A 144179-nucleotide genomic window follows, 5' to 3' on the forward strand; every position below is an offset into this window, starting at 1 on the left:
TTTGCCCACAGCATTTGCTGGGACCTCATTCACACTCTGTCCCATGACATCACATGCTATTATTGTCTTCCACATATGTTAGTTAATTAATTAATTCAGCAAGCACGTATTGAACAGCTGCTGCGTGTCAGGCACTGGGTTAAGGGCTAGGGACGGAGATGATTAGGTCAGGCTCTCTGCTCCCAAGTATCCTGGAGCCTGGGGGGTGGAGGCAGCCGTGTGACAAATCACAGATAAGCATGCAGGCTTTCTTTGAGATCTGAGATAAGGAGTCTGTAGCCAAAGCAGGGGTAGGGTAGGGAGGTTAGGGAAGACGTCTGGGTGAAGAAAGGTTGGAACTGCTTTGCTTCTTCAAGGGGGTGCAGCAGGCACAAGCAAAGGCATCGCAAGCAGTTGGCTCTCGATGTAGCATTTAATGGCCGGCTGAGTAGGAGGGAAGGCTAGAAAACAGGAGGGAACAAAACACAGCACAGACACAGTACAATGCAACATCCAGGATGCCTGTCTGAAGAGCCGAGCCGTTCTGGATTGGAATTGGGGAAAAACTCAGGGTGGGACACCGCAGGCCAGAGGTGGTATTTATTCATTCGTTCATTCATTCATTCTCCTAAGTCCCACCCCGGGGGACTGCTGTGAGCAAAACCACAGGGTCTCTGTCCTCAAGGAGCCTGTGGAAGCCCTTGGGGAAGAGCCTTGACCCAGCGTCAGGGCTCAGGAAGGCTTCCTGGAGGTGGTGTCCTCGGGTCAGCTCCTCTGGCAGTGGGCTTCATGGGGGTGGAGGGGTGCGGAGTGAGAGAGCCACTGGGCAGAGAGGGGTCGTGGTGGCCCACCATTCCCCGGAGCCCCCAGCCCTCTAGACCCAAGAAACAATGCCATAGACCCGGGCTGGAGCAAGGGGCTGGAAAGTAGGCCAGAGAGAGGCCTGCGCAGAAATCTTGGCTGCTCTGTGGCCTCCCCGGCTGTCTCCTGGAACATGGGCCTGTTTTGCAAACACAGCAAGTCAGCCCAAAAATGTGGGGTTTGGCTCTGGCTCGGCCAACCCCGCTCACTGAGCAAATAGTAAGGGATTCTTTCCCCCTTTTCCTTCTAAACTAAATCTTCTCTGGGTACATAATTTATAGAATTCTAGCGAACTGCAGTTTGGCTTTCTTCCCAAGAAAGAAAAACATCTCCTCAGATTTTCCACACGCCCTCCCCATCCTGCTGGCCCAATGCCGAGACTTCCCAGCAAGGGAAGGGGACGGGGCTGGGGCTGCTCTGGGAAAAGGCGGCCGTGGGGGCATGGACCTCTGCCCCCGGGGACAGCAGGGACAGGGATGTCGGGGTAGCTGCAGGAGCACTGTGGGTGCTCCATACAGGAATGGGGGGGTGAAATAGGGGTGTGTTTGGGGAGGGCAGGAACCTGTGCAGACAGCAACGCCCCTAGGAGCTGAGCCAGGGCCGGCAGACCCTAGAATAGCTCTCTCTCTTTTTTTTTTTGGTTTCATCTCCTGGTTTTATTAACTAGCCACATGCCACTGAGGTGACAGAGGTAGTTTCATTCATACTTTAGCTTGAAATATATGATTACCATAACCTGTTTAAGTACCAGCCACGTACATTTAATTCCTTTTCATAGAATTCTGTGTTTTAGGGTTACTGAAGTGTAACATGCCCAGAATCTATGATTCCATATAGATTTACAGATCAGAAAATACTTTGTCCTTCCAAGCTACTTCCAATCACTGTCAATAGATACAGTAAAACCAGGTTGTTTTTGCAAAAAATTTCCCCTTAACATCCAAATAGCCATACCAATGTCAATTCTCTCATTTAGTATTAGTTATTTAAGATGTTTGCATTTGGGAGAAGTGGGGTGAAGGGTACACAAGATGTCTTGATGTTACTTATTTTATTTTTTTGAAATAAGGTCTCCCTATGTTGCCCAGGCTGGTCTTAAACTCCTGGGCTAGAGCGATCCTCTTGCCTCAGCCTCTAGAATAGCTGGGACTACAGGTGCGCACCACTACACCTGGCTAATTGTTTAATATTTTTAGAGATGGGATCTCATTATGTTGCCACCGTGCTTGGGAAAAATATTACTTATAAAAATAAAAGACAGAATAGATCATAGGATAAAAACATTTCAGTTCCAATTTTAAAAAGAGAATCTGAATGGCCATGGGAGTCACCTGACCAATGTCCTGGGGACTGTGAGGCCCAGTGACAAAAGGATTGTGTGAAAGGCTCCTTACCAGCTCTGGCAGCGATACACAGTACGAGGTCAAGTTGCTCTGCTCTCCCCAGCTGCTAAACCAAGAAGGCTCCGAATTAACTTCACCTGACAAGGAAAGGGAGCGAAGACTCCCCAAACTTGTAAAACCCTAGTGAGAGAACACTCTGCACACAACTCATCCCAGTGGCTCTGCATGTGGGGCTCAGTGACACCGACCGCACAGTCCCGGGCAAACCGTCCGCCGGGGCTAGGAGCCCTGAACTCATCTCGGGCTCTCCAACTGCACCTGCGAGTCGAGTCGCCTGGCTCAGGGCGAGCCGGTCCTTCTCCTCCTTTTGCAAGACCTGCTCCCCAACAGAGCTCGGTCCCCCGATTAGCAGTGAGGATACAGGCTTGTACTTCTCGTCGAAGAGCCGCTCCTTAGTCTCAGAGCGCAGTTGGTGGGGCCTGATGATGTGTAGGGTGCCAGCAGGTCTGCAATAGCTCGTTGATGTTTACAAAGCACCTTCTCCTCTCATTGGACTCTCCCAACAACCGTGTGATAAGGGTAGGCACATATGATCACTATTCCCACTTAACTGATGAGTTGCTAAGAGAATGGAACAGGAAACTTGGAATTAGCCTGACCCAAGTTAATTTCCCACCTCTGCACTGAGTGACCTTGAACAAGCTGCAAGATCTCCTGCAGCCTCCTGTCTATTAGGGATAGTAGAAGAACTTTCCCCAAGGTTGTGCTGAGGGTTAAATGAGATAGGGTGTATGAGGAGCCTGCAGCATGCCTGGGCCCTAGCAGGTGTTCACTCGGTGCTATTACAATGGCTGGAGGTGTCACCTGGCTCTTCTGGGCACTGCTGGAACCACAGCCAAGTGTTTTGATGCTCAGCACAGCCCCTTATGTTGCCTCAGCCACCCCCATGTCCCCCAGGCCAGCCCACCCCAGAAGATGCTACAGGCTTCGTGAGGTTGCTTGTGTGCTCCGGCTCTGGTATCTGGGCTGACAGCTGAGTGGTCTGTGAGTGCAGCAGGGCAGCCCCTAAGGCCAAATTCCTGCCCCCACACTGTGGGAACAGTCGGCTCTAGAAACTGCGTAGCGGGTGAAACTTAAGCTTCGGAGCATGAGCCCCAGTTCACAGTCCGCCTGTTTCCTCTTATAGTCAAGGGCGAGCATCCAGATCCTGCTTCATTTATCATTGTCATCGCTGCCCCGAAAGGTCAGTGCTCATTCCTCGCGTTGCCTCCAGACACTTGGCTCTGAGCGGCGCTCAGACTGGGAGGCGCTGAGCGCTGCGTGCTGTGGACATTCATGAGTGTTTGTAGAGGAGGAGTCGGGTCGTGCCCCCTCCCAGGGCCTGGGGGGCCCCGCGTTCTCACTGCGACCCAACCTCATTATCCAAACAACATTTCCTCCTGTGGGCCAGCCCAGTGGCTCCTGCGTTACAGACCCAGAGTGTTTCACCGATGAAAACTCTACAACTTCTATAACTCGTCCCTCCGCCTTCTTCCCCCAAGGGGCCCAGAGCTGACTCCTTTTCCTTCTTCAATTCTCAGGCTAATTGTCACTTCCTTGGGGACCTTGTCTGACCATCCCATTGAAAGTGGCTCCTCCCACCCCACCAAGGCACTATCTTGTCATCATTCTTTTGGGTTTTTCCATAGTACTCCTCACTGTCTGAAGTTAATTCTTTGTTTATTGTCTTTGTGACTCCGGCGAAAACTCCATGAGAGCAGGACCTGGTCTGTCCTGGTCACTGTGGTGCCCCAGTGCCCAGCATGCATGCAGCAGGAGTGCAATAGTTATTTGTTTATGGATAAATGAAGCAACATTAAGATCACGGGGTCCAATGTCTTTGTCTTGCAGATGAGGAGACTGAGATGCAGAAGCATGAAGATGCCCAGTGTCAATTGGCTGGGGCACGGCCCGCTGCCACGAGCTCTTTGTCCACCATCATCTTCCTCAATTCTGAAGGGTCTCTGGAACCAACATACGGTGATGGTCTGCTTTTCCACTCATGAAGGAGGGAGACTTTGTGTCTCTGAAGAGTCACAGCACCAAAGATATCTGACGTGCACTCTAATAAGCTAAAGGGCAGTTTGCCCATTTGGGCTGAAAATGGAAAATACACAGATACACATAAAAACGCCCTAAAAAGAAATGAAAACCGGCCAACACATGGGTAAGGAATGGTCGTGTACAATGATGTCAATCTGTTGGATGTCAGGGAAACACCATAACTGGGTCATGACTATTGATGTCGGGGGGGGGGGGGGATGTTTCCTCTTTAAATTCGGGAGGAAGAATAAGGGGCTCACAGCCAGTCTTGGGAACAGTGGGCTCGGTGGCTTCCTCTGGGAGCAGTGTGGGGACTAACTACGCAGAGGTGGGTAAGGAGGCCGGCACAGTCCCCGCCTGGATGGATTATTCTGGCCGAGCACTCGTTTGCTTCCGTGTTCCGCTGACTCCCACTGGCTTGCTCATATTTATCCCACGGGGGAAAACAGGAGATGACTCACACTAAGTAGCAAAATGAACCAGTATGCTAGCTCTGGTTAGAGGTTATTGTCGGGCAGTACTGGAGCTAATAATAATAATTATTATAACAGCCACTACTTCACTTATTTTACACTTTCTATATCCCAGCCAACATGCTAAGGGCTTAGATGTAGTACTTCATTCAGTTGGATGAGGTTGGGACTATTTTTGTCCTGCTTAACAGATAAGAAACCACCATTCCATCCTATGAGGAAGGAACTATTTTAATTTCTATTTTACAAATGAGAAAAATGAATTTAGAGAGGTCAAATGACTTGTCCAAGGTTACTCAACTGGTAAGGGGCACAGGTAGAATTCCACCTGTGGCATGTGGGCTGAATCCAGGGCCCAGGTGCAAAAATACTTCCTGTACCACCTCCCAGGGGGCTGGACTAAATTTGCTAACTATCAGCCTCTCACTTCATCTCTAGCCCCTAAGTTTTGATAATCAACTATAGATAACACATATCTATTAAAAATTCACAGGGTATATTGTTATAAATTAAAGGGAGTGGGTTTTATGAGAAAACACCTGGGGCAGCACAAATGATTGTCATAATCATGATCATCCAACGAAATGAATTTGCAAGCTACAAAACATTCTGTGCTCTCAACACACCACCTTGCACTGGAGAGGCAGAGGTTGCATTTTATTTGTCTCTGACTAAATGAAAGAGTATACGGAAGCACTGGCTTAGTGCCTGGCATAAAGGTAGGCACTTAATTGCAAGATATTCCCTTCCGTACCTTTGTTTCCCTAATGCCTACCACAGTGCTGGCACATAAAAGGTGCTTAACACATAGTAGTTATTTTTTGACTTGTAGGCATTTATTACTTAATAAAGATGAATGTTTATTGAGGCTCCATGCTAAGCATTTCTGACCAAGATCACTTCTGCTCCTTATACTCATTCAATGAAGTAAGTGTGGTTAATATCCTCATTTAGCAATGGTATTTCCTTTAACAGAGGAAAACAGGCCTCCAGAAGTGAAATACTTTGCCCAAGGACATTGACCTATCAAGCTGGTAAGTGGCAGAGCCAAGGGTTTGAATGAATGTGTTCTCTCAATATCCTCCCATGGTTCTCATAGTGACCACAGAGGATGAATGCATGTCACTCTCTGAGTGATCTGCGGGCCATAGCTTGAGCTTGACATTTCTTAGAATCTTATTTCTTTCAAAAAATTCACACCATCTTTGCTTTCTAATGTGTCTATGGTTAATTCAATCTAAATTAATGTTTGAAGCCATACTTCACTCACCCTCTCCCCCAATCTTCACGTTATCTTTTTTTTTTTTTTTTTTTTTGAGACAGAGTCTCGCTTTGTTGTCCAGGCTAGAGTGAGTGCCGTGGCGTCAGCCTCGCTCACAGCAACCTCAAACTCCTGGGCTCGAGCGATCCTTCTGCCTCAGCCTCCCGGGTAGCTGGGACTACAGGCATGCGCCACCATGCCCGGCTAATTTTTTATATATATATCAGTTGGCCAATTAATTTCTTTCTATTTATAGTAGAGACGGGGTCTTGCTCTTGCTCAGGCTGGTTTTGAACTCCTGACCTTGAGCAATCCGCCCGCCTCGGCCTCCCAAGAGCTAGGATTACAGGCGTGAGCCACAGCGCCCGGCCTCTTCACGTTATCTTGATGCTTCCGAAAGATATACCACGTTTGTTCTGTGGCTTCCCATTCTCCTGGCAGACCACCAGGGATATGCATGCTCCAGGTTAAGCAGGGGCTGGAGGGATCTGGGGAGCTTCCTGGGAAAGTGAGTGTGAACTAGAATTTAACTGGCAAAACTGGGACCTGGATTTTACATCTCTTCTTCCATTCATTTCCTGCTTCTTACCCTAAACCCTTTCTCCTCTATCCCCTGGTAATGGTAGAACAAACAGAGTGGAGGCTCAACATACAGCTCAGAGCACAGAGGTTCTCAGTGGCAAATAAACGAATAACTGAGTGGATGGATGAGGTCTGGTCAGTGATGGGCGTTGGCATCCCTTGGAAAGGCCAGTGGCCAGAGAGAGACTAAGGGGGCTTTGTATAGGGGAGGGGCTCTCTGGAGGAGGAGGAGGCTATAGCCACCAAGGACACTGCAGCCTTACCACCTCCATGAATTCCCTCTAGATCTTAGACTAATATTGATGCTCCTGTGACCCCTAAATGTCAATTAAGGAGCATCTTGTGTCACTAGCACTAGGCACTCAAAATCAATTAGGAAGGTAACTTGGAGGGCCTAGAGATTTTCTAGTTCATTCTTCTGATTTTATAGATAAGGAAATTGAGGAATAGAGAGAGAAAATGAATGACCTACGGTCACATGGGCTGGTGAAACTGTTCACTGCCTATTCAACACCTATTTCCTGCTTCTTATTTCTTCCTAGCAGAATCCCCCATTTTTTTTTTTTTTTTTTTGAGACAGAGTCTCATTCTGTCTCCCAGGCTAGAGTGCAGTGGCATCATTATAGCTCACTGCATCTTCAAACTCCTGGGCTCAAGTGATGCTTCTGGCCCAGCCTCCCAAGCAGCTGGGACTATAGGTGCTCACCAATACACCTGGCTAATTTTCCTATTTTTTGTAGAGACAGGCTCTTGCTCTTGCTTAGGCTGGTCTCAAACTCCTGGCCTCAAGTGGTCCTCCTAGCTCAACCTCCCAGAGTGCTAGGATTATAGGCGTCAGCCATCACGCCTGGGCCAGAACCCCAATTTTGTTTGGTTTTGGGCATCCATGGTTTCAGGGAAGACCTTACCCCTCTCTGTTCCCAGAGAATGAATCTTGATTACTTTGAGCCAATCATTATAATTCTATTCTCTTTGTCAGTGACAGGTTTGGTGCTGAGCATGTGATTTAATTCTCACCAATGAAACATGAAGCGAAGATCTTGGTGGGGGCTTTGGGGAAAGTTTTCCTCCATCTTAAAGAGCAACGATTATAAGGGCTACATGATCTTAGTTTCTATGGCTTTGGAGTTTGCTGGGTGAGGACAAGATGCTTGGAGAACTTGCAACCAAGAAGACTCACACGAAGGACCAATACCAGCACACTGTGATTGGCACAGTGGCGTGGTGTAAAGAACCCGAGCCCATGACGGTGGCACTGAGCCACTGAATTAACCCGCCCTGGAACTGCTCTACCTCTGGACTTCCTGTCGAGTGATATAACAAAGTGTCCTTTTTGTTTAAGATAGTTGATTTGGGTTTTCGATTCTTTATCAGCCAATGTATCCTTCTTGGTACACACTATCAGGTAGGATCAGATGCCCAGTCCAGTGTTTAGATGGCCCTTTGGAGTAGTTGGAGTGATTCTTGTGACTACCAGGGAGCAAGGGGGGAGTAAAGAAGTGTTTCGGATTGTTGATTGGGTTGCAACTGGATTGTGCTCCTGCAGAAAACTAGGGGCCCCCAGGAAGATCCCACAGACTGGCCTTGAATTTGGACTTGAGCTTCATAATCAGACTCCCTTCTTTTCTTTCTCCTTCATCCCCAAATGTCAATATAAGTGCTCAAAGTAGATGTTAGGACCTATTACATTTCAGCTAGAGTCTTCTGCCATATAAGTGCTTAATAAATGTTTGTTTCTGATGACGAAGGGAACATTTGACCCCTTTTCCCCCAGGTTCTGGGGTAGGGAATTGCACCCCCCAAAGTCTTACAGAGCCAGGCAAGAAGTGATGTATGAACATAGTAGTTTGGTGGAAGAAAAATGAGAAGTGATAGCAACTGTCATAAATGGGAAGACACAACCGCCGTGGAAAGAGGCGTTGTTATCCAACTGCTGCAAATTGTTGTCAAGTTGGAATACAAGCTCCATGTTACCAACTCTTCCATTATTCAATACAAGCTGAAAATTGGTATTTTAATGTTAAATATGATTTTTAAATGTAAGGTCGACACTGTGTGTGCTTGTTGGATTGGGAGCAAAATGTTCATGTCAAATGCTGTATTCGATTAGTTCAGCAGAATCTGGAATATAACAGGTGCTCAATGTTTATTGAATGATTACATTAAAGTTTTTCCAGTTGTTTTCTTATTCCCGGAAGTCTGAATGAAATATCTGGAACAACTGATAAAAGACAAAGGCACATAATTATGTCTTTGGCATGTATTTTTTAGTTGTTCCAGTGTTGTTTTATTTCTCTCTCTCAAACTAGAGTCTAAGCAGCTTGAAGGCAGGGATGGTGTTATCCATCACCTCAGCCTCTTTCCTTTTAAGGAGAGTTTTCCAAAGTTGCATAGGATGTTTTCTCCCATATCACATTGGATAGAACATAGTTACATCACTGGGAACCTAGAAAATTTGGTCTTTTACTGAGTGGCAATTGCTCAGCTGAGAGCTGGAGTTCTTTTACTAATGAAGAAGGAAGAAAGGAATTGGGAAGCCACTAGTAGTCTCTTCCACATGACCCGGAAGGGAAAACTATAGGTCACTGCTGCTGGCAGTCACTGAAGTCCCTGCTATAGTAAATAACACGAATGATAGGATGTCAATGCTTGAAGTGGTCACTCATTTTATAAGAACAACATATGAGGACCAGAGTAGTGAAGGAATCATGTCACCCAAAGTGACATGACAGAAGAAGCTGTCCTTCCAAGTCTGTCTTGTACCTGATGTCTCTACCAACTCTTATTAATGTCTGAATCCCAGCATTCAGCCCCATTGACTCCTCCCTGTCCTTGTGATATGCCCAGGCTCTCTTACCTTCCCTCCTCCCTCTGAACTTGGCACCATCTCACCCTCCTTCCTAATCAAGTTTTCACTAATGTCTTTCTCAGTCCCTCCAGCCTGAGAATGAAGCATATTTTTCATTGCAGGGAACAACTAGTATTGATTGGTAAAGGCTTCCAGGGATGGTCTCCCGTGGATGATTTTGAGGGAAAGAGAGTACTGGGACAGATTAAAGAGGTCTGCTGTGGTTGCTGATTAAGAAATGGTGTCTATTGGGTCCAGAGTTCAGCTGATCCCTGGCTTCCTTTCCTTTAGGGGGTAAGGAACCCCCCCCCCTCCTTTGTGGGTTTAGCCTACAAAGTGCCTGACACTCACACAGGACAGCACTGTTCCTATAAGATAGGTGAGCCTCCAGCCACACTGCAGCTGTCGGGGGTGGGGGGGTGGGGGTGGGGGGTGGGGAGGAGTAGGTGGTGGTGTGACTTCTCCCATATCAGAAGCTCAAGGCCATCTGCCACCTGAGCAGGTCCATCTGATCCTGTCTTGCATCAGACAGATAACTCTTATCACCACTCTATAAACTGAACTGGTAAAAATAGATAGGATTAGGTTGTAACCAGTGACCCAGAGTTACCGAGGCAGCCACACAGTGAGGTTCTAGTGACAGATCTTTCACAGGCCAGATGCTAAATATAACTTCCCCATGGTGACAAAGACAGTGCCAGGGAGCACACCGACCACATGATCACCAATCACAAGGGGGGCAACCCTGAGCTCTCTGCTCTCAGAGTCTATTCCTGAAGCAGGCTCAAGCCTAGACTGAGAATAGATTCCCTGTGTCCTGGCCAACTGTCCTACTTGTGGTCTCTAGATGGGATACCATGTGTCACACCCTGTCAAGCATGTAGGCAGCTGTGGAGGAGATGGCAGGACTCTGGGACACATCTCGAGAGAATTCCTTGGATTAGGGATCGCAAACCTTCTACCTACCTCGTGCACTGTGGGGAGAGGAGGAAGCCTTGGGCTGGTGTGTTAAAGGGGACCGGGGGCTGGGAGCACCCCTTCCACTCCTGCAAATCCACAGAAGGCGCCCCTCTGATCCACTCTGAAGTGCACGCATGGCTGATGACTTGTTTTTGGTCAGATGTGCCCGTTCTTTCCCTAACACTTCATTTCTTGAATAGCATACAGCTGTTAACCAGCTCAGCTAAAATTTTAATTATATAAGCATTTCATTGATGTTTTAATTATAAAAACCTGCAAACAATATAGAAGTAGAGAAAAAACAAAAATTCCCACTTTCCCTTATCCTCTCCAGTTCTGCCTTCTTTTCCAGAAGAAATAGTAGTCAATAGTTTGATATGAGTTTTCTATATTTTTCCTATGCACACACATACACACATGAAAGTACAGTATAGAATAGAACACTATAGTATGACAGGTTACAAGTAGTCACTGTAAGATTGCCTAGGTTCAGGCAGCTATATAACCTTGGTCAAATTACTTTGCTTTGTGCCTTGCATTCCTCCTCTGTAAAATAAGGATAATATTAGTCTCTACCTTACAGCATTATTATGAGGATTAGATGTTGATACTTTAAAAACAGTGATGAACCACAGAGTAAAGATTTGAGTCTTATTATTACATATGCAAATAAGGAGATCATATTCGTTATTATTGTTGCAAACAAATTACACCAAAACTTAATGGCTTATAAGAGCAAACATTTATGATCTCATACCTTCTGTGGGTTAAGGATTTAGAATCAGCTTAGCTGGGTGGCTCTAACTCAGGATCTCTCTAGGGTTGGATGTTAGTAGGGCTGCAGTCATCTGAAGGCTTGACTGGGGATGTGTGGAATCTTCTTCCAAAATGGCTCACTGACTTATATCTGTCAGCAGAAGGCTTCAGTTTCTTATTACATGGATATCTCTGTTGGCCACTTATGTGTCCTTATACCATGGCAACCAACTTCCCCCAGAGTGTGCACTCTAAGAGAAAGTGAATGAGGAGGAAGTCTCACTACCTTTTATGACTTTGTCTCTGAAGCTGCATACTATGTCTTCCTTCTATCCATTAGAAGTGGATCACTAGTTTCTAAGGAGACAGGGATTGAAAGGAGTTGTATGATAGAATTTATGGACATATTTTACAACCACAACAAAAGTTATTTTAGACATGCATGGTAGCATGTTTTATGTATTGTCTTGCAATTTGTTTTTTGTGCATATAGAGCTGCATCATTCTCTCTGAGTGCCATATGGTATTTCATTATAAAGATATACCATAGTTTCTTCAACCGTGTTTTGTTTGGTGGGCATTTAGGTTTATTTTTTCTTTCTTTGCAGAGAGCAAGGGCCCAGGTAAAGGAAGAGGGGCTTCTTAGAGGTGCATAGACCAAAGAACAGCTTCTAAGTCTCTAATTCCAAGAAATAAGCAATGGTACCAGTAGCAAAGAGACTTTAGATTCCAAGTGGTCAGACAGGTGAGAAGACCAGGACACATAGAGACAGTTGTTCATATAAAAACACTAACATGAAACAATATCATCACTGATTCCATGGCAGCTGTTGCTGCCTCACCCTGGTTTTATGCTCCCCCTTGATTGAGGCATGCCTGGGATCCCAAGGAAATTCTTCAGCCTGATGTGCAGCTGGGATGGCCAAGTGTTTACAACATTAGACATGAAGCTTCAGTAAGGTCTCCACATGCTCTTGAATCTCACTCAATGCGACAGAAAGTTTTAGTCAGCTACCTTTCATCCCTCCTCTCTCCCTAAACCCCAAACTCTTCTGATTATCCTGATTTTGTTTAGGATGGCAATGACCTGGCCTCTGTGGTTGAATTGTGATTGGTCAAAGTCAATGACTGTAATTGCATTTACCAGATATTTACATTTCAGCCTCTCTTATAACTAGGGGTGGTTCATGTCAATGTTCTGGCCAATGTGGTCTAAGCACAAGTCTGCCAAGGGACTTCCTGGAACGCCTTTGCATTTGAAATAAAATAATCATATATGACTGGTACCCCTCTATCTTCTCTTTTTGCCTTAAATACAGATATAATGTCTAGAGCTGCGGTCACCATCTTGAGACATGTGATAAGTAGAATTGAAAATCCACCATGCTGAAGATTTAGGGGTAGAAGGAAGGAAACACATAGGAACTATGACTGAGCTATTGTAGCAGCTATGGACTGTTTACCCACCAACTTTTGCTTATGATGAAAAATAACAGTGCTTCTCAGCCTTTTGGCTAAGATCAAGTGTTATGGTGAAAAGTAACTCTACTTTTTAAGAAGTCACTGGTTGCTGGGCTTTCTGTTACTTGCAGCTTAGCAATCCTGGTACCTTTCCTGCTTCTCTCTAATCTCGGTGAGTTCAGGGACTCTGTCTAACACGCTTTCCACTGAATTCCCAGAGCCAAGAACTATGCCTGAAACACAGAAGACAGCTGATGAATGAGGGATATGAATTAATGAGTATCTTCTCAGGTACTAGGAACTTCTCCATAAGAGAAGCCTTTTGGGGATTCCTCTCTCCTGATCCCCAGAGAATACCCACATTTTTGATTCAGCAGATGTGGGGTTCCCTGGACATGCACGTGAGTTTATAATACCTACGCCATTGCAGCTTTCTGCTATATAATGTCCTTTAGCTTACTTAGTCACAGTTTTATCACTGGGAAACATAAGACATCAAATCATTCTATAAAAGCTGAAAAACACAATTTCTCTTCATCCTTTTCTAACTCATCTAAGCCCTCTTGTATAGGGTTAGAGTGGTTAGAGTGGACCAGTCACATCAAATTCTACTCAACAGAAAATAGTATTCTAGCAGGGGAAGACCAGGGAGAACCTCCCACTTGGCAACAGCCAATTCAGGGAATATTGGCTGGTACATTATCCAGGCGGAAGAATAATATCTCTTGGAAAGTGAAGTGGTTCTTTAGTGAAGTGGAGCGAAAATATTTTAAGAGTCTCTTTAACTATTGACGTAAGTAGAGACTAAATTAAAAAAAAATATAAAAAGCATCCTGAGTTTGTTGAATGTGTAGGCAATTTTAGAATCAATTTCAGGCCATGTATGGATGCAAAACAAGAGCTGAATGAGCCCATAATCAGGCTTTTGATAAACATAACTAGGACTGGCAGCACCTTGATTTTCTAGTAGGTTATAGTAGAAAGAAGGTTTTTTGGATTTCCTAGACCTAGTTGGAATCCAGTTTTCAGTCCTTACTAATTATGTGACTTTGAGCTTAGTTACTCTGAGCTTTGGTTTCCTACCTATCTCCCAGGTTTGTTATGAAGACTTAAATAAAATCATACCAGTAAAATACCAGGTGCATAATATTGCTACTGCTACTACCTCTGCAAACAGTAACACCATCACTACTACCACCACCATAACTACCCCTTCTACTACCACCGCTATTCCATCACTACTACTACTGCTGCCACTAACACTGCTACTACTGCCACCACTACTACTATTTACAACGCAAAAGATAAAGCAGGCTTCCCATCGCTGTTAGTTCTGGTTTGTTCCAGATGGAAGTATTTTGAATAAGGAAGACAAACCTTCCTTTCAATGAACTAAGCAGGAAGAATCATAGAATCAAATTCCTCTTCTCTCTTGAAAACACATCACCTACCATTGGGTTTTGGAAGGAACATCTGGCAGGTAAATTGGTCTCACTGCTTTAGGCCAAAGGAGGCAGGAGAGATGCTGTCTGCAACCCTTCTGCCTGGCTCTGTAATTGTGTTTTGGATTTGAAGCCCTGGCAGGAGGGATGCCCCATACCTACGCCACTGTTCTGTTTGCAGGGCTATGAATTTCAGTTTCTGTCCTCCAGGAAAAATTTATGATTTCCTCACTAGTTCCTCCTCTCATCTGAGTCCCTGAGTGAAGAGAGTGGGTCCCCCACGTTGCCCCCTGCAGGTGGTACGGGGTATCATTTACAGGCTGCTATAGTAATGGCTTTGGGGACAGCAGTGTGGCTGGCCTTGAATCCTGTCCTTTGGGTCCCCTTTTCCCCAACCCAAGGAGGCTTTCTCCATGGATGATAAAAACAGTGCTTCTAATTTTTAAGGAAGACTGCTATACCTTTCTTTCTAAAAAAGACTTTTTCCCTTTTGAAAATTATAATGCACATTTTTTACTATGGAACATATAGATAAATAGAATGAGGAAAATAAAACCACCCATAATCAAGAGCGTACCAGCCTTAACAAGGCGAATGCTTTCGGTCTTTTTCCTACGCATATTTATGCACTTTGTTTTCAGAGTGGAATGTAATCACACTCCATTGCGTAGTCTTCGGCATATGTTCACAATCAGTGAGAAGTCACTCGCCACTTCCCAGTCTTTCAATACTTGCCTTCAGCATCGTTTTTAATGGCGCGTGGAATTCTACGCCATGGGGTATCATCATTTACTAAGTTATTTTTTCAGTTCCTTGTTTTGGGGCATTTAGGTTGTTTACAAGTTTTCACAATGGCTAATAACGCTGTGGTGATTAATAGCTTTCGTACTCATCCATGATTTTTTCCCCAGGGGCCTATGCCTAGCATATGATTTGCTGGAAAGGGTGTACATATTTTAAAGGCTTAGAAGATTTACATTACCAAATAGCCCTTTTAGAAAGGCTCTGTCAATTCGCAGTGTGTGTGGCAGCCCCCATATCTTTTAAGGCGCTATCTCAGTGGCTTCCCAGCACAGCCCTGTACGGAAAGCAAGGCAGATATGATTATTCACATTTTGGAAGCTGAAAAAACTCAAATGCAAAGAGGTTACAAAATATAACTCAGGTTACCAATGGCCCAGAATAATAAAAATAAAAAAAAAAAATTAAAAAGAGACCTCCAGGTAACTGAATGAAGTGAGTTGGCCCTAGAGAGACATTGGATGTGATAAAATAATTAAATGCTAGGAGAGAGTTAACAAAGCAAAATAATTATGGGAGCTGCTCTGAAGCTCTTCTTTTTGATAGTAATTAGATCTCAGGGACAATTGTTTGTTGTGTGTTTGGCAATACAAATGTCACTAGCATACAGAAGAGAGCTACCTTTTTGTGTTCTGTCCTGAGAGCAGGCACTTGGCGAGTCAGAGTCCAGCTCATCTAAGATTCCAGAGTGTGAAGTGACTTAGCCAAGGCCACTCAGAGAGTTAGTGGCCAATTTAGAACCAAAAAATCCAGTTCTTCCGATTCCTAGAGCAGTGTTCTCTGTCTTTCCAGACCCTTGTCCTCTAGCCGTTGACCAGGTTACTCAAACTGTAGTTGTCTAGGCTAGAGCAATGGCCTGGGATCTTATAAAATGCAGATTCGGATCTGGGGGTGTCTTGGGTAGGGCCTGAGGTTCTGCCTTTCTAGCAAGTTCCCAGGTGATTCCTACGATCCAGACCACTCTTTGAGGAGCAAGAAGCAAGAGAATGGCTCAGATAAAGACAAAGCCAATGACCTAGATAAAGACAGGGCTTACTGGCCCAATAGTACAGCATTTTAAATGCTAATGACCGAAAAGAGTGCTCCTGGTTGTTATGAGAGTCTTAAAATAAAGGTCTTTTCCCTCTTCTGCCAGAAACACCCTGACGTGAGACCAACTCAACAGGCCAAAGGAAGGCCTGGGGCCATGGTGGCCAAGAGACGTTCAGCTACACCCTCCGACAGCACAATCGGCCCCTTCATTACGTGGAAGAAGCTGCACAAGGCACCCAGAATAAAAGCCACTTTGTTTAGCATTCCAAAGGCGTTCCCAGTGTCCCCCAGAGTCCTCGTTAGTTACCTGGAGAATTACCAAGGGGTTCTCGGATGGGACGAGAGCCTCCTTCCACTGCAACTTGCCAACCTTTATCACACTTGGATGACGAAAGGCAGCACTTGATGAGGAGAGAAGCGAACACGGAGCCAGGGCACAGACGCAGAAGCGCGTTGGCCTGTGAGATTTGTAACTCACAGGCATGGCTCGCTCTCTGTCAAGTAGAGGCAGAAAGTGACAGAGTTGTTGACAGTTCTGGGCCCGAAGCTGTGGTGATTCCAAGGCGTGGGGGGTAGGCCAGGCAGGGGCATGTGGCGCCCTGGAGAAGTAAAGGGACCAGGGCCGGGCAGGGAACATTGTGCGTAATCACTGTTTTTTCAGATTTGGAACCAGGAAATGCTGGCATCAAAGCTAGAACAGCAGAATCACAGGACAGGATATTAGAGGTTACATAATCCTGACATTTTAAAACCATGTTCCCTGGAGCTCTACAGATTTTATGTGAAGGTGTTTCAGGGACTGCTGTTCAGCGTGAGGCATAAGAGGATGTGGGGCTGGCCCTTCACCCCCATTTTGGCATCCCTTTGTGTCTGCTTTATACATTGGGACTCTGAGTCTGATTTCTTTCTGTAAAGGGCTTTGTACTTAAAAATTGCTGTTCTTCTCCAACCTTTTCATTTTACAGCTCAGAAAAGGAAGGTGACTTTTTGGAGACTTACAGCTAGTTCATGATATAACACCGTGGTGTCCATGGCACTATAGGTCACCCGGAACCCTAAGGTCCGTGCCGGACTCGTTTTCATGACAGTGATCTATTTGGTTTGCTCTGTTTATCCAGTTCTAACCCCACCAAAACCCAAGCTGGAGCCCAGATTTCCAATATTCCATTTACACTATGGTCTGGAAAGAGAACTGGCCTCAGATCTGGTGGACAAAGTTGCCTGTGTGGTGTGGTGTGATATGAGTGGGCCTTGGCCAGCCCCCAGTAGCTTCCCATCTGACTGGAATCCCTCCTGTGGGTTAGGACAGCAGTTTTCAATTGAGTTCAGGTGCTGGTGCGCCTGAGGAAGGAATTCTTGATGTAATTCCTTCATACAAATGAGAAGCGACTTTATCAGCACAAAACCTATCAGTGTTATAGGCATGATATTATAACATTGTAAATCACATGTGCTATGTTAGTTGTTAAGACTAGTCTCACATATTCTGGTTCGCTAATTCCTTTGATGAGTATGGCCCTATGACAGGTTTTGGCCAAAGAAATGTGAGTGAAAGCTTTAAAAGTCAGTGTATGATTAGCCTCATTCTTTTCCCCTGGGTGCAGTATTTGTGGAACTCCACATCAAGACAGAGCTTCTGTTCCCTAGAGTCCCAGGGTTGCTATGAGGAGTAGAGCCCTTTTGCCAATCCACGTCAAACATGTACTGTGAACCAGAATTACATCTGTTTGTTTAATCCAGTAATATTTTGGAGTTTTGTTACCACAGCAAAACCTAGCCTAGCTTAACGGATACAGACATTTATCAAAAGTAAACCAATAAGCTATTAAGTGGGACATGGCTAATTTTGTCATAAACTTCCTGTTAATTTAGTAACATCGCCAACTTTAGAGGTCTAGTACCAAATAGCCATGTGATTGGAGAATTCATATTTGGAGGATTTAGAGCTATATGGAAAAATTATATTAAATAGACAATGTAGAAGAACCAATGAAAGCCTATAATCACCTTATATTCATTAAAATAGACCACAAGGATAGCATATCAAATAATGATGAAATCAATGCTATTTGACACATATTGAATTAGTATCAGTGGGGACTGAACCATTAAATACCATCCTCTTTTATTCAAGAGGACCTCTTCAGGATTATTCTCCTTAATAGGCTGAGAGACTTTTTTTCTGAGTCTGTTCCTCTATTCCAGGGACCATGCCTTTCTGGTTTAATGACAAGAAGTGGTTCACATCCTTCTCCTTAGTCCTGTCACAGAACCAGAGAATTAAAATAATTTGGATTTTTGAGATTGAAATTATTTTGTGCAACTGACATTTCATTTTCCTCTCAAGCTCTCTCTAGGTATAGAATCCTAACTCTGCTCATGCTAATAGGTAACTCATTGCCAATTCTAGTTCCAATTTCATGCAATTCTATGGCTCCAAAGAAATGACTAAGCCTTTAAGTCTTAATTCTAAATTCCTGAGAGAGAGAATCTGACAGGCCCAGCTTGGGTCAGGTGTTTACTGTTCCTCCAATCAATTCTAGTTGGAGGAGGATCACATGGTGCATAGGGCTGCCTTTTCCAAGCTGTGAGGAGGCGAGAATCCCAAAGAAGAGGATGAAGAACACCAAGCACAGAGAAACTTGTATACTTAGCAGAAAATGCTTGTGGTTGCCACAAACATTTACAGAAGCAAATTATATATTTTTATATTCCATGTGAGGGATTTGAAGATCTTATTGTTTCATTGGTTACTTGTTTTGTTGACTGCTAGCATTCACTGGTGGGTGAATGCAGCAGTGGATGCCAAAGATAGAAGAGAAATGTACCAGAGAACTTAAAATTAAGTAAAATCTTATCAGCCAATTAATTTTTTTTGCATAAATTAGGAAAAGCTTTTTTTTTAAAGAAAATTATTTTAGTGTCCTGATACCTTACTTAGGTCAGCTTGTAGACCATCAGGAAGCACTGAGTTAGATAATGAAAGCAAGAACATCATCTTCACAAGCCCCAGGTGATCACAAGTGTGGGGATAAAGCCAAGGTTCTAATCCTTTCTTGTTCATTACAATCACCAGGGGAACTTAAAACAAAGCAGTACCCCCTCACACACACACCAGAATGGCTAAACAATAAAAATGATGATACCAAATGTTGGCGTGGATGTGGAGTAACTGGAACTCTCACATAATTCTAGTTGGGGGGGGGGGAGGGCAGAATAAATTGGTACAATCACTTTAGACCAGCAGTCCCCAGTATTTTTGGCACCAGGGACGGGTTTCATGAAAGACAACTTTTCCATGGACAGGGTGGAGTGGATGGGGGCGGGAGGTGGAGATCAGGCAATGGGGAGAGGTTGTAAATACAGACAGAGCTTCACTCACTTGCTCCCCACTCACATCCTGCTATGCAGCACCCCCTGTCCCCCACCCCTGTTTCCCAAGTTTCATGGAATATTTTTCCATGGATTGGGTTGAAGGGGCATAGGGTGGCACAGCTCTGTGGCCTGGTCCCAGTCCATAGTCTGGGGGTTGAGGACTGCAGCTCTAGACAATTGTTTCACAGTTTCTACTACAGCAAACTAAGGCACCCCCAATGACTAGAAACTCCAATCCTAAGTATATATTCAAAAGCAATGCATGCACATGTTCACCAAAAGGTATGTGCAGGCATATACATTATTTATAACAGCCCCAAACTGGAAACTACTCAAATGTCCATCAACAGTAGAATAGATAAACAAATTGTGGTGTATTCACACAATGGAGTAGTATATTGCAATAGAATGAAAAAACTATGACCATACCAAATGGTGTGGATGAATCTCACAAATGCAATTTTCAGCAAAAGAGATTAGATGTAAAATAGGACATTTTGTACATTCCATTTATATCATATAAGTTATAAAAATAGACAAAAGTAATGTATGTGTTGAAAATCAGGATACTAATTATCTTTGGTGGGAGTTTTAAGTGCTGGAGATCTTTTGTTTCTTGATCCGAGTTCATAGATGTTTATGAAAACTCATTAGTGTGTACATTTATAATTTATTCACTTTTCTGTATATAGATTATGCTTTGTCTTAGTCTTCTTGGGATGCTATTACAAAATACCTTAGACTGGATAATTTTTAAATAATAGAAATTAATTTCTTTTAGTGCTGGAGACTGGGAAGTCCAAGATCAAGGCACCAGCAGGTTCAGTGTTGGTGAGGGCCTGTTCCTCATAGTAGCCCCTTCTGTGTCCTTACTGGGAGGAAGGGGCAAACAGTTCCCTCACACCCCTTTTATAAGGTCACAAATCTCATTCATAGGGCTCTGTCCTCACGACTTAACCACTTCTTAAAGGCCTTACCTCTTAACATTATCACATCTGTGATTAAGTTTCAATATATGAATTTTGTAAGGACATATTCTCACCATAGCATACTTTGAAGAAAATCTTTTAAAAAATTAATGGTGCCTGGACCCTGCTCTAGACAAATTAAATCTGAATCTCTGGGGGCTGCAACCCAAGAACAGTATTTTATGATGCCTTCTGGCAATCTTCCTGTACAGCCAAGAGTGAGAATCACATCTAGTGAAATGAGCCCTGGCCTGGGAATAGGGAAACTTGAATTTAGATTCTGGCTCTGTCTCCAAGTTGTGGCGTGGCCAGGAGCAAATCACTCTCCCACTCTGGGCCTTGGTTACCAGGTGACTTAGTGGGTGACTGATAAGGTTCCTACCAGCCCTATGACCCTAGGGCATCAGCATGACTCTGTTAATCAAACAGATTAGTTGACATAATAGGTTCTCAGGGGATATGATGATTAATTTTATGCATCAACTTGACTGGGCTAAGGGATGTCCAGATAGCTAGCAAAACATTATTTCTCGGTGTGTCTGTGGGGGTGATTCTGGAAGAGAATAGCATTTGAATTGGTGAATTGAGCTGAGCAGATCGCTCTCCCCAATGTGGGTGGGCAATCACCCAATCCACTGAGGGCCTGATTAGAACAATAGGGTGGAAGAAAGGGCAACTTTGCTTTCCTTTTTTTTTTTTTTTTTTTTTGAGACAGAGTCTCACTTGTTGCCCAGGCTAGAGTGAGTGCCATGGCGTCAGCCTAGCTCACAGCAACCTCAAACTCCTGGGCTCAAGCGATCCTTCTGCCTCAGCCTCCCGAGTAGCTGGGACTACAGGCATGCGCCACCATGCCCGGCTAATTTTTTCTATATACATTAGTTGGCCAATTAATTTCTTTCTATTTATAGTAGAGACGAGGTCTTGCTCTTGCTCAGGCTGGTTTCGAACTCCTGACCTTGAGCAATCCGCCCATCTCAGGCCTCCCAGAGAGCTAGGATTACAGGCGTGAGCCACCGCGCCAGGCCAACTTTGCTTTCCTTGCTTCAGCTGAGACATACATTTCTCCTGCCTTTGGATATTGGAGTTCCTGGTTCTCCAGCTCTCAGACTCAGACTAGGACTGAAACGATTGCCCTCTCACCTCCCCCCAGTTTTCAGGTCTTCAGACTCAAACTGAATTACAACACTGGCTTTCCCGTTCTCCAGCTTACAGATGGTGGACTGTAGAAAATTTTTGGCTTCATAATCACATGATCCAATTCTTATAATAAATCTCTTATATATATATGTGTGTGTGTGTGTGTGTGTGTTTTATTGGTTCTAGTCTCTAAGAACTCTGAATAATATGGGTGGGGGGTATAATTTAAAAAACAAGATTTGATGTGGAGGTCAGTGTCAGTGTCACACTGCAGCTACTTGCTGGCCCAGCAGTCAGAACAGTGTGTCCAGGCTGGGTGGTGTCAGAATGAGAGATGAACAGAGGATGTGAGAACTTACCTTAGTCTTTTTCACAATCTTGCCTGGAACTGGAACTAAGTGGAAATACAGTTTACTTTTTTCAATTTGACTTCATTATGCCTTTGGAATTGGCTACGCATAACCCAGGAAATTAAGTGTGAAAAAATATCAGAGCTGGATGGAATACTGCAGATCATTTGGTTCTGTAGGTCACAACCATTTTTGATAAGATCTTCCCCACTTTCTTCAAATAAAATTTGTGCAGAATCCAAATTTATACCCAAATAACAAAGATGAATGGATTCCCAGGAAGTTAAAATCTTCATTTTTCAATGAAACACATTTTTTGAGGAATCCCTAGTATCATAGAGCAACTTATACCATCCAACCATCTAATTTTATAATGGGGCAACTGAGGTTCAAAGAGGAGAAATGACTTGTCCTAAGTCACGCGTTAATTAGTGACAGAGACAGAACAAGTCCTAGTTTCCTGACTCAGGAATTCTTGTACTCATTCAGCAAGCATCTGCTGAGCACCTACAAGTTCCAAGTACCATGCCAGGCTGGGAAGACCTGATGGTGAACAAGCCACAGTGAGTCCTTCACCTGGACCTTGTTGCTGGGGTCAGAACTGACGTCTGCCACCTTCATCTCTGATCATTTCATGGGCAAAGCCCGGTTCTCCACAGTCACCCTTGGGGTGGCATCCGTGGCACTTGGCACAGCGGGACTGTGTGGAGGCTCCTCTCTGAAAATGGGTTGGAGATCGTTCAACCCGCTTGGCTGCAGGAGGTGTTAACGTGTGGGAACGGCACCACTCCAGGTTGCCATCACTGAAGGGTGTTACGCAGGCTGGGCACCAATACTGGGAAGTGGCTGAGCTATGGGACACTGGGCATCAGCTCACCGCCATGGGAATGCTCAAACAGCCATGAGAAAGTGGCCTGAGGGGCACACAGGAGACGTGTGACCCATCCCTCTCGTTGGGCCAGTGATGTCAGCCAAGGACGGGGACTCTCCTCTGTTCCAGGAGTGGCTGTGGTTCGGGCACTTGAGTTAGAATCAAAGACTCACGAGAAAGAAGGGACTTAGAGAGATCATGTATTCTGCCTGACCACATCTCTACCCCAGCAGCTTTTAAACTGTATGTTCTAGAGCCCTAGCCGAGGCTCTAGGGCCACTGAACTGGGGGCACGGGCACCAAGGAGGGTCCTGGCATCCACGGCTCCGTGGATCCTGCTATTGATTCTCTCCAAACCACTTATCTTTCTCTAAATGTTGAGATTCTGTGTAAGATTTTATTCCAATAAAGAGTCCTATAACTAAAAATGTTTGACAACCACTGCCTACTCCAAGCCATTCCTAATGACCAATGAGAATCAGTCTTATTATATTTTTATCTTCACAGAATGTGACCTCACAACCTTTCTTGTGAATCTGTGTTAGGAGAATTTGCCTTATACAAGACTTAAGTTCTGTATGTGGCAGTTCAAGTCAGCTCCAAATAGCTCTATAATCCTTGAAAGTGGAAGATGGGGACCAGCTGATGCTCTGGGTGATCACAGCAGGGCACATGGTGACAAAGTGTCTTCCATGGCCTCAGCTGCCTTCCTGTCCCCTCCTGCTGTCCTGGCACTCTCCTCACTCTGGGGCCCACCTGGACACACCGTTTGTGGCCAAGGCCCCTTTGTCTCCCCACCCATCACTTGCCTTATTGCTTTAGGATGTGGCCAGGAGGTGATGTGACTCATTTCTGCTAAGCTTTAACCACATCATTAGGTTGGAGTACAAATATGGCCACATTCCAATCTCTTTGTTCCTAGCCAGTTGCTTTAGCTCCTCTGTTTTTTGTAGCAGAAAGTCTGGTATCTCCCTTTAGAAGCTTATCTCCCTCAAATGAGCCAGAATCACAAGTGGCTGGCAATACCGCTTCCAAATCCAGGCAGAGAGAGAGCTGGAGTGCTCTATCATGCCAATAGCATGATATTTGAGTGATAGCATTCCTCACTGTCCAGGGACATCTGTCCAATGACGCAGAGAGCTCTGGACTGTCACAGTGCGGCAGCACTCTCAGATCCAGGGTCACGGTCCCCAGTTCTCTTGTGTGCTAAGTGGATGCTTCCAAAGCAGGACACTGAGCTGCATGATGTCACACAGCGGGTAGCAGCACTGTCGTTGGAACTACTTGTTGTGTATCCCCGTTGTACATTTTGTGGCTGTGTGGTCTTAGGAAATGTACTTAGCCTCTCTGAATCACATCTGTAAAATGAGAATGATGATGGCTCTTGCCTCATGGGGTTATTGCGAAGCTTAGGTGAAATACACCATGCCTGGCACGGAGAAAGTTAGCTATTCACCCAATACCTGTGCACCTACTATACGCCAGGCCCTGAGGATCTCATGGTGAACAGCCAAAGTCCCTGCCTTCATGGAGCTTACATTTTAGTAGGGAGGAAACACAATAAACATATGGTAACAACAATAGCTACCATGTACTGGCCCAGTTTCCATGGGCCAGTCATTGCTGCAAATATTTTTATGAATTATTCTATTTTTGTTCTCACAGAAACCCTCTGAGCTACTATTCCATTATTATCTGCTTACAGATAGGAAACGGAAGCTCAGGGAGTTAGTAATTTGCCCCAAAGCACACAGCTAAGAGACATTACAGCCAGCACTCAAGTGTTAGGAAGACAATACAGCCAGGAAGGAGGAGAGGGAGTGGGGGGCAGTCTCTTCAGGGGGACAACGGGGACTGTGGAAGAGCTCTGTGAAGGTGGCAAGAAGCTGGGCAGGTCACAGTCGGTCTGCAGAGGGAAGGGCAAAGGCAGAGAATCCGCGGCAGTAATGGGCCAGACGTGCACGGAGCAGCAGGAAGGCCGGTCTAGTCCGACTGGTGATGGGGGCAGGGCGGTGTGTGTGCAGCGTGAGCTGGAGGGGTTGTTAGCATCGACTATTCTAACTGTCGTTGTTTCCAGTCATTAGGATTGCAGGGCTTGCTTCTCCCATTAGCCTGTAAGCAGGGACCGTGTGTCTTGTTTCTATGCTCGATGTCTTGGTCATAGCAGGTATTTAATATCTTTTTGTTGTTGAATTATTTGATAGATTTTCAGTCTCATTGGGAAAAACATGAGCTCTGTGAACAGTGACATCAGGCTCTGCATCCCGACTCTGACACTGACTAGTGTCCATGGGCAGCTATTTCCTCATTTGTCAAATGCAGAAAGGTCACATGCCCTTTTTAGCATTTTTTCAGGAATTAAGAAAGATAATGTATATAAAATAGCCTCTGCATAGTGGACATCAAGTACTTCTTCTTAACCCATTTCTTCCTAATACTCTGATCTCTTGCCCTTAGAACCATCCACCAATCACTCCCAAGATATGTTCCTGTTAATTCCCAGAATGCCTTGGGAAGTTGGCCTATCCTGACTCCCAGATGATGTCCATGGGCAAATATGTCCTCCCTCTCCTGTCCGGGCTCCATGGAAGCTTGGGATCAACATGCCCTGGGCCAGTCCTTGTTCCAGGTGTCTTTTGCGGAAATCGCCTTGACTGCAAGCTGAGATTTCAGAACTGGGCATTGCCCCTGAGCTCGCCCAGGCAGGGTCTCACTCCCAGCGCACGGCAGCCAGCCAGCTCAGGCTCGCCAGGGCATCGGCGGGGCCCCCACTCAGAGGGGAGCCAGGCTGCAGCTCCCCGCTGCCAGCCAGAGCCCTCCAAGGCGGGCAGTGCGATTGACCTCCCCCTGCCACCTACTCCTTGCAGGGGACCTTGTGCATCTTCTAGCAGACAAAGGATTCTTATTTTAGCTCTGAGTCAGTTCTTTCATGATACAAATTACTCAGGACACCCTCAAATGGGAAGCTACCTCTTTCACCTTTGGTTGTTCCCACTCCCAACCACCAGAGGAACTTAGGCTTTTTTCTTCTTCAGTCTGTGACCTAGGAGCTGAGATTTGTCTCCTTGTTCCTCCTGCCTTACACTTGTTTTGTGATGAATCATCTGAAGCATATGATCCTCGCAGAGCTAAATTACACAAGGCTGTGAGGAACTGCAGGGTCTATGTGATATGCAGGAAGGCAATTTGCAGGTATGCTCCAAAGTCTCGCAGTCCAGCTTGGCCCGGCTAGGCGCATTCCACTCACTTCCCAGCTCCTGGTGAAATCCAGTCTTTTCTGGCTGGACTTCAAGTCCCGCTTTTCTGCAGCCACCATAGAGCTATTTGTTCCTTCTCCTGGATTCTATACCCACTCGCCTGGAAACCTGTAATATTTCCTCCCACTGAGGCCCCCTGAGCCAGGGAAAAGTTTTATTCATGTTCAGTATCTGCCCTTCTCGCTTGACTTCAAATAGGTATCTTTTTCATAGGCAGGTACCCACTTATTCCCAGGAACTTGCAAAACGACTGTGTATTAAGATTATTGTTAGTCTCAGCAAAAACAGGGACAGCCCACAATGCTGATGGCACCTGACCATGCATCGGGTCCTCCAGCAGTTGCTGTATAAACGCTTGTGGACTTGAAATGATTTTTTGATGAAAACACCAGATGGTATGTTTCCAAAATTCGACCCAATCCTTAGTGTGTGTGTCTTGGCTAAGATGCTTTCAGCCTAACCACTTACAGTACTTCCGTGGGAAGATAGGAGACCCTTTTCACGGTCCTTTCAAATGGAGTGGGCGTGAATGGGCTGGGGGCAGAAAGAGGTAGCAGAAATGAGGGCAGAGGCTGGGCTGCAATTTGATCGAAGCTGTGACCTTCTCTATCATCCCCCAGATTAACTGTAATAGGGCAAGTGCAGTATGGCAGTGCCCGTGTCACCTGGCATCTGGCAGTGGGGCCGCGGGCCCAGGGCATTGGCAACTGTCACACTGACCAACATAGACCGATATAGAATTCTCTGGCTTGGTAAGCCCTGGAGGCAGAGAGTGTTGCCCATTTAACTTCGCACACCCAGTGTCTGGAGCTGTTACCTAAGTGGTACTCAATAAATATTTGTTCAATGAATGAATAAATCAAGATATGGAGCATGTAGAGAGCCATTAGTGTGGGCTTTCTTGATACTTTGAAGGATGGGTATGAGATGGCTGTGTAGTAACTTACTAGGTAGGGAACAACTTAACAAAAAACACAACTTGGAGTAGAAAGTTGCTAGTGTCCGTCTGAGAAGATGGACATGGTTGGTCACTTTGGTTCGTGAAGAGTTGCTCCATGGTGAGGGGTTCCTTTCTTTTGTGGCTTAATAGCAGGTACTTTTCCCCTTAGTTTGCAACACTCAGAAGAAGGTTGGGTCGACTTGCATAAGAGGCCAGGATTTCCTCGGTGGGAAAGGACAGTCACGCAAGCTTCTCTTGCAGAGTTTGGAGGCGAAGGGACTCTGATGAGGGTGGCCTGGGGCAGCCAGGACCTCGGCATAACTGGCAGAAAAATGACTCTAATGACTTCAGAAAGGGACTTCCTATGAAGGAGAGAGGTATCTGGCTTTGTGATTTGGGCTCAACAGAAAGCCCAATGATGGCGGTGAAAGCTGCTAGTGTCAAGCTCTGGGGACATGGCTCAGCACACAGGTGTGACTAGAGGAGCTGGAACCTGCAACCTGGGTCAGACCTGGGCCAGGGGCATAAGCACAGGGCAGACAAATGTCCCATGATGGTGCAGGGCAAGGCTTCAACAGCAAGAAGCAAGGAGAAGCAGTGGGAGTAGTGAGCAGATTAGATTTCCTGGTTGTCATTTCATTGGTACTTATAAAGCCCCTGGGATTCTCGGGAGAACAGAAAAAGGGAATATAGTTCTAATAGGAACGTACAGGACCTCCAGAGGATTAATTGGAAAGAAAAGGGTGACTCTGTTTGTATCCCAAGCTAGTGGAGTGGGTCATAGCAGTCACAGGTTAAGGGGCAAAGGAAGTTTGTCAGGCAGGAGGCACCGAGTGAGCAAGGGGGTGGGGGGGTTGGAAACAAGCCTGCTGTGTGGTTTGTGGGGCCGTGAGAAGTCTGGAGCCCACAATGAGAAGGGTCAAGTTGGTCAGTGGTCAGATACAAGCCTGCGTAGGTAAATGAAGTTAGATTATGAAGGGCTATGGTGGCGGCAGGCCAGGAATATGGCCACCATTCCCAAAGCCCATTCCAAAAGGCTATGACTTGAAGCATGTAAGCCCAAGAAGTCATTCTGAGGGTGCCTTGAGGGATGGGTGGCAGAGGTAGGAGTCTGGAGGCAGGGAGGCCAGCCAGAGGCTTGGGTCCAGGGGTGGCTACCTGACATCTCGAGGACACGGATTGAGTCTTCATCATTACTGATCTGCAGTAGAGGGTCTGGCACATAGTAGGTGCTCAAGAAAGTTTTGTTGAATTGAATGACAGGAATGCTGTCACATGGTGGGAAGCAATCTTTAGGGGCCATGTGGAGCTCCTGGTTTCAGAAATCAGGAGAGACCTGGATTCCAAGTTCAGGCACTTCTTGTTTGTCTATGTGATGTGCAACTTATTTCACCTTGTTTGAATTTCAATTTCCTTAGGTGTGAAGATCATTCAGCCATTCATTCACCAAGCACTTGTTGATCACAGTCAAGTACCACATATTGGCTAAGATTAAGGGAATCAAAGAGAAACAACAGGGGATTCCTGTCTTTGAAGAGCTCATGATTTAGTCAGAGAGACAGATATACAAATAAATAATTTATTACTGCATGGAGTGTGTTTTCATTGAGGGATATACAAGGTGCAGTGAGATTCCAGAATGATCCCTAACATTTATTGAGCACTTAGCATGCGCCAGGTACTGTTCAAAGTTTGTGCAGGTATTGGCTCATTTAATTCTGATAACAATCTGTGAGGTAGGTATTTATGTGATCCCCATTTTCTGGAAAGGGAACTGGGACACAGAGGTTAAATAACTTACCCCAGTTTCCACAGTTAATAAGTGGCAGAGCTGGCACCCAGTATGATTGCTTTTAGACAGATTGAAGGTGGATTGTGTGGATGGAGGTTGATGTTCATTGAAGAATTCTTGGAGACACGATGTTTGAGGCATGCTTATAAAGTAAGCAGGCATTTGAGAAATGAGAAAGGGGCAAAACTAGCAGAAAGAATAGCACATGCAAAAGCAAAAGAGTCTGAAAGAGTATTTTGTTTTCTAGAGAGCAGAATAGTATATGAGCCTAGAAAATAGTAAGGGACCAAGCCACAATGGGCTTGGAATATTGTATTAGAGAATTGGAACTCTAAGAAAGCTTTCCAGCATTTTCCAAAATATATGGAGGAACCCATGTTCTTAGGAACATTAATAGCTACATATTAGTCTGAGAAACACAATATTGGTTCTATTCTCCAGAGAACAGAAAAAGAAGCAATAGGTTATTTATTTATTTACTTATCTTAAAGAATTCGAGGTTGAGAAGTTCCAAGATCTGCAGTCAGCAAGCTAGAGACCCAGGAGAGCCGATGCATAGTTGTAGTCTGAGCCTGAAGGCCTGTGAACTATGAGAGCCAAGTGTGCAAGTTCCAGTCCAAAAGCCAGCAGGCTCAAAACTCAAGAAAAACTGATGCTTCCATCCAAGTCCAAAGGTTAGAAAAGACCAATGCTTTAGCTCAAGCAGTTAATCAGGAGGAGGTCCCTCTTACTCAGCCTTTTTGTTCTATTTAGGTCTTCATTGATTGGATGAGGCCTACCCACATTAGGGAACACAATCTGCTTTATTCAGCCCACAAATTCAAATACTAATCTCATCCAGAAACACTCTCACAGACACACCCAGAATAACATTTGGACAAAAGTCTGGGCACCCAGTGACCCAGTCAAGTTGACACAAATTTACCCATTAGAGTGTGTTAGGTGTAAAATGTGGTCAATGGTTGCAGTGGACACCGTTGGCTGCCTGTCCATTCTCCCCTCTTTGCCTTCCTGACAGAACTCCAGTTTTGTTCAGGAATCCATTCCTACTCCATGCAGCCACATGCTTTGGGGAAGTTCACCCACCTCCAGTTTGAGAGGGATTGGTCAGAGGAAAATGCCATTTCTTTTGTCAGTGATTGATTGGTTCAGGAGTAGACATGTGACCTCATTCTGGCCAATGAGACTTGCATGGACACTAAGGGGCTTGTGGGAAAGGTTCTTCTCTCCTAAGAGAGGTCACTTGAAGAAATGGTCTCTCTTCTTCCTCTGCCATGTACCAGGCCTGAGTGTGATGCCTGTAACTGCCACCCCATAGCTGGCCTGAAGATGAAACTGACTCTGAGGGTGCTACAGTAGAAAAATGGGACGAAAAGCCTCTAAAGCTTGCCTTACCTCACTGATCATCTGTTGTGTGAAGCATCACAAATCTTTATTGTTTATCCCAGTTTTGAGTCAGAGTTTCTGTCACTTGCAGCCATATCCTATGTGATACAATCATAAAACAAGATTTGAGGCTTGGCTAAAACAAAGTTAATGAGGTGTTTTAGATTCCATGGTGTCTTGCAGTGGGAAGGTCTATGAAAACCTATCCCCAAAGTCTGAGGAAGCTGATAAGCGGAAGAAAGAGGCTGACATATCTAGCTTTTCAGAAAGAAACATTTTCTAGGGACTTAAGTGCAGAGGCCATGTCTCAGGCAGCAGTGAGATGAGACAAGATGGTGGATCCCCACACCATTACCCCCAGACCCAGGGCTACACCATAGGGAAGGAATGGGTGGGACAACTGAAGTTGGCCCCTGTAGGGAGAGGCAAGAATGTTGTGTGAATCTGCCTAAGAACAGGATTTATGGGCAGAATTGTTCAGATCTAAGGGCAGGATTTACAGTAACAGTAGCCATCTTAGAGGCATCCCAGAATAGGGGTTAATTGGAAGTCAACATGATAGATTAACATCCAAGATGGAGTTGCTTTATTCTCTGCACAGGACTTCTCACTCAGTGCAACAGCATTAATTATGTGGATGTACATTGCAAATATCCAAGAGCAGGATATAATGTGCAGCATTTCCTAAACATGTGTGACCATGGAAATCTTTGTAGAGAAGAATCCATAGGTCTGATGTCCCACAGAAATGCTACTGTAGGCCATGGGGCAACTTGTCATACCTTGAAATGGACAGATGATAATGTCACATGCTCAGCAAAACCCCACTGTTTCTCTCCAGCCATACCAAGAATCATGTCTCTGGTGATCATAAAATGTAAGGGAACTTAGAAGTAGCTCCCCAGAAATAGGTTGCAAGCCCTGATTTACTTTACTAACTGATTTCTTAGTCTCCTAGGTCTCAAATTCTGTGGGGCTTGTATAATTTGGTGCATTCATTTCTGAGCATTGAACAAAATTTCTCTTCTCTTTTTGATCACTTGCCAATGTCTGTGAATGAAGTTGGTGATTTTACATATATATTTTTTCAACCAGTCTTTTTCTTCTGGAGTGAATTATTTAAAATAATCAACTGGATGAATCCCTGCTCAGTGGGTTTCTGACTAAAATTTCACTCAGGCTCTAACCATACTTTCTGTTTCTCTGGTTTATTTATTTAGACCAACAACCCCAGGGAAATGGCTTGAGGCCGCAAAGGGCAGTTTTTAGAATGTTTCTCTGCAGTTAGCGACAGGGTAGACAAATGGCATAAAATAGAAGAATATACTTCATTCCAGATGGGAAAAATTGCTTCTGTTGCTTTTCTTGATTTATGCTAAATTCATCATGGTTTTCAAACTGAAATGACATTGGCTTCAAAAAGCAAAAGGAAAATAGGAAGAGGGGAAAAAAAACCTAAAAACGCCACAGTCTACGTTAAGTGACTGGCTCCCCCAGAGATATAAACCGCAATTATCCTGTTTCCTCCTCCACACAATGGGGGTACTGATGATTATCTCTCAGGATGGCACCATGGTTATATGCACTGAGAGACTTAGCAGACAGTAGAGCCCTTGTGTGAGGAGGTGGACACATTCAGCTGTTTTCTGTCCTCATGTTGTTTGTGCTGTGGTAAAGTCACCCCTGAGAACAGCCTTGGCTCCAGAATGTGAGGGTGATTTACTGTGAACTGGGGGCCATGAAAGAAACACTTTCTCTGTGACAGTCTCTCCTTTGTTGGCAAAAAAAATGCCATCCCTACCCCAAAGCCCAGACCTCAAAGATCTTCGCTGGGTACTCCTCTTTAATGCTTAAGAGCACCGTGCTGTTCAGCGTGGGTCTCTTGTTGACCCAGGGTTGCCCAACTCAGAGTCCTTTCATTCTTAAACAGTTGATAGAGGCCAAACCAATATGGGAGCTGCTTGGAAAAGCCCAGCTAGGGCCAGGAAAGCCAGACGAGTGGACTTTCATTGCAGGGCAAAGATTGCATGTTTCTTCTGACCAGGTAATTATCGGTTATGGGACAAAGAGGAAGCCTGATTAATCAATAAGGTGAAATTAAAAATTAACATGCTCCTGTTTGCTCAGCAGTTATCTTTGAATCAGTCAATACCTAGAGGCTGTGCCGGTAACCTTATTTCAGAGTGGTCACAGATTCTGCCCAGAGACCAGCCTAGGTAAACAGTTAAGGCTGAGGCCAGTTGGGTAAGACAGGGATTAAATACATCTAGGAAATGGATACTCACAAAGCGCTTAGAGATTTCTTGCTGGGGTTGCCATTTGTGGTGCTGGTGTGGTGGGCTTGAGAGGACCCAGAGCCCCATCTTTCTGGATGGTGTTTGTTCCAGCTGCCCATTCCAAGGAAGGCCAAGGATGCCAACACTTTTTTCTTTTCCCTCCTCTTTCCTTCCCCTTTCTCTCTTCCTGGCCCAATATGGCAGCCCAACATGGCAGGTGGAGCTATGTGGGAGCCGGGCAGAGATGAGAGTGACGTGCTTGTAGGAGACTAAAGCATACCCAGCCAGGGGCTAAGGATTTGTTCCCACTCCCTTCTTTCATTTTGCGGGTGTGGGGGGCTGAAAATACCTGGGAAGTAGATATTTAGTTATCATTAGTTTGTCTAAAATATATCTATGTTCACAGTTCCTAGCACATCATAGGGACTCAATAAATATTTTGTGAATGAAATAATGAATAAATGGATTAGAATCACACAAGACTGGAAATCAGAGAGTTAGGAATCTTAATTTACATCCAACCAATGACAGATAGTTGTTGATACCTGGATCTAGGTATCACTGCCTCCTCTCTTGCCCTTGTCCACTCTCACTCTGTGCCTGTGTACAGAGCAATGGTTCTCAACGGGGGCAGGGGATGGGGAATCGGAGCAGGTGGAGGGATGTGATTTTACCCCTGGGCACATTTGGCAATGTCTGAAGATAGTTTTGGCCATCACCCCTGACTGAATGCTACTGACATCTGGTGGGTGGGGGCCAGATATACCGCTGATCATCCTACGCACAGAATTTTCTGGCCCTGCATGTCAGTGATGCAAGATTGAGAGACACTAGCATAAAAGAATGTCGCTAAACTGATAATAATGAATATTTATGGGGAGGGGGTGGGATAGAACTTCGGAAAACTATCCACTCACTAAGTTTAATCACTTATCTGTTGTTGGGGCTGTTTTTCCTAACAACGTGAGTGTCTCCCATTTGTAATCAGAGTCAAGTAGAAAGACATAGGAATACTCACCGGACACTTAGCATTAATGTATCTCAGGTATCAGGTAGACTTTGGGGATAGAGGCATGAGTAAACAGTAGATGCTGCACTTACAGGGCCCAGTTCCACAGGAAGATCAGACAAGCACTCACCTAGCAAGGTGAAAGTGTTCAGAGCTGGCTGAAATATTACCTTTTTTTGTTTGTTTTAATTATGAAGAAATAGAGCTTGGTGTCCTCAGGTGTAATTACTGTGCTGTGTGGTTCCAAAGCACAGCGAGAGCCCTCCCTGCTTTAGAAGGAGGCGGCAAGGCCTGGCCAGGCCTAGCAAATGCTCATCTGGGTCTGAACTCCAGGCAGCCTCCCTGCCCACTCTCTGGTCAGGCTCAGCGTCTGTGCCGCCTCACCGGCCCTTAGCTGAGGGTGCGGGGACAGAGGCCCAGGGAAGGTCATTGTAAGAGGGAGCTCCCAGCACGGAGGGAGAGGCAAAACTCCCTGACCAAACCTATTTGTGCTGGCAGGGCTTTAGCAGCATCAGTGCTAGCACCTACCTCATCTATGGAAGAGGAAATGAGGCCCAGAGAGGGTAAGGGCTTGCCTGGGGTCACACAGTGAGCTAATGGCAGGGCAGGGCTAGAACCCAGGTTGTTGCTGTTCCAGGACACTCCTTGCTTTTTACTGGCCTGACAAATCTCCTGCCTCTCCCTCCGTCACTGCAGCAGCCTCCAAGCGCGTCTGCCTGGCCCTGAGCTTGGCCCATGTTCCCAGGCCGCAGTTTTTACCTCTGAAATTCTGAGTGGGGACAGCCCGCTCGGCACAGCCCAGACAGAGTGGGCCGCCGTTACCCACCTACGAGAGGCCGCCCAGTGAGGTCTGGAAGGCTGTGCGAGGGGTAACCACACAGCAGGAACCTCAAATCTGGCAGGCTGGGGCCAGGCGAGGGGGCAGTGCCAGCATCAACAGCCCGGGGAAGGGGTGGTCCGGGATGGGGTGAGGGGTGTGTGTGTACACACACGTCTGTGTTAGCATAAGTGCGTGTGGGGTAAGTGCGTGTGTGCACAGCATTAGAAAGAGTTAGATCCATATGTACTGAGTCAAAGGAATGCCCCAAATATAGCGTTAAAGATGCAAGTTGCTGAAAAAACAAGTTTAGTAATAACCCCTATTTTTAGATGTAAAAATTCTCGATGAATGTTTCTGTGTTTGCATCCATGCAGAGAAAGATACAGAAGGCTACATCCCAAGTGGCCAGCACTGATGATTATACATCGAGGCATTGAAATTATTACTTTAAAATATCATCTCTGTAATATCTAGCAAATTACAGAGTCTGGCACCTTTGTAATTAATAAAAATTGACTAAGAGAGAAAAGAAAGTGGGTATTATGTGTGCATGTGGCTATGTTGATGTGTGCACACGTATGCCCGTGTGTCTGCGTGTGTATGTGCGTGTGTTGCACATGTGGTAGGCGAGCATGATAAGCACTGCACTGTGGGACTCACTTGCACATGTGCATGCATGGGGGAGGGAGTCTCAAGGCACAGCATTCCTTTTGGTGGAAATTTCAGACACTGGTCACAACCTCCAACCCTTGCACTTTGGAAAGAAACCTCAAGGGTGTGCACCTACTTGAAAGTTTTGACATACACGTCACTTTCATTGCAGGTGTGGGCAGTTCCCGGGGCTCCTGGCTTAACTGAATGGCCCTGGACAAATTACAAGTGGAGAGGCTGGAGGAGAGACTGCCCGCTTGCAGCCTAGACCACTGGTGGTTTAGAGGCTTCTTCAGGAAAATCCACATCCCCCTGCACAGTGTTTGTGGGGTGCCTCTGTGTGCAAAGCACTGTGTGCGGTAGGACATGGTTCTTCTGGGAGGCCAGCTGCGCAAACGAGAGGGCTTCGAAATCTCCGCCTACGGTCAGGTGCCGTCTACAGGCAGAACCAATTTCCTCCTCCTGTCTCTCAATCTCTCTCTCTCTCCTCTGTCTCCTCTCTCTCTCCTCTCTCTCCTCTCTCTCTTCTCTCTCTCCTCTCTCTCTTCTCTCTCTCCTCTCTCTCTTCTCTCTCTCTTCTCTCTCAATCTCTCTCTCTCCTCTCTCTCCCCCCTCTCTCCCCCGCCCTCTCGCATCTCTGGCATCATTCCTGAGATCCACATTTATTAATTGATTTCACAGTGGCTCGGGGAACTGGTTAAGGCTGGTTTCTGTCCTGACCTGGGCTTTCACATTCCCATCTACAGCCGCAAGAGTCCATTCTTACCAACCGGGGGATTGGAATGACTTTTTCCTAATGCCAGGCAGGTCACTCTGTGTGCGTGTGTGCACATATGCACGCGCATGTGTAAGAAAAGACAGCCCTGCCCCCTTGAGGAGACGTGGCAGACATGACAGAGGGTGGTGGTTGTGCCCGCTGCCCCTGGCCGCAGGCCTGGGCACACACGCTCCCCTTGCAATAGGAGCCGGTTGTTTCAGTGCCCTGGTGTTCTTCCTGCCCTAAATGCCACCGTGCCCCCTGCCCCCAAGCTTGTTGGCAGCAGCTTGGGGGTTTGGAGAGCAAGATGGGCTCCTGTGTGTTCTGGACTCTCCCCTGTGGACGGGTTTTGGAGGATGCGACAGCTGGAGCCAGGCTGGTGGGAGCAGTAGGCAGAGGTGTTCTGGAATCTTCCTTAAGTTGTCTGGGCCCAGCAAGAGGGTGCGTCTGTCCCCTAAGAATTGAGGGCACAGTGGGAGGGAACTGTGGCAGAAGCCAGACAGAAGAGGAGGAGGAGGGAAAGAAGGCCCGAGAGGAGAAAGGGCAGAGGAGGGAAAGAGGAGCAGGGGAGAAGCAGACCCCCTCTCGGGTATTTCCAAAAAGGCAGGAGGGACATTGCCAAGCCATTTCCTAACCTCCCCAGGGAGTTGTGGTGGGGGATAGTGTGAGGCTTCATGGGAATGAGGAGTATCTGTGTGTCAGCACTACCTTTGAAGTATTTTTGCAAAAAAAATAAAAAATAAAAATTAATTAAGAATCTGGATCTAATGGACCAGTTTGGGAGGAAACGCAGAAGATAAAGGAATGACTTAAAGGACCACCATAGGAAAGCAATGAGCCAAATCTGGAAGGTAGAAAACTTTATAGGACAAATGATTCATGGAAAAGGTCAGAGATAAAAGAGATTAACATTATAGATTAAAAGCAAGGTAAAATATAAAATAAATACTGTTTGTGGACTTTGTTTTGATTCTGATTTGAAAACCAGCTACAAAAAGTAATTGAAGTTTCCAGCATGATGATCTCTCTACGAGAACATGCCTCTCAAAACACATCGCCTTCATCTGTCTCCAGAAGAGAAGGATAAACTCAACAAGCACCGAGTGCAAATCCCCAGTTCCTGCTTCATGGATGTGAAATGCCCAGGGTGCTATACAATCACCTCAGTCTTTAACCACGCACAAAGTTTTGTGTATTGACTGCGCCACCGTTCCTGGCCAGTCTGCAGAAAGAAAAGCAAGGCTTATAGAGGATGCTCCTTCACGCAGAATCAGCACGAAACACACCTTGAATCACAATGAGTGGAGGTGGGGCGCAACAGCTCATGCCTTTAATCCTAGCACTTTGGGAGGCCGAGGTGGGAGGCTTACTTGAAGCCAGGAGTTCGAGACCAACCTGAGCAAAAGCAAGACCTAATCTCTACAAAAAAAAGAAAAATTAGCCAGGCATGGTGGCGTGTACCTGTCCTCCCAGCTACTCTGGAGGCTGAGGCAGGAGGCTAACTTGAGCCAAGGAGTTGGAGGTTGCAGTGAGCTATAGTGATGCCACTGCCACTCTAGCTGGCATGAGAAAACATAACCTTATCTCAAAAAAATAAAAAAAAGATATGTAGGAAACCATCCCAATAAATATATTTTGATACCAAAAATAAAAAGTAATTGAGATAGTAAAGGGAATTTGAAAATGGACTGGATATTAGTGATATTTAGAAATTATTAATTTATATGTAATAATGGCATTGTCTATGGGTGGGTTTTGTTTTGTTATTTTAGACCTTTCTGTTACAGGCATATATTGAAGTACTTATGGGTGATAGAATATGCTGCCTGGGATTTGACTTAAAAAACGTCCAGAAAAAAAACCCACATACACACAAGCTTCACATCCAATAGCTTACAAGGAGAATTCTACCAACTCTATAATGTAATGTAACAGAAAATCACAATGCTGTTTAAAGTGTCCTAGAGTACTTAGAATGGATCCAGTCATTTAATCCTCACAAAGACCCTCGGAGGCAGGATTAGCCTCACTTTACATACACAGCCACTGAGGCACAGGGCTGGGAAGAATCTGGCCGTGGCTCGCACAGTCGGAGGTGGTGGCGACAGTTTTGAAAGCAGGAGATCCAGTCCCAGAGTAAGTGTCCCCCACCGAGGGCTGCCACATATGGTCCTTGTGAATAGCACCCCCTGGAGCTGTGCAGAACACAGCACAACCTTCAAGAATGCGGGCACGAGCCTGCCTTAACCACTGTGCAAGTCAGCCTCCCATAGATGAACAAATGAATGGATAAATATATGATGAACGAATGAATGAACTTTCTTCATTTAGTCTTACTGGTTCCACCCTCAGCAGATGGACTCCCTAAATCCTGCCTTGTTCTCAAGAAGGCTGGGAGCAGAGGCATCCACGCCAAGGCTGCACGGATTGAGTTCCAGCAACCTCTTTGCTAACTCTGCTTTACTGGTGGGGAACGAATCGGTTGTCAAAATTGCCTGATAAGACATGAAGTGATATGGGTCCGGTTCCTTTTGGTTACTCTGGCTTCCTCCAACTGAGAGGGACAGCAGTCAGCCCCCTGTCAGAAACTCTGGCCTGAGGTAAAGGAAAAAGCCACCAACACAATGGGATACAAAGGAATCCGGAGGCCCTACCTGCCTCAACTTCCTTCCTTCCTTGGACTGCTTCTGTGCACGGAACTCCCGCCGCTATTTCCCTTCCCTGGATTGAGGACCAGGCAAAACGTGAATCTGTAAGCCGAGGGTAACAGCACACAGGCAACTCTCGCTAACACTTTTTGCATGAGCACAGATTCCTTCAATAAACTAAAAGAAAGTAGGAGCAAGAGGAATGGGGTCCAGCTGGGTATATTGGGGTAGGGGAGAGAAATCACAAAAAAAGGCCCAAGTGTGGAGCTATTTGTTGAGAAAAGTCTGCCTCTGCCTGGTGCCATTTTGGAGGAAGAGATGGCCGGGGAAGATGGGGCCAGGCAGCATGTGGGCGTTGGGTGACCAGCAGAGGCGACCTGGAAGACTAGGAGTTGTTAGAGGACTGAGAGAGGTTGTGATATTTCAGGGGAAGTTCCTGCCCATTTCAGATGGTCTCTGGGGAGGCTGTCAATCGCGGTGTCTAACCCCTCCTCTCAGTGAAAGAGCATGTGAGACAGGCTAACGGCTCAGACTCCTCCGTGAGATTCAGACATGGGTGGTGAGAAAGAAAGGTCTGCCATCAACACTTTTTCAAAAGTTTTTAAAATTTAAATTCAAAAAATTCAAACATGAAAAAGTAGTATGAATAGTGCGGTGAGCTTAGTGTCCTGTTAGCCTAGATTAACGTCTGGCTATATTTGCACTGTCATTCTCTTTCTCTCTTTCCCCCTCTGTGTCTGTGAGCATTACATTATATACATTATGAGACATAATGTTGTTTTTACTGAACTATTTGAGGGAAAGTTGCAGACATCATGCTCCTTTATCTTTAAATACTTTGCACTTACTTAAGAACAAGAATATTCTTTTACATAATCATAATGCAATGATCAAACTCAGGAAATTTAACATTGAAACAATATTCTTACCTAATATACAGTACATTTTCAAGTTTTACCAATTGTCTCAATAACATCCATTGTAACAATTTTTTCCCATCTAAGATCTAATCCAAAATCCAGGATGGCACATTTCGTTGCATTTAGTTTTCATCTCTCTTTGGTCTCATTTAATTTGAAGAGCCCCTTAGCCTTTCTATGCCTTTCATGACACTGACTTTTTTTTAAAAGGCCAATTTTTTTGTAAAATGTTCCTTGATTTAGGTTTGTTGATGCCTCCTCATGATTGGATTTAGTTTATATGCTTTTGGCAGAAGTACTGGCAGCTTTATGGACAGTCACGGAGGGTGACCTGGCAGGAGTGAAACCATATAGAGACAAGATGAGCAGAAAGTTAGAGGAAGAAAATCCTCCCTGGTGAGTGCCTTTGTCTGGTGTAACTGGACTTCATAGTTACATAAGCCAATACATTCCTTTTTTGCTTAAATGAATCTGAGTCGGGTTTGTGGCTACTCTTGACTCACTCACACCTTAACCAATAGTCTTAGACCACAGTGTCCTTCAAAAAGCCCCAAATCAGTAGAACCAAATCAAGTCAGACCAGAAGGGCATATCCCAGGCATCCACTGTGAAATGGACCATCTTCCCCAGTAACAAGTCAGGGGCCACATGGCGCTAATTACTCTCACTTTACACCTACCCAAGACCCTTGCCTCTGGAGCTCTAGAGAAAGCCCATAACCTGCTGTGGACTGTCTGGGCACCCCCCCCCCCCCGTCCCCGACCCAAAGAGGAATCTGGCTTATTGCATTTCCAGAAATACAATCTTCTTCTCTCTGCTTTTGTCTCTTCTCTAGGACCTTCCCTTGAGGACTTGCCCTCTCCGCACCTTTGTCCATCAGCTGTGGTCACCAGATATCCTATCTCCACTTACCATTCACCTGATCATGCCTCTTTACTGTCTCATAACTAGTACAGTTGTGTAGAAGCTTCAGCTTCTGGAAGATGAGCCAGCGAGTGGGTGCAGTCCGCTCTCCTCTGGAGGCACATGGCTGATCCGGCCTCTGCCTCCCCCCATTCCTTTTCCTGCCTGGGTATTGTCCATGGCCACCAGATCTGATCATTTCTTCTAAGTCTCCACTTTTGTCAATTATAATTTGCTATGTTTACTTTTTCCATATCTACATATGAACAGTGTATTAGGTTACTAGGACTGATAACAAAACATCACAAACTGGGTATTAAACACCAGAAATTTATTTATTTATAGCTCTGGAGGTGAGAATTCCAAGATCAAGGCGTGAGCAGGTTTGGGTTTTTTTCTGAGGCTTCTCTCCTTGGCTTGCAGATGGCCTTATTCTTGCTGTGTCGTCATTTGGTCTTTCCTCTGTGCATTCACATGTCTGGGGTTCCAGACCCCATTGCTAAGATTCTTTTTTCCTCCTCTGCCCAGATACCAACTGCTTCTTATAAATCTGGCTTGTCTGTGTGATGAGCAACTTAGCCACACTCCTCTGCTTCTGAAAAATAAATCAATTTCTTTTTCTACAGCATCATTTCTCCACTTGCTTCTTTGAGTCTCTACTTGATTTTTCTTTTGCTAAATCCTCACTACTTTTATCATCTGAGTCTCTTGATGCACCAAAAATAGAGTTTGCATTTTTGTTTCTCATTCTCCTTGATGCTCCAGACAAAAGCAGCAGCAATGCAGACTGCGTGATCCTAATCTAACAGAACTCCTGATTGTGTGGCTCTCCAATGAATTTCTTCCTACAGATCTGTCCATTCTCCTCGACCCCGAGTTCCTTGGGGGATTGTGTCTTATTCCTCTTGGCCTCCATAGCACCCAACACCTCAGGTGTTTTTTTCACTGGATGTTGAATGAATCACATGGGTGATCTTTCTCTTCAAGGAACTCATGGTGTACCGGGGACGAAAGTCACCTGCTGTCCTGCATCTTCCTGCCTTCTGAAGTCATCCTGACCTGTGGTATCGGACTTCAAATGCCTCAAAACCTCTCCCCCACACACTGTGGAAAACCCTGGTGTCCTGTGTTTTTTTCTGAATGGTGCTCATGGTCGTCTTTTGTTCCCATTTCCTGCTCTTGTAAAGTCTCAACGTCTGCTTCTCAAGGCGACTTGCTTTTCCCCTTCTTGTGCGCACTCAGGGCGTATCATGTCCTGTGTCCCTTCATTTCCTCAGAACGCTACTTGCTTGCCACTCTCAGGGCATTCTTGGGGAACTGGAAGCAGGGGCGGTACCAACAGAGAACTCGTTAAACTGTAGTGACATGCAACACAAAAACACAACCTGGTCCTTAAATGTCCCTCTGCTACCCCTGTCACCTGAGACTTCTCACTGCTCTCTCTTTTTTTTTTCATTGTGGTAAAATATACATAACATAAAATTTACCATTTTAACCATTTTAATTGTATAATTCAGTGGCATTAAGTACATTTATATAATCGTGCAACATAATTGTCACCATCCAGCTCATCATCCCACATCGAAACTCTGTCCCCATAAAATAGCAACTCCACATCTCTTCCTGTCTCCAGACTCTGGTAACCACTGTTCTACTTTCTGTCTCTATGAACTTGACTAGTAGAGGTACCTCATGTAAGTGGAATCATACAGTATTTTTCCTTTTGTGTCTGACTCATTCACTTAGCATAACGTTTTCAAGGGTCATCCGTGTTGTATCGTGTATCAGACTTTCATTCTTTTTGAAGGAGAATAATACTGTATTGCATATGCCACATTTTGCTTATCCGTTCATCTCTTGATGGACAGCTGGATTGTTTCCACATTTGGCTATTGTGAATAATGCTGCTAGGAATTTGGAAATTGGTATACAAATATATGCTTTCATTTTTTTGTGTATATACCCAGAAGTGGAACTGCTGGTTCAAATGATAATTCTATGTTTATGTTTTTGAGAATCTATCATACTATGTTCAGTAGCTGCACCATTTTACATTCCCACAGGCAGTGCACAAGGATGCCAATTTCTCCACATCCACACCAGCATTTATTGTTTTCTGTTTAGTAGCTAACAGCCAGCCCAATGGGTATGAAGTGGTGTCTTATTGTGGTTTTGCTTTGCATTTCCTTAATGATTAATGCAGTTGAACATCTTTTCCTGTGCTTATTGGCCATTTGTATGTATTCTTTGGAGAAATGTCTATTCAAGTCCTTTGCCCATTTTTGAACTGGGTATTTTGAGTTTTATTGTTGTTATTGTTGAGTTTTAAGAGCTCTCTATATATTCTGGATATTAATCCCTTATCAGATATGTAATTTGAAAATATTTTCTCATATTATGTAGGTTGCTTTTTTATTCTGTTGATAGTGTCCTTTGAGCAAAAAAAAGTTTTAATTTTGATGAAGTCCAATTTGCTGTTTTTGTCCCTGTGATATCGGTGTCACATCCAAGAAATCTTTGCAAAATCCAATGTCATGAAGATTCTTCCTATGTTTTCTTCTAAGAGATTTATAGTTTTGGCTCTTATGCTTAGGTCTTTAATCTATTTTGAGTTACTTTTTGTATTTGGTGTTAACTTTATTCTTCTGCATGTGGATATCCAGTTTTCCCAGTACCATTTGTGGAAGAAACATTTCTTTCCCTATTGAACAGTTCTGACACTCTTTCAAAAATTATTTGACCATATAGGAAAAGAATTTGTTTTGGGGCTTTTTTTTCTATTCTATTGGTCTATATGTCTGTCTTTAGCTTAGTACCATACTATTCTTATTACTGTAGCTTTGTGGAAAATTTTGAAATCAGGAAGTGTGAGTGCTCCAACTTTGTTCTTTTTTTTTTTTTTTTCAAGCTTGTTTGAGCTATTTGGGGTCCCTTAAGATTCCATATAAATTTTAGTATACATTTTTCTATTTCTGCAGAAATTGTCATTGGAATTTTAATAAGGATTGCATCGACTCTGTAGATTGCTTTGGGTAGTATTGACATCTTAACAATAGTAATTCTTTCAAGCCATGAAGAAAGAATATCTTTCCATTTATTTATATCCTTCTTAACTTATTTTAGCAGTGTTTTATAGTTTTCAGTATACAAATATTTCACCTCCTTCATTAAGTTTATTCCTAAGTGTTTTATTCTTTTTGATGCTATTGCAAATGGAATTCTTTTCTTTTCTTTTTTCTTGGGGATGGGGTTCTTGCTATATCACCCGGGCTAGAACTCCTGGGTTCAACTGATCCTCCCACCTCAGCCATCTGAGTAGCTGGATTATGGACATGAGCCACTGAGCCTGGATGAAATTATTATGTCTTTGAATATGAAATTTCTGGTTTTGAATCAAAAATATAGTTTATTATATCTCAAACAAGAAGCAGTACAACTAATCAAAGTATGCACCTAAATAAACTATCAACACAGTTTTGCCATCTTAAGAGTCACTTGTTTATGCCAGCAGTGAAGAAGCCTGGAGAGTGAGTGGTGATGAAATTGCAAAAGGCATTTTCCACAGCTTGTTGAGAATGGAATATTTTTCCTTGCAAGATGTGGTCCAAAGCCTGGAAGAAGTGGTAGTCAGTTGGTACAAGTTCTGGTGAATAAGTACCATAAGAATGGAAAAACAAGCACCACATGTACTCACTATTAAATTGGAACTAACCAATGAGCACATATGTGCACAGAGGGAATTAAAACTCCCGTGGAAAGTAACCATGGAGGAGGGTGTAGCAGGGGAGGGGAATAAACCAACCTAATGGGTACTGTGAACACTATTTGGGTGACGGGCACACTATAGCCAGGACTCAGGCATCACAAAAGCAATCCATATAACCTAAGACATTTGTACCCCCTTAATTTTTTGAAATAAAAAAATGGATCCTTTTTGACAATTGCAAGCATTTGGCACAATGGTTGGATAAAGATGAAGTGCTGAAACACAGTCAAAAACCAAATATTCATTTAAAAAAGCCAATGCTGTCTGTATGGTGGTCTAGCGTTGGTATTATCCACTATAGCTTCATGCAACCTGGTCAATCCATTACAGCGGATGTCTACTGCAACCAGGTGGATGAAATGATGAGGATGCTTGTGATTAAGCAGCTGAGATTGGTCAATAGAGAAAGGCCAATCCTCTTGCAAGACAACGCTCGACCACATGTCACACAAACAACCACTGCTCAAATTATAGCAGCTGGACTTGGAAGCCATTTCTCACTGCTTTTTGCTTCTCCTAGGAATCCCAGCCCCTTGCCATCTTGCTTCCCCTTGCAGCAGTTATCTCCCCATGCCCTTCCTCTAGGATAGTCCATGGAAATTTCAACTTCCTTTCACATCATTAGGCCAGGAAGCTACGTAGTTCCCTTAGTCTAACTCCTCTGCTTCCAATCCTCTATTGCTATGCCACTGTCCTGCTCCAGGCCACACGGTCGTTCCCCTGGACTACTGCAGCAGCCTTTCACCTGGCCTCTCATGTCATTATTGGCCTTCTCCAGCCCATAATTTACAGCCAGAATGTTCTTTCCAAGACAATAATGTGATCACACCACTTCCCTACTTAAAATACATCAGTGGTACCCATTGTCCTTCCGATAAGAACCCAAACCCTCGATGTGCTCCCAAGGCTCTGAGTCCAGTCTGCCGGCTCCTCACTCTTGTATCACGTGGCTCTCCCTCCTGCCTCCCCAGCCATGGTGGTTTTCCATCAGGTCATCAAAGGCCCCAAGTTCTCTCCAGTGGCCAGACCGAGATTGTACCTTCTTCCCCCAGCTCCTCTCTCTTCCTCTTTCCTCTGGCTACCACCTCCCTCTCCTCCTTCTCCCTCACCTCTCTGTGTACCCTGCCCTTTCCTCTCCCTTTGTGGCACGTACAATTTTTGCCTAACGTCTGCTTTCCTAGCTAGAATGTGAGTTCTGTCTTGCTCACTACTCTAACTCCTGATGCAGTGTCTGGTACAAATGCTCAATAAATAATCATCAATTGAACTGAACATCTACAAGAATACTGTGACTACCCACTGGTGCAATGGTCGCTGGTGATAATGAGAAATTCCCAGTGACTCAGAAGTGGAATCCTCACTCTTCTAAGGAAATTAATAATGCTGCATTACGTTCAAATGCAGGTGCCAAAGGGGAAAAAGAAAAAAAAAAGTGCATCCAAAGCTGTCCAGCTGGTGCTTACAGAAACATTGCTCTGAGATGTTTCTTTCTTCACCCAGGAGAGAAGATTTGTTAAGCCATGTTTCCAGAATACTACAGTTGCATGCAAAATGCCTCGGCTCCCGCTGATGAAGTGATTTCTGCAGAGAACTGGCTGTCTTCCAAGAGGAAGGATGGGCTCCTGAGATGCCTCTGAAAAAGATGAAAGAATTTCCAAAATAGCAGCTTAATGTTGTACCACATATGGGGTTTGCAAATTTACAGCTGGTTGGAAAATCATTTCCGGCTTCAAACCATTTGAGTTACTGTCTCTGTGGCTTCAAGCACTCAGAACTTTATTTATCTCCTGGTTGCCATGGGTTTCTCTGCCTTTTTCCTCCCCCAGCTGCTCCTTCCTGGTGATTACTTCCAGTTGTGGGACACTAGCATTTGATTAAGTGTCCAACATAGAATATAAAATTCATGGGAGCGGTACCACATCTGAGCTTTATCCCTTTGGGCCTGCAAATAGCTGGATCTTAATATATATTGTTGAATAAATGCGTCCTCTACCAAAAGGTTGTATATTAATCAAAGAAAGCACAGGGGAGAGAATCACCCATTGGTATAAAAGAGAACATTGATTCTAACCTACACCCTTAATTTAAATATGCTCGCTCACCCATATTATATACACCCATGTTCCAGTTGCTACTGCTGCATAACAAACTACCCCAAAACTTAGTGGCTTAAAACAACAACATTTTTTTTTATTATGCTCACAGATTCTATGGGCCAGGAATTTAGACACAGTGCAAAGAGTATGGCTTGCCTCTCCTGCATGCTATCAGGGACTTCGGCTGGGAGGACTGAAAGGCTAGGGTGACTCGACAGGGGGATGTAACCTTCTTGAGGCTCCTTTGTCTGGTGCCTGCTGCTACGACTTGAAGACCTGACTCCTGACCAGAGCACCCCCCTGTAGCCTTTTGATGTGGCTTGGGCTTCCTCACAGCATGGTGGCCTTGGGGGTAGTTAGATGTCTTACATGGCTGGAGGTATTCCAAGAGCAAGGTAGACACTGCGTCACTTTTTATGACTCAACCCCAGAAGTCAGTGTCATTGCCTGCCATACTCTATTAGTCAAGGTAGTCTCAAGGGCACTGAGATTCAAGGGGAAGGGACATCAACTCCACCTCCTGGTGGGGGCATGGCCAGGTCGCACTGTAGAAGAGAATGGAGGACGGGAGAGATTTTTGCAGGCATCTTTGGAAAATGCAATGTGGCTGACTGTCTCCCGCTTCACCTGCTGCTAAGTGGGTGATAACCAACTTCCGTGCACTGGGTGTTGAGCATGGCCTATAGTCAGGGTAATCCCATGCTCATGCTGAACCTTTCTGGGGAGTTAATTTTTTTCTTTCCAGGAAGGAGTCCCTGTTTTTATCTCCTTAATCATGGTTGATTTTGGCTCATGAAACCAACATCTCCCACCTGTGCTATTAATCAAGACACAGTAAGTATGCTTTGGGAAAAAGAGACAAAAAAGCTTGGAAAAAGCTTTAAAAATGACTTTCCCTTTAGAAAGTATGCATATTATTATCACAAAGACGCTGAGAAGCCCTGCTGGAGTCTTTCAGTTTTTTATTTAAGCTGGGCCCTCATTAGGCCATCTTCAGAGCAGGAGTCGCAGCCGCAGCTGGGTTCGTCCCCAGCCAGGGGTTTTGGCCTTCCAGAGGAAACGAAAGCATGGCCGTGCCCGCTGCCATGTTGCTTCTGTTTTGTGCTGTGACAACCAGGAAGATTCCAGAACGCGGGAAAAGAACATGATGGGGTGAGGAGAGGTCAGCAGGGCATGACAGGAGTGAGCCTGGAAACTCAGGCCGGTGCCTGGGGATTCGTCTTCGAGGGCCTGGAGCAATGGGCTGGGAGGAAGAACATGAATCTGGCCCCAGGACACCTGAATACCTATCCAACTTTGCCCCTTCCTGGCTGTGTGACCTGGGGCAAGTCACCTGAGTTCATTGGGCCTCAGTTGTCCTCACCTTAAAATAGATGGAGGATTAGTCAACCTTTGAACACAGTTGGTATTAGCCCCAAAAGCTGAGCAAATGCATACTCCATGACTTTGAAATCCCAAAGACATATACAAGCATGTTTATAGCTGCCCTTTTGTGGTAGCCGCAGACTGGAAATTACCTGACTGTCCAATCACAGTAAAATGGATAAATATGTATTCACATTCACCCAATGAAACACCATGTGACAAACAAAAAGCCATAAGCTACAATTACATGCAAGAACATGGAAGAATCTCACAAACATCGTGTTGAGCAAAAAAAAAAAAAAAGGTACAAATGTTAATACTACATGATTCAATTTATGTAAAGACCTAAACACAGAAAAAAACCCAATCTAAGATGTTAGAAATAAGGGCAGTAGTTATCCTTAGGCTCTAGTGTGTGCCAGGAAATACAGCGGTGCTTCTAGCATGATGTCCTATTTCTTGATCTGGGTGCTCTTTATTTAAACTTTATTAAAAATTTACCAAACAAGAATGTTCTGGGCAGTGTGGTGGCTTATTGGGAAAATCTCAAAGGTAGGAATTAGGAGACCAGAGTCCTGTTCGCAGCTCTGCACTGATCATTTCACTTCCCTTCTTTGGGCCTCACTCTCTAACATATGTAAAATGAGGGAGTTGAACTGGATGATGGAGAAGGTCTGGTGGCCCCCAGGGGCAGCTATCTGTTCACCCTCTAATCAAGCCCCATCATACACACCACATGTCCAGATGAGTCCCCTTCCAGGTCACTGACCCCAAGCAACGCCAGTTTAGGAGACCTAGAGTGGCCATTGGAGGTCCATGTCATCTCACCACAGTGGGACAATACTTGCCCACCGGCCCACAGGGTTGTCATGGGGATAGACTGTGACAGTGTGTGGCAAAGATGCTGCATAAACTGACAGAGATTGTTTATTATTGTGTTATCATGGCTGCGCAAGTCAAGTTCCTAGTCCAACCCCTCTTTAGAGGGACCGAATTGAGGAGTGGTGGAGCATTGATGATGCCATTGATTGCTCAAGATGTAAACATTCTGTCTGAAGAAAGTTTCAGACAAATAGGTTGAAATTCAGGCGATGGAGGTAGGGCCAACTGGTTGGGTGTTGAAATCAGTGAAGCAAACAGCAATTTCCACGAAGTCTTTGCAACACTGGGCGGAGTGGTCTCGTCAGGCACTGGGGCGGAGGCTGCCCTGGCTGTGGTCCCTATGAGACCTTCACCCTGTGCCTCCCATAGGCTATCTGAGATTTGGCCAGTGAGTGACACCTACCAGTCAGCTTAGGCTGCATGAGCTACCAAGCCATGGCAGTCACCAACATTTATCAAGTGCTTAATAAATGCCAGGCCTTGTGCCATTCATTTTACAAGCTGGTTCCATCTAGTCCTCCCAGGAGCCCTCTGAGCTGGGTCCTCTTGTCATTCCATTGTGCACATGAGGAGACTCAACTTCATAAGGGCCACATGTTTGCCAGGATCAAACCCAGGTCTTCTGGCTCCTGGACCCTGCTGTAGCCCTTAGCCTCAGGAAATCAACACTGTTGCCTCCTCTGTGGAGATAAAAATAACGCTCCTCAAGGAGGCAAGCAGCAAACACACAGTCTCCCGAAGTCTTCAAAGGCTCGTGGGATTGAGGCATTAAGGATTGAGGATTGAGGGTATTATTATCCCTACTTTATAGCTGAAACTGGCCCAGCTATGTGGACACGTGCAAAGCCACACACAAGAAGGGGAAGGAAGATTTAAATCTGGCTGGCCTAACCCGAGAGTCCTTGCCCTTCGTCTCTCTCCTCTCCTGATCCTCCCCCAGCCTTCACTTGGAAGTGACCCCTCCTTCGCGGGATTCTGCGGCTCGGTGAGCCTCTCCCACCGTGCACGCGGCCCTGAGCTCTATGTGAGTAGCGCGTCAGTCCCGTCCTCCCGACCAGGTGGAGGGCTTTGAAAGGGCAGGGCCAGGGTGTTAGTCCAGCTCGGAGTTTTCTGTGTCCCCATGCCAAGCGAGCGGAGAAGGCACGCTAAGTTGCCTGGGGTTCAGAGCTGGACGATAGAGAAACGTGCCTGTAGAGTCCCTGGGCACAGGAGACTAGCCGGAAGGAGCCTGGGATCTTATTGGCAGAGGGGAGTGAATTGGGACACAGATCTCAGCGGGGGAAGGAGGCGATAGGAATTCTGGTGCTTTGGGCATTAACTGCGTGGAGAGGGACTTAGGGAGGAATAGGGAAAGTCAGTGCGGAGGGTAAGAGATATAAGAGGCTCTGACAGTTGATGCCAACCCATAGTCACAGTCTTAGGAGCTTCCTAGACACCCCCCCCCCCATGCTCACACTTCTGCTCTTTGGACTGTCTTCTCAGAAATGCCAGAAAGACTGTGGCTTCGCCCCGCTGTCACCCCGCTGTCTGTATGGTTTATCCTCAGTGCTGTGCAGAGGCTTCGTCAGAGGCAGCGGCACAGCCAGCAGAGGTGGAAGGGGACCAGGACGGCAGGAAAGGCAGCAGCCATCCTCACCACGTGGCCCAGCGCCCGCCAATCAGCACTGAGGAGCCGGGGCTGCAAAACCCTCTTGCGAACTGTCTAGGGCCAGGAATGACACAACTGCAGGCCTTGCTGCAAGTTGACACGGCTCCAAGAGATCTTGAAAAGAGAAGAATCATTTGGCAAAGGCCAAACTGCCAGGGGAGCCCAGCGGCCTTCGACACGTGTGTGATGGGACAGGCTGTCCACTCCTCCCACAGCCGCGTGCGGAGGGGCCGGATGGGATGGGTGACTTTTTCTACTTGTTGGGGCTTGGAAACCCTGAGGTTCTGCAAAGAGGCCAGGTGGGCATAGCCCGGGGACTCTCACGCACCATGAAGCGGATCCTCTCCTGCCCACTTCTGTGCTTAGCTGACACGGTCTGGGTAGGACTGTCCTCGGGCCGTGCCCTCCGTGCCGCTGCAGTGACATTGACCTCTCTCCCCTCCCCTGCAGGTTATGCACTGGCACACGCGCACAAGACCACAAGGAAAGTTCGCCCAGCTCGCTCGCTATTGTGCGTTCCCAGCAATACATTCAAAAATTGAAACTACAGAAAGGAAATGAAATCATGGGTGCACAGCCATCGTCTAGATGCCTCATTTGAGGGCAGCCCCCTCAGCGCAGGGCCTCTCTGCCCAGGGCACTGGGCTGTCCCAGGTGAGCCAGCCCAGCCCCAGGCCTCCCTTTACACCTTTCTCTGCACCTACCCAGGGCCCCAGCCTAGGCTAGCTCCTCCATAATTCACTCCCTAGACAGTCAAATCTTCAAGCCTGGAGAAGCGAAGGGACTGCTGTGATGCTTTGTCCCCCTCCTGGGGGCAGACAGCAGAGGGAAGGCTGCCACCGTGGTCTGGGACCCAGGAGACTGCCTGCTTTTTCTTGATTTCTTGCACACCCTGGATAGTGCAACTGAGAATCTGATGCAGCAAAAGCAGTTACTCTCTTGAGAAGGCAACCGGAGCTTTTCAGGCCTTATTTGCCATAAGATCATCTGTCTCTTTTTGCAATCTTGCTTAAAAAGTCCCCAAGGATGTGACTGTTCTCTCCTGGCTGGCTCTGAGTCTCTGAGCCAGCTTAGAGGGTCCCTGATTCTGTGGGCTCCATCCTCCCTGCAATTTTGGCCACAGGAAGAGAGGCAAGAAAGAGCAGGACGTCGGCAAATCAACCTTCAGTGGTGCAAAAATGACTTCACCATAGCCTCCCAGCATGTGTTATAGAAGCTCAGAAGGAACAACATCCTCCACTGGGAAACAGTCCTTCCTGGAGTCTCGGGTCTTCTCTTGCATCCTCCCAATACTCCAACTCCTGCTGTTTCAAACAAGACTCTAGGTGGAAGACCTGCGGGGTGTCTCCCCATTTATCACACATTTATAAGCCAGCGGAGGGCGGGGAGCTTCTTTATCAAGAACTGCTCTCTGCTCTTGGGTGGAACAGGTAGACCAGGGCTCTGGTGCAGAGAACAGTCGATTGGTTCCCTGTCATTGTGTCCTTAGAAAGGGGGGCTGCTGAGAACTCCAGACAGCTCTGGAGGAGATGCTCTGGTGGTGAAAGGAGGCTGACTCTGAACAGGTGCTCACCTTCCTATTCACGTCACCCCTCGAGAACAAAGCACGTGCTTCCAGCCTGGGAGAGAATGGAGCAGTGAGGCGGCTGGATCCCTGTGGCTTGTCACTAGCGCTTGAGTTCCTTGGAGATGGCGCTTACTGACTTTGTGGGGCTGGGCTTTGGTCACAGGTGGTGAAAGCCTGTGTTTCTCTGGCCTCTGGGAGTCACACACAGAAGCAACCTGTGACACTCACCAGTGCCGTGTGTCCCCACCGTCCTCTGCCGATGCCTTGTCCTGGCTGGGGGAGAGTGTGGTGGCCACACTCACGCCAGCAAAGGGTCCGCTGAGACACAGCCTGGCAGTGTCTCCGGGCTGGTCACCAGCTGGGCTGCTTTTCTACACAGACTCCAGGCCTCTGGTGAGCCTGGGGGGCAAATACCTTATCCTGAGTCTCTGGGTGACTTTTCTAGCTCACCTGACACTTATGGGTGATCACCCATGGTGATTTCTGGAAGATGCTCCCACTTGTCTGCACAGATTTTCTCACTGGCCAGAACCATTCTGGGGTCCAGGAATCAAATCACATTCAGTTTGGTCCAGAGAATAGCCTGGTTGTAAAACTCCACATTCACGGAGCTGTAAGCTACCTAAGAAATTGTCAGGACTACAGCATTAACAGAGATGGTGTGAGTTTGCAACAGGAGTAGGCCAGCCCCTCAGACTTGTGCTGCATCTGTGACATGTGCATCTCTGAGCTGTTTGGGTGACACATACCCCCATCACGCCCCCCCGTCACCCCTCACGGTCTCTGGTGTCCCAGCCCAGGTGAAGCGGGGCGTGGGTGGGCCATTACTGCAAACTCTCAGGAATCCAGGCTGCGATCCCAGGAAGGGTCTTAGTCCGTAGTTGACAGGGGCACAGTCCTGTGGCAGGAGGATGCCCCAGAACTGCCTTGAATCCCAGCCCTGCTCTTCGCTAGCTGCTGACCTAGTTCTGGGCCTCAGGGTACAACAAGGGGCTTGCATTCATTCCCTCCCTCTCAAAAGCTCTGGGATTCTGCCCTGCGCAATGGGAACTGGCCTATTTTGCCTGAGTGCACTGTTTTCCAAAGTAAATAAACTCTGGTTACTAATTACCTGACCTACATTCCCTGTGATTCCAGGGGCAGGTAGCAAGTCTGCAGTTTCTAAGGAGGGCTCGGAAAGGGGGTAACGGGGAGAACTCACAAGTGGGGCCCTAAGGCTCAGAGGGGCTGAGCAGCAGCCTGAAGTTTCGCTTGATGCTACTCTCCGGAAAAAGCCATATTTTAGAAGATCCCCTTAGTCTTTAAACACAAACAAGCACTGTCCTAATTTTCTCCTGGTTACAAAAAAATGAATTTATTACATATTACATTCCAGAAATGATGACTTCGGAAGTCAAGTTCTGTTCTGCTGGAGCCCAGTGCTTCCTTCCTCCTGCCTCCCAGCCCCCAGCATAACACGGTCGACGGTCTGGCTCATATTCTTGTGGGTATTTTCTCTGTGCAAACAAAGATAAATCTATCATTTTATAAAAATGAGATCACAGAAAACACGGTGCTCTGAAGGTTGCTTTTGATATTTACCTGTGTATTTTAGACATCTGTCTATGTCAGTGCATGTTGGTTTATTTTATTCCTTTTAACAAGAAAAGTCTTCTTAATGCATTGAGAAACCTAGAAAAGGGAGGAAACAGAGAAGTATATAAAGCTTGTTTTATTTTATTTTTGATGTTACTTCTGCTATATTGGGAAAAGAAGAACATCTGAAATTGGTGTTCAAATACTTTGGATATTGATAAATTTTAAAAAGAATCATAGGAATGATAGTTGGACTGTTATAGGAAATCCATGAATAAATTGAAAAGACTCAATAAGCTATTTTGACTGTTCCTTATTATTATTCCTTTGTTTTTTCTTCAATTAAACTGTTTAGACAGTGAAAAAGCCTCTGTAGGAGGCAGAATAGTGATCCCCAAAGATGTCCATGTCCCAGTCAGTCTCTGGAATTTGTGACTGTTAGCTTACATAGCAAGTACGACTTGGCAGATGGGATCGAATTAAGGATTTTGAGATGGGGAGATTATCCCGGATTATCCGGGTGGGCTCAGTGTAATCACAGAGGCCCTTATATGTGAAAGAGGGAGGCGGGGGTGGGGGTGGGGGGGAGTGGGGTGGGGGGGTTGTTGCGTTGCTGCTGGCTTGAAGAGGGAGGAGGGGGGCTGCAAACTAGGAAGCAGCCTGCAGAAGCTGGAAGAGGCAAGGGAACATTCTCCCCTCCAGCCCCCGGAAGGGATGCAGCCCTTTCCACACCTTAATTTTAGCCCAGGAAGACTCATTTCACACTTCTCATCTCCGGAACTGCAGGATAATACATCTGTGTTGTTTTAAGCCTCTGGATTTGTGCTAATTTGTTACAGCAGCCAAGGGAAGCTAGCACACTTTCATTCATCTCCCTGTGTCTGAAACTGTGACACATCCATGGTTCCAGATGACCAGAAACTAACCCAGTATTCAGCACGGCACAGTCCTCTGGGCGAGCCAAAGTCTGTGTGTGGAACTCCTTTTAGGTTATCGCAATCAAAAAGAAAATGACAGGAAGCACCTACTGCCCTCCAGGAGCATGTGTGTGGAACTGGAAGTCCATGGATTCAGATTTAAAAGTCTCCCAGACACGCAGGTAGACTTGATGCAGTTGCCCTACTGCATGGTTGAATCACGGAAGCTCTGTGAGGTCACTTGCCCAAGGTTTCTGGGTGGGCTCAGTCTAAGCAAAAGATGGTCTTTTTGCCCTAGTTGTATGATGGTTCCTCTGACCCTTAAAGGAACATTCTGGGTTTGCTGCAGGGCCTTCAGCACCTCGGTAGATATGGGGGCATCTACTCTCTGCCAGGCTTTGGGACCGGGCACCAATGAGGGAGTCAGGAGGGGGAGGGGGGCCCTCCTGTGCAGCCCACCTGTCCCTCACCCCCCTCGGCTGGCAGTGTGACAGGTTCCCTGCTCAGGATCACCGGTGGGTGGGGGTGGTACCCCAATCCTGGTCCCCTGGGGATTCTGGATGACCAGCCGCTAACCCAGGCCTTCTCCTTGGGTGGTCAGGATCTGTGTTTGGTTTGAATTTCCCAATGCTGTCCTGTGGGGCATCAAAGCAGGGAGGGCTTGGCAGCTCTATCTTCAGCTGTGACATCACAGAGAACTTCCCAACTTTTCCTTTGACCACTGGAACCTCAGAGGTGACAGCCAAAAGAGAAAAGTAGGTCACTTGATACAACGTGGGGGATTTATGCCTAGGTCTCCAGATTTTTCTCTTGGACTGGGCTTGGATTTTTCTCTTGGACAGTCGGCTCTCCAGCACCTCGGAGGTCAAGGCTGATGGGATCATGCATAAACAAGGACTGTTGTGTAACTCAGTGCCCACGTCTCTTCTCCCTCCTTTGACTTATTAAATCACTCCAAGCACTGATGAGTTGGGCTCTGGTTGGGACAGTTCATACTTTCAAAGAAGCACAATTCAACAACAAAAGCTGGAGATGGAAGCCACGTCAGTCAGGCACCTACTTTCTAGGCACTTCACAGACTCTATTGCTAGGGTCAGGTTCCTGGTGTCCATCACACCTGCCCTGCTCAGGTTTCTAGCAGATGGAGAACACACGTGTCTGAATGGGGAGCAAACTGTCTGCTCTACCATTAAACTCCCAAGAACAGGGCTCTTTTGTCAAATCAGTCTGTAGAAAATGACCTGAGCTCCTGCTTGGCTGCCAGCTGTCATCAAACTTTGCTTTCCCCAATTCTTAGGTACACAGCTGGATCAATTTTCAGACTCCTTTGCAGCTAGGCATGGTTGTGCCCTAACCATTTTGATCTGGTAGAGAACACCTCTGATGGGTAACATTTACATCAGAGTTCTGCACTGGGTTGGCTATTGTTTTGTCAGGACTATGTCATGGTTCAACTTCTCCTTCTGCTCAATTCTACGTTCCATCTCTTTCCTTTCACAGGTATTAACTCTGAAGAAACTTTATGAGCCCTCAAACTTCCTGTTAGCATCTGCCTCCTGAGACTCCAGCCTGCCTCTCTGTGTCACTCAGTTGTCTTTGACACAGTGTGAGCAGAAGTGGTGAGTGCTTTTTAGGCCTGGCCCTTGAAACTTTCTGGGAGGATCCATTTTGCCTTAGATGATTGATGTATAGTTAGACGATAGGTAGGTAAGTAGGTAGGTAGGGAGTTGAGGCTCAAGATATTGAGGTATATTCCCACGGTCACATAACTAGCATATGACACAGGAGGATTTAATTCTAGGTCTAGTTAGACTCAGAAGTGGGATTTAAAGCCCATAACCACATCCTTTCCTCTGCTGAGGATGGCAATGCGCACGTTTCCTTTGCCCCATACTATGTTTTGTTTGCTTTTGTTCTATTTTACTATGTTTAGAATTCATCTACTTATACTTGGGCTTTGTTATCTAGTAGGTTTTTTGTTCTTGTTATTTTAGGTAGGCATTTGAGGGCTGCATTCCTTAAATTCTTGCATGCCCAAACATATTTTTGGCTTTTTTTTTTGAAGGATAACTTAGGTGGGTACACATTAAATAATTTCTTAATAATCCTTTCTCTTAGAACTCTTGTCATGGGTTTCTGACAAGTTTTTGTGCTGTTTGGGAGGGTTATGACATATCTGAAAGAGATGTGTAGGAGCTAAGGTTGAACAAACTGGGTTGAACAATGGAAAGTCTTCAAAGGCTGATGATGTATTTTGACTTTGTGTTGTCGGCAATAGAGAGCCATGAGGGTTTCTGAGCAATGTGGTGGTAAGTTGTGTGTCGGTGGATTTGAGATGGAAGAGACTAGTCACAGAGACCAAATGAGAGCTACTGCATTGATTAGGTGGTCAAGGCTTGGACTAGGGCAGCAGCAGTGTAAACAGGCACACTGTGGGTCTACAATTGATGGGGCTCGGCAGCTGCTTAGATATGAATGAGAAGAGCTGTTAAAAAACAAAGCCTTGGGTTAAGCTGGAGTGGGCAGGTGGATGCTGTCATTTATATGAAAGAGAAAGTGGAGCAGGACAAGGGGATGGGGAGGAGGAAGTGGGGGAGGGGAGCATATGAGAGCTGTGTGGCCACATTTTTGAGGAGCTGGTAGGAGCCTCAGGTGGAGCTGCCCAGAGGCTGCTGAAATCTGGGACTGGAGGTCACAGCAGAGGTTAGGGGCGAGGGACAGAGTGGAACTGGAAGGAGTCCCAAAGTGTGATGAATATGTCCAACGTAAAGTTTCTTTCCAAAAGTAAATCCTTAACCATTTTCTGGAAGGTGTTGTGAAATCAGCCTCTGAAATTCTCTCCTATCAAACTTCAGTTTTCTTCTAGGCAGTGCCTGAACTGTGGCGTCTGAAAGCAGGAGCATCCCGGCTCTGTGGCATTCCTCTGTTGCTGTGACTGAATTCAATATCTACTTTTGTGTTTTTCCTTTTTTCCTGATTAACATTTTCCAGACCTTTATCCATTTTTCAGTGTTTTCAAGGAAACTGCTCTTTGGTTTATGTCTGGCATACTGTTTTTATGTTTTGTAATTTATTTATTGATACTTTTATCTTCATTTCTCTTTATTTTCCTTTACCTACCCTCCTCTTTGAACTTTTATTAATTTTACCTTTTGGTAATAAAAATGTTTAGAGCTATAAATCTCCCCATAAATACTGCTTTGCCCATATCCCAAGTAGTCAGCCATACAGTTTTTGCTGCCGTAGTTTTATATGCAGTCGTTAGTACAGATATAATTTCTTTCTTGACTCAGAAGAAACTGTCATTTTGTACTATATTTTAAAATTCCAAGGATATTCATTTTTTTAAGACAAAGAAGGAAACAAAGGGAAGTAAATAGAGCAATCAGCCCTGTTTACACAGCCATTAAGGGTCAGATTTATGACTAGAATCCAGATTGACTTACTCCTGGTCTAATCAGCAAGAAAATGTTTTCTCTGCTTCCATTGGAATAATTAAAGCTTGGGAATGAATGGCATGCCTTGATAGTTGGGGGAGTATGTAACATGGAAAATTGTGATGTTCAGAGTCAGACAGACATGAGTTCAAATTCTGCCTTGGTTCCCTGACAGCTGTGTTATCTTTGGCAACCTTCTAGCCCTCTCTGAATTCCAACTTCCTTATCTGTAATGTGGAGACAATAATATCAATTTTATCCTGTTGTAAAGATTAAACATAAAATCACATGCATAAAATGCCACATACACTGTAAGTGATCCATAAATTTTCATCTCTGCTCCTTTAATTAATATCCTATAGATGTTCAAGGTGTTGGATAAGTGGCTTAAGAAATGAAAAGTAAAAGCATGAATAATCCCAATGATGACTATTAACAAAGTGCAATATTTTGAACTACCTGGTTCACACTGGAAAAGACCTTAAATGTTGATGTGTAGGAGGATGGGTCAACAAAATGTGGTACATGCATTTAATGATTCTATTCTGCAGTTAAAAATGAATCATATCTAAATATAGGGATAAATCTAGAAAAGACAATATTGAGTGAAAGTGGAAAGATATGTAGAGTATATTATGTATGTAACTATAACAATACTACATAGTGTTTACAGATTGGTACATTTATAATACAAACGTAAAGATAGTGTGGGAAGGATTCACCCAAACCACAAGTTGATGGGGAACAGAGACGGAGTACACCGGGATTGGAGGGCACAAAAGGGGCTTCAATTCCACCTGCAATTTTTAATTAAAAAAACAATCTGGCAAAATGTTAATAACATTTGTTACATGGCAGTGTGGGGACATGGTCTTTTATTATGTTAATCTCTGAAATTGTTCTGTATATTTAAAATATTTAAAAATATACTGCATTTTTAAAATTTAAACTTCTATCTTGTTACACATCTATAAAATAGTGTTTAAAACTCTTGCATAGTGAGACATCTATAAGGATAAATTTTAAAACATTATTTCTAGAATAAGATTCTCCTGATACAATTTTAACACTTCAAAAGCATTTTGTGTTCTTTAACCTGTGGTCGGACCCAGTGTCTGACAGCCAAAAACCTCTAGGGGGCTTCAAAAGCAATGGTTCTAAGATGTTATCATATTAGCAACATGATTTGTCTTGCATCACTTTATATTGCTTACTATAAATATATGCCAGACATGGTGTAAATGCTTTACACAGTAATTCATATAATTTTCCCTACAATCCTATGAAGTAGGTAGGTTTATTATTTCCATTTTACCAATTATTTCTGTTTTATATTTGAGGCACAGGGAACTTAATCTGCCCAAGGAAACACAGCTAGTAAGTGGTACACCCACATAGTCTGGCTCCAAAACCCAAGCACAGGACTAAAGGACATATGGCCAGCTGGGTGAACTGATCCTGTGTCCTCCTCTGTGAAAACCCACCTGGGTCTTTCTTCCATTCAGCTACCTGTCTTCTTCCATTAATCACCTGTAACATTCTATCAACATTCTCATAATCTCCTCTCTCCCTTCCTTCAGCATAGGAAATTGGACAAGGGGAAAAAAGGCCAAATGAATGATTTTGGAAAGGAATACTTAAGAGCTGAAGTTGTCTAGCTATGGCCCATGAAATTTCATGTTCAGTTCACTTCTGAGTGTACTCCATTGGCATTATATTAATACATTCATTTGGTGGATTACCTATGTGGTCATCCAAATGTTGGATATACATTGTTTCAGGTTGAAAATATGCTAAGGAAACTGGTTATACTTAATATCAACAATTCACATCTTTTGAAGCTATGTGTTAGCCATCTTCCTAAGCACCAGATTAAGATATAGATAGTATAACACAAAGAACAGTTTGCATTTATAAAATATTTTAACCCTATGGTTTTAATTGCTTAATGTTCAAAAAATGAACTGAAGCCTGACCAACTGTATAATTTTAATATTTGAAAAATTTCATCCAGAAATTAACTTAATACAATACAGATTTATACAAAAAAGAGGGACTGTTAAAAACTTTTGATTATATAGACAAAAATATGATTAAGCAAATATTTAAAAAGGACAAGAAATTTTGTAAATACTGATAAATACTGTGCAATGCTTTAATTATACTGTGGCAGATACAAAAATCAAGAATTCATTAACAGATTTTATATATATAAAAAGTAACTACATGAATGTTCTAGCTGTTTAAATTAACAAAATGTAACAGTAGTGGTTTTTATTTTTTAAATGAGGTATTATTACACTGTAAACCAAAAACAGAGCATAAATAAATAAAGGCAATGTGCAATTTAGTGATAAATGGTTATAAATTTCAACTTAATAACAACAGACAACAAAAATTCTCCAGTTATTTATGGACTTTGTAATTTTAAAATTTGGCTTGCTTGTGTACTTATTTAAAAGTGACATAGCTATCGATATACAAGCACATCATTAAACATGCAGACTGGGCCAACACAGTATTTCCATGAGTCATCTCTACCAAATACTTTGTTTACATTTTATTTAAAACAATTAAATCTGGTTTCTAATACATGATTCTTTTGTGCTTATTAGTAGCAACCTACATTAAACAGCTTACTTTCTATTTCAAGCAATGTAAGAGAGAAGCAGTTTTATTTGCATACAGACTAAAAACAGAGCAAAACCAAACCAATATGCCTTTAACTCTCTTAGGCCTTCCAAGATTTTTAAGAAGAAATACCCTTGAAATAATAAACCCAAATGGAAAAGCAGAGTCACTTTTGTCTCAAAGAGAATGGTAAACAAAGTAACTCCTTTTCCTCAAAGATTTATGGGTTGGCTTCAGAACTGTTAGAGAAAAAGCTGATTAGTTCCTCCACCCTTGGAGAATGCTGCTGGTTGGGTGCAGGAAGCATACCAACAAGAAGACAGCCTAACCCAGAAAAAATTTTGGGAAGTATTATTTACATCTGAACCATATGCTGGTACTAAATGCTGGTTTCATTATTATTGCAAATATAACTTCAGAGTTTTCTGAAGGAAAGCTGTCAAAGTATAGTAGAGAAGTCTTGATTTGGAAATATTTGTAATATGCTAATAAAACTGCTTCATTTGCTATAAATTAAAAAAAAGCCCATTTACTATCTGACTTAAAATGCAGTTTCTTTTTACATGCTACTTTATTAGAAACTTGAAAAAAGAGGGTACTTCGAATCGACTATATTCAGAATCCAGTGAAAAACAAACATTTTGGCCAAAACGCTGAATTTTATTTTTACATCAAGCTATATCATTTTGACACAAATGCTATCATTGTATTCACTTTTGTCAAATGCCTTATCCTACCCTTTTCCAAAAATTAGTGTTTCAGTACACTGGTGATCAAAAATGTAGCTATAAGTCTTGTACATCAATCAAAATATATAAAAGCAGTTCTTTTCTCTTGTGCTTGTAGTTGACATAATTCATCAATAATTAGGTTTGATTTCTTTTCTAATATCTTGACCCTTAAGAAGAAATGATCATTATACAAATATTACAGAGTACTCAACTAGTTTACTGCCAATGTGCATGCAGACTAACAATACTTAAAAGAATACAACCTTGAACCCAATTAGTCTGAAAATACTCTTATACAATCATCTTTATTGATATGTAAAAGCTGTATACACATCTAAAACCCTGAATTTACTTTGTAAAAATAAATCTTTAGCAATAAATGGCACTATCAAAATCCCATTATTCTCAGGCTTTTATGTTATTTACATGCTTTTCAGCAACAGTTAAAAGGAATCTTGTAGGACCACATCCAGTATATCAAAAAACCCTGTAAATTGCATTTGCAATTATACTATTGTTTCCCTCTATATGAAAATATGGCTACATCCCTTATGTTAAAGGTAATGTAGCTATTTGCTTTGCTAATATGTGCTAGCCGTGCACAATCTGCCACTGGGTTCCACTATGTCATAAATGCATTCTTCACTGCGCTTTGTCTTCCCAGTGGAATATTTGTGACAAAACTTACAGAGAATGATAAAGTGCTATAAAAAGAGGGACTGGCCCATACCTGTCTCTGCCATGTGGTCTTTTCCTCACTCAAGCAATTTCTGTGTTTTTAGAAAATTATCCCCTTGCTGAACATACTTCATATTTGATTTTAAAAAAAACTCAGTATTTTAAAGTTGGTGAGCTTTGTGAAACTGTTTTGAGACAAAAACATGAAAAGGTTAAAGGCACAATAAGAGGGAAGTGAATGCTACATATAAAATATTATATTTCAAGTCTTCTAGGTTACTCGAGTCCAAAGCCTTCTGAATTTGAAATTCCAATGATCAATTTCTGTTTCAGGTCTTTTTTGCTCTTGTAAGGGGGAAGGCAAAGTTGATTGAAGCAGGTATGGGCCACAGGTAACCTAAGGAAATTTAAAAAAAATACTAAGTTTTAAAACACACATAAAATGATTGCTAAGCAACTTTTCAAAATACCAAGACACACATGTTTGAATCTATTTTACTGTGCAACGATACGATTCATCCATTCCTTCGCTGAACAAATATTTACTGAATACCTAACCATGTATCAGGTACCATTCTAGACACCAAGGCTATGTTTACAGGCAAGACAGTCAATGTCCCTGCTCTCATGAAATTTTCATTTGAAAAGCATTTCTTTGGAGTCAGATCTGAATTTGAGTATTGCTTTCATCACTTATGAGCTGTGGGACCTTGTTCGAGTTGCTTAATATCTCCAAATCTCAGTTTCCCCATCAATGTGATAGGGCAAAACATCCAAATAGATTATTTAAAAGATTAAAAGAGCTATCTACAAAAAACACCTGACAGAGTAGTAGATAATATAATGTTACTATATTCCAGTCTTTAATGTCAAAAAGTAATAAAAAGAGCATTTGGGGCATATCTGGATACTTTTAATTTTAATTAAAATTTAAATTTAAATTTAATTTCACTTTTAATTTTAATGTTGCTGCCCCTTGATGCATATGTAAGACTCATCCTCTGAATCCTTTTCATCAGCTCTCCCAACCCACTACATGATGACACTGTTATTTTCATTCAGGATTTCTACAGATACCATAGGACCCTTTCCAGCTGTCATTATAACTCCACAGCAACAGAATAGCTGTTAGTCAATAAATAAAAATGAATAATACACCAAAGAAAGCAAGAATATTTTTAAAGAAGTTTGTACAATTAGAAACTGAACTTTGAGAGTCCCCTTATATTAAAAGCCTTAAAATTATTAGAATCAGCATTTACTGAGTGCTTGGTCTATGAGACTCAAGCACTGTGCTAAGTGCTTTTACATGTATTGTTTCCTTAAGCCTCAAAACAATCTAAAAAGTGGTGAGGAAAAATAGACATGGAAATATACAGGTTACGTAGTCTGTTCAAGGGGATAGAGCTGATAAAGATGTAGATCCGATAATTAAAATCTAGATTGGTCTGACTTCAAAACCAGTGTTGTTAATATGTAAAGATTTAACACAAATCCAGTGGATTGTCAATGGTGGACCTTGTAAGAGGAATGGAAACTTCTTTTTCAGCTGGAGTGTTGTCCCTGTCTTTTGAGGCACACCATTACTGCATTAGATTGAAATGTTATGTGTCTTTGATTGTTTGCTGTATTTAACATATGTGAGGTTCCCTCTCGGAGTCCTAAAGTTGCTCTAGATTCATTAACAAGCATGTTAGCTCACAAAATAATCCTTGAAATAATAATAATTATTGGAAAAGTTTACATGTAATGCCACCTTTGTATTAAAACAGATTACTCAGACTATCCTTTTTGAATCGGCAATATTTTTAAGACAAATATTCTGAAAAAATTAGTTTCTGTTAAGCAAGTAAATCTGTAATCTCAAAAGGCTTCTCCTGAATTTTTTTCACTTTCGGTCTTTAATTGTAAATTCTGTTCAGAAATTTCTTCAGTTTATATATATGTAAATATCTATTTTGTGTTTTAAATATAATCTTGATGTTAAATATTCATTCAGGAAATAGTTATTGGGCACTTGCCATGTGTGGCCACATGGAGAATACAGAGACGTGTAAAACATAACCTCTGCCTTGAAGAACTAAATGACTAAGATATAGAATGTAATATGATAAGTAGCACATCACTTCTATAAGATATTTGAGGAACTCACTGAAGGCATGAAGATTTTTGACTTTACAGAGGAAGTCAATATTAAACTGGGTCTTCAAGAGAGGTACCAGGCACATGCCACATGTAAAGGGAACAACTTAAACTTATGGAGGAAAAAAGGCACAAAATGTGTTTAAAGAATTAGCAAAACAGCCATTTGACTCAAACATGGGAAGAAATGAAAATTGGTAGGTAGGCTGAGGGAGATGACTAGAGATTTATTTCATAGGCTCCAGATTCTAGAACTTAAACTAGTGGGGAACAATAAAGCTATTTTTACCCAAGAAGTATCATGATCAAAAAAATGGTAAGGAAAATGAATTTGATAAAACAATTAGAAAGGGAAGAACCCTGAGTAGGAAAACCAGAAAGAAGGCTATTTAAATGAGCTAGAACTGAGGTCAAAATAACTTTACCAGGGTGGTGGCAGTGGGAAAGCAAAGGACAGATTATAGTTCTAAAATGAAAGGAAGAACTGACAGGTAATGTTCAATGTATGGGGCAGGAGAAAACAATGATTATAATTGAAGTTATGTCCACTGAAATTAACTTTACATATTATCAGGTATTTGGGAAAGGGAGTAAGTAGATCAGCATTAATTCATTAACACTACTAGAAAAAAGCTTAAATCCATCATCACCATTACTTCATATGCAAAGAGCATGAGATTAAAAAACAAACAGGACTAGTACTAGAAGTACTTGCGGTACTTATTATAATAGCCAACAAACAAAACAAAAACTCACAAACAAACAAGAAACCCCAATTTATTATTTTTCCTAAAAATAAAAATATATTTAAGTAAAAATTAAGGGTGGACAACAGGTTCTATAAGAGACTAGAAAGCACTTATTCGACTTATCAAAGTAAAAAGTTTATGGAAACAAATTATCAGTATTAACAAGTATCAAAAACTTTCACCTAAAGTCCCTTATTTCAAGGCCATACTTTTTCTATGAAAATGACTTCAGACTGAATAAATCTCTTGATTCCAAATGTAATATTAGTGTTAGCAATAATCTATAGATGAAAAATAGAATTACAATCTAAAAATTTACCAGTTAGTAGAAGTTTCATTCTTAGAGATTTTAAAGTTCAAATCAGCCATCCCTCCTACAGGTACTCTGTCACTTCCTGTAGTAAAATGTAGCAACTTCTTTTGAAGATCAAGAGGAAATCCAAGCACAACTTCCCAAAAGTATCTAGAGAACACCAAGAGAAATTTACATAAAACGCTTTGACAAAAATCCTATAGGATACTAAAATAATATAAAGGAAACTCTAAGGGAAAACACTTTTCCTTAAACATACATAGTATCCTTAATGTAAAATGAAAGAATGATGAGCTTTTATATATGAATTAGGATTTTGACCAACATTATAAAATAACATTTTTATAAAATTGTGTAAGTAGCCCAATTGTAGATAGGTACAGAAGTCATTTTTCTCCTATACAGTTTACAAGTCTTATCTTTCAACAGTATTATTAAAATGCTATTTATAAGTACATCATCCCTGAAATTCTAGGACTAAAGTCATTTTTTTAAGTCAAATCACTAAACTTTTATAGAAACTTATTTATATAATTTTCTCCCAAGGGGATTGCTAAGTGTTTCATATTTAATAGTCTCATAATACTTTGTAGAAATTAAATAAGATAGTATGGGACTCTCCAATATTTCAGATAACTTGACTGATTCAAAGATTATAAGTTATAAAAATAAATGAACCACATTCCTTTTTGTTTCTTTTCCACAGCCCTACCACCAGAAGTATAAAGAGCTCACCTTATAGTTAAGTCTGTTTTTGCATAGCCATCATACTGAGTACTTCTTTGCAGAGCATGCATATCCAGTTCAGGACTTCCACAGACCAGAATTTCAACCTCTTCTGGACAAAGCAGCTGCCAATAATTATTTATCAAAAGTGATAATTTAAAAATGATGGTTTTAAATGGAATTGGAACTATTTTCACTGAATCAAATCACACAAACCATGACTTCTCTTACAGTAAATCAAACAATTTTTGTCAAAGAAAAAATCTTCTCCACTCATATTTTTCCCTGTGAGGCAAGATATTTTTGCTTCTGGAGGTTTATAAATCTTGTAAAATAGTAATTAGTAGTTTGACAGAAAAACAAGCAAATGACTTAACGAATGCAAATGACTCTTCCCCAAAACCCACAGTAAAGCTCCAGAACCTACTGATCTGCTCGCCTCCCTCCAATAATCCCATAGCACTGTGTGCTGTAGAGTTTGGGTACAATCTATTTGTATCTCTTGCTTGTTTTCTCACCTTTTAAGTGGATTAGTCTCCCACCTAAAGAGATTAAAGCTCTTAAAAACAGAGACCATGTTATGCCATTTAATTCTTATTTCCCCTCTCTCTAACCCCAGTAACTACCAGAGCTTCACAGACAAAACTTAATTAGAGCTCAATCAAGTGCTTCTTTTTCAAAGGTACTTTCAAAAACAAACGTATTACAAAGGTTACTCTAAAACAAGCTGGAAAGACTGTAAGCTACCTATTCCTGCCCCAAAGTAACCTCTATTGTCCATTTCTTTCTCCTGTGAAAGATAATTCAAATGAAAAACCAAACTCCAATCCCTCATCATAAAACTGACGGGAGATACAAGTGGCATGATGGAGCAGACCCTGGGTAGCTGGGGTGAAGGGTAGCATATGATATTTCTGACATGGTATTCTAAGTAGAAGCCGACCCATATTCACGTGGCTAAGACAAGTCAAACCAACCCAAGTCCACCACAACCCTGAAGATAAACTACTTCCTATGGGTAAAAGGCAACTCGGAATTGTTGAGGGATATGTGAAACAGTGGGAAGCAGGCAGCAGTTATAAATATGTTCCTTAATCAGTAAGTTGTTGTGGTTTTTGCCTTGGAGCTACACGTTAACTCCTTTTTTTTGTTCCTTGTCCCTCAGTATTAAGACCTTGAGTTCATGGATCGCTTTATCCACTCTACTTGGGAAAAGTTTGTAATCCTCTAAAGACATAGCAAAAGGGGAGAGAAAAATGAACTGACTGGGGTTACTTTCCCTAGAGCATTCTAGAGAACTTTTTATTTCTAGCTCTATTTTTGAAAAGTAGAAAACATTTTCTATTTTAAAAGCTTATATATGAAAATATTTAAAAATTATTTGTCACTATTATAGTATTACAAAACCTAACTTAAAACTCAATTTAAAGTTTTAAACTCACCATTAGAGCATTTGAAGCACACACACTATGAAATCCATAATAAAATGCAGAGAACTGCTTATAGATGGATTTGTTGAGAAGGAAGTCAATATAAAGCTGTACATATTCTGGAAAGCAATTTTATGTGTGTTAAATAGTAAAAGTAAATGGTAAATACTAATTAATTTTAATTAAAAAAACACATGAACTTACCTTTCCTATTTTGATTGGTAACTGGAATTTTATCACCACCTGGCTTCAAATTATAGGACTTAATTATTCCAAATTCTTCTTGAAAAACCTGATGGGAAATGCCATCACACATATTTATTGGTATGATTGATAAAATAGGATTCAATGAACACATTTGTAAAATAGGTTTTTTCCTCTCCCTTATACAAACTACAGAAAGGCTGTATTATCTAGATAATACTACTCAGGTCTTTGGAGCTAGGTGGATCACTGTAATTTCCATCTCCCAACTATTGTAAGGGGAATGGAAATGAAAGAGTTTTGACCTGACCCATTAGCTTCTACTGCAAACTTCTAGGGTTGAAGCTACAAGGAGAGGCTTATTGAAGAGCTCTGAGAAAGTAACTGGATCAAGGGAACATGTAATTGCCTAACACAGTACCCTTACCCTTGGTGAATTTCTTTAAGCAGATTCACTAACTGCTCATCTAAATATGTCTGCTTCACCATCTCTACTTTATCAGGTTAACATTCTTTAAGACAAGGAATTGTATGTGTTGATTAACTCTCATTCATCTTTTCTAACAGTGGGTGTTTAATAGCAAATGGCATTTTCCATATATGAAATACATGGTTAATAGACATCCATTTTCCCTTAATAGTACCTGGAACGTTGAATAGAAATCTTCTTCAACATTGCCTTCGTATGCTAAGAGTTCACTTAATCCATGGGCCAACTCCTATAAAAAGAAATCTATTATATGTCTTTTAAAATCAAATAGCATTTTACCAAAAATAGTTAAGAAGATCTACTATAGTTCACTTATATGTGAGATAAGGAGTAAACTCTTTCAGATTTCAAAATAAATATCATATTTGAGATGTATTTTCCAGGCACAAAATGGTTAGTGATTTCTGCCATCCAGAGGCTTGGAAAAATTCATTATAGGTCATAGAAAAGGAAACCCAGTTCAAATCACAGAGGCATAACTCTGGGCTTTATCCTTCAGCAGCAAGCTAAGTGCATCTCTAATGTAGTTTCCATCATAGTTCACTGCTATCTGCCACATTATTGTTTATGAAATACTTCCCACTTTCGCTTTATATTCTTAGAAAAATATGCTAATGTCTTATGATTCATCTTTTAAACACAAAACACACAGTTCATACATGTTAAATAGTTTCTACATTTCAGTTAAAGTGCCCTCCCCTCCCAAGAAAAAGTGGAAAACATTGGGAAAAATATTTTCTTACATTATAACTCAAGTTATCCATGAATAAGAATTTAAAAATAGAAAAACTGACCCAGTATTTCCAAAAAATTTTTAAGTCTTAAGAAAAAAATTAAAGTTTATTTTAAATTAGAAAAATAATAGCATAGTTAGAATGATTTTAAATACTTTACATAATAAATTTTCTATTTAATTAAAACCAGAAATTTTCACACAAATCTAGGCTGGCATAGATTTGATATGATTGTCATCATTGGTTTTAATTATTAATAAAAACTATCCCATTGTTTCACATAAAGAAATTAGAGATCAGAAAGATTAAATAATTTATCCAAGTTCACAGAGCTAATAGGTGGCAGAATCTGGATTCAAATCACTGCCTCTCTGACTTCAAAGTCTGTTCTACTGGGAACAGAGCTTGGGAGTCCTGCAAAGTGAATGACATGTTTCTTTAAGGAATGAGAAAGTTGGTTGAAAGAAGAGATGAGTTAATAAAGGTAGAGGAAAACCATATTTAAAAGAAAGAATAGCATTAGCAGGAGAGAGAACGTGCAGGTAGAAAGAAGAAAGATGATTTAGCATTAAGGACAAGATGTTTCTTAACTTTATACTTACAGGCATAATTTGACATAAGTCGTCAATGTTAACACTGCAGATGCCTACTGGTATGCTTTGATCACTAGGAACGATGGGAGGGCTCAATAATTTCTTGTAACAGCAAGGAGGGAAACGAATATCCAAGGTGATGCTGTTATAAACAGCTAGTCCCATAAGCTATGCATACTAAATGTTAAGCATTAACATAAAATCTATGACAACAAATAAGTTTTGCATTATACATCAGTCTATTTCTCACATACTTCTTTCAGATTTAACACTGACTTTCTAATTAGTCCCACATAAATCCTTTCTTTTCTTTCATTTATTTCCCCTTTATTTTACATAATTCTTTGATTACTAAAAGTCATGTAAAAAGGAATGGTTCAGTTGATAGTATTTAATGATTTCCCTAATCTAAGATCACAATAAACAGCAACTTCAGACATTTCTATAAATTATTTAACATATAAAAAAATTTGTCTAAATTTAAACAAAGGTGTTGGTGATTTTATAAGCAGCAGCAGCTGTTTAGTCAGTAGAACACACTGCAGAATACACTACTGGTTTTGGAAATAGTAATTTTAGTTAATTTAAAATTAAATATAGACTATGTGAAGAAAAGAGGTAAATAGAATAAACATATAGATATACACATGCTATTGATAAGCTAATAGGATAAGTAATTTCCTACAGTAAAAACTGAAAGGCTTTTGTTATTTGGAGTTTACTCAAAGTGTTGAAATTAAAAAGCTACAGATGTTATATTTACAAATTTTGCCTGCTTTTATCAATTATATGGCAGAATATACTTATCCTTTGCTTAAAGAGAGGTTTTAGATTAAATTTCCTAATATTTCAAGTGTCAATTATTAAATAAAGTTATTAAGGAAGTAATTAATTTTATAGGCTCAAAAGGAAATCCAAACATATGGACTCAGTAAATTACTAAAAACAATTTTTAAAAAATTGGAGGACTGCCAATATTTCAATTTGCTATGGCAGAAGGGAAGCTGATAATAACTTAAAAAACAGATATGCTATTTTATAGGTAAGCATATAAACAGAGACTGAACAGTGGCTTCAAGGAGACAGACACTGAAAATGTGTTCTAACATACTTACATAATCACACTGATAGCAATAATGATAACTACAATACTATTATAGTCACCATTTATGATCATCTACTATGGTGACAAGTTTTACATATTTTCCATTCAAAACATTTTAAATATCACAATACTGAAAGCAGGTTTTTCACAGATGAGAAAGTAGGCTCATAGGATTTCCCATAGGGTACACCCACATGCAGAAGCACATTTCATTTCACACTAAATCAACCTGCTCTGATGAAGCAGGGCTGGGGATGGGGTAAGTTTTCTGTTGGAGCCACTGAGGTGTTACGTGGTACAAATAGAGCAGAGTTTGAAAACCTTGCACTATACTATATTGCCCTTACTCTTAGTTTCAATGCCCCTTATGGTATAGATAATTCTACTTTTAAAACATTGTTACATCATGGCTCATCATGTAATCTTCAAAACATTTTACAACAATTATTGTAGGTTTTACTACAACATTTCTGGTAAACTTCAAGGCCTTCTCATATTTAAAAAAATAACTATATTAGAAACACAATACTGTCAGAACCACTAGACTGACTCATCTTTGGTCCTGAAATTTTAAAACTGGAGATATGCATGGAACTGATTGTATTTTCTCAATGATCATGCCTGTTTCTTCTCAATTTTCAGTTCCTAATTCCTTATAGACCACAATCTATTATCTCACATTTTTACTATATATAGTATCATGCTTTTTAGGGCATCAATTCTGATTTCTATAGGTTTTATATGTGTGTGTAATAAATAAAAATAATGAGATATGAGCTGTTATTATTTTTAGATTTAATTGTTTAACTTGAAATATGCAACATGTAAACACATTTAATATGTTCTTTGGGTTAATGCCTGAAGAGAAACTAATGTCTATTAAAAAAATAATGAGCAAATTAAAGATTTTATGCATAGTACCGCTTTAAAAATGTGATGACTAAATAAGATATAATACTTTATTATAAATATTAGAAACTCAAAATATCACCCAAATCTAAGTTGTGATATATAAATGTAAAGCATGGCAAACATATATTAATATATCAGGAAATTTAAATAGGTCATAGTGTAGGGACAAGCATCAATCACTGGGGCCTTCATTGAAGCTGAGACATTCAACGACTGATTACTGTGGATAATAGAATAAAAACCAGGAATCTAAGAATTGTTAAGTGTTCTCCTATATTGTGGAGGTTAGCCTTTGGAACCTTTAGACATGACAACATATATAAAATTTCAAATTAAGTTTACTAGCACAATGTGTAGTTTTTATTATCTTTTCTTTCATCCAGTTTTTCAATTTCCATGTACATTCCTCAGAATTTACTCCAACAGAAGTTAACAAAGACAGACATTCAAAGCCCTCCATTAGATGGCTCTTAATTCTTTGTCTGATGGTATCTTCCATAACTCTCAGTGTGCTCACTTTTCTGTAACAAGTAGGCACAATTCAGCCTGTAATATCCCTATCTCTATCCCTGTGTTAATCAAATGTAATTGTTCCAATTTTAAATCTCTACCTTCTCTGGAAGAAATACATTGCATCTTTTTCTTCTCAGAACTCCCTAGCACTTAATGCCATTTGATCACTTGACTCTGAGAACAGACTACTCTGCACTGGTGGTCATCCATCCATTTAGATAGTAAGCTTCTTAAAGGTGGAATTTTTTCCCTCCTCTTTAAACCTACTCATTTCCAGTGATTCCTCATTTATTTACTCTCCTCTCCTTTCTTCCACAATCACATTTCTTAATATTTAAGAAGCTAATCATGTAGGAAGCATTTTCTCATCCAATCTCCCACCCAATGCAGGAATGTCCTCCACAACACACCTGATAGGAATCAGAGGATGGCAAACGGATTAATAAAATCTAGAAAATACTATAAAATAATGCTGTATGCTTTACATATTCCCATTCCATTTTCAATTTTTATAGGTTCCTCCTTCATGTTTCAGAATTTGGGGGCATATTAATTTCCTCAATTTCAATTTAATAAACTGACTGAAATAAGCACAAAGTGAAATAATAGAAAAACACTTCACTATAAATGAAAAATACTTTGATTTTTTAAAAAATACCTTAATTTCTGATAACTTTGATTAAATGTGAAATAGGAAATAACCATTTTTATTGTGAGATAAGGTTTCCAAAAACAATCAAAACTCAGCCATTTCTTTGAACTAATAATCTGATATTATATAGTTGTGATATATATAATAAAGATTAATGAAAATATATTAGTAAATTTGGCAAGAATATTTAATTTGGATAAGATGATTAAAGAGAACAATTTTCTAAAATACAGATACATACAATCTTTTGAAATCGCTAGTCTATTAGCACCTCCTAGTGGAAAGTTTAAAGGATACAATTCCAACCAATCGGAATTCAGAATAGTTATCACATTTAAAGCTGCTAAACCAATGGCATTGTGAATCCTTGTGATATGTAAACATGCCTGAAAAAAAAACCCACATAATTTTATTAACATGATTGATTTTTAAAAAATCACAGTGGTAAAAATGTACATGACATCTATTAGAAGCAAATCATTTCAGTAACAGTTCTGTTACAAACCATCTTTCATGTTAAAAATTTCACAGATTCTTTAAGGGATCATATATTTGCAAATCTCAGCACATATAAATATATATTACATATATAGAGAGAGCATTTTATGGAATTTTATTGTTCACTGGTATGCTGAACCAAGGGGTAGAAATAAAAAGATAGAAACTAATCAGACTTTATAAAAACTATAGTTTTGTATATGTTGTGATCAAAATTTAATTTTTAGGATTATCTGCAAATGTCAATTTACCCATGGATCTCTATTTCCCATTACTAGAAAAATTATGTACATACACACACACACAAATACACATACATACACATATATAAAGAAAACACATATATATACATTCAGAAAAACAGAATTCTATAGATGGTTTCTCTAAATAAAGTCAAATTTAAATTTCAAAGGCTTATTTTTTCTTAAAAATTATTTCATGAATTCTTATCTAAATGACTCATTTAATTAAAGAGGCTTCAAATACTGGTGTAAAGCAAACTGTAGTTTTGTTTGTAATTTCAAATTTTTTCTCAATGACAATTTTCATGCATTTACTCAGAAAAGATATGGATATTACCTCACAAATGCATACTTTCAGTCTTGATACATTTTGTTAGTATTCCCAGCAAGACAATTAACATTTTGATCTTCAATATGGTCAATTTTTAAAATTTAAATAGTCCTTAAACAATTATTCAACATGTATGGTTGATAAAAATTCTTTAAAATCATACAGTAGGTGAAAAGTAAGGGCAACTACTTTAATAATTATGGAGAAACATTGTTCATAAAAATTAGATTAAATACTCACCATAATCTGGATGAAAAATTTGGCGAATTAGAAGAAGGAACCACTCTTTAGTCAAGCCACCCATATCCAAACCAGCTTCCCCTACAAATGTAACTTTCAACTTCTTTTTCAAGTCTGCTCTTTTCCGGGTTAACTATTTGAAGGCATTATATTGTAGAGGAGGAACAAAGAGCAATGAAAAAGGAATTAACTTTTTAAATTCTGAGAAATGTGTTACATAGTCTTTATCTTACTTACAATGTCACAAAATTCCATCCATCCATCCATCCATCCATCCATCCATCCATCCATCCATCCATCCATCCATCCATCCATCCAATAAGTTTGCCAGACACTGTGTGAACTAGGTGTTTACTATGTTTGTTTTGTGGATCAGGAAACAGAATTAGAGAGGTCAGGTAACTTGTCCAAGATTACTGTCTCCTGGTATCATATTGCCTCCAAAATTTTTATTTATCAGACAACAACATACAATAATTCATTTAATTTTCTTTAACTTTCTGTCAACACTAAACTTTAGAAAATCACATAACTGAATCAGCCATTATCTTCTAATAGCCATTTGAAGATCTAGCCGAAGCACTGTACATGCAGGAAGCTCTACACATGACATGCAATCAAAACACGTCTTAAACTGAACAGGCCCCATTTACCCAGTAAGACAGACCTCTAATTTTATGGATGAGTAATCTGAGGCCTGGAGAAATTAAAATAACTTATTAAACACCTCAGCAGTAACAAAGGTGGGTCTAGAATCCAAGTTACATACTAGGAAACATGAATTACTCACTTAAATGTTCTATATATCAAATTATTTTCTGGGAAATTAACAACAAATCATTAATAAACATACAAAAAATGAATATAAGACCTAATTATGAATACAGAACTGATTCTAACTATAGTATCAAAATGTAAGGATGCACAATCACTAGTATAGAGAAATAAAAAATAGCTAAGATTTTTATAATAAATCATATGGCAGAATTTATCTAGAGCTTTAATCAATTAGTATCATTTTGGAATAAATTATACCTCATCAAGTGAATCGCTAACCAGATGTGTCCGCCTTACTTTCATATTTAGAAATAACATATTCATATCAGGTCTCTGTCTTCGAGATACTTTATCCACCAGACTTTGCTAATTAAATAAGAAAGTAAACATTTTCACTTTTAAACTTTAATTTCATTTAAAACATTTAAATACTTTAGTAAAAATCACTTAATTATTGTCTATGCCATCTGTCATTTAAAGCTTTTCATGAAATCAACTACATACATTTTTATTTGCAAAAATGGCTTATTATTATTTCATTTGATAATAATAAGAACCAAATGCGGTCTAAAATGGAGGACCAAAAATCATTCACCATCTATAGTAAAGAATGTTGCATTACAGTTTCCATGTATCTTGTCTCTTACATAGCAAAGTTTTCTGTTTAATAAATACAAACATAAAATAAGAACATTTAAAATAAGGTATATACTACTGATGATATAGTTGGGCTTTTATAGATATTGAATATTTTCTAAAAACACAATTAGCCTATTTTTAGAAAGTATGTTGTTAATATGTATCAAAAGCCTCAACAATATTCACACCCTCTGCCCTAATAATTCTACTTCTGAGAATGCTAATACAGAAAATATTTTATACAGTGAAATGTTCATCATGGCATTATCTATAGAAACAAAACTTCAGAAATACCCTAAGTACATATCTAGCTAATGAAATATAATACAGCTACTAAAAAATGGTCTACGTAAATAGTACAAGGAAGGCACAACTGAAGAAAGTAGGGAACAAAACTGTGTGTACAATAGTGTTTCAACTCTGTTGTCTTTTAAGGATAATATAGAAAAAACATAAAATGAGAATTTACTAAAATGTTAATAATTACACTTGGATGATGGAGATATGAGTGATAAAAATCTATTTTTTATGTTTGTTCATAATATAAGCACTGAATGTGTAAAAACATTTTAAAAAATCTTAAAAGGAATATATAAATGCCATTTATCATGTAATATCTACATGCTTGTATATTTATTTACCTAAATCCTTATCAGACAATCTTTGGTAACAACAAAAACTACTGTGCAGATTAAAGGTGAACATTTTAGGCATTTTAAATAAAGCAATTTGCTTTAATAAATACAATATTAATACCCCAAATCTATATAATTTAAGGCTACTTATGATTTTATAGATTACTATAATAAAATACTCTAATTCAGAGCCTTTGCTATTTCTCCAATATTCAGTGAAAAATGCTTCTAACCGCTTTTTGCTTTTCTAGGCTCTCCCTTACAAAATAAATCTATATTCCTAGGATAGTATCCTGTGTTATGGACCCGTTTTCATACTCTTTCCTATCTCTGGTCCCAGCCTAGCTCCTGGGGAGCTATCATACTGGAAATATATACTAAACAAATTTATACTAAGATGCTAATGGCAGACAAGCTTAGTGGCTACTCCTCCCATCAGGAATTCATATTTACTAGAAAATGCTCCAAATAAAAGAAATAGCTCAAAAATGACAGAATTCTAGACAGTTTAATCTAGTAATTTTTAGGTTAGGAAACTTCTCTGGCAACTTTGGATTGTACCATATAAGCTCCTGCTTACAGTGACTACTGTCCTTGTGTCAAAATAGTCACCTGTTATCAATTCCAAGTGGTATGGCAGTTTACAAATTAAAATGCTGGGAAACACTCATACAAACATAATGCCACTTGACTCTTCAATCTCTACTCATTTGCTTTCATGCTCTATGGAAGACTCAGCCTGTGACAGAGTCTGTATCTGCCACTCTCCTTCTTTTAAGTAGAAGAAAAAGTCCACAAGAAAAGATATCATCTTAAATGTAACACAGAAAATTGCTCAGAAAAATTGAAACCAATGTCTAGCTCTTTAGATTTTTTCTTACCAATACATAAAATCATAGCCCAAGGTAAAAAAGTACTAAAAAGGCACATGACATTGTACAAATACAACTAATAGAAACTGTCAAAATGAGTAGTTATATAGACTAATCTTTGAGTCAGTATCTACCCAAGACCAAGTAATAACAATTCTGGTGCTAATTATACTATTTAAACTTATTCTTCCAGGGAGCAGCATGGCTTTGGAATGCTCTTGGTAAGCATAAGCAATAAAATTTCTTCTACTACTCAGCATACTTGGCATAAGCCAACTTTGGGATGTCACCAGTTACTCACATCTTTTGTCCTTCTCTGTGATAGAAAGAAATACTCACCTTCCAGGAATTGAATTACTGAAGAATAATTCTTATTTTTTATAGTATTTTGAAGTATTATAATTTATGCTTTAAGATTCCTTTTATATTCTCGGACAAGACAGAGAAATCATTTCTTTTTACTCTACGTTTCTCTTTTTAAGAAGACCATAGCCAAGCTTCCCTCTAACTTTTAAAGCTGTGAAAAATCATGTCACACAAGTAGATGCTTGAACTACATGAACAACAGTTTAGAGCTCTAATAAAGAAAGCTCATTGAATCTCTATTATATAAAGTACATAACTTTATTGGGCTGTGCTGAAACATAAGTGGTACAGAGTTGCAAGAACAGGCTCAGAGATAAACTTCACCTTGCTCTACAATTTGCCTGAAGTCAGCCTGACTGCTATCCCAGCTTCTATTGGCCTACATGCATTTTGGTTTCCTAAGAATCAATAAAACACCTTTTCCCATCTTTGGACTTATTTCTCAGTTCACCAACACTCTGTTGGTTACCTGGAGTTGGGGTATGGTATTTACAAAATGAGGTTCAACAAGCTCCCAGTAATTTGGATCTGTGAGAAGCATTTATTCTTCCTGCTATATTTATAATATAATGAGAAGTTGCTTAGAAGAGATGAGAGGTGTCTTATCTCCCATACTGTAAACAGGTTTAAGCACTTTGGGAGGAGTATAATGTGAACTTTACTTTTAACATTTCCTAATTATGCTAGAACAATTCACAAGACATTTGATTTATTAAATTATTTACTATATTGATTATAGTCAGCATAAATATGTTTTTATAGCTGGCTTACCCTTGCGATGCTTATCATCTGTTGTTCTGAGTCTCTCTGAATAATGATTTTTTTTGCAGCTATAGAAATAACGAATGGGTACTGACAGAAGGAAAACCTGCTCAACAAGTGAAAACAGAAAAAGCAAAATGGTGTATTTTTAGCAAAATTATACTAAGGGAATCTAAGGTATCCCTTCTAGCAATATAAAACATTACTTCTGTATTGTGTTTTACCACTTACAAAACGATTTTATGTGCATCATTTCTTTTAATTCCCACAGCCCTATGAAGAATGTATCATTACTAGATGTGCAATGCCTTTATTCTCTAAAAGAAGCTACATCTAATATTCTGAAATGTGTGCTAATCACTTACATTGTTTACACAAAAAATTTCAATGTATATAGTCATGTGGATATCATCACCCATGAAAAGACATGGCCAACACCAGAACCAGGAGACAGAAGTGCTGATGAAAAGTATTAGGATAGAAAACGCATATGCTCAAATTAATATAAGAATCCACTATTATATGGCTATTTCTGATATGTGAGCTTCAGAAATAAAGAAATCTAGCAAGACAAAGTAATAAATTTAAGCCAATAAAATAAATATACATTGCTGTTAGAACTATAATGATATAGTAATATGAAATAGTATATTATTTGTAAAGACTCAACATTATGATCAAAAGTTATGAAAATAACCTCTCCTGGATCAGAATATTCTACGATATGTAAAAAAAGTCACAAACTAAACAGAGAAATGCATTTAGAAAGAATGAGTATGGCAGCAATGACACTTCAGGAGTTGGACTGCCACCAGAAATAAATGCAGTGAATCTATCAGTTATAGGTGGAATCCATCTGAACATAATCAGGTGGTCCAACTGTGACTATCAGGTCCAATGAGGACATTATGAGAAAAAAAGAGATAGCCCTATTGTGAACGGAAAATGAGATGGCTTTCAGTCTGGCACAAAAATGCTAATAAACAGTAGCAGCTATTTGGTAGTAGTATACAATAATTCTAAATCACTAATGCTAACTAAAAAATTTGGAAATACTAAAAAGAATTTTTGAAATAAGAAGAAAATGCTATGAACTTAGTAGGATATATATTGGTTTTATTATGTATTTTAAAACAGTGCTTCTCAATTCTTCCCTTGTCATGGCACAAGAAAAATGAAACTATGCATATGACCCACTGAGTTAAACAGATGAGGATGCTCATGGCCAGAGGTGACTTGCCCCAGGGTTCCAGGTCCCCCTCCACATTAAGGCTGGCTGTGCAAGGACTGAAGGGACCCTAGGATTAAAACTCTGATGTAACTTGTTCTTGGTACACCAGTGCTGTGGCACAATGGTTAGAGGAAGCTCTGCATTAAAAAATATTGGCACTTAAATATGCAGAATAATTCTTGGATTTGTTTTGTGCTTGTATCTACAACATTATAATTATATTAAAATGGGAGAAAAAAGTATCTTTGTGAAATAAACTTTGCCAAGAAAACACCCATCAGACCGACCAGGGCCCCTAGAACTTCAATTCTTGTTCAGTCTTGAGTGTTCAGGTGTAAAGTGAGATATGTCCATTCTATGTTTTAGGCCAATTCTGATAAACTGGGTACATGGAAAACTTAACCAGTCTGTGAACTAATGTGGGGTTTTAAGGTTACTTAATGCACATCATAACTCTCACTCAGTTTCCTTTAGAATAAATGCAATCTCCTGAATATCTTCATGGTCTGGGAATAAATTATGTTTGGGATAGTCTTGCTAGTTTAATCCAAATTAAAAGTGTGTATATAAAGTACAATGTATTAAAGAATTTGGTCAAGTGTTTTGAAAATCTATTATATTACTATATTAAATAATCTGTGGTAAAGCCCTTCCTCTAATATCTATTCCTTTTATACTGTATGTAATAGACAATTACTTTTTCTACAGAATAAAGGAGAAAAGGAGTGAATGTGTTTGTATGTGTACATATGTGTGTGATCATTGTGTTAGACTGGGCACCAGCAAACTATGGCCTCTGGAACGAATATGACCTACCACCTGCTTTTGTAAATAAAGTTATTTGGGATATGGACAATACTGTCTAAGGCTGCTTTTATGCTAAAATAGCAAAACAGAATCTGAAGAGCTCACAGAGCCAAAAATATTTACCATCTAGTCTTTTACAGAAAAAGTTTGTTGACTCCTGTTCTGGCTGATTGCACATAGAATAGTCAGATATAAGAAATGAGATGTAAGATCTAAGACAGAACCTTTCCCTTCTTGAAAAGATACTATTAACCAAACCAAAACTAAATTAGCATGTATATAAATTTAAAATGTAGAAAATAAAATGCTTTAGCAAATATAATGATATGCCAAGGTTGGATAGCTAAGCTGTATTTATAATTTTATATGTAAAGGTATGTGTATGCTTTATTTATACAAACTTAAAATCTAGTCACTATTTTGAATAGTATTTAATTTAGGTGAATAAAAGAAAGGAGCTTTTGGTCATACCTGTGAGAGTTTCCAAAGCTCTGCCAAGTGTGATATTCTTCCATGAGATCAATGTGATCCAATGTAGAATTATAGAAATCAGTATAAGGAATAAGGGGAGGGTGAATCAAATTGTTTGCAGTATCTGTAAAGATAAATTCTAACATAATGATCTTTTCCAAAATGCACATGGTTCACTCTAATACAAACATTATTTTAATGTCCACCAGATACCCTGGATCTAAAAACTCCTATTTCAAACAACTATAACTCCAAACGAAAAGGGTAATTCTACAACTGTGGTCAAAATGCAGCCAACACTTTCTTGCTTTTAAAAGAAACATATGGAGAAGATTATAGTAGTATAAGGAAGTATGCAGATGGCCATCTACTCATATTAATATATTTTCTCATCAGTGTGTTCTCTCCTAGGGATCCTCAGTAATTAATGGAAGTTCCTCTTTTCTCAGGAATTACTACTTAGCATATCATATGTACTTAATAGCCATAATACAGAATACTGCCCAGAAAAAGGCATAAAGTTTGATTCATGCTTATAAAATAATTATGAAATATATTAGGAAAATAGAAAATTACAATTCTTTCCTTCAAATGGATGGTTTAAAATTTAAGAATTACTCTGTAGTACTTTGAGATCTTTGAAGAATGTCCCTAATATTTAACAAAAGAAAAGTAAAAATGACAGAATAAAAACCTACTAAGTAAAGCCAACACTTTAGAGGCTGATGGTATCCACCAGGAACACTTTGTTATAGGTGGAAATTCTTCAGGCTTTGCAGGAAACAGGCGTAAAGAAATAAATTGCAGCAATCTCTCTACCAATTGTTTGAACCTCTTCTGGGATAATCTGGTAAAGATTTTGAAATAATTTCAATCAAAATTCACATTTTCTATTTTGGGAATATATTTGTTAGATATCAAACTACATCGTATACACAAAATTGGAGACTATTCCCCCAAATTCTATTTCTTAAATTGCACAAACATTTGAAAAGATAGAAAATCTTACCTTGAATACAATTTCTTCATTAAATAATAAATACCAAAATTACTATAAAGTCTGTACCAAGAATTTAATTTTCCAGATTTTCAATCTTCAATCATTATTCACAGATTCTGTATTTGCAAATTTGCCTACTTGTTAAAATTTAATTGTAACCCCCAAATCAATACTTGTGCTTTCATAGTCATTTGTGGACATGCAAAAGGTTAGTGAAAAATTTGAGTCTCTGACATGCACATTCCCAGTTAAGGTGAAACAAGGTGACGCTCTGCCTTGTTTTAGCTCTCATACTGCAAATGAGTGTCCTTTACAAGGTCTATTTAGTTTCACATTTTTTGGCTTTTTGTTGGTGACATTACCATTTCAAAATGGCCCTCAAGTGTAGTGCTAAAGTTCTGTCCAGTGTTCCTAGGTGCATGAGGCTGTGATGTGCCCTACAGAGAAAATGTGTGTGGCTGGAGAAGCTTTGTTCAGGCATGAGTTACAGTGCTGCTGGCCATGAGTTCAATGTTAACGAATCAACAACTTATATTAAGGTGTCTTTAAACAGAACCACTCATAAAGAAGGTTATCTACTGATTGGTTGACAAAAGTGTGATCAGAGGCTCACAGGCTAACCCTGTATTTCTCCTAGAAGCAATGGTTCCGTACTGTTAATTCAGTGTTTGCAGCAACTTTATAGCTACCATGAATAATGAGAATCAACTGTATTTAAAATTTATTTTGGAAATAATCTGCTTCTTTAGCTTTTATCAATCATGGAGCAAAGTCACTGTTAATGAGAATATAGTTCTGTGGAAAAAAAGTGTTGTGTTTTTACAAATTGACACTGATTGCTAACCTCTTTTTCACAATGATGTTTTTAGGTGAGAAGAAAGCACGATGTAAACAATGGTGAGATTTATTGATATATAGATAGGAAGTAAAAAAGACATATTAAAATAGTAATGTCTGAACAAATCCAGTCATTATCTTTGAGATATATAAAAAGCCAATGATAAGAATGTGCTACATAAAATATGAAAGCAGAAATTCTCAACAGCTTGCACAAGAAAGTGTTACTTACATTAAAAACAGATTTTTAATTATCCTCTATGTAGTACTAAAGTATATTTTTATAATTGCCTTTTGAAGCTTTGTGAATTATAAGTATCATTTCTAAAGATCTGAAAATATTTAAATATATTTTATTATAAAATTACTAATATCAAACTTAAAACTGAGACTATAAAACTTCTTAGTATCATAGAATGATTTACTTTTTAAACCAGTGAGCTAGGAAATGATGGTCAGCTTCCACTAAGGTAGCTATCTGTCGTAGCAAGTGAGCATAGATGACATACGTAGATGTGTTATTAAATTGAGGATTCTGAAAAAGATATTAAAGATAATTGTGTTAAAATTTTGTTAACATGTAAAAGAAAAGACATTAAGCTTAATAAGTAAAGTGGTAAATTCAGGACACTAAATTTGCAAACAAAAATACTTTAAAACAATAATCTGTTATTTAATTAACAGAGACTTTCGCTTATGCTGTAATACAGTGGAAAGAGCACAGGGTTTGGGGTTAAGACAGATCTGGGTCTGAGGGCTAATTCTACTACTTACTAACTGTGTGTCCTCAGGTGTGATCCTTAGAGTCTGCGTCTCAGTTTCCTTATTTGTAAAATGGGAATGATACTATCTTTCTTAAAGGTTGTTTTGAGTAATAAAAAAGAAAATATATGTAAATGACTTTCATAAATAGTATCTTCATAAATGGTGCCAATCACTATAATTCAGTTAAACAAAAAACAGATTTTCCTTGATTAAAAGTAAAAAGAATGTTAGAAAAATGAAATAAAAGCTGATTGTGAAACTTTTGCCATTATGAAATGAGTTGACCTCATATCTCCCAAAGAACAAGGGGCAAACCCCATTAACGGCTTCTGATAACTTTTTAAAGTTAAAAGGACATTGAAGGAGTGTTTGTAAACTAAGCAAAACCTCTAGTTATGTTTCCACAATCTAAAACTCTAGCACAATGTACATTTCAGCACACCATGGAAAAATAAATATATTGAAAAATAAACTGAAATTGTGAAAAATGAGAGCACCCTGTGTCTTTCAAAAACGACTTATTGTTAGGATAACACAACAATAGGGAATGACTCCCAGTTGATAACTTCATCTAGTGATAACTGTTGAGAAGATCAGGATATCACAAGCAGAGCTTATTGCTGGCTAATATACTCAATTTGAGCTTCCTGTCATTTTTCTACCTTTTATTGTTTCTATATGTTTCTTCTTTTTTTTTCACCCCCTAATTTTGGCTCCCTTTCCTCTTAACTCTCTCTTTTCCCTCCTTACATTTCTCTTCTTAACTATACCTTTTGGTCATTTCCCTCTTCTTTTCCATTTTTTCTTTTTTCCTATCTCCTGTTTTTCTATTCCTACCCTGGATATCTCCTTTTATTGGACATAATATTGAGCTAACACTATTATCTTATTTAGTAAAATTTAAGTGAGATAATATAAACAACTTTTATAAATTGTAAATAATAATGCAAATGTAGCATGCTAGCTATGATAGTAATATGTTTTTCATCAAGAAATAATAAAAACTAAAATTTGCTTTTATTTGTATGGACTTATCTATGAATCTGTATCTCCCAAGAAAAATAAGTTCATCACCTTTGTGTTATAGCAAACAGAAACAACAACTTTAATCTTTCCATTAGAATTCCAATTTAAATATTATTGAAAAATACATAAAGATTTGAGAAACCTACTAGATGGGGAAAGAAAACAAAGTCCTGGAGCCCATTAAAACTAGTTCCTTGAAAGGAGATTAGAATGGAGAAGGAAGTGCTTCCATTCTGTTTGTTCTTGACTGCTGTGGCAGGTAGGCAAAAACTAAATTAAAATTTTAATCCCACATATGATTTAGCTTCTGATTGTTTATTTGTTACAGCTTTAATCCTCTGGTTATAAGTAACTATACTTCTAAAAATATCAACTATAATTCTAGAGTATCTAATATTGTCTGAAATGATACTTAATACTTTATATCATTTCACTTACACATGTAGACACCATGACTGGAATTAGACAACTTCAACTAAGTTCTGGCTGTCTTACCTGTAAAAGTATAAAATATGCTCTAAGATCATCTTTTGTTCGTGGACTGAAAAGGAAACAAGCATAACTGATTACATATAAATGTTTAATCTCCTAGTACTAATAAAAAATGCTTCTAGGAGAAGTGAGTTGAGAAAAGCCAAAAACTAGACAAATTAATATGTATTATTATTGAGGCAGTAACATGTCCACAACATGCTGGGAATACAGGTTCTTCTGCGCCTATCCTAAGCTGATTCTGAAGGTAACTAAAGACTGAGTTGACTAAGCTATAACATTTGTGAGGTAAATATCATCACTAACTCTGGAAATAGCTAAGAGTGTAATAAATAATCAACAATTTTAGAATTCTGTTTTAGTAATGGATAATATTTACTTAAGAATATTTATGCATTAAGGAAAGAAAGTAAGCTTGGGTTTATAGGTCCATTCCTAAAGTGATAGAAGCAGAAATGTCTGCAAATCAAATCATACTTTAAATGCATCTAGTATATTTCTATTTGAAAGAATCACATTTTGAGATCTCTGAAAAGTGATTTTTTTCTATGAAAATATAGATTTTCCCATTATCAGATGTGACTGAGAGTTTTCGTCACTCCCAAAGCTAGTGAGTGCCTCTTGCCTGCTCAAGATCTCTTTGATACGCTCTCACAGATACCCAGCAATGACTTCTTAAATTAAAAATGGTTCATCTATATAACAACCAGATGAAATTCATGATCCTTGACTAGATCCTGGATTAAAAAACAGAACCCAGATATTAAAGGTTTTGTTATTCCCAAGGCTGATGAGTATTTTTTTCTCACCTGCTCAAGATGTCTGTATCTACCACCTTAGCCTCCAAGTCCTTTCCTGTCACACCTGCAACTTCAAAATCTCCACAGTGTCATTTATGCCCACGTGAATTACTGGGCATGAGCAACAAATACACTGTGTCCCCAAAGTCGCCATACATAGGAAAAATGGGAATTTGTAGCTAAATGTACTTTTATTTACAAAATATTCATTACAAAATTCTATAAAATTTTTCACAAAAAAAGGTCAATTTTCTAAATATACTAAGAATTCCAAATAGAAAAACAGACAAATCTACAACAAAAAAGGCAAAAGTATGTGGATAATTTATAAAAGAAATCTATATAGCTAATCAATGACAAAGTATTAATCACATTAGTATTAAGGAAAAGTATATAAAAATGAGATTCCTTTTTCATTAATTAAATTACGCCAAGTTTTGTTATAATGAGATACTACTGAGGGCTTAGGCCCTCTGCTGCCAGAAGTATATATTGTCATAACTGTTTTGGAAAGTAACATGGCAGAATGTATTAATTGTCTTAAAAAGCTTACACTCTGTTGCAGTAATTCTACTTCTAGGAAAATTCTAGTTAAAGACTCAGAAAAGATTTGTATACAAAATCACTGTGGCATTATTCACATAAACACCCCTCTTGAAGAATAGTTAGGTAAGTTGCTATACATTCATATTCTAGGTTATTAGGCAGACATTAAAAAGGTGGTTTAAGAGGGAAAATGCAAACTAATTACCAGAATTATATATTAGGAAAAATACTGTTGAAAATTACATGAAACTATATAGCATGATTTCAATTATTTTAAAAAGATGATGAGAAAAAAAACTATATTAACATTTTTACTTTCTTCTCTATACTTCTCCACCTTCTCTATATTTTCTATAATAAGACTAAATTTCTTAGCAAACCAGAACAATGTTATTAAAATATATAGGGTACATTTAACATTACATTTAAAAGTTCTAGTTAGGTATTATTTTTAAACTGGGCTTAGTATAAACATTTGAATTATAGTTTAATGGCATTCCTTTGGCTTTAATAGAAGCTATTATTTAAATAATAAACTATTTAATATAAATTTAAATGCTATGTACTTTTAAAAGTACATATTTTGTTATGCACATTCATAGTTCAAAACATTATCAATTAAATTTCCCACAATTCCTTATATAAGGATTTTATTTCAGTAGCTAGACTGGGGTTTCCTTATATTAGAAATTAGAAAAATATTGTTCTGGCTACCAGGAATTCCAAGGCCAAATTTAATGCTCATTATTTCACTTAGGTTACTGATATAGGTACCCAACCAATTTTTTTAAAGCACATAGATCTGTACACAAAAAACTGTGCAATTTAAAAAGATTCATAGATCTTCTGATGCCTATCTACAATTCCTCCTGAGAAGTCACAAATCTCAAGTTAAACAGTTTTGTCGTAAATGGTTTATAATTCCTTTCTGATCTATGTTATTATAACTCAACTAAAATCTTTTCTGAGGGTAAAATATACATATATTAAAGATATATGAGATGTATAAGTTAAACATCTATACTGATTAGCTGAATATTATAAATATTGATGATAATTACCCTTTCCATTCTCGTAACAGGCTGTTAATGATTCCCTTTAATACTGTCTTCTGAATGTCTTGAGGCTGTAGGCAAAAGAAAATAATAAGGTAATTAGGATTAGCTACTTAGATGACTTACATGTTAATTATATATACAGATCTGTTTTAGTAGTTTAATATCAAACCTGATGACTAAGGAGTGACACTTACCGTAGTATCGATTTTACATTGAGAATTCTAGGGAGCACCAATGACATAAGATTACAAAGAGAATATTCCCTGGTGTGTGCCATGTTACAACCCACACAAACATATATGGGGTTCTTTGATGACCAACAACAGTTTATATAATTGAAAAACAATTTCACTTGCCTTGACTTAACAGGATAAAATCATGAACATGAATCCAAGAATAGCATGTTTACCAATATAAAATGACTGCATATATTTTGTATATATTTAGTTCTATCAAGTTACAATTCATACTTAAACTTGCAATTCATCATTAAGTGCAACCAAATTATGTTTAATTACAAATATAACAAGATAAAGATTTTTTCTTTTAAGGACAGATTTTAAAAAGGCATAAGATAACATTACTTTATATTACAGGTTAATAATTCAAATACTGAAAAAAAATCTTATTTACTACCAAACATCTCAAATAAGAATAAATTAAAATGAAATACATCTATATGTACTTTAGCTTATAATAAATAATAGAATAAAAGCTTCATTAACTGAAAACTTCAAATAATCAGTAAAATTTCTGTCATGTTGTTATATGAAAGAGGCAAATACCAAAAATTCCCACATATATTGTAAATTTATTTAAAACCACAACTGTAACTTCCAAGACATGTCTGTCAGCACTCATTCAGCGTAGCATTTATGTTATATACATATATATTTAATATATCATTCTTTCTCTTCCTCTGTTTACAATAACCCTTCACAACTAGAAAGCAAACAGCAAACACTACCCCTGCTCAACCATTTAGTGTTTGCACCTGTGCGACAAAAGCTGCAGGAGAAAAATCAAACAAATGTGCTAACTGGTGGACACACTTTTAAGTTTATGACCATAAATCTCAAAAGGACAGTCCTATATTTCTCTAGTTCATGTACTTCCCTACTCTCCAAGAAAATTATATTTCAAATCTTCTCCTCATTCAAATCTCAGCACCTCCTACAGAATATTTTTACCACCCTAAAAATCCCCCTCTTTTTCTCCCTCCCCACAAGCTCCTGATCTTTTTACCATCTTTATAGCTTTGCCTTTTCCAGAATATTATATAGTTGAAATCATATAGTACATAGCCTTTTAAGACTGTCTGCTTTCACTTAGCAATATGCATTTACGGATTCTTCATTTTATTGTGTGTGGCTTGGTAGCTTATTTCTTCCTATTGCTGAATAATTTCCATGGTATGGATGTACCACAGTTTGTTTATCCCTTCCCCTATTGAAGGACATCTTGGTTGCTTCCAATTTTTAGCAGTTATGAATAAAGTTGCTATAAACATTTATGTGCAGGCTTTTGGATGAACATAAGTTTTTAACTCATTTTGGGTAAATACATAGGAGCACAACTACTACATCATATGGTAAGCTTATGTTTAGCTTTATAAAAAAATGAAAATATAACTTATCAAAATGTGTGGGATACAATAAAGGCAGTGCTTAGAGGGAAATGTATATCACTGAATGAATATATTAGAAAAAAAGAGATTTAAAATCAATAATTTAAGCTTCCACCTTAAAAAACTAAGACAAAAGAGCAAAACGGTTATTATCAAAAAGTCAAAAAAGTGCAGATGTGGTGAAAAGGGAACACTTATACACTGTTGGCAGGAATTATAAATTAGTACAACCTCTAAGGAAAACAGTATGGAGATTTCTCAAAGAACTAAAAGTAGATCTACCATTCGATCCAGCAATCCCACTACTGGGTGTCTACTCAAAGGAAAAGAAGTCATTTTATAAAAAAGACACCTGAACCAATTCACAATTTCAAAGATATGGAACAAACCTAAATGCCTCCTAATGTATGAGTAGATAAAGAAAATGTGGTGTGTATACACACACACACACACACACACACACACACACACACCATGGAATACTATTCAGCCATCAAAAAAGAATGAAATAATGTCTTTTGTAGCACCTTTGATAGAACTGGAGGCCTTTATTCTAAGTAAAGTAACTCAGGAACAAAAAACCAAATACTGTATCTTCTTACTTATAAGTGGTAGCTAAACATTGGGTATATATGTTCATACAAAGTGACTTAGTGGAAATTGGAGACTCAGAATTGGGAGGATGGAAGGGGGTTGTGGGATGAAAAATTGTATACAATGTATACTATTCAGGTGACAGGTATAATAAAAGCCTAGACTTCTCCATTATGCAATTTGACCATGTAACTAAAAAATGTGTATCCCCAAATCTATTTTTTTTTTTTTTGAGACAGAGTCTCGCTTTGTTGTCCAGGCTAGAGTGAGTGCCGTGGCGTCAGCCTAGCTCACAGCAACCTCAAACTCCTGGGCTCGAGCAATCCTTCTGCCTCAGCCTCCCGAGTAGCTGGGACTACAGGCATGCGCCACCATGCCCGGCTAATTTTTTATATATATATCAGTTGGCCAATTAATTTCTTTCTATTTATAGTAGAGATGGGGTCTCGCTCTTGCTCAGGCTGGTTTTGAACTCCTGACCTTGAGCAATCCGCCCGCCTAGGCCTCCCAAGAGCTAGGATTACAGGGGTGAGCCACCGCGCCCGGCCTCCCCAAATCTATTTAAATAAATAAAAATAAAGTAGCCAAACTCACAGGAAAAAAAAAAAGAAAAATGGGTCAAGAATTAATTCCAATAAAACAAAAAGTTACAAAAGAAAGAAAACAATTTACCATTAAGACTCAACTGAACACAATACACAGTTATAATAATGTAAAATGTGAATATCAATATAACCAAAAGGAGTGATGTAACACCACTGGGAAGTTGGGAAGAAGAGAACTGCCTGTATGTGTGCATGTGTGACTGGGCATGTGCACGTGCATACATTTGCGTGTGTATCTGCATATATAGGGTGAGTTAAACGGATATAAAATGAATATCTATCATGGCAAGAAGTCAACATAAAATAAAAAACTCAAGAAAAATATACATGTTACTTTGAATTATGTGAGTTAATATCAAAAGAAACTACTAGAAACATTTGCTATACTTGCTTCAGAAGCCTGAACACAGAGAGGAGAGAATGGGTAGGACCTGCTGTTTTCATGCTAAGCTTTTTGTATTATTTGACTTTTTTAAGTTAGTATATGTAACACTTTGAGTTGTTTTTAAAAAGGACATAGAAAGCTTGGGAAAATATTTGCAATGTTTCTGGAAATGAGTTAATAGACATTAAGTTTAAAAATAAATACTACTGACTATATTTGTACTTATGATGCTGTCCTGGAAAGACTTTTACAATTTTTTAAGAGAATGGTTGCAAAAGCATAACAAATTTTAGTTTTGCTTGTATAGAAACATATTGTTTCTATATTGTTCCATTTGTTTGGAAACATTTTAAATATTTAGAAATGTATAAGGGATGCAATATACCCACATACACATTGGGCGTGGATATATATATACCCTCCAATCACGAGTAAAAATGAAACGTGAACATTAAAAAAAAAAAAGGACTATCATGAACAACTCCATGCCCACAAAATTGATAAGCTAACCTAGATGTGTCCTTGAAACACAATCTACTGAAATTTACACAAGGAGAAATAGATAATCTGAATAGGTCTATGTCTACGAAAGAAACCCAATCAATAATTGATAACCTTCTAAAAGAGAAAGTTCCAAGCCCAGACAGCTTTACTGGTAAATTCTACCAAATATTTAAGAAAGAAGTGATACCAATTCTTTATAATTTTTCCAGAAAATATAAGCATACAGAATACTTCCTAAGTCACTCTGTGAGGCCAGCATTACTTTAATATCCAAATCAGAGAAAGACGGTATAAGAAACGAAAATTACAGATCAGTATCTCTCATGAACATAGATGTACAAACCTTCAACAAATGTTTAGCAAATTGAGCCTGAAATGTATAAAGAGAATTATACAACACAACCAATGGGATTTATTCCAGGCATGCGAGTCTGGTTCAACATTTGAAAATCAATTAATGTAATTCATCACATCGACAGGCTAAAGAAGAAAAATTACATGATTACATCAATAGATGCAAAAGCAGCATCTGACAAAATCCAACATCAAAGTTCATGATAAAAATTCTCAGCCAACTAGAAACAGGAGAGAATTTCCTTAACTGGATAAAGAACATCTACAAAAAACTTATAGCTAATATCATGATGGTGAGAAACTAGACGATCTAGGTTCATCTTATATTTTCCCTGCCTTAGTCCTAGAATTAGATATTTCTCCAGGGAAATGGTATTTAGAAACCAACATTTGTACATTAAAGTGCTCATTGCTACTTGTACACCAATGCTTTTTTGCTTGTTAAATCATGCTTCACTTACTCAGCCAAAGGAAGTAAATTATTTGATTATACTGGAATTGCATTGATTCCATAGAGTGGTGGTTCTCAAACTTTAGCATGTATCAGAATCACAAAAATAGCTTGTTAAAATACAGAATTTCAGATTTGATAGGTCTTGGGTAGAGCCCAAGAATTTTCATTTGTAACGTTCCCAGTATATGTTGATGCTCCTGATCCGGAGACCACATTTTGAGAACCCCACTGCTAGAGATCAATTTGTGAAAAACTGACATCCTTTCAATCCATAAGAATGGTATATTCTCCTAATTATCTAGGTGTTCTTTAATTTCTCTCAGTAATGTTTTGCAGTTTTCTGTGTATTATACATTTGTTAAGAAAATGAAAGAATAAAATAATTTAACTTTCTGAGAATTCCAACAAAGCTTACTATAAAATTATATGAAATTTTATAATGCAATTATTTTATAAGGTGATTTTTACAATATTTGTGTGGCTGCTTTGGAAATACAGACAAGACACAGAATTATACTATTTGAATGTGTCCACAACAATACTTACAGTATTAAGTAAGGCATCATATACAGCATTCACAAATTTAGCATTAATCCCAGAGTCTTCAATGGTATTAAATGAGGCAGTGGCATCTTTCTGCAAATTTAATTGAAGAGTTAAGTGTATACATCACTTTAAGAACTATTCTTAGTAATATTTGAACCATACTACTCTTTCAAAATTTCTATTATTTTTTAGTTTGACGATATAAAAGAACTGTTAGGGCAAAATTGCTGAAAATAAAAATGAATGTGTAGAGATTATTTGAATAACTTTCTTTTTTAAAAGTGAAAGAATGGAGTCAAACATTAACATCAGTATTATTAAGTAATGATTTAAGATATCACTTATGTAATATCTGTGATATGTATAATTTCATAAATCAATACATAGACAATATATGCTTGTTTAAACATTTAAGGAAATATTGGGGTAGAAAATTAAGTGAATTTTTTGAGAAAGAGTCTCACTCTTTTGCACCAGGTAGAGTACAGTGGCACCATAATAGCTCCCTGCAACCGCAAACTCCTGGGCTCAAGCGATTCTTCTGCCTCAGCCTCCTGAGTAGCTGAGACTATAGGTGCACCACCATGCCTGGCTAATTTTTTCTACTTCTCATAGAGACAAGGTCTTGCTCTTGCTCAGGCTGGTCTCAAACTTCTGAGTTCCCACCTCAGCTTCCGAGAGGCTTAGCCTGTAATTACAGGCTTAGCCTGTAATTCTACTGTGCTTGGCCTGAAGCAAATTTATCAAATATTTTTTGGAAAATTTAAAACAAAATGAATGAAAGATGTGTTTTATGTATTATTACCTTAAATGAAGCATTTAATTCTGGGAAAGAATCAAACGTTTTTAGATAAAAATCATGTATTGCTTTCCAATCTCCTGATGACTTAACTTTTTCCATATCTTCCCTAAAATGAAAAATACATTAAACCACATAAAGATAGAAATATTATTCATATAAAATAGCATTACATTTTTACAAAGAAATGTCACAGAACAGGAAACTTGAAATACTAAAACCAAATACAGAAATGTTCTAGCTAATGCAAATACAGTTTATGAATTTATAATTCTTAATTGGATTAAGATATTAATCCAGCTTCAATTTTACCATTTGCCTGTTTTAAAAAAAGTTCACTCTTGACATGTCTCTTCCAATTAGCATTCTTTTTCCTTCCCTTGGTAGCCAAGCTTCTGAAGATTTACATTTGTCTCTACTTTCTCATTGCCACTTAATCCTTCAAACATGCATTTGGATTTTCTAAATGGTGATAATATGTATCACACAGTACAGATGAGCTCTTATTTAAAATGGCAACATTCTATTACTATATCACTTTTATCTCTTTTTGCCTGTTTTGATTCATGGTCTCTAAATTGGTGTCACCTGTATCTTGCTGCAATATATCTAACCTTTACCTGTTATTCATACATTTGTTTTTCCCTTCAAGTTGAGAAATCTAGTCTTTCGGGTCTTCACTATTGGCTAGTACCTTATAATGATCTATATGTTCAATTAATTTGTCACACAGATATTAAATTATGTAAAGCGCTGACATGCAGATAACTATATGTCTACATATAAATACTGAGTTGAAACTTACTGAAAGTCTTTCATAGTTTTGGGCTGGATTGGAAGGATAGGTTCTGGAAGGGCTGGGGCCTTCGTTTCAGATGATAATGAATCTATAGAGATACGCTGTTTTTGTCTAACATCAAGGCAAACTGGTGGTGGGTCTCTCACTGTGAAGTATAAAAAAGCCTTCAATGTAATTAATTATAAAACTTTTCCAAATTATAAAATGGCAGGTTAATTCAATGTAAACAGAAAACAAATAAATTACTTTATACCACATTCACTTTGGGATCATATAAGAGGAAAACCAACCATAGTTAAGGGTGCTTCCTGGAGCACTTATTCCTCCAAACCCCCACTTCACTCACAACAGATATTAAGCTGTACCTTACATTAATGTATATGTTTAGTATAGAGCTTCTTCCCTTTCTCTTTCCCCCTCAAAGTTGTCTATCAATGTAACTTAGCATTTCTTTCCCCTCCTCCCTTCCTAAAAGTTGTCTTTCAGGGAATATTTCAATGAAGCTCAATGTTTTTAATGTTTATTAGCTTTTTGAAGATTGCTTAATGATGGAAATATGTTCTGAAGAATGCATTGTTGGGTAATTTCATCACTGTGTGAACATTATAGATTGTATTTACACAAACCTAAATGGTATAGCCCACTATGGACCTAGGCTATAATGGTATAGTTCATTGCTCCTAAACTACAAATCTGTACAGCATGTTGCTGTACTGAATACTGTAGGCGACTGTAATACAATGGTAAGTACTTGTGTATCTAAACATAGAAAAGGCACAGTACAAATATAGCATTATAATCTCTGGAACCACCGTCATATATGCAGTCAGTCCTTGGCCAAAGCTTTGTTATACAGTGCTAACCAAGAAGGTTGAGGACCACTGCTTTACATCACTTTGTGCCATGTGCCCATTTTTTAGCTTCCCATTATTAGTGAGCACATGTGGTGTTTCTTTTTCCATTTAGGAGATACCTCACTTAAGATAGTGGTCTCCAGTTCCATCCAGGTTGCTGCAAAAGACATTATTTCATTCCTTTTTATGGCTGAGTAGTACTCCATGGTATGTATACACACATTTTTTCTTTACCCACTCATGAATTGATAAGCACTTCCATATCTTTGAAATTGTGAATTGTGCTGCAATAAACATTCAAGTGCAGGTATGTTTTTGATAAAATGACTTCTTTTTCTTTGGGTAGATACGCAGTAGTGAGATTGCTAGATCAAATGGTTTAAGTCTACATTAATTTCTTTGAGGAATCTCCATACTGTTTTCCATAGAAGTTGTACTAATCTGCAATCCCACCAACAACATATAAGCATTCCTTTCTCTCTGCATTCACACCAGTATCTATTGTTTTTTGACTTCTTAATAATGGCCATTCTGACAGGGGTAAGATGGTATCTAATTGTGGTTTTACTTTTCATTGCCTTGATGATTAGTGATGATGAACATTATTTTCATGTTTGTTGACCATCTATCTTCTTTTGAAAAACTTCTGTTCATGTTTTTTTGCTCACTTTTTAATGGGATTGTTTTTTTCTTGCTGATTTGAGTTTTTTATAGATTCTGAATATTAGCCCTTTTTGGATATATATTTTAAAATATTTTCTCACATTCTGTAGGTTGTCTATTTACTCTGCTGATTATTTCCTTTGCTGTGAAGCTTTTTAATTTAATGAAGTCCCGTTTGTTTATTTTTGTTATGACTGTATCTGCCTTTGGGGTTTTAGTCATAAATTCTTTGCCTAGCCTGATATCTCAAAGAGTTTTTCCTATATTTTTTTCTAGAACTTTTACAGTTTCAAATCCTACATTTAACTCTTTTATCCACCTTGAATTAATGTTTTTGTATATGGCGAGAGATAGGGTCCTATTTCATTCTTCTGCATGTGGCTATCCAGTTTTTCTAGCACCATTTATTTAATAGGGCTTCCTTTCTCCGGTGTATGTTGTCTGCTTTATCAAAGATCAGTTGGTTGTAGTTAGATGGTTTTATTTACGGGTTCTCTATTCTGTTCCACTGATCTATGTCTCTACTTTTATACCAGTACAATGCTGTTTTGGTTACTATAATCTTATAGTATAATTTGAAGTTAGGTAATGTGATGCCACCAGATTTGTTCGTTTTGCTTAATTTGTTCTTTGTGATTAAGATTGCTGTGGCTATTCAGGCTTTTTCATTTCAAATGGAGCTTAGAATTATTTTTTCTAGACCTGTGAAATATGATGCTGGTATTTTGATGGGGACTGCATAGGAATTTATAAATCACTTCGGGCAGTATGGACATTTTATCAATGCTAAGTTTACCAATCCATAAGCAGGGGATCTTTTCCCATTTGTTTGTGTCATCTATAATTTCTTTCATCAGTGTTTTGTAGCACTCCTTGTAGAGATCTTTCACCTCCTTGGTTAAGCATATTCCTAGGTATTTTATTTTCTTTGCAGCTATTCTAAATGGTATTGAGTCCTTGATTTGACTTTCAGCTTGAATGTCATTAGAATACACAAGTGCTACTGATATGTGTACATTGTTTTTATAACCTAAGACTTTGCTGAATTTATTTATCAATTCTAGGAATCTTTTGATGGAGTCTTTAGGGTTTTCTAGATATAAGATCATATTATCAGAGAATAGGGATAGTTTGACCTCCTTTTTCCTAATTTGGGTACCCTTATTTCTTCTCTTGCCTAATTACTCTAGCTGGGACTTCCAGTCTATGTTGAATAGAAGTGATGATAATGTGCGCCCTTGTCTTGCTCTGGTTCTTAGGGGGTATGCTTTCAACTTTTCTCCATTCAGTATGATATTGGCTGTGGGTTTACCATATATGGCTTTTATAATTTGTAGGTATGTTCCTTCTATGCCTACTTTGTTGAAGGTTTTTATCAAGAAAGGGTGCTGTATTTTATTGAATGCTTTTTCTGCATCTATTGAGATGATCATATGATCTTTGTTTTTGCTTCTGTTTATGTGGTGAATCACGTTTACTGATTTGCATATGTTGAACCATCCTTATATCCCTGGGATGAACCCACCTGGATCATGGTGAATTATCTTTTTGATGTGTTGTTTAGTTTGCTAGTATTTTCTTGAAGATTTTTACATAAATGTTCATAAGGGATATTGGTCTGTAGTTTCTTTTTTTGTTGTGTCCTTTCCTGGTTTGGGTTCCAAGGTGATACTGGCTTCATAAAATGAGTTAGGGAGGATGATTCCCTCCTTCTTGATATTATGGAATAATTTATGTAGAACATATGCCAGTCCTTTTTAGGTCTGGAAGAATTTGGCTGTGAATCCATCTGGTCTGGGGTTATATTTCTTTTATTGTATATTAAGTTATTTTATATACTAGAGCATATTATTAGCTATTTATGATTCAACTAACATGCCTGTTATTATACCAGTATCACATAATTTTGTTAAGTTTGATAAAATCAATATTTGGTAAGGGAGTAGGCTTGGGATTTTAACAGAATCTGAAAGTGGGGAGATTCTTATAAAAGAGAAATAGTAATGCCAAGGCCAAGAGTATTATAGGGTGAGGTTAGAAACAGAAGCCCAGATGGCATTTATTTTTAATACAGAAGGTAACTTAAATTGAAGAGTAATACAGAATGTTAACAAACTATGTTAATGCAACTTCAATCAGAAAGAAAGGCAGAATCCCTTGCTCACATTTGTGAATGAAAGCCAAACTACAGGATGTGACATTCAGCTATTAAGAAAAGAAGAATAACAGCTCACAGCTGCTCTCATGTCACTGAATATCAAGGCATTGTTTCCAGGAACAGGCTTTCTGCCTGTCCTCACAGATGGCTATTAAAATCTAATTCAAAAAAGAAAAACCAATAACTATGGTGATGAGAGATTAATAAAATCTCAAATTGAACTGATATTATAAATAAAACAGGCAAATCTCTATCATATGCAATGTTTTCTACAATATAGAATATTGTAATATACTGAAAAAAGCAAAAATATATTTATCAGTGAAAAGCTATCATTTAGGTTTCATTCAGCCAATACTTGGGAACACTCTGTGCTAAATTGATAAGTAGTAATCATTTTCCCTTTCTGTTAATATACTGTTGCCAATTTTAGTTGGTTGCTTAGAAACATTAAGTAAAACACTTGAAGCCAATGCTAGAAGACTAAGGGCTATGGTGGGGGCTGGTAGTATATTAAAAAATATGAAGATCATAAAAATACAACTGTGTAAGTGTATGAGATTATCAGCCAAATTTTTCCAGCTCGCTGATTTCACAGGCTGACTCTGGCTAGAAACTAGTAATATGTAGCTTTCCACAACTGCAACCACCAAAACCAAGACTGGTATTTTAAATTGGCCACGCAATTAGGAGTCTGTTAATTGTTCCTGGCTATCCAGCACAGATAGCAACAGCAGAATCAGAGATAAACAAGAGTCTCTATGTAGGCTGGGTGGTCAGTAGGAGGAACCTGGGCCTCCCTCCCATATTATCCCTTTACTGCTGGAGGGCAAGTACTGATATAAAAAGGTTGGCTGCTTGTAACACACTCTTGCAAGTGTGTTACACTGATTATACCTTAAGTTCCATCACAAATAATTTGTAATTAGATAAGTAATAAGTAAATGATGGGAAAGCACCAGACTTGGAAGTAAGGGACTGGGTCCTACTGCAGGCAGGGTTGCTAACTTTGTTAACCTTAGACAAGTCACTGGATTTCCTTGGGCCTAAGTCTCAACATTATAAATTAAAGACATGGCCTAAATCACTTGTTCCTAAGATTCCAAAGAACTTCAAGGGCCACCTAAGGGGAATGATGCTGAGTGCATAGGTTTACTCAGAGTAGCTTAGCTTTTCTATCATTAATATAATGATGCTCTAATTTTTTTTATTTTTTTAAAAAGTGTTTTGTCACAAAAATCAAAAAGAACAAAAATAGGTTTAAAAACCACTAGTTTAGGTAATTTCTTGGATCACTTTCATCTCTATAACTATTGAAGGACAAAATGGACAAGACATAAACCAATCAAAAAGTTTGAAAATTCTCTATTATAGTGACCTACATAATGACCTATAATAGAGAAATTGAGGAAGCATGGAAACTTACAATGTATGTGTTATCTAAGAACCTGATTTTAGTTATGAATTCCTACCCTACAAAATGGTATAAGAAAATTTCTGGGAGAAAAAAACCTGGCTTCTTTTTCTGGCTCTACACTGTACATGCACAGATGTAGCAGTTTTAAAATAAGTTTATAAATTCTTTACTACTCCCCTCAACAATAGATAGGTCTAATTCTTCTCCCCTTGAATGTGAGCCAGAGTTAATGGCTCTCTGCTAATGAACAAAATGTGGCAGAAGTGATGTTGCATGACTAGGTTATTAAAAGGCAATAAAATTTCTGCTTGGCTCTCTCTTTTAAGATGTTTGCCCCTAGAATTCAGTCACCATGCTGTGAGGAAGCCAAGAAGCCATATGAAAAGGCCATTATGTAGGTGTTCCAACCCCAGTTCCATCTAAGGTCTGAGCCTACAGCCAGCATCAATTATCAGGCATGAGAGTGAGCAAACCTTCAGGTGATTTTAGCTCCCAGACTTCAAGTCACCTCAGCTGATGCTCAGAAGAACAAAGATGAGCTGTTCACACTGATACCCACGCAAATTACACATTTGTGAATAAAATAAACATTGCTGTTGTTTAAGCCACTATGTTTTGGGGTGGTTTATGATGCACAATAGATACTGGAACATGTGATCTTTTATAAATTATGTAATCTCTCAGAATCTCATATTCCTCATTTGTTAAAGAAACAAATGGAGGTTCTTCAGGTTAAGATGGCAGATTGAACACAGACATCTAATTTCTCCCAAAACTGCACTAAAACTACAGCAAAAGGTTCTGTTGTTGTTTTAAAGACATAAATCTATGAGGACAAAAAGAATGAGAGAGATGGCCATAGCCTCAAAGGTAAAAAGAAGCTCGAACAGCACCTGTGAAAAGTACTCAGCAGACCTGAGGCAGCTCAATACCAAGCCCCAATAGGGAAATATGAAAAGTACCCTGATTTACACTGCAGAATTCTTAAAGGGCACAGAATCTAGAACTGAGAGTGTAAGGAGGAAGGCTAAAATAAGAACTATGATAAAACTGAAGACCAAGTTCGATCCCTAGATCTCCTCCCTGCCAATGGGGTGACTATACCTCCTTCATCCTACTCCAGCAGAAGTCTGGAAATTTATATTTGGAAAGGGTACAACAGAGAAGCTTAAGACTTAGGAAATGTGAGATGCAGATGAGATTATAAGAACTATACCAAGGTGTAGGGGCAATAAATACCTAATTGCTGAATACTAAATGACCAGTCAAGAGGGACTCCCATCCTTCTTCCCCCAGCCACAAGAATATTTACCCTGCCCCTCCCCCAGACAGGAGATAGGAGTCCCTCTTGGAAGAGGGACTTCTTCCAAAGCAACTTGGAAGAATCAGAAACCATGCAGAGAGAAGAAAAAAATTTTTTAAATCCATTACTAATTTTCTCAGAGGGATAAAAGATAGTACAACCATGAAAATAAGAGGGTGCCATAAGAAAAGAAATATTCAGAGGGGAAAAAGGAACTTCTTAGTAATTAAAGGCATGGTAACAGAAATAAAATACCCAACAGAAGGGTTCTGAGGAAATTTCCTAAAACACAGAGCAAAAGAGAAGGGAAAATAGGAGTGAAAATATAAGAAAATTAGGAGTCCAGAAAGTCTGGTTTTTGAATTATAGGGGATCCAGAAAGAAAGGATAGAAAAGGCAGAGAGGAGAAAATTATCAACAAAATAAGGACATGAACTGCTAGATGAAAAGGTACACCAAGTCTGCAGCACAAGGGATGAACACAGACACACACCAAGGCACATCACTGTGCAATTTCAAAATCCCCAAGACAAAGAGATGGTTCCACAAGCTTCCAGAGAGACGGAGGTAGAGAGATACATACAGATTCTTATACAAAGGAACAGGAATCACAGTCGCCTAAGGTGGGAGCTGTACTCCGCACACAGACTAGAACACAATGGCCTGAAAGTTAGTAATTTTGACACCTGTCATCACCAAGATCCTGAGTGTCTTTGTACTGTTCTTATTTAACTGAAGACATAATGAACAGATGAGCCTAGTTCAGACCCCTATTCTTATTCTTGGCTTGCCAATAGTGTGATGAAGTCCCTGCTATTCTCTTCCTGCTCTGCTATCTGGATCAGCTGAGGACACACAGTTCACCTCACAACTTTAAACTACAGTACCCTCGACAGCTGGATAGGCCATATTTCTGCCAGACATCTAATACATAGTCCAAATTATAGCTCTTTCAGAAGTCATAATAGTTGCCCTTTGTTTCCCAGGATTCACTCACACAGAGGTAAACAGTACATAAAAGGGAACAGTACTTACCTCTGGATAACTATATAAAAGAATAGTAGTTACCTCTGGACAGAATGGTGGGGCAGTATGATTAGTGTGGACTCACCAGGGCTTTCAAAGTGCTGGTAGTATTCTTTCCTTAATTTGAGTGCTGAGTTCATAGGCTTTAATTTATTATTATTAAAATGTATAGAAATGTTAATCACATTCTTCTGCATATGTGACACATATTGAATTTGAAAAAAAATTTATTGGTTGCTCTTAAGGTAAGATTACCCTGCCCATCATAATCCCTTCCCTAACTTAGCTGCTCATATATATATTATCACTAATATTTACTGAACTTCCTAAGACATAGAATTGAATACTTTTAAATGTTTTTCATTTATTCTTATGACCTTATAAAGTAGCTTCTTTGTTATCTATTTTACAGATGGGAAAATATGCACAGAGATTATACAGTTTGTAAGCACAGACCCAGGACTCAACTGCAGCCTGAGAAGTTACAAAATCTACTTATTTCTGCTATTGAACAGAATGCCAAACATTCTACCATGTATAAAAACAAATACTAAAATGGAAATCTAAATTCAAATGGAAGTGGAAGCTAGTAACTATAAAATGCCAAAAGCCAAAACAAAAAATAAACACAAGGATCAAGCAAAATTGGGGAATTAACCATTTACATTATAAAATTTAGGTGTAAATGATATTTTACAACTCAACCTGCCCAATTTCATCATTCTATAAATGAGTAAATGAAGGCTCATGAGGGCCAAATTATGTAAATGTAACTCTCACACTGACAGTAGTTGACTCAAAGAGTCGGTTCTTATTTAATATCATCATTGACAATGGGTGACTACAAGGCAGGTAACAATGGGCTACAATTTGAAGGATACCTCTATCAGTTTAGTACTTAGATATTGCTTGCGACTACTTCAATAGTAGTAGGCAGCTGAAACAGGGAAAGACCAGAGTGGATTAGTCATAACAGGTGGTATTTACATCATTGTCTACAGGATGACTTTTCTGAACATTTGGCAAAAAATAAAATTGAAGGTGGGAGAGAGAAAGGAAGAAAGAGGGAAAAAAACTCTGACTCACAGGACTGCAGCCATCAGAGACAAATAAAAAAATACATTCACTGGTTTTTGGAGATATGCTTTTTACTAAGTTCAATGATGTGTGTGTTTATAAAACTGCAGTAAAATCATGGGTGAAATGTTCTTTTATGGGTCTAGTTATGAAAATGTTCTAAAGTCCTTTCTATATAAGGATATCTTTAATGAAAAAGATGCCTTATACTGGACATATCTTACAGAATTTATTAATATTACAGTCTTGAGAAGGGTTTGATATTTCCAATGGAGCAAAAGGGCTAAAAACCCAGAAAAAGTGCCTATTCAAAAAGTTCATTTCCTCATTCAGTAAATTATTTACTGAGTACAGACTGCTTGTACCATGGATGCTGGGTCCTGGAAACAAACAGATGGATTCAAATTCAAGGATACTATAAATGCATTTCCTCCTGGACCTGACAATCCCACTTCTAGAAATATCCCAGAGATATACCTGCAGATGAATAAAATGGCATATGTATATAATCATTTGTGGCATTGTTTATAATAAAAAAAATGGACACAACTCATTTCTTTTAATAAGAGTCAGAGTAAATAAATTATAGTATCCAATAAAATGGAATATAGTTATAAAAAAAAGAATAAAAAAGCTTTCTATGTACTGATACATAGATATCCAGAATACAGTAACTGAAAAAAATAATGTATATGTAGTTATTTTTTCATTAAAAGGTAGAAAATGAAAATATATATTTATATTTGATTGCATTTGCATAAAGAAACACAGGAGAAAATATAAGAAACAGCAGGAAACAGAGTGAAAGTGAGACATCCAAAACATATTTTATAGTTTTTAAAACTATATTTTTATAGTTTTTGAAACAAATATGTTACCTATTCAAAAAATTAACTTTCATATAAAAAAAGAGAAAAAGATAGCCCTTTCCCTCTCCAAAATAAAAGTTTAAGGAGCATACAGATTAGTAAAGAGATAAGTAAACAAATAAATGCATCAAAATACTCTTAAGTTCTTGATAGATACACTTCTCCCATAGGAATAGTGAAATAAAGCCAAATCCAAGGTACTCACTCTGACCCAGGGTAAGATCTTAGAGATTAAAATCAGCTCATTCTCCAAGGAAACCTGAAGATGGGGACATTTGAGGCCTTGGAAATATTTCTTCTAGAGTAGGAATCCTAAAGCAGCAAGTCCTTTGCTCTTCCCATATAGCAAGCCCTGCGCTGGGCTGCTTCTAACAGTTTGTTTTCCTATAGGCCTCTCAAGTTGCTCTCAGAGAAACTGTGAAACCCTGTGGTACTTCACCTGAATAGATCCCAGCACCCACACAGATCCAATTACCATATGAGCTGAAGACCACTTGTTCTTCCCTTGGCTATTTCAGAGTGGCAAAGATCACATTTCTCCAGGGGTCTCTGCTAAAGTAAACTTATGAAATGGGCTGAGCTGGCAATGGAACATTGCCCTCAAGGTAAATGTCAGAGTTCACATCTACTCTTTTCTGAATTACCAAGAGTGCAAAAATATCTTAAAAGGTTTGGGGAAGAACTTCTTTGCTTCTTTTAAAGATGTTCTGTGCTGTTTAAAAATGTTTTAAAATAAGTCTGAAAGGGAGCATAACAACTTTAGAAACGAAGATATAAAAGAGTAAGAAAGACTGTAGTGCTAACCTCTGCTCCTCCGTTACTTATCATCTAGGTTGTTTCTCTGAAGATGTATCATCCCTAGCAGCTGTTATAGTAGGTAAAACTCCTACACTTCTCAGATCTTTAAAAGGACAGCCCATCTGACAGGCATACACAGTCACATGGTCTGCAGGGAGGAAAGCCATTCCTCAACTGTTAGGGAAACCCACGCTGGGCTTTTGCAGCTTCTCTAATACCACTTGAAGATCAGACAGGAGACAAGCTGTTAGAGAATACCCAGCATAGGTCCTGCTATCAGAGAAGAGGGAGGAAAATTATAATAACTGCCAAGAATGATGCATCTTTGAGAAAACAATCTTACTGGCAAGTAAGAGAGGCTTCCCAAAAGATCAAGGAATTATAAACATGATGGTATTTGGAAGACTTAGTCTATCTTCTCATTCAATAAAAGAATTCTTTCTGTAGCACCCCTGACATATGAACTCTGTGCCACACCTGAATTCAAGTGAAACGCAGACAGAACAGCTAGGAGAAGTCAGCACCAGGAGTTCTAATAAGGTAAAGGAAATCTGCTAAAAGGTCTTGTCATCTAGAGTGGTGTATGGAAATACTACAAGTAAAAGTTGGGGCTAAGTCCAGATTCCATGAAATTGGCATGGATGAGAGAGAAGCAGACACTGGTGGAAGCCCAAATAGGTGGACTATATTTAAAGTCAGCATGTCCAATCAAAAACTTGCAGGCATACAAGTTGGCAAGCTGAGTTCAGAGATCAAGATATTAATATAGACAGAATGGAGTAAATAAAAATCAGCATGTGGAATCAAAGGCTAAGAAATTTGAACAAAAAATCCAAACAAAGGTTATGGCTATCTATCACTTATTTTTTAACTCTCTGTTATTCTCTGTAACATACATTTCAATTTTCTTAAGGTTCCTAACCATCTGTTGCAGGTTGAACTGCTTCCCCCAAAAAGATATGTTGAAGTCTTAAACCCTGGTCCCTGTAAATGTAGCCCTAAAATAGGGAGATTATCCAACCTGGTAAGCAGAACCTAATCACACAAGCCCTTTGGAAGCACAGTTATCTCCCACTGGTTGTAGAAGACAAAGTCACAGAGATTGGAAACATAAAGGGTATTCAACATAGGGATCGTTCTGCTGGCCTCAATAGAGTAAATTTTGATATTATGTGAGGGCGTGTGAGAAGGACCACAGCAAGGAACTGTATGTGGCCTCCAGAAGCTGAGAACAGCCCTTAGCTGTCAGCCAGCAGAGTGATGGGACATCATTCTTCAATCCACAAAGAATGAATTATACCAACCTGAAGGAGTTTGGAAGAGGATCCGTGCCCAGAGTTCAGCCCAACCAACACCTTGATTTCAGCCTTGTAACACCCTGTGTAGAAAAATCTAGCCACATCCACCCAGACTTGGGACTTAAAGAGCTATGAACTAATAAATGGGTGTTGTTTTTAAGCCATTAGGTTTCTGGTCATTTGTTATGCAGCTATAGAAAACTAATACAACAGGGATTCTAATATCTATTATAATCTATTTTATGTCATTGTTGAGGCTCAAACAAAATAATATATATGAAAGGTTTCTCTAAATTATAAATATTATACAAATAAAAAAGTTATAATTATTATCTAGTTAATATGGCTAAGCCAGAAATCATTCCTCTCAACTCCTCTCCCCCATCAAATTGGCTCATTTTCTTTTTTCTCTATTTCTATAAATGACAATTATGGGTTTGTTTTGTTGTGTTGTGGGTTAGGGACTGTGACATACAAGCACTGGTGCCTCCTTGGGGTAAGGCTAAGGTGATGGAACATGTGTGTAAATAAATAAAGGAAGAAAGAAGTTACCAAAGGCAAAGGTCCATAAATAGGGTGATATAAATACTAACCTGTAAGACTATAGAATAGGTCTAGCACTGGCTTAGAGTGTCAGACAGAAAAATCTGTGCAAGAATAATTTATGCCACATGTAGCTTATGGAAATAGTCAATTTACCAGAAACTATGTACTTAAACATTTCTAGGTTTGTTTTGTTTGGCTGGGGTGTAAGAGCATTTGTCCTGTTATAGGTGAGGGGCACTTAAAAGTATGCAAGTAAAGTATGATAAAGTACAGAATTATGAAAGGAAACATTAAAAATATATACATAATCCTACCTCCCTGAGGAAACTATCAACAGATTGGTGGGCATCCTTTTATGCTCAAAGAAGTATGAAAGATTTCCTTCCACATAAAATAAATAGGAGTCATATTCTACCTATAGTTGTTAGTAAGGTAGCCTTACTAATAACCTATCTAACACAGTAAAATAATCTAACAGGGAAATAAACTCACAGCACATAATTTTCCCTTTGAAAAGAAAACTCACAACATATCTGCCCTTTGTTTTGTTTTAATTAAAACAACTGTGGCCTAACCCATTCTCTCTAAGCGTTCTTACTTGGCCTTGAAGAACCCTAAGCAAGCAGCAGGGATGCAAACTATCCACTCCAGCTCTCTGTCTCAGTTCCTATCCCCCAAAAGACAGATTTCAGGGACTCAGATAGTCCAGCCTCACAGAGAAAGAAAAATAACCCTCTGACATCTCACAGCCACTTCTGTTATCAGTCTGCTGAAGCACAGAGGGGGGAAAAAAGCCACATTTACCCTTTAAAAGCACCAGGCAACTTTCCTCAGCTGCCTAGTATTTTCACCCCTTTCTGTGTGTGCCATGGCCACTCCCTCCTCCTGCCTTCTCTTTCTCTCTCTCTTTCTTTTTCAAGAAAATAAGTAAACTTTGTACTTCTTTCTATCCTAAACTCTGTGTGAGAATCCTTTCTCCAATCCACTGTGAGCACCTAGTAAACTTTACACCCTAAAAGTTGTGTTACTTACTTTTTTCATTTTACAATGTATTGCGGGCATTTTTCCTACTCACTTTATATATGTATCATGTTCTTAATAGAAGCATAGTATTTACAGTACAGATTAACATAATTTGGTTAACCAATCCACTTAGATTGCTTCAAATACCACTATTATAAATGATATACATTCTTTCTATGTCTTTGTACATATGTTATATTATTTGTTTAGACTAGATTACTAGAAATGGAATTACTGGGTCAGTGAGCATATACATATTTAAAATTCTCCTGTATCATATTCTCATATTTTTATAGTTTTAAGAAAATCTAACTTATTTTTGAGAGGTTAGCCAGTTGATCAAATTCCATTTTTTGAATAATTTAATGCCACTTACATACCATATTTTTTACTCCTCTATCTCCATCTATTTGGCTTCCCTGATGGTAATGCTATCATTAGCTTAGCTTTATAATACATGACACTACAGGGAAATAGACACGCCCATTTTTTCTTACATCCTCTCAGACATTTATTCTTACAGATACAATAGGGAATCAATCTGTTAAGTTTCTCCCAAAAAACTGTTGAAAAATTTATTACACGTAGAAAGGAAATTGGGTGTACCTGACATCTGTATGAAATTTATGGTAAGTTTTTCCATCCAAACCATCTTCTTAGTCTTTTGATAGAGTTTTATAGTTCTCTCCATATAGGTTTTGCACATTTCCTTTAAGGTTTATTTCTAAGTATATCATATATTTTCCATCAAGTTTTCTGATTATTACTCAAATATAGGAAATCTACTAAATATTTTTATATTTATATATTATAAAGAGATAAATTATATAAATTACATATTTATTGTATTTATATCATAGCTGGCTCTCTAATCAGATTTTCTTATTATTCATGAGTTTTATATTTTATTCTTGTACTCTAGGTAACAATCACCTAAACATAAAGATGGTGCTTTCCTGTTATAAATATCTATAGTTTATTTTTTGTGGTTGTATAAACTAGACCTACTAGAACAATGCAGAATAAACAAAATCTACTTTTAAAATAATTTACTAATATACTTTCATCCCAGATATCTAGACTATGTGTACTTTTAACAATTATAAATACATTTAAAAATTGTTTACCATTCTTGATGTTAGGGAAAACAAGATGTGTAGGTGAATTTCTGTTTTCAGTGATTTCTTTCTTCTGGCTAACAGTTGAAATAATACTGCTGAAAGTGGAAATTTGGCCTTTGGCTTCTCTGTCCAAACCCTAAAAACAGAAAAGTTAATGTTGTAGCATAATTCTTACTACCTATATTTTATTGCAAAAATCATAAATATTTATGACAGAGATTTTAAGCTGATGACAGATAATAGATAAAAATGATGTACATACAATTGACTTACCTTTTCTAGGACAAAACTGTCTTAAATATAAGTTAGCCTTCTTGTCTATTTACAAATTTATGAATTTTGGAAATGGGGATAATAATAGTACCTACCTCATACAGTTATTGTGAGGTTTAACAGAAATAATTCATATAAAATAATTAGCACGGCTCGTTGTACACAGTATACCCTCCATTAAAGTTAACTGCTATTTCAACTATGTATTTAGATAATGCTATTTTGTGACCTCCATAAATATTATTTTTAATAACTAACATGCATGTGATACTTCATAGGCTGATTCACCAAAAGCTTTCCTGTCATTTGATGCAACTTTAAAAGTTCAGGTAAAAAGATAAACACTTCAGAATTTCCCTTTTTCCAAGCAGCATGTAACAGGATTTTAAAAAATATATATAGTGCTAAGCACTTTGGGATTCTCAGGCATAGATAACAAAGTAATCTTCCTAAAGCATAGAATCTATCCATTAACATATTTTCTACAAAATAACAACTCTATAAAATGTATAATACATATTTAATCAATATGTATTTTATAATTATAAATAATGTCTTTGCATGCACTACACAGTGCAAGATTCAGCTACACAGCTGCCTCAGGAGATCTCAGATCTTTATACACTATGTTCCAGTTTCCAGATGCTAACATCTGGAAGTTAAGAAGTTAACATCTTTATTAACATCCACTTTTTTACTCTAAAGATAACTTCTTCACTTTCACAAAGGAAAGGGTTTCTTTTTCATCTCTTATTCACCAGATTGATTTCCATTTACCTTTACAGAATTAGCTCACATGTCATATAGCAGAAGCATTTACTTTCACCAAATATCCATGTGCCCTCTCTATGTTCCCTACTCTCTTACGGTTAGCTGGAGCCATCTGATTAATTTTAATAGGCCACAAGTGGAAATGATGTCTGTCATTTCTGGACCAGGAAATACCAATGCATTTAAGACTAGAGCAAAACTTCTCTCTCTTCCTGCACTGTGAAAACCATATAGGCTAAGAGTTGAGATGTTAGAGCATCCATTAGCTTGGGTCCTTGAGTGACTACATGAAGCGGAACGACTCCTGATCAATGTTAAAGCTATACCATTAGCAATAACAAACTTTTACAGTTTTCAAACACTGAAACTTGGAGCTAATTTGTAACTGCAGCATAGCCCACCATAACTTGCCTGGATAGCAAGTTTTCTGGTGTTTACCATTTCTACAAAACCAATCATTCTTATTTATTCTCATAATTTATTTCAATTATTCCACTCAAATCATAATTGTTCTCATATTGATCCATCATGATGAACTAGAAATTACCAGTTTATCACAGAGCTTGACATACAGTGAATCTTGTACATTGGCCTTACACTTTAAAGTAACTTTATTATTTTTTAAAACAGTAAAAGATCCCAGGGAGAATAAGTTTCAGATACCATATGCATAGAATTTAAAAGTTTCTAGAACTAAAGAGACTTTTAAAAATTAGTTAACTACTTTATTTCACAGATAAGGAAACTGGAATTGTCTGAGATTCACCTAAAGTCATTTGGCTAACAAGCAACCGAAATGTGCCAGACACTAAATGAGAACTTGAGGGACACATCTGTGAGTAAACTACATATGTGTGTGTGACACCTTTTATATGTGTGACACCTTTGGCTGCTCATAGATTTTATTGTTGCTATTTGTTTTGTTTTTGCTTGCTCCTTGATTCTTGGCTAGATTTCAGTTCAGAAAATACTGAATTATTATTTCCACATTAGGATTAGCCTAAATGATTCAGCCTAAAAATGTTAAACATACTACAAACTGAAATAACGTAGTCTCCTAATAGATGTAAGACATGAATCTGATGTCTTAGGATCATAGACAATATCATCAAGGTAGAATCTATGACATAATGAGTGCTCAATAAATGATTATTATGATAACAACATATTAAAACAAATCATTTATTGAGTGCTTGTTATATGCCTACTACTATATTAGATACTGTAATACATTATAACATTCCTAGGAGATATATATTTACACTTCATCTTATAGATGCGGAAATTGAAGTACCATGCCAAAATGCACACAGCTGGTTAAGTGGGAAGCCAGAATTCAAACTCCAGTTTAAATGACCATGAAGTCTATACTCTTAACTCACTATATTACAGAGTCTCTCACTCTACTAGCTATCTATCACTCATTAAGGCTTACCATGTAATAGTTGGTGTGTTAAACATATCAGCTTATTTTCACAATAATCTTTTGTGGCTAATATTATCTTCTCTAGTTTTATAGATGTATGTTGAATGAAATTTAATAGCTTTAGGAGCAACTCACCTAACCAGGGGAAATTACATAAGCAGAAAAACTAGGTATACTTTAGGTAAACCTCTGATATCCTAGCACTCTGTGAAAAGCTTAATACTTTTTTCCTTCCCCCTTCCTCTATTTCTTCTTAATAAAAGCAGGTCCCAAAGAATATTGCTTAGCTCACTTGTGGAATCTTCAAATAATAACTAACCCAATTAATAGTTATTCACCAATTATCAATTCTAAACACTAGATTTATAATGTAGATTCCCAAGGAAAGAAACTGAAAAGACAAATAAGATAGTGAAACAAAATAACTTCCTTTAAAACAGTATTAGTAAATTAAATAATTTGCATGATCTGATGATAAAGTGATTTGCTTAAATTCACAAAACTAGCATGTTGATTAGGAAAACAAAATTTAAATAAACTACACATTTGAAAAGTAAATCATTCCTTGCTAAAAATATTAGGATGCTTAAATAAGAATTTTATTAACTAGGCGGGGGCAAGTTTGCTTATTTATATGTTTTGTCCTGTCAGAAAATCTAAATAGTAAGAACTGCCAAATTTGACACACCATATATTTCATTTATATGTGGTAATTAAAAAAATGACCAATTTGTAAAATGAGATCAACCATGTCTTATACAATGAATGGCCCCTCAGTAATAGACCTTCGTTAACTGAGCTGTAAATATCTACAATAAGTTATCAAGGGTGGTTTTTCATTGATAGCTGTCATGGATGATATCTAAAACTGAGCAAAAGTAGGAGCAATGTGGTTGGAATACAGAATCAGAAAGGGAGAATGGGCCAGTTCGAGATGAGACTGGAAAGGTAGGTAGCGACCATATTATGAGGCCTTCAGGCTACAGAGTATAGATTCTATCCTGCAAGGAGACAGGGAAAAATCACTGAGGACTTCTAAGCAAGAAGTGACAGGATCATATCTGTATTTTAGAAAAATCACTTTGGTAGCAGTCTGGGAATAGAATGAAGGACAGTAATAGTGAAAGCTAAACCAGGCCACCATAAGAAGTCAAGTCTGAACTGAGATAGTGGTATGATAATAAGGAATAAAGAGGAATGGCAGCCTTGGCCAAGCAAATAAATGTTAACAGCTATTTCAGGTCTAAGCATGAAGCATAATGAGAATGAGAGAATGTGAGAACAAAAATTATAAAATAAACGAAACAATGTAAAATGCTTTATTGCAAATTTCAGGAGAATAAACATATTTTGACACCTCACTGTAAAGAAAAGGGTATACTTAAAGAAAGTTCTAGACTGGGTTATATAAACATATGATTTGTGAGTAACTAGAAAAGGAACCAATGCTCACTAGGCAAAAGCATGCTTCTCATGACAAAATAATGGAATTTTTATAATTGCTAGGGTTATGTTACATAGCAATAGAAAACTATTATAAGGACAGAAGTGTGGGAACAAAATATTGGTATGTATAATGTGAGCTGACAAAGGAGATTACAAATGAATGGCCAAAGAGATAAGAAATCCAGAAGAATGTGATAAGTTAAAAACTAAGCGAGAATAAATTTTCAAGGAAAAAAAAGTGGTCAACAATGTTAAATGATGAAGAGTTGCTAGGACTAAAATGTGCCTAATGGAATGAGCACCTGTGAAATATCCTGGACAATGGAGACAACAGATTCAGGGGAATAGTGGTGGCAGAAACTATAGAAATGGATTAATGAATGAATGGGAATTTAGGAAATGAAAACAATGAGCAAGGATTGCTCAGAAGCTTTACTGAAGAGGAAAAAGGCCTGTGGTGGGAAGAGTACAAAGGTTTAAGGGAAGACATATTGAGCACATTATTATGGCTGCCAAATCCAATGTTCCCTTCTATTTAAACTGGCCCATTCACGATCTCCATAGCATTGCTGCTATTCTTTGTGCAGGAATGGCCATGGATTACAACAGAGACAGGCACTCGACCAAAAGGCAGCCTATCTGTAGGCGGGGTGGCCATGTGTTAGGTAGCTTGTCTTGATAGACACTGATGCTTCCTAGTAAGTCAATCAGAGGAAGTCTTTCCAGATAATAGACAGAGGACTATAGAAAAAACTGACCAGCTAAGAGCAAGAGAATAGCAGAGGCACAAAAAAACAGCCAGTCTCTGTTCCTGTTTGCTTTCTGGTTCTAATCTATGCATATTATTCCAAGAAATTCCCTTTTGCCAAAAGGAGGCAAAAGTGGGGTGTTTTTCTATTTCTTATAATCAAAAAAGCTTAAACAATATAAAAAATTTCCTTGGTCTAATAAATCTGTTTGTAAAATGACTATCTATGTTCTTGATACTTTATACTTGAGATGACATGAAATTAATCACAGACATTTTAACAGGTAGACAGATTAATAAAAGCAACCCTTAGAACAGCAGCTGCCCCATACCAGTTTGCACAAAAGAAATCTTACACATAACCTAAGACTTTTATGAGAAAATACAGGGTTAACTTGTTGTGCAATTATGAACTGATTAACTAAAAATTAGAGAAATCAAGAAGTTTATTGGGTATTGATATGATATAAAACTTCAGAATAAATTAAATGTTAAAGAACATTACTTTACAAACCTTCTGAAACTTGGACCTACCACAGATGTTACATCTGGTTTCCTGAGGAGTTTTGGAAATGTTATCTATGAGTCCTACAGAAGAAGAATACTAAAGATGAAATCCTGGAATGTGGCCAGCCTACAAACAGTGGGCTGGATGTGTTGAAGAATAGATAGTAGCAGGATACTCAACCAGCTGTTATAGATTGAAGATAAGTATAAATAGAGAACACAGGAGGAAAAACACTTTAAGAATTCATTGAGGAAAAAAATGTTCAAAATATTTCAACCTGGCATGATAAATAATAAACTTGACTCTCTAGGCAGAGGCTGATTTATTAAGTTCACTGAGTTCAATAAACATTGCAAACAGCTGGAAAATGTTATGTAGTAATTATAATAACTAATCAAAAAGTATATTTCACAAGCATCTAAAATGGACTTCAATAGTCTTTTTTACTATATGATCACACAAATTATATATAAGATAATATAAAATAATCTCCAAATATTTAAATAGACAAATATTTAGAGTACCTATTCTGCCACTAACATATAATTAAATATTTTCAACCTCGTTTTCAATTTTATTTGAATTCATGAGTTCCCACTTTCAACCTCTACTGATGAACAGACACATCTGAGTTAAATTTCTGATTTATTTATCATATTTTTGTATCAGATGCCAATAAGAAGGATATTCATGGTTTTCCATGATTGCTTTGTACTGAACATCAAATTCTACTATATTCAAAATCCTAGTAAAATTTACTTTGATCATCCTCTATACCCCCAAAACTGCCTTACAAGGTAAACAATTTTGTTCACATTCTAACCTAATCCTTGATAAAGGAATAATTGTTGGCTCTGTTCCATCATGAAACACTTTAAAGCCATAAATATCTCACTCTCATAGACTCTCTATTAAAATATTTTAAGATGAATTTCTGTGTCTACAAAATTCATCCTTCAGTCTCAGTCCAGGGACTATGTATGATGCATATAAAAACTACTTTTTCAAAAGAGTCATTTCCTGAGATACTGAGCAAAGGTTATGTCAAAAGACTAGTGAACAAAGGTACATGTGTATGTTTTAAGTTAAAATAAAAAACATGTAAGAAACCCTGATTTACCAACTCTTAAAATAAATTGACCTAAAGTACCAGTCAGGGCCACATCAGGGCCAAATCATATCATATAGAGTCTACAAGAGACTACTTCAAACCCTGTTACAAAGTAAAGATATTTTCTCTTTTTTTGTATTTTTTAAATAGTTTCCTATTAGGATGATGGGTTATAAAATCAGAAGAGCTAACTTTGTTTTGCATCCTTCTTTTAGAATGTGAAAAGTCTGCTACTTTCAAGGTGCAAACTTCCCTTCCAAATAAATAATACCAGCCCAAATGGAATAGCTTTCTTTAAGTGATATAAACCTTACCTTTCAAATGAGATTAGGAAATTAGGATGTGGAGTCCTGAAGCTCAGAAATTACAGTGTTTATTTATCATCAGGAAGGCAAGGTGGCATCAGAGATTTTATTCACTTATTTTATAACATACAAAAAGAAGAAACTGAGTTAATAGATTATGTTTATATAGTAACATACTAATTTAAACATGTTTGATTTGATGCAGTCATAATTCCTCAACCAATTAAGAGTTTTGTTCTTTAATATAAACATCTGGATTAAAACCAGGTTAATTTGAAATATATGACAACTCAAATTTCAGGTTTACTTTTCAACTCAGCCAAATTAGTAAAATTTCAGTGATTTCTATTTTCAGAAGGCACATTCATTTGATGACACTCATTCCAACAAAATGTTTTTTGACTGCTTACTAAAATGTCACAGATATCCTTAAAATTACAAATATCAACTTAAGAATAAGTACTTATTCATATAACACTCATCAGTATAACATTTATCACACAAGAAGGGATCCTCTACCCATAGAGTCAACTACAAGATTAGGGTAAAAAAGAAAAAACAGGAGAAAAAGTAGAGAAATCAAAGGTTCCCAGAGCTTTCTTAGCCCCACCCACTTCCTCACACATCTTCAGTTGATCTTTCTCTACTCTCTTTCTCAACTCTAACTAAAAATAATCAAGGTAATTTCCAAACACTATGCCAAAAGAAGCTGCTACTCTGCAAAAGTAGCTGTGCCTATTTTGAAAGACGAGCAACTTCTTACCACATGTTAGTGTACTACATACTGCAGACAACTATAACACATACTGTACTAAATACTGGAGACAACTGTAACACATTGGTATTTGCGTATCTAAACATATCTAAAAATAGAAAAGGTATAGTAAAAATATGGTATCATAATCTTATGGGACTACTATCAGATTATATGATCCATCATCCGTCACTGACCCAAACGTCCTTATGTGGTGCGTGGCTTTAATAATAATAATAATAATATCATCTAATACTTGAGTGCCTACTTTATACAAGGCTTTTTACTAAATACTTTATGTGTGTATTAATTAGTTTATACTTCATATCTACGCTATAAGATAGGTTCTATAATTATTTTCCTCATTTTATAAACAAAGTTACTATAGCAAAGCAGTATCATATTTGACACTTTTGGAGGTTCTCTGGTTCACAATAATATATAATGACTGCTTTACTACAGTCATTAAATATAGTCAAATTATTTGTGTCCTATCATCCCAGAATAGTTATCAATGGAGAATAAGCAAACAACTACATATGGCTTTGCAGTTAAAACAAAAGTTGACAGACTTTACAATCCACTAAAAATTAGAGACATCCTGGGTATGTATTTATAATATATAGCCATAGTCCTCTAAATTTATGTCTTAAGACTCAGATTATTTTGCTTTCATCAGATTGGTTTTACATAGAATTTAATGATATATTCATACCATAATATTAAAAGCAAAATGATCAGATATCCTAGAAAATATCTCTCTCTCCCATAATAGTTCTACCTCTTGTAACAAAAATCTGAACAAATTTGTTAGTGGACCATGTGCTCTTTTCCAAACTAGACAAACTGCTATATGTGCAGCTTCTTTGCACCACATGGCCCCATACCTATGACCACAGACATATAGAGAACGCTTAGAATAGGGGAAAGAGCATGAGTTTTTGAGTCAGAAACATCTCAGTTATAAACCAACTTCTGTCCATTACTACTCATTTTACCCTTTGGCAAGGTAAACATAATCTGACTCTCAGATTCCTTTTCTGCGAAATGGGAGTAGTCCCTTCCTCACAAGGTTGTTGCATGATTGTTTTTGGTTGAATGAACTGACTAAATGAGAGAATACATAGTAAATGACTAGCACAGATTAGACAATAAATAGCTATCATTTGTTATTGTATTCTGTATCCTGTATTGTATCCTGTATTGTATCCTGTATACATGATATATTTTTGTAATATCTATATCTATTAAATTATTTAAAATGTTTTCACCATCATAGTATTCATTCTTTCCCACCTCACCTCTTGTTTAGAATATAATGAACAAAGGGCACAAGATTTTCCATATAAGATTGTTCCAAACACCTATCTGGGCATAATTTAGGTAATATCTATCTATTTCTCTCTCTCTCTCTCTCTCTCTCTCTCTCTCTCTCTCTCTCTCTCTCTCTCTCTCTCACACACACACACACACACACACACACACACACACACGCCAATGCTATTGGCTGGACTGACTTTCTGTGTAAATTTTTTTTCTCTGAGAGACCTCCTCTGGAAACTTAGGCTCTTTTTCTTTATTAATCTTCCTTCTCTTTATTTCTGTTAGCTAGTTAGATTCCACATCATGTGGATAGCCCATGGCCACCACCCTAGTGGATGTACTCATCAGCTCAGGCATGAAATACAAAGCTCCTTCCTTCACTTTCTTCTTCCTCCCTCCTCCAGTTTAACTATACATTACCACTGATTTCATTATGTCGTTAAATTCCAATGGCTTCCCACTAACCACAGGAAAAAAATGTCCAAGCTTCTCTGCCTAGTGATCTGGCTCCAGCCCCCATGCAATCTTACCTCCCTCCCACAAGTTCTCAGCATGCTTCCACTGGGCTCACTTTCACTCCCTAATTTTTCCCTCTAAGCTTTGCTCATGTTATTTTCCCCACTGGATTACTTTGCCCACTTTCTTTGCCCATCCGAATCCTATCATCCTTCAATAGTCAGCCAGCTGACTAAGCTGGTAAGGTTAAATAACTGCTTTTACTTCAAGGCCATTCTTCACAGTTCTGCACACATTGATCTCCTTTCTCTCCTCTCCTATAGCACAAATTGTTTCTATAGCTCATTGTAGCCTTTACTATTGCTTTGCTTTTCCAGCATAAGCCCGGCATACCCTGAGGCAGAGACCATGTTTTAAGCCTTCCCTCTGTGTTTTCTGAAGCACTAGTGCAAAGCTAAACATAATAGATGTTCAATAATTGTTAGTTACATTTTGATACATGGGCTCCATCAAACCCATTTATACGCACCAGACACAATGTATACAAACTTCTCATTCTTGTTACCGCCTTCCCATCAAATTCTTTCCACATACCTTATACTTCTGCTCAAGCTCTTCTATCAAGCTATTCCTCTCATCTTCCACGTGGGCTAACTTCTCTTTAAAATTCTAAATGGATTTCCTCCATTTCCCTTCACCTCCCCTTCCTAAGTGAAATCTAGCTCTTTCTTGAACCCACTTCGTCGGTACCCTAAGACCATGGAGAACTTCCCTTTTCCTCTTCACCTGATTCAATACTGAAATATGACTAATCCATCCTCACTTACCATTGTTATTTCTGCCTTTCCTTTGAGCATTTTCTCCTTCCCAGTTTATCACTTTTTCTAATATCTCTATTACAACAGCAACTAATTTATAATATTCTCCACTCCAATCCATCAGCATCAGTAAATTTAATATTCACATCATCAGCCCTTGGTACTCATACACTACTTCAAATTCTTTATTCTCCATTCACCTCTCCACAGCAGTAAGGTCAGACCCCAAACACTGACAGTCTTCTGAGGGCGCTATCTTGAGCATCTCTAACTAAAAACACTTCAACTGCCATTTATTTCAATTCCTCCACCACACCTGCTTTTTACTGTCCCTCATTCACTTAATCCACACCTTTCACCAGTCCATTTCAAATGCCACTCCAGCAGTAGATTTGGGGAAGTGTAGTTACAAACATAGATTCCTGGGTCTCACTCATGGAGCTTCTAATTCAGAACACAGAGTATCAATTTTTCAATCTTAGCTACACCTGGGGAATTAAAAAAAAAAAAAGTTGCCTGTGTGTCATCCTCAGAAATTGTGATTTAACAGGCCTGAATTTGGGCCTGATAATATGGCTTTAAAAGTTCCTCAGGTGATTCTACTGGGCATCAAAGATTGAAAACCCATGCTCTAGGTTGAGGTGTGCAAATTAAGACTTTTACATGCTACTATGGTAAGTCTGTGGTCAGTCAAGTTTGAGAACATTGTGTTAGCCACCTCCAGGCTAGAGTGGATTTCTTTCACACACACGTAATCTTAGGATCAGTCACTTTAGGGCTGCCCTTTCCAGCACCCTCTCTCCAAGCCCTGCATCTCTTTCTTTAAACATCCAGGATATAGCCCAAACTCTTCAATCTTAATTAGAGTCATCATAATCTGGCCTATTTATTTTAGTGAGTTGTCACTCTAAATTGTTTTCACACTCTCATAAACATGATACAATGATATTTTTGGAAGAGCCACTATCTTAGAATCACTAAACTAGACAGAGCTGTTAGCCTGGGGCAAAAAGGAAGAATCACTGAAATGGCTCAAAGAAAAAATTACTGATGACAATTAGGTTCATAAGCAAACCTCCAGAAGCTCCATTTAATCCACAAGGAGGCTGAAAACAAACGGGTCACAAGCTGTCTTTCCCTGACCATTTCCCTCCTCACATACATCAATGCCTTCCCCAGTGACTGGGAAACTCAGTCATCATTCCAGCTTTCTTGGCTTTCTTGCCCTTTGGACACAACAGATACATATTTTCTAGACTCAGGCTCTTCACTGCTATAGCTCAGAATTTCAGCTCTGGAAATCTCTCTTGGAAAAATACACACACCACATATATTCTGCCATAAATTCTGTAAAAAAAATTAATTAAAAAAATGGTACTGACACTGAAAAGAGCTTATAAGGCACCAGATATTGCCTTCAGAATCTCAATTTTTTCTACTCATCCTCATCCTCTTCTATTCCAACTTATGTCTTTTCAAAGTTTAATTCAATATTTTAAAATATTTCTTGAACTCTATTCTCTTTGATTAGCAGTACAAACTGTAATCCTTTATTTACAATTCCAAAGTACTAAAAATTCTTAAAACTGAAATGTTTTTGCAACTATTTTGTGGCAAAAACATGTACGTGACCTGAAGTGACATGAGCTATTTCATTTTTGATTTTGATTTTATTCCCTTTATCATGAACACACATACATTTCACTGCAGTTATTAATATATGCTTGATTATGGAGAACAGGCCAGGACCTCACTGTGGGAATTATATAATACATGGTATATATACTGAATTTCTTTTCTAAAATCTGAAAAACTTGAAATTCCAAAGCGCCAAGGTCTTTCCTTAACAAACTGTTGGACCTGTATCTGCACTATATCAATTTCTGCAAATTTTTATTCCAAATCTTCAATTTTTCAGCTACATTGAGCATGTAGCTGAAACACCCATTCATGTAATCATTTATACAAGCATATGCATTTTTGTAAACAACCAACTTAAAAATGAACTGTTCGAACTCTGAGTTAAGTCCCTACATAAGCTCTGAAAACCTAGGGTACCAGCAGCAGGAACCTTGTCTCCAAGCAGTTGTGTGATAAATTCCTTCAAAGCATTTCCCAAGGTAATCCCTACCTGCAGCTCCAATCTGCCAATTATAGGCTTACTTTTAAATGTGTGTCATTACTGTACACAATTTGCTGCACTGATTTAACTTAAAGCGTGTTTTAAAAATTTCCAGTATCACAGCCCTTACACTTTTTTAAAAAAATAAAAACCTACCGAATCAAAACATTATTCCTAAAACTAATACAGTACTTTAAAGAAGATTGAGCTATTTTAGTAAGTTCTTAGTCATTTAAGAGGGAGGTTTTAAGAAATGAATTGCAAGTAGGAATAAAGAAAATGTATAATGTTCACCAAACTTTTACTATTTTGTCACGCATAGCTGCATGACAAGTCATGATCTTTAAATATATCAAAGTAAACTTTCAAAAAGTATTTAAATATTATGTCAAATTAAAAAATCGTAAAATCATTTTTTATTGTGCTCCAACGCAACCAGAGTCACAACCACCAGTGAAAATAGAGAAAGGGGGGGAAGGGGCTGTCCCATGACATCATCTGGCAATATGTAGTTTGAAGCCTGAGAGCGCTCTCCAAATAACCCTTACGAAAATCCAGCTGAGAAATCATCCCTGTCAAGCTAGAGAACTTGAGTTTAAATAAAAGGTTCAAAAAGCCTCCCCCTTTTTAAGTCACATGTCTGTACCATATGAAAAATGAAAACCATCACCGATGCATCTACCTCCCACTACCCTGACAGCGACGGAAAGGTCACAATTAAGTGGAAACTCGCCCCAGAGCCGGTTCTCTCTGAAGGGGGAAGGGAAAGAAAAGCTAAGAAAAGGGCGAAATCTCCGCGCCTCCAAGGCAGGCAGGCAGGCAGGCACCTCGGCGGAAAACCCACTCCCGCCTGCCTGACATCCATGCTCATCCAACAGATAATGCCGACTCCAAGATGCAGGTCATTCCCCTAGAGAAAGTGGGGGCCAAACCCCCAGAAAATAACCCAAAACGTCCAGCGGAACCGACCACCCCCAACATTTCCCGAGGGTGGAAGGTGCAGCTCGCGAAGTGTTCGGGGCTGTCCACGAGGGGCAACTCTCTTATTTCGGCCACGGAAGGGAGACCTGTGTGCATCTCTCCCGCGGCCCGGGGGTCCTGAGGTGAGACGCGGCCCTGCGGGCGCCCCTCGCGCGACCGCCCTCCTCCCGACTCTCGCCGTCGGGGCGCCCCGCGGCCCCTGCCCCGCACCTACCGCGGTCGCGCCGGCGCCGGCGCCCGCCGACACGATGGGCGGCAGCTTCTCGCGCTCCGGCTCCTTCCCTTTCCTCTCCTCAGGCGCGGCCGCCGCCTCTGCCAGCGGCGCGGCGGGCGAGGGCACCCGACCCGCCTCACTCATGTCGGGCCGGGCGACGGGAGCGCAAGGCGGCGGCGGCGGCGGCGGCCGGACTGCTGCTGGGGCTGGTGCTGCTGCAGCAGCGGCCGCGAGAGGGCTCTGGGCGGCCGCTTCCAATCGCGGCCGCCGCTCCGCCCACGCCCGCGCCCGCGCCCACGCCCGCGGCTCTGCGCGCCCCCGAAGCCGCGCGCCCCTCCTTCCGCCCCCGCGCGCGGCAGGCCCGCGGACCAGACACCGCTGCCTGCGGCCGCAGCCGGTTTCCGTGTCCGGCCTTCCTCGCCCCGGCCGGGACTCGCCCGTCGCGGGTTGGAAGCGCCGGCCGCAGCCACCCTCGCCAACCGTAAGGCCCCCCAGAGGAGGCGCCGCGGTCGACGCCTGGCCGCCATGTTGTTTCCAGCATGTCGCCTGAGATGACGAGGAGGGGACTCCGCGCCGGGGAACCTGGACTGGGGGAATTACGGGAGGGGGTGGCAGCCGAGGCCTGCATAGGGTCGGGCGGGGATAGACACAGTCCAACTGGCACCTGTATGACAAGACGTGCGCACAGCCTACCCTTCACGAACGGTCTTGGCTAGTCCTGTGTGCGAACGCCCGGGGCCCAAGGGTCTGGGTTGGTGGCCTTTTGCCATTTTCACCCCAGCGCCCACAAAGCCGTCCGCCTTGGGGCCGCTGCTCGCCCCTCTTATCCCTGCCCCCCTCCTGCCCCCGGGAGAGCCTGCCACCAGCCTGCACACCCTCAGGAGACAGCATTTCCTTTCGTAGCGACCGACCCCTCTGCACGCCCAAATAGCCTCAGCCTACGAAGGAAAAGCCGGGGATGGGAGGTGTGCGACACTGTGCTCCCCTCCCGCTCCCCTCGTAGGGTAGGACGGCCAGGCCACACTTTCCATTCCTGTTGCTCTCGTCCCCCTTTTGACTGCCAAATCCGCCTCTCCCTTCCCGTCCCCACGCGCCTACATTTTGCTCTCCCCGCAACCCTTTGCTGCCTCCTACCCTTGCTTGTTCCTTTCCGTTTATAAGTTACAGATGGACATACCCAAACTCTGCTGCATCATCTTTAATATCAGATCATCATAAAATAGTGGTAAAAACTTTAAAACCGAGGAGAGCTTTTAATCAAGATATTAAAACACCCCCCCACCCCCGCCCCACCACAAGACACACAGACAATTTCCTTTCCTTTCTCGACGCCTCCTCCTTTTCCTTTTCTCAGTCTACTGGAGCTGCGGAGACACCTGCTGATATAAAAGAAGTAAGAATGTGCTGTATCGCCTATTAAAAAGGGAATTTCTAGACACTTAGGTTTTCAGATTTTTAGGCTGTGACTTCATTATTTTACTGGAGGTTGAGTGAGTTTTCAGATCAAGCATATCCAGATCCAAATATAAGAACCAAAAATATCTCTGAAACAAACCCAAAGATGATTTTTGTGTTACCTATTATTTTACATAATGTAGTTATTAGTATAAGTGCTACATACAGTGCATCTGAAATGGGGTTGTATGTTTTTCAAACCCAGGATTTGTAACAAGCAGATCTGAAGAAAGCAACGTAATGAGTACATTAATTAATGTTCAAGGTTGCCTTCTACGTTATAAATTCTGACTTTAATTTATAGAAAGGCTTGCTGGTTTTAATATAGTTGCTGTCGCTGCCTATTTACTTCTTAATTAACAAAAAGTATAGAATAAGTGCCATAAAGTCAGCAAAAAGTATTTCAGTGCTTAATTAGCCTTGGAGGGAAATGATGTATACAGACATGCTGAAGCTTCCTCCTTTCTATTTTTCTTGAATTCTTTTTCAGGATTTTCTTTCCTTAAATCTCTAAAATACCATCCTATCAGGAAGAACGTAACATTATTGCCTACTTTTAGCAGATCCACATGCTGATGATTGATATAGAAACAGCTCAAATGTTATTTTATAAAATAAAGCCTTTATTTTAACTACAATTCAGGATATTCTGTGCTGCAAAGTCTAGGTTTATAGAACAAATACTAGGGGGAAAATTATCCTCCTTCCTCTGTTTTCAACTGGATTTAGTAATTTGCTATAAAAATGCTTGGATGAGAAACCACTTGGATTACATGCCTTATGCTTTTTTCATGTGTGAGACTAAATAAAAGTGTGTCTGTACATGTAGTCACATTCAATAGAACAAAATGCTTCAATATTGGCAAAACAAGGCAAGTCAGAAATTTTAATTTCTGGTACTGTACCAGAGTAGATAATAACTCATTTCTAAACAAGTCCACTGATTAATTCACTTGTGAGTTCCATATCAAAAACAATAAGTAATTCATTGATGTTTGCTTTTATATCCGATTGAATAAATGCTGTCAATTCACTATCCCATCCCTCCTTCATACACACTCCAGGATGGGGCTTGGAGCACAGGAATGGGAGCTGCTAGAAAGCTGTAGAAAAATATCTCTGGGGGAACTTGTGGATTTGAGAGACACATTTCCAACTGCCACCAATGTGCTTCTGAGGGTCCAGGTGGGAGAAGAGAGTATTGTAGAGCAGGACATATGGAGGACGCTATTCTGTATAAAGGTGTGGAGAAGATGCTTTTCAGCTATACCAAGTGTCAGTGAGGACTGCAGCAGTGGTGGTATCCAAGTATAAACTCATTAGCCTAGGAAGAACTGGGAATGAGGTAGGAGAAACATTTCACCTTCCTAAGTCCAGATGTAAAATATGAGCTCATTAATTATACTATGGGGAATAGGAATTTGGGGGTGGGGTGTGGGGGTTAGAGATTTCATTTCCATGGAAGAGAAGGAAAGACCAAATTACAAGGTAGTAGAAGGTCTAAATTATAGATAACTTCTATTTAATTACATATAGTAATACTAAGGTAGTGAACAATAGCAAAGTAGGTTCTGACAGGTCACTAAAGAATGTTTTATAACTAATATCTTAATGTTGAAAGATATAGCTATGTATTAGTGCAACTTATCTTTTTAAAAAAACATATTTTTCATATTTCAACTGAGTGTTGTCCCAAAGTAGTAAATTTAGGGAAATATACTTATTTTAGCCATATGGACATTGTTAAAAACATTATCAGAACTCTTCTGTAGGTATAATGATTATGGATTCTTTTAAATTACTATTTAAAAAATAACTTTCTTTAAAAAATTGTCATTACAGAAAAAAATAGAAAATACAGATTAGCAAAATGATCCTCCCCAACTTCAGATATTCACTAAGACCTTAGTCTGTATCTACAAAATCTCCCGTATCTATTTACACACACACACACACACACACACACACACACACACACACAGAGTGTCTTGCTTAGTTCTGATAAAAATAGAACATACTGAAACACTGTTTTGAATCTGTGCAACTCATTCTTTAGAATATCCTCCAAAATGTGATAATCTTTAGAGGACGATTTTCAAATACAGTTATATAGAGCCAAGACTAAAGATTATAGTGGGTGATTATCAAGTTTATATTTTTAATCAGACCTGTCTTGAGTCTGTTCTCTTCTCTGGATTCCCATTGCCATTGGCCTAGTCAAGGCCCTCAACATCTCTAACCCCGATTATTTTAATACTCTGCTAACTGGTCTTGCCTTCAGTTTCTTACCCGCTCTAATTGCCACCAGAACGACCTCTTCAAAATACCTAATTTCTTGCCAGTCTTTTGTTTAAAAATACTTCAGCAGTCTTTCAAAAGCCTTTACAATAAAAATCTGAACCCCTAGTATGGCATTCACATGAATTCTTTGCAAAGAAGGTAGTTCTTAACATCCTAATTAGAACCATTCCTTTATTTCTGTTCCCAGAGCATGTTGTACATACTTACCTTTATAGACCTGTTACCTTTTAGTTATTTATTCCCCTAATGAGTCATGGCATAGAGAGAAAGGACCATGTCTAATTATTCCTTGAATTCCCACTCGTAGCACACTTCTAGGAATATGCTATTGACAAGGCACTCAATAAGCTCAGAATAAATAAAACAAGGTGTTTTCTTACATGGTTTGTAAAGGGGCTCTGAAACTGTTTCCAAAGAGGTATTTTAAAAATGCTCTCAGTGATGGACTGCAGTCACTAATGGTTTGGTCCTGATATTACTTCTTAAAAATCTTCATCTTCTAGAGCAGTGCTACCAGTAGAACTTTCTGTAATGGTGTAAATGCTCTATATCTGTACTGTCCAATATGGTAGCCTAGCCACATGTGGTTATTGAGCACTTAAATTGTGGCTATTGTGACTGAGGAATTGAATTTTTAATTTTAATTAATTTAATTTATATTTAGGCTGGGCACGGTGGCTCACAACTGTAATCCTAGCACTCTGGGAGGCCGAGGTGGGCGGATTGCTCGAGGTCAGGAGTTCGAAACCAATCTGAGCAAGAGCGAGACCCTGTCTCTACTATAAATAGAAATTAATTGGCCAACTAATATGTATAGAAAAAATTAGCTGGGCATGGTGGCGCATGCCTGTAGTCCCAGCTACTCCGGAGGCTGAGCTAGCAGGATTGCTTGAGCCCAGGAGTTTGAGGTTGCTGTGAGCTAGGCTGACGCCACAGTACTCACTCTAACCTGGGCAACAAAGCGAGACTATGTCTCAAAAAAATAAATAAATAAATAAAATAAAATAAAAAAAATAATTTATATTTGAATAGGTGCATGTGTCTAGTGGCCACCATATTTGAAAGCAGATCTATCTGGAATTCCATCTCAACTGTAAAAGAGCACCTCTAAATTAATGGCATCCTAACTAAAATATTTGCAAGCAAACCTTCACCAAAGTAATGAGGGCAGATTTAAAAGAGCTCTGATAACAAACTTGTAAGGCTAAATAACTTTTTCCTGGTTTCTTTTTTAAAATTTTTTAAAGATGGGGTCTCACTCTCTTGCCCAGGCTGGAGTACAGTGGCACAATTATAGCTCACTGCAGCTTGGAACTCCAGGGCTCAAGTGATCCTCTGGCTTCAGCCTCCGGAGTAGAGTAGCTGGTATGACAGGCGCCTGCCGCCACCCCAGGCTAATTTGTTAAATTTTTTGTAGAGAAGAGGTCTCACTATGTTGCCTAGGCTGGTCTCAAATTCCTGGCCTCCAGTGATCCTCCCACTTCAGCCTCCCAAAGTGTTGGAATTACAGGAGTGAGCTACCATGCTTGGCCATATTTTTTAAAATGTCCTTTATTTTATATTGTTTTCACAGGAGTCTGTGTTCATAGGTGAAACAAACTACATTTGGCTATATCTTGTCTTGGTCCAGGGCTATGGAAGAATAACTTAAACTAGAAGCAAATGCTAGGAACAGTAAAAATTGAGAGGGTCGTATGTGTATTCAAGTTGGTTTTGAAGACTCTCATTAGATATCGTCAAAGGAAATGCTAATTGAAGAGTTCTAATTTGTTCCAATGCTATTTAAAGAGTTCTGCTTGATAAACTAGTTCTATAGAAATGCTACATATCAAATTCTTCTAGCCTTCCGTGGATATGTTGATAACTCTTCTAAATCTTAACTCCAATTTTACATTTTTTTTCTACTCATGAGAGACAAAAACAAGAAAACAACAACAAAAACACTACAATAAATGACACATCAGAAGCAGCCTATGCATGATGTACCTATTGAACATACTGCCTATATCTAGATTTCTTGTGATGCAAATAAATCCTTATCCTGTTTAAATCCATAACTAATTTTTTCTGTCATTCACAGCTAAACAAATTCCAGTTGCACTCAGCACGTGTGTGTGCATACAAACACACAAGCACACACACATGAACCCACAAACCCACAGTTTTTATTTTTTGTCTTAGTTTATCCCTAAACTAGTTAATTAGTTAATTTCTTCTGATTTAACCTATTGTTTCAGGCATAGCCCTAATCAAATAAAATGTCTGATCTTCTTAATTCTGTGATTAATAGTTCAGGAATTACAATAATGTTAATGAAAGCATAAACTTTCTTCTTCAGAGTTAGAAAAGAAGCCTCTATATTTCAACTCAAAATATTGGAATAAATAAGATTAGGTGTTATGAAAATTGACTTTGGTTCTGGCTCTTCCAATTTTTAACTAATTACGCGGCTTTTGCAAACTCACTTGTCTTTGAGTTAGCTTCCCCACTCTTACATGGCTATTGTGAAGCAAAATGAGAAAACATGCAAAAGTGCTTTGTGAACTATGATGCATTTAAATAAATCTAACTTAATGAGCACTACTGGGTACCAGAGACTGTGCTAAGCACTTTTGTTCATGTATTTTTCTCAGAAACCTGCTTTTATTATTGTTGTATAGTAGAGAGTCATTCCCGTTTTATAAATGGGGTAATTAAATTATCTCATCTGGTAAACTTCAGATTGATCTCTTTACTCCCCACAAAGCAGAGAATAGTTGTTCAATAAATGTTTATGTATGGCAGGAAAAATGTGTATTTTACTTCTTTTGATATCCTGTAATTACACACCATTTAGGATGTTATAAACCCATAGTGGATTTGGCCACAATAAATGACTGCTATGGAAGACCTACTTAGTACCTCCCTTAGCAACCTCCCTGTTGCCCACCATCCTAACAGAACATTTTCTACTACAGATAGTGAAATAGTCACCCTTTATTAAGGTGGAAATCCAATCTAAGTAGCTTTGGCTAATAATTTCTCTTGCCTTTAGAGGCTTTTGAGGACAGAGAGAGAGGAGCCCTAGCCTTTAGCACACTTGCAGGCCCACAGGCTCAACAAACATTGTTGAATGGATGAATGTTAAATGCTTCAGAGAGATGGCTTTTTGGGTTCTACAATTATTACTATATTACAATCATACTTTGGTCAGTAGAGTGCATTCTGGAGACATTTGGTTGATTATGTATTTTTAAAACACATCAGGTGTTGGAGCTTATTTACTTTTTAATTTTTTCCATCTTTATATGAGGGATAATTGACAAAAATTGTATAGATTTAAGGTGTACAGTAGAATGTTTTCATAGATGTGTACCTTGTGAAATGATTACCACAATCAAGCTAATATATCCATCACCTCACATAATTACCTTTTTGTGTATGTGCTGAGAACATGTAAGACCTACTCTCTTAGCAAATTTCAAATATACAATACAATATTATTAACTATAATCACCATGCTGTACATTAGAACTCCAGAACTTGTTTTCTCTGGTTTCAATGTGTCCCACAGAGTTCATGTGTTGGAAACTTAATTGCCATTGTATTAATAACAGTATTAAGAGGTGGGACCTTTAAGAGCTGATTAGGCCATGAGGGCTCTGCTCTCATGCAAAGATTTATGTGGGAGTGAGTTTGTTATCATGGGAGTGCATTCATTAGAAAACAACTAGTTCAGCCCCTTCTGCCTTTCCCACCCTCTCTTGTCCTTCTGTCACAGGATGACATAGCGAGGAGGCCCTCACCAGATGCTTGTGCCTTGATCTTGGACTTCCTAGCCTACAGAACCACCAGCCAATACATTTCTGTTTTGTATAAATTACCCAGTCTGTGGTATTCTGATATAGCAGCACAAAACAGACTAAGGTATTATTCATCCTGCATAACTGAAACTTTGTACCTTTTAACCAACACCTGCCCATTTCCCCAAACCCCAGCCCATGGCAACCACCATTCTACTCTCTGCTTCTATGAGTTCAAGATTTTTAGATTTCACATATAAGTAAGATCATGCAGTCTTTGTCTTTCTGTGTCTAGCTTATTTCACTTAGCATAATATTCATCAGGTTCATCCATGTTGTTCCAAATGACAAGATTTCCTTCTTTTTAAAAGCTGAATGAAATTCTGTGTATGTGTGTGTGTGTGTGACTGTGTATGTCACATTTTCTTTATTGATCCATTTGTTCATGGATACTTAGGTTGATTCCATGTCTTCTTGGCTGTTGTAAATAATGCTGCAGTGAACATGATAGTGCAGATATCTCTTCAAGACACTGATTTCATTTCCTTTATGTATATATCCAGAAGTGGGATTGCATGTTCATATGGTAGTTCTGTTATTTTTTTTGAGGAACTTCTACATCGTTTTCCATAACGGCTATACCCATTTACATTCTTACCAACAGTGTACAAGGGTTCCCTTTTCTTCAGATCCTCACCAACACTGGCAACAAAGTAAGTTCTAGGTGTTATGATAACTCAGGGAGTGGGCCCAGAAATCCTCATTTTTAATAGGCTATTCTAGGTCATTCTGAAGTAGTGGGGGTGGATCTATTAATAGTCTAATATGTTTAAACAGATATTTTCAGAGACTAGAGGTACTTGCTTCATAAACTTAGTTTTGAAACTTTTAAGAAAAGCACTTAGGTCAATAAGTTTAACTAAATTATATCTAATGAATTATATTTTGACAGTTTGAGTCATTTGTCCATAATACATCTGCCAAAGATAAATGCTCTTAAAACTTAATATCATACATTTTATGCTTTGCTATCATAAGATATGATTTCATTGCAACCACAATGGCACCAATTTAATGCCTTTTTTCTTTTAAAGTGGAGAAAATGGGTTTTAAGTAATCATTGCTTAGTGAAAATTGAACTATTACCTCAAATCGTCAGTAGATCATAAAATTTAAGCAAAACTAATAGTTCCTTTACTCTTCAACTCCATACAAGTAAAAAATATTGCATAAAATTGGTAGGCACCATTATTATAATTTTTCCCTTTCAGATGTCAACTTGTCAGATCTATCTATATTCTGTTGATAAAATAGTGAAATATTAAAATTTGAATACCAGTTAAAAATGGGTAAAAGAAAATTGTATTGTTTATTAACCCATATCCTAGAGGATTAGACATAACAAGATTTAAGTAAATGACAATTCATTAATATTATTATGAATTGAGTTAACATTCAAATACTTGAAAGTGCTCATGATATCTGTGATCAACATTTTACTTTCCTAAAAAGATGATGTTTTATAAGGAAAAGACATAAAGGAAAAGAGAAGAAAACAATTTTGGAAATAGTCTCTGTAAAATTCCAACTTGCACTTTTAAAAGACCTCTATTCCATTAAATAAAATAATCATATATTATCCTAAAACTTATTTTTGCTTGAGGCAAAAATTCCATTGATCAGGGCAGTAGGCAGAATTTCTAAAGTGGCCTCCCAAGATGTCCTAGTGGGCTACACAGACCCTGTGATTGGGATAGGACTCACTCCTGATATTGTGCCATTTCATATGGCACAGTTGACCTTGAAGAGAGGGAGAATATCCAGGTGGGCCTCATCCATGACAACTTATGATAGTGTTTTCTCTGGCTGGCAGAAGTCAGAGAGATTCTCAGTGTGGGAAGGGCTCCCTGCACACACATTGTGCAGCCACCATTGCTGGCTTTGATGGTGGAGGGGCTACGTGAGAAGGAATGCGAGCAGTTTTAAGTTGCTGAGAGAGAGGCTCCAGCTGACTGCCAGCCAGGAGACAGGGATCTCAGCCCTACAACTGCAAGGAACTGGGTTCTGCCAACAGTTTGAATGGGCTCACAAGTGAATTCTCTCTAGAACCTCCAGATAAGAGCCCAGCTGGCCTGCACCTTGACTTCGGCCTTGTGGGACCCTAATCAGAGAATTGCCTGGACTTCTGCCCTGCAGAACTGTGAGATTATAAACGAGTGTTGCTTTAAGCTGCTAAGTTTGTAATTTTTGACAACACAATAGAAAACTAGTATAGTGAGGAAAATTGTGACCAAGATACTCAAGGTAGAACAGACCTCAGAGAGCTTCTTGCCACTGGTTCCCTTGACAAAGGTCTGCAGACAGGAAATGGTGTGAAACCCAAACTATTTCAAACCTTTAAAAAGCATAAATTGTTAAACAATTATTATCAAATACTGCTGCACAGACTTACCTGATCTTGAGACATCATCAAGTTTCTTTGTTTTCACCCCCACTAGAACATAAACCCCAATTTAGAGAGGGTTGTTGACTCCTGTTCACCATTATCCCTAATGCCAAGAACAGAACCTGATGCCCAGTAGGTACTTAATAAACATTTATTGAATAAACAAATAAATGATTAGGGCTAGAATTATATCATCAGTATTAAAACAATTATTCAACTGTTGAAAGTTATTAATATTTACCCTTGAATTCTTTAACAAGATAATAGTAAACATATTTGATTGTGTAAATACAATTAGATTGGCCAAATCATTCAAAACATAGGCTTCATGGGCACAAGAAAGTAATACAAAGGACATTAGTTATTAATTTAAAAAAACATTATTTTTGGCCATCCTGCCTAAGTACAGATGAGGGAACTGAAGCCTAGTTAGGTTAGGAATAAGTATGTAACTGTTAGCTAAATTGTGGTGCTGGCTCTAAATGTTTATGATGGAAAGCTTTTTAACCAAACAAGAATCTATCCAAGCTTAAAACTGGTAAGTGCTGCTGCTAAGTCAGCTATGGGAAGAGAAAGTAAAAACAGACTAAAAAAAGCAGGCTTCATAGTCACAGTTACTGGGACACAAACGCAATTCCATTCAGTTTAATTAAACAAAATTTACTGAACATCTATGTGTGAGATATTGATAGACATTCTTTGGGTCCTGAGGATGAACAAACATGCCTTGACCCTCCAGGAGTTCCAGTTATGAGCAAAGGCATGAACCCAGAAAAACACAACACTAGGTACAATGTGAAGGGTGCTATCGCAGTATAAGCAAAGAACTATGGGAGTGAACTGGTGGAGAGATTTTTCGTAGCTGGAAAGATAGTGAAAGGTGTCACAGAGGAGGTGTCATCTGATGCATTGATAACGGTCACTGAGTAGAATTTCTTCTAAAGTTTATTTATATTTTACAGAAGAGATGTTCCATTAGAAACTTGCCCCTTGAATTCTTGTCCCATTGATGGCCTAAAATCTAAACAGAAGAAGCAAAACCAGCTGTAGAATTGCTATGTCTCAGAAATAAATCTATAGAAACTTCTTAGACTGAAATTTGTACTCGCTTTGTATTTTTCCAATGCTCATAAATGCTTTTTCCGTTGTCTTTCAGTTTTTTCTGAAATACAGTGATGCTTAACTCCACCCCATGGTTAATGTGGAGGATAGAGCAGTTTGGAAATAGGAAAAGATACAGCACGAATTTATTCAGATAGCTGCTTTATAGCTGAGAGGCATCCCACCTCCAATCCCATTTGTAGCTTGTAGTTTTTTCTCTCTAGTCCAGGAAATTAATCCCTTGACTCCTTGGCAGACTGCCCCTTAGCCTCTGTTTCAAGTGTTCTTTTTAGATTTGTAGAATATTTCCTCAAACTTAAATACAGAATGGATTAAATGGCATGGCCAAAAAAAAATACAAACAACATCTGAGAAATAAGATATATTTTTTAAAAAGCTACTTCTGTTATTCATGTCACATTGCCATCTGTGTTGTATAGTAGTCTTGATTACATTGCCCTCTTGTGGTGGTATGAGGGTCTAAGGTGCAAGAAGCACTTCCTTTTAGGTAGTCCTCTTATTCAATATTGATTATTGTGTGCTTAGCCCTGACATAGGCTCTGAGGATACTGAGACAAACAAGACAGGTAGTTCCTACCCTTGATTTCTTAATCTAACAGAAGATGCATTTCATCATAGCACAGTGTGAAAAGGAACACCAGCAGAAGTACATAGAAAGATCTATGAGTGCTCAGGGGAAGGAATAATCAGTTCTCCCTAAGTATGTCTGGAAGGGCTTTTCAAATGCATCACATTTGAGCAGCACCTTTAAAAATGCATAAGAGTTTTCCAGGTGTGTGTGTGTGTGTGTGTTGCATTGAACAAGCAGCCTGAGAAAAGGAGGCTAGTCATTAAAATGCATCATGCTCAGGTGCCTTTCATGTGAGATTCACAATGTGCTGCAGCCTAATGTTATCCCGCTTCCCTACATGTTCCCACAAAGCACTTCACAAACTACTCACAGGTTGTATATTAGAAACCTTGGGGTAAACTAATGGAGTAAGTCTTTACATCATAGTCAAGATTTTGTTCTACCATGACTATATCTATCATGATTCTAATAATAATGTATTATATATATATATGAACTGGAATGCAATTTATATAATAATATATGAATAATTGTATTCTTAATGATAATTCAGATTACTGTTGTTATAACACAATATTATTCTCATCCTGACCTTCCTGGATATATAATATTGACTTTCTGTTGTGAGTTCCTCTTGAAATTCCTATTGTTTCTTAATGTGTGGGGAAAATCAGAGATTAAATAAGATTTTTTGGATTTTCTGACTTACTTTGTGGGTGAATGTCTTTCCTTTCTGCTGTGAAGAGACTGCAGAGCTTTGCTGGCTTCTGGGGGGGGGGGGCAGTCAACACTTGCTGTGCAGAGTCCTGGGCTGTCCCCAGCTCAGCCACCATTTGGCTGCATACCTTAGGCAATTTCTCCTGGTGCCTACTTCTTTTTTACAGGTGTGTGGAATGGAGAAGGGGTGAGTAGAGTAATTGTCTATGACCTGAGATTCTTCCCTCTGCAAAGGCAGCATCCCATAGGAAAGCAAACGTGGATTCTGGAGGCGGACAGATCTGGGTCAAATCCTGACTCTACCACTTACTGTGTGATATTGGCAAGTGTCTTGGTTTCTCTAAGCTACAGTGTCCTCATCTGCAAAAAGGAGATATTAATACTTGTCTCCAGGATTGCTGGAGGGATTAATAAGAATATATGAAAAGTGCCTGGCACAGAGAAAATGATCAGTAAAGATTAATTTCCTTCTCAACTCCCCTCATTAATTGAAACAAGCATAAGCTGTACCAAACTTCCTCTTTAATATAGATATAGTAAAACAATTTTACATGTATTCCATTTTGCCAAAACCACCTAACATCTGGAAAGGGTCGTACCATCTGAAACTCGTTCTTATTATGCCTTATGTCATTGGATCTTCACACAACCCTGCACGGAGAGCATCTTAACATCTTCCACCCACCACTTACTGAAAGTCTGCTCTGTGCCAAGTAAAATGCCGAGATTAAAGCACTCAGTCGCTGCTGTACAGAACCCCCTTCTGCCCCTGTCCTTGGTCAGTTGGGAAGAGGCAGATGATAAGTGCCGTGATACAGGTAAGTGGAGGACACTGGGGTGGCGCAGAGCAAGGGCTCCTGATTTAAGTTGGCCCGTGGGGTGAAGTGGGCAGGTAAATGGAACCAGACAGGCTAAGCAAGAGTTTCTCTGGTGGGAGATGACAGGAAGTGTGCATGTTTAGAGGTTGGGGGTTGGGGGAAGCGGGCAGATGAGGGGGAGGGCTGTGGAGAGGATGGATGGAGTGGGCTTTTCCAGGAAAGGGAAAATGACAACGTATTGAGGCTAGAAGACAAAGTCAACAAGTCGACACTTGTGATCAAACGAATCTTCTAGATCATCACATTTTGGTCATGGTATTCACGTGTATGGTAGCCAGTGTTGTGAAATGAATGGGCTTTATCAGCCCAGGCGACTGGAGCATCTTAGAAAAACAGTATCTCTATCTGAAATAACTTAGCCATGTTCTAGTTAAGACCTAATCAAAATCATTAGTTCAGTCAGCCATGTCTCTAATCCTAATCAGAAAAGCAATAATTGTTTTTGGAGTTATGGTGCCAATATTAGTTCATATATGAAGATATTCCTGTGATGTATTTTTCCTTAAGGAAACTCATACATTTTCTGGACTACAAAAACTGCCATAAAAAGTGGGAAAAGTTTCTTAGCTAAGGATCTGATTTATTTATTCACTCTGTCTTCGCCCATTCCATCCATGCAACCCAACTATTCAGCAGATGTGGGCGTCTTGGATTCACCCTTCCTTTTGTTTAGCTGAAAAGGAAACTCTCAAAGATCAGAATGCCTATATGGTAGCCGCCCCCTTATCTGAAGTTTTGCTGTCTGTGGTTTCAGTTACCCGCAGTCAATCTCGGTCTGAAAATATTAAATGGAAAATTGATGAAATAAGCAATTCATAAATCTTAAATTGCATGTTGTTCTGAGTAATCTGATGAAATCTCATGCCGCCTTGCTGTGTCCTGCCTGGGCCGTGATTCCTCCCTTTGTCCAGCATATCCACACTGTCTATGCTACTTGCCCATTAGTCATTTGGTAGCTGTTGTGGTATTGTAGTGCTTGTGTTCAAGGTCAATCATAGCCTCACAATGAGTCACACTGCCTATGTCATTGAACGTACTTTGTCTCATCAATAGGGCATTTAATCATCTCAAGTCATCACAGGAAGAAGGGTAAGTACAGCACAATAATGTATTTTGAGAGAGAGAGACCACATTTACATAACTTTTATTAGAGTATATTGTCATAATTGTTCTGTTTTATTATTAGAAAAATAATTATTGTTGTTAATCTCTTAGTGTGTGCCTAATTTATAAATTAAACTTCATTATTGGTATGTAGATATAGGGAAAAATATAGTACATATAGGGTTCAGTACTATCCACAGTTTTAGGCATCCACTGAGGGTCTTGGAACAGACCCCCCCGGATAAGTGGGGGTCACTGTCATGGATAAAGGAGCACACACACAGCAGAATAATGAACAGGGTTCTGAGCCCTCATGGTGGTAGAGTTGTGCTGTGAGATGCACAGCAGATTTTTTTTCCCTTCTCAACTTGGGCAGGGAGGAATTCTCCAGCCTTGATTACTGGCATGAACAACCAAACATTTGCATTTTTAGAATCTTTTTTTGGGAGAGGGGGTGAATGTTTGGTGTGTAGAACTTTTCCTCCAAGGATAATTTTAGCACTAAGAATGCATCAAGTTGTTTCAAATCCTGGCAAGTTTCAAAGTATGAGTGGGTGACTTAGGAAGGGTTTATTCTCAAGAAATAACAATGGTGTTGGTACCATCCAAGAGGCCTGGGAAAGAATTTACACACACACACACACACACACACACACACACACACACACACACACACACATTTCCCAGAAATTGAAGTTGATTTTAGCACATTGAGATTATGTTACTTGGGTATTTCCTTTATATGCCAAGGAATAAATTTACTTTGGCATTGTAGACAAACAGTTCTAACCCACAGAAAAGAGGGCACAAAGTTTGGGCTTAAAAAGTATTATGGCAGAGGCTGGGTGCAGTGGCCCACTCCTGTAATCCCAGCACTTTGGGAGGCATAGGCAGGAGGATCACTTGAGGCCAGGAGTTTGAGACCCACTTGGGCAACAGAACAAGATCCTGTCTCTAAAGAAAAATTTTAAAAACTAGCTGTGCATGGCACACCTGTAGTCCCAGCTACTCAGGAGGCTGAGGCAGGAGGATTGCTTGAGCCCAGGAGTTTGAGGTTGGAGGGAGCTGGGATGACACCGCTGCATTCTAGCCTGTGCAACAGAGTGAGACTTATCTCAAAAAAAAAAGTATTATAGCAGAATGACTATCACAAATGCAACTCTTTTTCCCAACTCACCAAATTCACAACTCTCTTCTTTCCTGGGGCTTTCCCTCATGGAACACCAAAACCAATAGGGCAAGTAAGCTAGAGATTCAGGGTATATACCAATTATCCTGTGTGGTTTCAGAATATATATTTTCAAGGGCAAAATGAAACACCATAAAAGAATAAGTACACACATGAGTTGAAGAAATAATTACTCATATTTGCTTGCATTCTTCATTCTTAATTTTTCCTCCTGTGTCCTCAGTTTTGAGAAAGAAATACAAGATGTATTTTTTATGTATAATAGCTTCCCAGGTTGGCTACCATTGTCCTTGGTAGGAGGTAAAATAGTAGACAAAATGACTGCTCCATTTTGGTGTATTTTGTAGAGTCTAAAACAACATAAGAACTCAATTTAATAGTTCTGTGTACTTACATAATGAAAATTAATCTACTAATATATACCAGTTTAACTCGGAGAATTTTAATGTCCAAAAGACAGGAGAAAATAGATTATCTTTTAAAATTTGACAATTCATACCTCTTTCCTTTGGCCTCAATTCCTGACATATACATAATATTAATAGTAAAATAAAAATGATGCACAATTGCACAGCATGTAGATAATCATTGCTAACATGTGCATATATCATGTGTGTGTGTGTGTGTGTGTGTGTGTGTGTATTATATATACAACATATGCCGAGTTACCTGCATTGGGGGAGACATGATGAGGTGGCCACCAGGCCAAGGCTGCAAGTTTGCCAAGGCACTGTGTGTGCTGGGGTGTTTGGCCCAAGTGGAGCACCTCCCTTTGCCCTATACTCCACAGCTCACAGCTTTGTATTAATAGCAGGAGCAAAAAAGAAGGAAATGGAAGGAAGTGCACTAGAACTAAGAAGAGAAGCCTCTTCCTCCTACAATGTCCCTCCAGTGTCTACACTGATACAGCTCAACACTATGCTTTAGCAAAGGCAGAATGCTTAAAGGGCCCAGCTCCATTACGACAGAGCAGGTAATGAGGAGTGCATTTGGAGCTGAGGGGCAATGAGTTAATAATTGGCCTACCATCCAAGCAGGAGGGAGAAAGGAAGCCTGACTTTAGGTGATTAGAGGAGGGCCAATTTCAAACAAAAGCAGTTTCATTTCTCTGGTTTGTTTTCCAGGGCAGAGTCTCTGAATCCCTGTGAACTCTCAGCTCCTCATTATCTGGCCTGGGAAGTCTAATTTGGTGGGAGTATTTCTCTCTCCCATAATTCCCATTTGCTCAATTACTTACTTAGAGGACTTTCAAAAAACTTCCCATGAGACAAAAAGGAAACAAGAATGACTCTCCAAGGCTTGTGATCTGTGCGGCCCTGTGAACATGGGCCCAGGCAGGAGCTGTCTTTGCCTCCTTGGGTGGGAGCAGGTCTCTTCCCAGCTGCAGTGGAGGTCGTCAGAGCCACTGAGCATTCCTCTGACTTCTGGTCCTTCCTTACCCAATTCCTTGTGGCTGCTCTTTTCCCGCTACCCTCCTTCTGCAGTTTCTCAAGCTCTTCTCAGGCCCCCACTGGTGGTAGGTCCCCTGGCCACCTGATTTATCAAGACTTCAGGCTCCATGGTGTGAGCTCCTTAGACTTCTCTCCCTCTGCCTCAAATGTTCTTTTTCTTTACATCTCTGAGGAAGAAATACTCCTCCCTGCAGTGCCCGCCACAGCCCTGCTAAGTGGACAGCAGGCAGGACCTTGCCCTCTGGCCACAGCCAAACACATCTGACTCAAAGCCAGACCATTCATGGGTCAAGATGGCCAGTCTGGCTCTCCCTGTGAAGAAGTAATTAAGCACAAAGATTGTGACTAATGCCTACGTTCAGGCTTGACCTACTGTGGAGCTGGGTTGGGGACTGACAGCCTGGGCCATGTGCCAGGGAAGCAGAGAACAGGAGAGCGCAGCCTGTGGCCCCACAGTGAGCAGGATGGCGGGAACGCCCAGTGCCTATGGGGCTGCACCTCCAAACTTGCTTTCTGGGAAATTCCCCCGAATCCTGTCAATAACCCCCAATTTTCATTTGTGCTAGAGCGAATGGGGGTCTATCTCATGCTAACTTTCTGCTTTGCATTTTTCTAGGCCAAGGTTTCTCAACCTTGGCATGATTAACATTTTGGGCAAGACAATTCTGTGTTGGGAGGTGTCCTGTACATTGTAGGATGGTTAGCAGCACCCCTGGTCTCTACACACTAGAGGCCAGCGCCCCCCACCTCCACCCCAGCTGTGACAGCTAAAAGTGTCTCCAGGATCCTTAAACCTCCACTCAGGAGGATGTCAAACATCCCTTGAGGTGTCATGGGCAAGTGTGTGAGGTGCGGGGGCTATGGCCCAGTGAATAAACACACTAGGGCTGGTCAGAGTGTAGACTGGTTGTTTTGGCATTTTGTGTATTTGCTGCTTTTCTAACCAAAAGGCTGGTTTTGGCATTTCTGTCTGTGTCATTCCCTGGGATCAGGTGGGAGATACAAGGCCAGGGCTGGAGAAATGGAGAGGCCATGGAGGTCAGAACCCTTGAGGTGCCAAGGACACTTGAGTGCTCGTTTACAGCTTGAGATATGCACAGCTCATGTGCAAAATGGGGAATCTGGTCTGGAAATTTCAAAATAAAGGCATGAGACGGAGACCCACCCACTTCCCTTATAGCCTGACTAGAGAGGAGACAGAGGAGAGGTGAGGCCAGCCTGGGGGAGGGGGAGAGGTGTCCCAGGTAGGCCTGGTCTTGGGATGGCTACAATGATGAGAAATCTCAGGAATTGTATTGACACGGAGATTTTTACTGCACTAGTATTTTTTTGTATTAAAGTTTGCTCAGTTTCTAATGAAGGATTAAAACATTAAAAACAAGCAAATATACCAAAAATGTCTCCAGACATTGCTAAATGCCCACTGAGGGGCCACACCATCCCCAGTTGAGAACTGTTCTAGTAATCCTCCTGCCTCAGCCTCCCAAGTAGCTGGGACCATAGGCAAACACCACCATGCCTGGCTAGTTTTTAAATTATTTGTATAAACGGTGTCTCGCTATTGCCCAGGCTGGTCTCAAACTCTGGCCTCAACTGATCCTCCCACCTCGGTGTCCCAAAGTGCCAGGATTATAGGCATGAGCCACTGTGCCCAGCCAACCTCACTTTTTTAATTGGAGTTCTTAGACACACCCCTGCAAAACTAATTGAGAGGTTGCCAAACTGGTCTTTCAGCCCTCACTGCTATTCCCCATCTCTAGCCTGTAGGAGAGGAATGATTGAAAATGTCATTGAGGTGGAAGAGTTATTGACTTGACCTAAAGATAAGCGCTGTGCTCTGCCATCGCCTAAGCTAGGTTAAGTGGGATCCAAGAATGATTAGGGTACTTGTCACAAGAGGAGAGGAGACTGGCGTTTCCTGCCTCAGCTGGCTGCTGGCTGAGCTGCAGAAACTGAGCTGCTTTTTGCTTTGAGACTCTGAAGGCTGCAACTGGGCCGGAGCTGCCCACAATGGCAATGGGAGAGAAGAGTATATGGGGGCAAAGCCTGGATGCTTAGTGTTGGTCGGGTGAGAGATGCAGTTTTCTGGGGTCAGTTAGATGTTGGGGAAGATAACTGGCCTCCATCCATTGTAATGGGAAAGGCCTTCTTGCCAGGAAGAGGACACCCACATAAAGAGGCCGTGTGTAAGGCAAGTCCGAGTGCTTCCTGTAGGGCTGGGCTGGTCTTTGCAAATACCTTCAGTGATTGCTTATCTGAGAAGGACTTTATTTCTCCCTCATAGATGAAACTTAATTTTGCCAGATAAAGAATTCTAGGTTGGGATTTATTCTGTTTTAGAAGATTAAGGATAGGCACCCAATCCCTTCTGGCTTGTAAGGTTTCATTTGAGAAGTCTGCAGTTAGTCTGATAGCCTTTCCTTTGTAGTTTATTTGTTGCTTTCTTCTCACTGCACGGAGGATTGCTTCTTTTGAGTTTACTTTGGTCAGCCTCATAACGATGTGATGACATAATTGCCTTTTCACATTGAGTCTCCCAGGAGTTCTGTGTGCCTCCACATGTACTCGCCATCAAATTGGTACTGACTGATAAACACTATGGTGCTCAAACGGTGGTGGTGTTCTCCAGGAATTAGGGGGTCGGGGGGGGGTAGACTCACAAATGAGAGATGCGGTGAGCATTGTGGAGGGGCGGGGCATACCTCTAACCCTTGCTAGGGAGAGGCAAAGATACAAAATGTAACCCAAATGTTTGTACTCTCATATTTTCCTGAAAAAAAAAAAAAAAAAAGAGACTGGTATATGCTGCTGGGTATAGGGTCAGGAGGTCAGCTGAGGAATGCGTTGCCTTCCGCCTTCTGTAGGGGATGGTCTAGTGCAGAGAATGAAAGGGTAGGTGGCAGCAGGTCCCTGAGCCATGGGTCAAACCCGAGTTGGTGGGGAGCAGAAAGAGCAGGGTATGGAGGAGCTTTTGGGTTTGTATTGGACTTGGACTGGGCTTTTTAGTAGTTGGAAGTGAGACTTGTTCTTATAACTCGAGGTTTCCAGAAAGCTGCTGTTCAAGGGCTAGAAAAGGAGAGTTGATATAACAAGGTAGAAGGCAGAGACTGGAGGAAAATGAAACTATTAAATATTTCCTGTTTATTCCTCATCAAGTTCAGGTGGTTAACAGCTGACTGAAAGTACAAAAAACCCTGTGAAGTAGGATTATTGTCTAATAATGCTGGAGTTCAGAGAAGTTGACTTATCTGCCTGAGGTCACATGGCTGGAAAATGGAGGCCTCAGTCTCAGCACTGGAAACCTGGGGCCTGTGACACCAGGCCCAGCCTTCTCTCTGTCCCTGCAACAACGCCAGACCGGGCGCTCTCTCTGTCCCTGCGACACCAGGCCCACCTCTCTCCATCCCTGTGACACCAGGCCCAGCTCTCTCTGTCCCTGCAACGCCAGGCCCAGCACGCTCTCTGTCCAGCTGCCCACGTGGCAGAGAGCAAGGTTTGAGGTAGAATTTAGGAGGGAGTACAGGTGAGGACACTGCAGGCAGGTGTGAGTGTGAAGCCTTGGGACACTGTGCTAAAACGGCCTCAATGCCGGGAGGATCTGAGATGAGGTCAGTTAAGGTGGAGTCGGTTACTGAGATCCCCTGAGATCTGGGAAGGGGAACCGGGCTCTGCCTGCCCCAGCGAGACTCTGAGCCGGCAAGTGAGATGATGAAAGTGTTTCAGGAAGAGTCCTCTAGCAGGGATAAGGGAAGATTCAACACAGAAATCAGACCCTCTCTCTCAGTAGCTGAGATGTGAGACAAATGAGGGTTAGAGCCACAATGGTGGCAACAGACACAGACAGGACATGCTGACAAATCTGTTAGTGAGAATAAAGGAGAGGCTTACATGATAGATCATGAAGGGAAAAAGCTGTTTGGAGCTGTCTCTAATCTATTAAGGCAAATACCTTGAAGGGTAACTTGTCAGGCATGGTCGCTGTTAAGAGCCCTGGTCTGCCTGGGCAGGAAGATTGGTATAATCTCTTTCAGCTTTTCTTCTGCTCCTTGCCTTGAATGATGACACAATGTGAATGCTGAGGCATGTGGTTCACGCACTTCCCAGGGGTATCGCCCAGGAAAGCCAGTTGTCTGCCAAGTCACAGCACGGGGTGACATTCACTGGAGTGAATGGAACACAGAGAAGGGTCTGGCTTTAACCCTCTTGGCAGGATGAGGTTTTTTTTTTTTTTTTTTCTCCTCTCTCTTTTCCTTTCCCTGGGGCATGGCACATACCCAACTCCCCTCTGGGTCAGGAGTGCAGTAAGCCAGGGTAACAGAAAGGAGTTTTTGTCATGCCAGATCTTTCTCCACCAGCAAGAGCTGGAAGCACTCTGGAGCTCTATCCCAAGGGAGAAAAAAAGCAAAGCAGATGGAACGGCAAGATTGACAACACAGACCAAAAACTGAGGAGGGGAAGAGATGGGATCAGAGAGCTCAGCTGGGAGCAGCAGAGTGATTTAAAAGCCTGAGAGGTGGTCGGGAACAAGGCGCAGTTGGTAAAGAGAGCCTCCTGCACAGGGAGAGGGGTGACGGTGTGGGTGGCCCTGGGAGTTGAGAACAAAGGCCGGGCGGAGGTGGAGCGCTGAGTAGGGTAGATGCTGATGGGATTAGAGCAGATGGTTTGAGCAGGAAGTTACTGTTCTGAACGTTCTTCTGTACGTGCGAGAGATTGATCAGCCCAGCTTCTGTCCGCGCCATGAGAGAGAAGCTCTGCTTTCCAGGAGATACCCATAGTAACCAAAGCCACAGAAGTGAAAACATAAATGGACTGCCAACATATGGATTTTATAATGAGAAAGATAGCGGTCGACATAGCCAAGTGCTCGTCAGCAGATTTGTACATTATCTCCCTGCTGGCAAGACAGAGGGGAAGTCAAATTATGGCCATAAGGTTGTGGAGCAGCCCACGACCAGAGCGAGGTAGTGTGCTACGTTAGTCTCTGAAGGGGAACAGCCTGCACAGAGATCAGCTGTCCTGTGGGCAGTGTTCTGGTGACCCTAGCAACTTTTGCAGCTTTAAATGACCCCTTTTTATTGTCTGGGTCACTGAGAACTACCCGCATCCAAATTCACTGGGGAGCTTAAATATTCTGATTCCCAGGTGTCACTCCAAACTTTGCAGAATCAAGATCTGAAGGGAGGGGCCCTGGAATATGCATTTTTAATAAACTCTGCATAGGATTTATGAAGACTAAATGTAGTTTTAGGCTAACTATTCAGTTTCTTTTTGTTTTTCATCAAGTGGAGTATATTTGATTGATAACGGTTTGTGCAGTAAACTTCCTATGTGAGGTCTGGTGGAGCCAATAGCTAAATGTTTCTCCCTTTTGGGCTCTAATCCATTAAACTATAAATATAAGAAGTTGAATGGGAATGTAAGTGTCAGTTTTATTTAGCACTCACTGGTTAGGCTGAGATTGACAAATGGCCTGGGGCCTCTCAAATCATGGGGCTCCAAGCTGAAGCTGGAGGATGGCAGGGAGGTCCTGCCAGGGAGCTTTCTGCATAGAGAGTGGGGGTGGGTACCAGTGGGCAGTCCAGAGGATGTGAGGGATAAAATGCCGTGCTATGCTGGAACATGGAGACCCTGCCTGCTAGACAGGTGTGATCTCCTGAGTCCTTCCCCTTCCCTGCTGTCCCCAAGAAGGTGAGGCTGACAGAGAGCGCCCCTCTAGAATCACATGGATGTTCTGTTTCCTTGAGCTGCTCTCAATGGATTCCACTTGACTTTTCTATGAATTTTGGATCTCACCCATCCAGGCCAGTTTTTAGCTTAGCTGTTTCCTCCTGCTCAGTTTCTCCCATTGTTTCTAGTGAGGACTTCTGCCACTCTCCTGCCTCCAAGGAACTATACTCAGGCTCTGACCCCTCAGCCGGTTCTCCAGGCTGTCCACCATTACCATGGGGTGTGTGTGTCGGGGGGAGTTGGGCACAGGGTGGACCCTGTTCTCAGTCACCTCTTCTTATGCCTTGCTCTGAAGCTACTTTCCCAATAGTGGAGTGTTGGCGAGTGACTCTTCAGTCCAGGGAAGAAGTCCACTTGTGTTTGCTTGCTACATTTTCCAAAAAGCTGTCAGTGGTTTTGCTCCAACATTTGAGACGAGTGTAGACAAAGACAGGGTCTAAGTCAGCTTGAGAAAGTCAGGATGGCCTCACAGAGATGTCTCTTCACAGTGGAGCAGGAGCGGAGCTCCCTGGTGTGTTTGTGCAGATCATATGGCAGCCCACAGTAGGAGCTTGCTGGTCAACAGGGAGGGGGATGCAGTGTTTAGAAGGGCATGTTTAGGAAACTGCAAGGTTTTAGGTACAGCTAGAGCCAGGGGATAAGTGGTTAAGACGAGGCTAAAGCGTGGACAGGGGCCATATCCTGATGGACCTTCTGTTACACCAAGTTAGAAAGTTAGAACTTTATCCTGTGATCAGTGGTCCCCAAAGTGGTTTCTGTCTACCCCTCACTGGTGATATGCAAGGCAAGCCACTGGTGTGTGTATAGGAAAACCTAAACCTAATTATATTCACTTGTAAAAAAGTCAACTTTATTGGGGTATTTTGTGTTATCTTTTTAATCTAAAAAGTTAGAAATAAATGAAATGTTCCTAAACTATAATGAATGGGTTGACCTTGGCCCCTTCACTTAGTCCATCTGTCCAAAGTGTCACGTGTACATCGTGAGGCATCGTGAGGGAAGAGTGAGAACAGGAGCTCTGTAATTCAGAGACACTCTCATTAGTGCCTTCAGTCTTTGTTTGCTTTCAACATATAATACATATTAAAATTTATGTTGCTTGGTTAAATGGACTTGTAGATTACATTTTGTCTAAACTAACTTTATAAAATGGGCACATGGCTTAACA

At 39.8% G+C, this 144179-nt stretch overlaps 1 protein-coding gene and 1 long non-coding RNA gene across 5 annotated transcripts; both read right to left on the minus strand.

Annotated features, from left to right (window-relative positions):
* Positions 1-52640: 52640 nt before the first annotated feature.
* Positions 52641-54398, minus strand: LOC105871993 (uncharacterized). Of its 3 annotated transcripts, none has more exons than XR_001154415.2 (3): positions 54217-54398; positions 52847-52936; positions 52641-52761 (listed from the first exon to the last, which is right to left on the minus strand). It is a non-coding gene; the product is annotated as an uncharacterized LOC105871993 (long non-coding RNA). The 3 variants fall into 3 exon arrangements; XR_012922949.1 differs by having other exon boundaries at positions 53869-54398; XR_012922948.1 differs by having other exon boundaries at positions 53573-54398.
* A 2738-nt stretch (positions 54399-57136) lies between these two features.
* Positions 57137-120510, minus strand: HECTD2 (HECT domain E3 ubiquitin protein ligase 2). Of its 2 annotated transcripts, XM_012765674.2 has the most exons (21): positions 120269-120510; positions 107019-107148; positions 92866-93004; positions 92067-92169; positions 91262-91351; positions 86196-86260; positions 83792-83837; positions 81931-82040; positions 80367-80515; positions 79669-79792; positions 77169-77265; positions 74144-74251; positions 73109-73241; positions 72095-72183; positions 68625-68783; positions 67443-67517; positions 66799-66886; positions 66607-66713; positions 65174-65289; positions 64445-64588; positions 57137-61631 (listed from the first exon to the last, which is right to left on the minus strand). In XM_012765674.2, exons 1-21 carry the CDS (start codon positions 120410-120412, stop codon positions 61511-61513), a joined length of 2337 nt encoding a protein of 778 aa, XP_012621128.1. In that variant the 5' UTR covers positions 120413-120510; the 3' UTR covers positions 57137-61510. The 2 variants fall into 2 exon arrangements, 1 of the variants encoding a protein (XP_012621128.1); XR_002221373.2 differs by lacking the exons at positions 57137-61631; positions 64445-64588; positions 65174-65289; ... (4 more) ...; positions 72095-72183; positions 77169-77265 and having other exon boundaries at positions 73113-73241; positions 120269-120464.
* Positions 120511-144179: the final 23669 nt, after the last annotated feature.

The sequence above is a fragment of the Microcebus murinus genome, chromosome 14 (assembly GCF_040939455.1).
Source record: "Microcebus murinus isolate Inina chromosome 14, M.murinus_Inina_mat1.0, whole genome shotgun sequence".
Classification (NCBI taxonomy): Eukaryota; Metazoa; Chordata; class Mammalia; order Primates; family Cheirogaleidae; genus Microcebus; species Microcebus murinus.

Bases quoted from the DNA above. Each gene is read 5' to 3' on its own strand.
- HECTD2 (XM_012765674.2), bottom strand. From the start codon at position 120,412: ATGAGTGAGGCGGGTCGGGTGCCCTCGCCCGCCGCGCCGCTGGCAGAG. The intron at 73,242-74,143 runs GTATAATTTATT...GCCTTCAAATAG, and splicing joins TTAGCGATTCACTTGATGAG to TTAACCCGGAAAAGAGCAGA. The intron at 66,887-67,442 runs GTACTATTAAGG...ATTTCCCATCAG, and splicing joins ATTTCTATTCAACGTTCCAG to GTTTTTCAAGAAGAATTTGG.